Source organism: Rhipicephalus sanguineus, chromosome 9 (assembly GCF_013339695.2).
Source record: "Rhipicephalus sanguineus isolate Rsan-2018 chromosome 9, BIME_Rsan_1.4, whole genome shotgun sequence".
Classification (NCBI taxonomy): domain Eukaryota; kingdom Metazoa; phylum Arthropoda; class Arachnida; order Ixodida; family Ixodidae; genus Rhipicephalus; species Rhipicephalus sanguineus.
The window spans coordinates 74227391-74346638 of record NC_051184.2 but is presented as its reverse complement, the minus strand read 5'-3'; the positions used below and the strand labels follow the sequence as shown (position 1 = coordinate 74346638).

At 46.6% G+C, this 119248-nt stretch overlaps 1 protein-coding gene and 1 long non-coding RNA gene across 2 annotated transcripts; one reads left to right on the top strand and one right to left on the bottom strand.

The window, feature by feature from the left end:
* Positions 1–5670: 5670 nt before the first annotated feature.
* On the top strand, positions 5671–31632 carry LOC119404174 (uncharacterized). The gene is made up of 8 exons (XM_037670756.2): positions 5671–6264; positions 7179–7303; positions 9091–9200; positions 11197–11401; positions 15386–15526; positions 17290–17368; positions 29980–30227; positions 31520–31632. Exons 2-8 carry the CDS (start codon positions 7202–7204, stop codon positions 31568–31570), a joined length of 936 nt encoding a protein of 311 aa, XP_037526684.1. The 5' UTR covers positions 5671–6264; positions 7179–7201; the 3' UTR covers positions 31571–31632.
* Positions 31633–52562: 20930 nt separating this feature from the next.
* On the bottom strand, positions 52563–53881 carry LOC119405328 (uncharacterized). Its single transcript, XR_005186465.2, has 2 exons — positions 53503–53881; positions 52563–52638 (listed from the first exon to the last, which is right to left on the bottom strand). It is a non-coding gene; the product is annotated as an uncharacterized LOC119405328 (long non-coding RNA).
* Between the last annotated feature and the right edge of the window lie 65367 nt (positions 53882–119248).

The following is a 119248-nucleotide window of genomic DNA, read 5'->3' as shown; positions in this document are numbered from 1 at the left end:
AATGGGTGTTTAGGGCACTTGAACCTGCTCATTACTTGTGCGCGATTGTGCAAACTTGCAATTGGGAAGGAATATAATTTTAGAAACGTCGAGTGCAAACTATGACAGCGACATAGATGGAAGAAACGACTGAGCTGCTCAGTCGTTCCCTCCCTCTTTGTCGCTGTCATAGTTCGCACTCGAAGTTTCTAAGATCTATAGGCAACAAATAGCTGGTCCTTCGGTCTTATTCAAAGGATGTAATCTTTTTCTTGAATACTGAGATGAAAATCAGCCTTTTAATCCTACTACGAGACAGCTTTAAGAAACTCTTCCATGCAACGAGACTCAAACCAAGTTATGCGTCACTGTATGCTATTGCTACTCTAATGCTGAACAGCGATTCGCACTTCAATTTGTGAAACTTCCGCAAGGTAGAAAAATACCTCAATATATAACGGTGAGAATATTAGCAGAGTGATAATTGTATTGATGGCAGGGCTGTACTTCCTTCTCAGCAGCAGTGCAATATGCTACCTATATAAAGCGTAGGAATGATACTTTATCCTCCTATTGGCATGCCATGAATTAGGCGGAAGTGGGAATAAAGCTTTCAAATAAATCTGCGATGTGAACTTGATTTTCTCGAGTTATTCCCGCGAGAGCCGGAAGGGATCATTGTGGATCGGCGTTGCAATAAGTCTTCGCAATACGTCGCTTCGAAGGAGTAGTTGCTTGCAGGATGCCGAATATAGAGTCGCGCGCACTTTTAGTGTTACTCTTTCCCATCGTCACCTTAAGACGTTTTTTTCGTGCTTTTAGGACAAGGTTCGTCTTTTTTTTAACAATATCGTCTTTCTTCTTGCATGCGTGAGAAACGAGGCAGTCATGAGCTCTTTTTTCATTTACACTTATACACGTCCATTACAGTAACAAAATAGCGCATTCCGCAGCTCACTCTTTTCAATGCTGCACAAAACTAGCTAGACTCAATACAACCACAGCTGGGGTCTTTCCAGAAGCTTTCGCACGATTACAGAGCCATGTTTCACGCAGTCCAGGCTCCGTAGTTGCCACGAAGAACATTCTGTGTATTACGCCGCAGGAAAATTTCTGCCATTCAGGGGATAGAAGCTCAGGCCATCGTCTTACGATCAAGTCAGTACGTTTCTTTTGTTGTCTTATCTTGAAGCACAAAAGCTAAATAAGTATCTTCGGTCTCGTATCATATTTTGCCGATTGAAATGCAACTGCTTAATGATTGCACCGGATTTGGCTGCTCGGTTTCTGTAACAGTGTTTTAGTACACTAGGCAGCCTAAAAATAGCGTAACCAATCTACTTAAGTTCTTATGTGCCAAAGACTCGATGTGAGTCGTTCCTGCTCACTGCTCGGGACGTCAATCGCCCGCTTTTGGGGCACGCGTTTTCTATAAGGCCCGTACATTTAAACTTGACCATCGATGTTGTCTATATCACCACAATTTTTGTTCACATATGCACTAAATGTATTTGCTCAATGTGAAACAAAATTTGCGAAGCTCGCACTAAGCCGCGCAATGCTTGCAACAGCGAAACTGGACGATTATGTAGAATTACCTGGTTGTTTCTAGGTTCTATGTAGGCCTTAGGTAGGTGATGCAGGCTGTTTCTAGGTTGTTTCTAGGTCGTTTCTACGCTTTACTTGGTGATGCTAGGTTGTTTCTACGTTGGTTCTCAGCACAGAGAGGTTCGAGTTAAACCACGGACAGCACAGACACGACATGGCTGTCCAAACTCCAGACAGAAACTCGTGCTGAAACCACGTGATCACACCTTTCGTAGATCTGCGGGCACATCGTCGTTTGCATTGGCATTCCATGGCTTCGCGGTCTTCTCGCGGGCGACGTTGCCTTCCCCGTAACATGGAATTCTCTCCTTGTACGTAATCCGGGTGTGCTGCCCGCCGACGTCTCCTCGCAGGGATTCGTTGTAGGGCTAACTGTCGCCTTTGGCATATTAAGTGGATCAATGGCGAGTAGTGGGATTTACCAAAACTCTTTGGCGTAAACACTTTTAGGATCTTGGTAAATTTTTGCCTGCTTCATTTTTATTGCGATAGCAATTACATCTAAACTCTCGTCTGATTTTGGCCGTCGCCGTCATGTCTCGGACATGTATATGTATATATATATATATATATATATATATATATATATATATATTTTGTAATGAAAAGACACAGAGAAATAGAGACAACGCCCTTGGTGCAGGCCGGCTGTTCTTATTCTGACTTCTGCCTCGTCTTCCTGTAGCCGAGCGCGCGTTCGCGCCCCAGCGGTGCTGTCTTCCTTACACTCGGCCACGACTGCGACGTAGCATGACGAGCTGCCGAAACGTCTCTGGTGGGCGAAATTGACTGCTCCTTGGCGGTCTTTGTAGATATCGGTTCAGCTGTGAAAAGGGTATGTTGGAGTGCAGATGTTTCCGGCGGCCGGCACTGGCTATTGAGGGAAGGTCGTAGCTGCCGCTGTCGCTTCTCTCGTTGCATTTCTTGACGCACTGTAGGAGGTTCACGATGAACGGTGGATGACTGCACTGATGTGTTGTCACCGCAGAGAGACCGTCTGTTCTGTCGTTGCGCGCGTCGCTGCTGCTTTTCAGCTGACGGACGAAATCTCGTCGACGCTCTCCAAACACACGAGCGAGGTGGAACGTACCGCGCTATCGAGTAACGGGCGTCCACTGTTTTGAGGCTCCACATAGAGGGCAACTGAACATGCCCCCAAATTTTTGGTTTCCTTGTCTGAGGGAGGGGCATGTCAGGTACGAGAACATCCGGCCGCTCCATGTGCTCAAGCAATGGGGAGTTTGGAGGCGGCATCGCCAACTTCTGTGGCTTGTGGGTGGTCTTGTTTGGTGTGGGGAGTACCCACGTAGCCTCTCCCATCAGTGGGAGAGAACCCTGCTCGCGGCCGGTCGTTGCTGCCGCGGGACATTCAGCGAAGCTTTCGTTGGGGTGTATGCTGCGGGTATCTTCAGCGCCGAGGTTATGCTCCTCAAGACCTTCGTCAGCGAGCAAAACGATGGATGGCTTGTGCTCTTCCGGCGCCTTTACTGTAGCTGTGGCAAGCACGAGAGGAGCTGGTATCTTCATGCGCCCCAGCGAAGGCGAATCTGGGGCCGGATCCTCCAACTGCGCTGGAGGAGGGATGGTCTCAGCCTCTCTCAGTGATGTTATGGCGCCGGGTTCCGGCGCAGAGACTGAGAATAACAGCGGAGTGCAGCACGTGCGTGTGACGTCACTGGTAAGGCAGCCTGAGAAGCTTTCTGTCCAGGGGCTGGAGGGCTCCGACGAACCATCGAGCTGGTGCTCTATGTGAGCTCGCCCGAAAGAGGGCACGTTGGTGAAGGGCACAGCTACATCATAGAAGCGCTGTGCCTCGTGATCTCGGGCGGAGGGCAGGTTTGCGCACGCCCGAGCCGCGCCGTCGAAGTGGTGTGCCTCACAGCCCCCATGCACGGTCGAGAGTGGGTCTGGGGAGGTTGGGTCACAGGCATGTGAAAGAGGACGAAAAAGATTTGCGATTTTTGCACACCATGACGACCAGGATGGCTGCCTGACGCCCTCGTAGGCATGCCATGCCTTAGCGGCATCGCGAAGGCTGTCGATGGCAATCATCCATTTTTGATTGTCCGTCCAGGCGTGGCGGGTGCCGAGCGAGTTGATGGTGTCAATCCAAAGGAAAACGTCGTCCTGGAAGCCGCGGAATTCCGGTAGTTTGCAGGCAGCCGGTGATGGTGCTACAGTAGGCGAAACTCCGGGGCATGACGACGCCAACCAGTCGAGTTGGTATGAGAGCTCCGTGAGGGCACACCGCAGCTCTCTGCGGCTCTCGGGTGAGCTTTCTTCATGGTATCGCGAGGCGGCGGCGGCCAACGCGGCATTGAGCGAGTGCAGTGCTGGCAAGGCGGCAGGACACAGCACGGAGATTGACGCTGCCAAGGCGTTCACCATGACTCGGAGTCGCGCGATGGTGGCGGAAAGCTCGGCGGCGCTCTCGGGCGAGCCGCGCGTGGAGCCAGTGGTGACGTCCGAGGAGTTGGACACAATCGGTGTACTCACAGAGGAGGGACCCTTGTCCGAGGGAGCTTGGACAGCACCCCTAAGCGGCTCGGGTGCCGATGGAGTAATGAGTAAGCCGTTGTCGCTGCGGGAAGCGTGGACGGCATTCCCTGGGTCCTGGCCGCTGGAAGCGTCAACCGCGTTCCGAGGTAACCGGTACCCGTGCGATGGCTTGTCGTGAACTGGTACTGCGGCGTCGATGAAGGAGGCTTGAGCCGCCGTGGAGGCCTGGACGCCGTCCACGGACGGAGCCTGAAGCGCCGACAGATTGGCAGGTGGTGACGAGGAGGCATGTATGCCGTCCCTGGGCGAGAGGAGCCCGTGTGCATTGTTGCCGCGAAGTAGCACGTCACCGGACAAGTAGTTCCCCGGAACCACAATGGAGGCCTGGACGCCGTCCGCTGGTGGTGGGATGGATGCCTGCCGCGGTGATCTACTTGCGGGTTCCATCAGCGAGGAAGCGTGACGGCGTTCCTCTGGAAGACGCGTTGCCTCAAGCTAACAGCTGGGGTTCGCCGAAGCCTTTCGACGGCTGCGCCATTGTAATGAAAAGACACAGAGAAATAGAGACAACGCCCTTGCTGCAGGCCGGCTGTTCTTATTCTGACTTCTTCTGCCTCGTCTTCCTGTAGCCGAGCGCGCGTTCGCGCCCCAGCGGTGCTGTCTTCCTTACAATATATATATATATAGATAAACTAATTGATAAGAAAAATTTTGAAGCTCGCGACCGGAGTTTCGAACCTGCAACTCCTCGCTCTGCAGCGCGCTGCTCAAGGTAATTACGCCATGCGTCATTCGTTCTCCAGGACATTAACGGCAGAATGCAAAGGCACGCGGGGTTGGGTGAAACGCACGGGACGCCATACGTGGCGAAATAAATTTATGCAAGATGTGGGTAATGCCACATCGCTGCCCGTGCTCCGTTTGTTTCGTATCGCTGGCGACCCTAGATATTATTTCATTTTGTTGTTGTAGCACCACGCCACTTGGGGACCGTCGGCCAGGGAAAAAGAAGACCGCCCGTGGCTCATGGTCGCTCGAGCTAGTGGGAACGCATTGGTGCTAATTGACTGTATTTCATATTACTGTCCATTCCTTATTTTTATAGCAACATAAACGAATCATTCTTCAACTCTTCTATATACCCTAGACGACCGATGAATTAATTTTCCTTTGTTGAAATTCTAAATTTCCCCCCTTATATATACCGCCGGTTTTATGGCCGATCCCCCGTAGCGGTGAGAGCCAAATTTAAACGATCAAGCAAGCAAGCAAGCTTTGTCTCTTGTAGGAGGGAAGAAACGAGACGGCTGAGTCATAATCACAGTATATATCTTACACCGTGACCAGAATCCTCGGGCTAAAATTATAGCGCGAACAAAGAAGAGACCCACGATAAAAAGAAACGTACGACACAAACGCTAACAACCGGCTTTATTCTTTCATACCTCAAAGCATATATAAACCAAAGGCAACCTTACCGCACATACACACGCAATAGCTCTAAACCAAAACGTGTAACAAGGACGACAGTGTATAAGATAGGCGAAGACATAAAATCATATTCAGATGGGTGCGGGGAAAAACTAAATAAGAAGTAAGAAGGACGAAGTGCGCTTGCGCTATTATTTTAGCCTCACTAATATGTAGCAACCAGATCCGAATGAAGTTTTATGTTAGTGAACAGAATTGACATCAGCAGGGAACGCCAGCCGTGGCTTGACGTGTCACTGCCAAGAGCCGTCTTTATTTTCATGTCTTACTATTGCAAGCTCCCCTGTTTTGTTCACCGCACAAAGGAGTACGCTGCAGGGTCTTGCGACAACGTGAGCGCAAGAGTCTGAGAGTGCTTGTTCTGTGCATGCGCCCTGGCGACTCACCAATTTCTTGGGTCCCCAATTTTAAAACTCTCCAATGATTCGCCGGAGTTGGGATATGCGCCTCCGGCTTGTGCCTTGACATACAATGCGTGGTCAACTATGCTTGCGCGATTATCTCTTGAAGAGGAGTTTTGTGCCTCTTGTGCTTTCAACGCAAAGTTTGCGCTGAAGCTATAGACCACAGGGAGGTCACTTTGCTCGCTGCTGCGGCTGCGTTTGAGAAAGGAGTGAGCTTCTGGCTAGAAGAGCCACAGTAGGGGCTACTTGAAGTAAGAACTATGACAGTTCGCGCTCGTCCTAGGTATGTATACCTGCGCGTTTTTTTTTCGTGCGTCTTTCTTTGTGTTTGAGCAGCGTACTGCAAGTGTTGAGCTGTGGGAGTTGTTCGTTCGCACTCGCCTTGTGCGATTTCTTTTCCTGAGTCATTTGTGCTTGAGAAGTGCGCAGCAAGTTTCTAGCTGATTGCCGTTCTTCCTGTGACATTCCAATTTCTTACTACTGCATTCATTTTTTCGCCCTTGAGGCGAAACTGCGACTTTTTAGTGGACCAGTGGTGACTAGTCGGATTAATCCACTTTCTATGGCAGATACAAGTATATGATGATGATAGATTTTTGGTTTGTTGGAAAAGGGACGATTTTTAAATAGCTTCGCTATTAAAAGCGTTACTGAAATGTGAATAATGATTTCCCATTTGTTGCGGTCATTCGCACTATGCAGCCAGGAAGGACAAGATGAGAGGCGAAGAGCAATTAAGGCACGCAACTTGAACTTGTATTATATGGGCAATCATATGAACTGCCTCTGCTTCAGTTAATGCACGATGGACGCCACTTCTTCCCACACATGTTTTTTTGCAAACATTATTTTCACTAAAATGGGGCCTTCAGCGGTAATTTGCAGATTGATAATTGGTACCACCGTCATTACGCAGCTACTCGGCATGCTGCCTTTGAATCCAGCATAGTAAAATGTTTTTATCTGAATCAAGAATTGTAAAACGTGTACTTTAATAACGTTATATCAAGCCCTCAAAATAATATTTCCGTAATCTATTGCTGTTTCTGTTCCTGTTCCTTGCACACATTTCCTTCTCATTATTATCAACTGCTGCTTTTGACGTATTCATACACGTTGGTCATTTTTAGTGAAAGTTTTATTGCGTCGAGAGTCCTGTTAACGGCTGCAATATCACAGTGATAACATTATCTCTAGGTTCACCTTCATATCATCTTAATATGGCTCTTGACATTGAGAATACGAAGATGCAACTCAGTACGCCACAGTTGATGGAATTGATGAAGACCAGGCATCGAGTCGGCTACCACATCTACTACCAGGTAAGAACCATGTAGAGATAGAACAGGCTTGCAGCGTGGTAAAGCAACTATAACATATATTTCAAAAGAAAAACGCGTAGCTTAAGTTGGCCAAATAGGCCAGCCTACATAATTGTACCATCATCATCACCATCATTGTGACAATTTCCAGCCTAAGGTTGATGGAACTGCAGGACGAACGCCTATCCCAATGACCTACAGTATCTCTCTCGAGCTGGTCCCATTTGCTTCATGCCAAACTCTTGATTACATCACTCAATGTAGCTGGCTGCTGTCATCGGCTCCTTTTTCCCACACTTCCTATCCATTCCGGTTATCTAAGTAACCACCAGCTGTCGGTCCTACGCATTACACTGCTGGCTGACGTTCATTTGTTTCGTTTATTATCAACCGTAGTATCAGCTACATCTTTATGTTGTCTGGCCCATTCTACTGTCGACCGATCTCTAGGTGTTACGCCTATCATTTTCGTTCCTCTACGCGCTGCGTGGTTCTTAACCTTTCTCGAGTTTGTGTTACCTTGCAAGTTTCCGCTCCGTATGTCAGAACTCGCATTATGCAATCACTGTATGCTTCTTGCTTCAGGGATAGCGGCAGAGTGGCTGTTCTTATTTGACGTAAAAACTTCAGTTTGCTCATATAAGGTGATACTCTGAACAATAACTCGGTACTTGGGGGTGTGGCAGAGTGGCTCTCATTATTTGGCGTTTAAACTTCAGTGTGGTCATATAAGGTTATGCTCTTAGTATAACATTATACTTTTGGGTGTGGTAGAGCGGTTATTAGTATTTGGCGTATAAACTTCGCTGTGTCGTCATATAAGGCTATACTCTAATGTGTAACCTTATACTTCAGAGTGTGGCAGAATGGCGGTCATTATTTGACGTATAAACTTCAGAGTGCGGTCATATAGGGTTATACTTTAATATATAACATTGTACTTAGACTGGGGTCATTCAAAATTTATTTTTCAGGTGTTGCAGGGAGACGTTCCGTTGACATAGTAGGTTCCTGCTTCGAAACATTTAGCGTAACCAATAAGCCTGCTAGAACAATGAGTTGTAACGACCCATTTGCGTGATCCATTCTTTCCACAATTTATTTTGTCGCTAACCCCTGTCTGGCATCATTGCGCAACATTTTCATTTGGCATGTGGGCGTTTTGCATCTCGAAGTGTAGCCGTAAAATCTGTGGCACCAAGAGAGAGGTTTGTGGTAAATAAGAAGTTGTGATGCCAACAGCAAGCATGAATATATTCCTGCCCGTTTCAAGCAGCCTGTATCGCAGTTTTGGCTTGCCTATAGGCAAGCGGAAACTACAAAAGAGTCTGCTTTACCTTGAAACACAGAGAGTACCTAACTACTACAAGAGACCGCCGTCGCCGGACCACATGCGCAGGGCATTTGCCATTGCGTGCTCTCGCATGGCAATGTTTCTAATAATCTCCCGAGTACTGGTTAATGGAGAAATGAAACTCAGGCACTTCGCTGAAGACCAATTATAGTGCATCTCTTTACCCGAGCAAATGCGCCTCTCAATTGCCTTGCAGGATTGAAGGGATTATTCTAAGAGCCCGAGTCTCACGACACGCACAATAGTTGCTTTAAATATTTCACAAATGTATCGCAATATTTCAACACTTTACGTAATGGTCGTCATAACAAAAAGTGTTTAAAAATATAGCGTGGAAATATGTTGCGTCTGGATGCAAATTGGCCGCATTTTGATAATATTAAGATACTTGTTCCGCATTCAGCAATTTCATGATCATTTGTCGACATTTCAGGCCGACGGTACGCCGACGACCGACGGATATCTATTCTCATTGCCAAGTCATCCCACTGAAGGCTATGCGGAGGTCGCAGTGGTCGTAGAAGTTACTGCAGGGTACAAAACGTACGTGAAAGAATAGTTTCCGTATTGTAGCACCAAGTGATATAATTCACTTATTATTTCACTTTAACGTGCATTTTCAGTCGACTTTGTCATACATGTTTCCTAATTCTCTGCTTAAAACGATAATAATCAATCAACCATTTCAAAAAAGCACAGAGGCTCATATGACTTCAGCTGTGAACACATCTACACACAGGTTTGACTGCACTAAAAAATCACACATTCGCTCTAGGGCAAAACAATAAATGCAATAGAAACAAATTGAGTAAGTCTAGCGGCTAACTCTTTTGGATCCGATTTCGCGTAACTCTTCGAAACGCTGCTGCAGGAGAGCACGGACGCTTGAAGGAGAGAAGCGGTTTTCGTGCAATATGTTGTCTCAACGCGAAGCAGAAAGCGCATACACATAGAAGGGCACATGACCAGTTTGCTCATGCCTGCAGAGATAGAACGTGCACCAGCTCTCGCGACGCAACTCCCTTCGCCTCCCTCTCTTCACTCGCGTCACTTCATGCACCTTATGAAAGATGGGTGGAGTGTGCCCTCTGTTTGAGGAATGATCGACGGCAGGCCTCGGACGCCGGTGATGGACTTTAGGGTGATGTTTTCGCGTGCGCCATCTGTGCGACGGAGATGGCCTGCTCGTCTAATTTCTGCCTCAGCTGCGTTCACTCCAGCGCTTATGAGCTTTTATTCGCGTGTAACATAAGATGCGCGGGGTGATGTTATAAGTTTCAACCTTATACGAAAAATGACGACAAAAGCGACGGCGCGAACCCGTCGTGAGTGTTCTCATAATTGCTACCGCAACAAAACACAAATAACTCATGCTGAAAAGTAGAGATCGTGCGCTGTATTAGGTAGAAGGTCACATGTATGCCATGAAGAAAACAGAAAAGCGCTAACTTTTTGGTAATCAAGAGTCATAGAAACGCTGCCATAACATTGCTGCGCGTAGGTAATGGTCCACAAAATCTGCAAGTACAACAGACGGATGGATAGCACACCCACGTGGGTTCTTTAGTGCATGGTTCTCGAACAGCTCCCGCAGCAGCGTAGCAGGAATATTGTTTCAGGTGGGTGGAGGGGGATTTTAACTATGATTTATGGATGCTCGCGCGTGCGTTCGCATGTGAGAGTGCATATACGCATGCAAAATTAGAAAAATTAGGAGAGCGGTTAAACCTCGTGAATGCCCCCCCCGTGCACATCTTCATGGCTACGGCAGTGAACTACAGCATATTGAAGTGCCTAGGACGGCATAAAGTTTTACTTTTTTTTTGGAAGTGGAATGCACGCCTTCTTTGCCTCGTTTTCGCGTACCCTGTAGTGATTTGCCACGTGGCGATTCTTGTCTGTAGAAAAGTTGTTCAAAATACGCGATTTTGTTGAAAAATTCTTTTAAAGAGGCATTAATACAGCGACATATCTGTCCTACACAAACCTGCTCTCAGGTGAATTGAAATTTATAAATCACCGTGCAGGCACAGGGAACATAACATGACCTACGGACAACAAGGCAAACAACATGGCCTGGCTAGGCATTGATGGCCACGTTTCGACAGAGGCGATATACAAACAGAAAAAAGTATTTTCATTTGGGTGTGCAACAAAGCAGTCCACCTTTCTGAACTTATTCCGTATTGTTCAAAAAAGGCGTGCCGCATTTTCATATTGCGATTTTGGAAACTAAAGCCTCATAATAATATTACTTGTTTGAGTGGGATATTTTTAGTTAAGTGTGTGGGGCCATGGGTAGTGTACATTTAATACATTTGCGAGGCGGGCTGTGTGCATAAATGCACACAACCGTTGCTGTAGGGAGTAGTATTCTACGCATTTCATCAGTCACACTATTCCATGATTAAATCGTTAGGTTTACCTAGAGTGCCTAATAAGGTAGTAACGTGACCTACAAGTGGTGAAAGCCCCTTGGACGAAGCTTTCAGGAAAACGGAGATCTATCTGAAGCCCGTTGGTTCGCTTGAATTCGCAGGTTCGAGTTCGGATATGATTACGACGAAGGAAAAAATCACATGCACTACATATGCCGTCACAGTGCGGGGACCAGCGAGGCCTTGGCGACAAGGCAGTACAACCAAAAGGACCTGCCTCTTCCAACAGCCGTTGCCAAAGTGAATGTCCTTCCTGGCGTACACGTATTCCGAATGAGGATTGATAATGACACTCAAGACGTACAGGTAAAAATGGCCAGTTTTGCTTATTATTGCGAAAATAACGTAAAACTTGAAAACATTGACAGGGCGAGCGTGAATGTAATAGTAAGGATAAATTCCCGCTTAAACTTTTCGAATGGTGCTTACTATCAAAGGCTGCTGAGAAATCGCTAAACAGCTTAAGCAACGTAACGACAAGAGGACTGACTTGAATGGAAAACTGAGCTAGTTGGTACAGATACATGCTTAGGACTTTGCAGCGCTAACAAAAAGGGCAAATTGTGGAAGTACACATGACAGGCGCTGACTCTCAACTGATTTTTCATTCAGAAAAAACACAAAATAAGTAAACTTGAAACGCTTGCTTTCCTAGTTCTACAAAGTGCTTTGAAGCTTTTTAGCGCATCATTGAAATTTGCGCCGAACAACTTTTTTTTTGTTTTCCTTTTTTTGTGCCAGCCACGTTATTCAGAGCGGTCTCCTCATTGTAACAAAACAATTGGGGGACCCTTAAGCTTCGCCTTTAAGAGTTGAACGCGAAAGAGAAATCCGGCCCCTAGTGCGCACTTCAACCACTAAGTGCATACTTATTAATGTGTATTGTTACACACACACGCACACATAGACACACGCGCGCGCGCGCGATATATCTATAGTAATGGTACCGATTTTTGATCTAAAGCGCTTACTTCCCTGTGCAAATGTCGAGACATTTCTCACAATGCCTCACAGATGGCAGCACATTATCTAGCGTATGCTGTTTCCTTGATCAACGCCTCCTCTAGAAAGCAGGCGTTGGCTTGATATGTTTTCCGTTCGATGGACATAGTTATCCATTTTTGGAGCTCTTTGAAAGGTTGTGTGTGTTTTTAGCGGCGATGGCTGCACTACCCCGGCCTTTTTCGTCGCGAAAAAAACGTAGTTTGATTGCCTCACCTATGCGCCTACAAATTGCCGAATGGGCTCGTTTTCGTCGTTACACCTGCCGAACAAAATGCATTAAGCAAACTCCTTCCACTACATGACATTTATGTAGCGTTTTTTTTTTCGAAGCAGCGGCGAGTAACATAGTGGCTTTGTGGTAGGACATCTGCTTGCGACGCAAACGGCCCGGGTTCGATCCTCAATGGAGCCGAAGATTTTTATTATTTATTTTATTCGCATATGTCTCAATTTTTCGCTCACGGACGATTTTTCGCTCACAAGCGTCGGTAGCGACGCCGACACCAACACCAGAATTTCTGCGACATGAGCTCTCGAACGCTATCGTTAAAACAGTACCCGCCCACTCTATCAGAATCGTTAGCTAGGCGACTGATGGGAGTAGCGCACCTGCCAGTGCTGAAAAGCGGGCTGCCCTGGGAGAGGCTCAAGGATGAATACGCAATAATATTGAGGTTAGCGCCTACTAAGCACCAGCCAAGCATCGCTTGGCTGCCGGCACGTAAACGCCGCTCGATACGCTGTCTAAGCAGAATGTCAGGGAGGACGACGCCGCCGAGGCATACCCGCAATTCTCTCTAAAGGTATCTGCCTCATATTTCGCAAAATCAAAGCACCTTATCAGATGCGATGAAATTTCGCGTAGCAGTATACTCTGAAGGTCAGCGTAATATTTTGATTCATGTTATTAAGGATATTTTGATGAGTTAGACTAGCTGTCCTTCACTTCTGAAAAGCTTATCCTCTCTTCCCAATCGAGGATGGAAGAGGTTGAGCCAGGTGCACTTGAAAACACTGCTAAACAAAGCAATATGTACCCTTATTTAAAACTTTTCCTCTTGCAAAGCACTGACACCGGTGACTTTCGCTCTTTGAACTACCTTGTATTGCTGACGACTTGCTTCAACTTGTAACACAAAAGTATTTTATGCCGGAGTCCACGAGCATTTCCGTGACGTATTTCCGTCACGGAAACGAAGTCGAAAAAATGCACAAGATCAGATGGCAATGAAAAAAAGCTCCGTCAACATGAGTGGAGCCCACCACCTCTAGGCCCGCTACAACAGACGCCGGGCGTCCTATCCACTGCGCCACGGAAACACACTCTTGAATCTTTACAAACGCGTCTTTCATATCCCAGACATTACGCTCACAGTGCTCTTTGTCGGTGGGGTGGTGTCGCCCTCTGGGAGCGGTAAAGTGGAGTAATGCATCATGACCGTGGCTTCCGGGATTAGCTCCTGCAAGGCGTCGTTACTACGCGTCCGCCCTATTTGGCGCGTTTCCGATAAGAGAAGGGCAATTTTCTTCAATACCTTAACACACCTAGCCATGTGTTAAGGCACTGTACCACCGAGCGTCAGCGTGGATGCATCCGGTTTACGGGGTGCTATAGTTGCCAACCGCCTATATACATTGTGCAAGATCTCTTATATCAATGTAGAGTGAACATTCAACTACTTCTGTAAAAACATGTTTTACTTTCGTTTTATACCGATTCCTGTGACCGAGGGGTCAACCATGTTTTTTTGCGTTTTTTTGTCCTATATTTTTGCTAGAAAATTCAACGGTTTCTTTTTTTTATGTTATTGGCCTCACTCTAATCCGGATTCAGGCTCATACCTTTAAAATAGATTAAGGTAGAGATAAGGGATCATCTCAACAATTTTTCATGGTCAGGTGATTATGAAGAACGCCGCGCGTATAAGAAATGAGCCATGATATTTGACGAGAGCCGGCTTAGTCGTACGCGTAAAATCGCCCCCTTTATTGTAAAGTAATTGGTGGAGTTGTAGAGGCATCTTTGAGCGTGCGCAGCGCAACGGCTACCGCAGAGAAGAAAACAATGACAAGCGAACACTGTCTGGCTAGCCACTTAGGCTTTTATGGAAGCCAATAAAATATGTCGCAACATTAACTGACATATAGGAAAATATTCTTATGCGAAAGCAGGGGCAGTTCACAGACTACTGTTTGCAAAATGTACTTACGGTACTGGTCGCAGCGTTTTGTAGTTTAGCTTACAGCCCGAGTAAATAAAGTTCCGGGTCTTCGTTAGTCACCCGTTTAGATAGTTCAAAACACAAGATACTATGTGCTCGTACGCCGGCACACCTGGACATGTCTGAATGCCAATGTCACCGTAAGGGTCAGTTCTGAAGCTTGTGACGGCTACCGTATCACTGTAGTGCGGTGCGTAAAAGTGATGGTGACTATTCCTTATGCCATGGGCGTCATCGCACGAAGCACCCTGTAGGGCCAATCTGCGGAGACAGCGTTTCGGAATGCCCAACATGACGGAATGGGCGCCATACTTGCACCATACAGCTAGGCGAAAATAAGACGTTTTGGTGACATCGATTGAGAAAATGTGGTGGCGCCTTTGGGGTCTAAAGAGCGAGTAGTGGCTACCTCGCTTCCGTCGGGAGCCGAGGGATGGCCTCTAGTGTACGCGTAGAAAAACAGATACTTGTGCGAGCTTGTAAGTACCCATGATGGTACTTCTATATCTTGTGTTTTTTTGCTCTTCTGTGCACCATCACGGATCAGGTGAGTATTTGATGACAGGGGCTGCAGTTACAAGATCCAATGCGAGCGTGTTACTGTGCAGCATTGCATGCAGTATAACATAGACCACTCTATGTGATAATCTGATAATTGTGACCGCTCTATGGGATAATGGTTAAATGAATTGTATTTCTATCCCGCGAGACGTACTGCGTGTGCGTTTGCTTTGTTGCAATTCAGAATCGTCCTGAGCAAATAATGCTTTGTCTATAAGACTATTGTTAAATATAATGTCCATTTGCAGCAAACGGGCGATGTCGCAAAAGAGGAATTAATATATCAAATGCTGTACATAATACTTGACAAACTACTTTGTCAAATATCGGTCACTTAACGTTAGCATTTCAATTAATACGTTAAATATCTTATGCCGGTATATAATTGTGGAGAGACAGGATTAGCAACTGCGACGCTTTTGACAAAATTAGAACTCCACGTAGAGCGACTAAAAGAACTGTTTCGAATTGCTTTAGAATGACACGTCTCGTCTCTGTGCAGCTTTACGTCGACCAGGACGCCCTATTCGGAAAAGCAGTTCCTAATATCGAATTTGCTAACCAAATCAAGGTCAAGACTGAGAAAGGGAGAGTCTTTGAGGCCCACTACGTGGCTAATAATGGCTCCGACATTTTTGATAATGTAAGTACAAATATCATCTCGCGTATTAAATGTAAGCCGCTACATTTCGGTTTGAGTAAAATCACTGTAATACAACAATAAATATTTCCCTGCATTTCAACATAGCCGCCAGTCAAATTTCGCGCAAGAATTTCTTATCAGATGAGCGCCATATAGGAGGAAATAACCCGCTTCGGACAACTTGTCTCTCTACAAGCATATTGACATTGATTCTTCAATTTTGACGGACAACTGAGATTAATATATGCTAAACCTGGTGCCCCTATAGGCGCACAAGTACTGAGTAACCATGTGCAAATATCCCATAGTGATTTTTAGGCTCCTGGGGTAAACAACATTCCGACGGTTTTCACGATCTTGAACGAATATTAGCACTACAAAAACGAGGACTAGAATAGAAAAGACAGACTACAGCGCTCACTACAGCGCTACAGTTTGAACGAGTACGCTTAACGCGCCGCATTGCCCTCATGTCTGAGGATGCTAAGACGACATAAAAACTGATGAAAACACTATGCTAGCATGCGTACGTTTATTATTCTATATCGTTCCAACCCAGAGAGCTCTAAGACGGCGTGAGTTTGTAAAGCTTCGGCGCTGGTCTGAGCACGGCCTTGAGCACTTTGTCTTGGTAGACCCGCGCTGTACTCCCTTCATTATATTCAACTTCTTCCTGTTCAAAAGTACAAATGCACTTCCATCGCTTAGGCTGGTCGACGAGAGCTATGTATCCACATTAAGGTCGCGACAGAATCTGTGACGTCGTCATGACATCATCGTGACGCCACTATGATGCCACATGACGTGGTGTCAAATCACCTGATTGGTGGCGATGGCTGAACGCCACTTCAGGTGGTACCATTTTCCTTATAATGTTTCTAGGTGCTTGAATAGTTTTTCACGGCACTTGACTTCTTGGGGTGATCATTTGTTATTTTTCCTGATCATCCAAGTTTGATACATCGAGGGGCGAGGTTCTTAGATGATATTCGTGAACGTGGGAACAGCAAATGCGCTGGCCATTACGTTGAAGATTCTACGAAATTAGTGTGCATTCTGCGCCTATGATGCCGGCTGAGTGGCCAGGGCTTAAACCCAGAGCAGTAGTACAAATCTAGTCGCTATAAGAGACCTTTCCAATCACATTGTGTAGAAAAAAGTTTATTGATGTGATCCACTTCCACCAGCAACCCTAGTAGAATGCTTCTGGCGAGGTATAGTATACAATCAGCACCAGGGTGGCGAGTAAAGTCGCCAGTAGAGACAGACAGACATAGAACTTTATTGGGTCCTGAGAAACGCTACTCTTAGAGCAACGCCGCGGGCCGCGCGCTCCCACGTGGGGACGGGGAGGCCTAGCCTAAACAATATTTCATATTTTTCTGAGGTTGCGTGACGCCCATTGGAAGGCTAACAAGCCATCTAGGTAGGTCGTGACTGACATGCCAGCGCCAACTAAGGATATTCGGAACGCTACGAAGAAGACAACGAGTGAGAGCATGGTCGTTCATTTGAGGTGACGAATGGAAATACCAAATACCTTCTTTGCAGTCCGTAATAGCGAAAGATGCATGCACCACATCGAATGACGCGATTTGATCATATAGAATAACCTAGTTTGGTGTAAGTGTAATTAACAATATGTCTCTTATTCAGCTTGCTGTCAACAATAGCGATTAGATGTAGCGCATTGTAGTGTCAGATCTCGTCACCATTTTTGTGATGCTGATATTCAAGTGATTTGACGTTCCTAATTCTAAAAGAGCGCAGGCGATGATCCTCGCCAGGCACCGAGGCTTTCTCCAGGCTGCTATGTGGAAGTGAGCGGACAGGTAATCCCTGGTAAGTACATTGTCATTTTTGCACATCTGTCGACAGACCTAATACAAGAGCCACAATTGGTGCGACGTTGGTCTTGTCAATAAATGTGACCAGGATGGGTCTCATGGCGATAACATCATAGGAGTTGTGCAATATTCAGTAGCACTGCTTGGTGAGCGCAGTGGTTTGGAACCATACTAGAGCGTAAAGCTACCGTCATGCCTGCTTGAAAAGGTTTTAGGCAGCGCTAGTCAAACTAAGGGCCACTGAAGACTTAAATGATTACGCACAGCTGTGTGTTTTCTTTCGTGTAGTTTTTAGACCTGTTTTTACCAGTGCTACAGAATGCCCAGAAAAGGTGCGTTCCCAACGAGCCCACATTACTGTCTTTCAGCATAGTCCTAAGCAGAATCTGTTTGACCAATACTTTACGATAAGAGATAGTCTGAGAAGGCCAATACTAATCCTAATATTTTCAGCATAGGTAATTGCCTCTTCTGATGATGAATACAAGAGACCAAACGAGATATTTTATCAGTATTTCATCTAACTAACGGAGCTACAAATTAATCGCAGAAGATGTTACTACATCTCACAAGGCCATACTACAATATCTCGGTGGAATAATTTTCCGTGTTACTTCGCACACATTGTGTCTATTTTATTATCTTATGCTCCAGTCGTATTAATATATATCATGGCTAGCCTGTATTTTCGTGGTCGCATTCATTTATTTTTTTCGTTGTCACTGATTGCTGTTTGAGGGTATAGAACTCGGCTAAGACAACGCTTGCTCTATTTCTCTGAAAAAAAATGGTAGAGAAGTTGGCTGAGTGCACAGGCAAGCGTAATGACACCACGGCATTTGGATGTAGTAAAGACGCTTGTCGCCTTTACTGACCAGCCATGGTATTCTAGTGGTTATGGTGCTCGACGGCTCACCCGAACGTGGTAGGTTAGAATCCCAGCCGTGGCGGCAGCATTTCGATTGTGGCTGTAGGCGGAATGGTTAAGGCCCGTGTGCTTAGATTTAATAACACGCTAAAGAGCACCAGGTGGTCAAGATTTCCAGAGCCCTCTACTGCGATCTCCCCGTTATCATATGGTGGATTTGGAACGTAAAACCCCCACAATTATTAGGATATATCATCTTAAATACCAAGCATTTTTCATCGAATGCAACCCATATTAAACGTTTCTATCTCTGCATACTCTATCCATTCTATCCACCTATCTATCCGCCTAATTCTGGGTCGTGATCGCCCCCATAACTTGGTGTAGACCGAAATTCGCATGGACGTGTAAGAGCATTTGACGAATATGAATGGTCATGATATGAATAACGTGAAACTCCTGACGTGGGTGTCGTCAAACCCTTTCCTCCAGACGCGTGTGGCACATACCTGTGTACCAAGGGCCGCACTTTACGAGTATGAGCAACAAGTGATTGACAGTCTATATATATACCCAGGGATGTCAAGAGGAGACACTGCCAATTTAAATGCGAGAGCGTTAAGCAAAACCAACTTGGTCAGCGTTGACCCGAGGAATGCCACGAGTAAAAATTACGATCCCCGCAGGAATCTATTCCAAGCATTCTGCGTGGAAGTCAGCTTCTCAAGCACAGTGCCACGACAGGTCTAGGCACTGCTTTGGAAAAACGCCATATGCAGGGTGAACATTGACGAAACGTCGATTCTGGTTGTAGCAGTGCCTATCTTATTTTCTATCAAAGCAGTATATGTACTCCTAAGATAGAGGCGCCATGTCAAGTTAGCGTCTGTGGTTCTAGTTTCGGCTCCGCTTTCACAAAAATCTAATTAAGATTACATTTGTATTCCTATAATTCAGCAAGCTATATTCCAGCGTTGCTTGAATATAGCTTGGAGGAACAGGCTAAGGAAAGTAAAGCTAAGGAGGAACAGCCTAAGGAATGCAAAGCACAATATTCACAGATTTTCACATCATAGCAACTTAAAGTGCACTTCGTTTCGGTAATATTTATGTCTGTGTTCTAACGTAAATGCTGACGTGACGTCAGACCATAGGGTACCCTTTAAACACCAGTGTTGTCGACGTGCCTGGAAAGCCCACAATGTGCACACAACTGCTACAATTGCAAACACACGTCGATACACATCGTAATGCTTCGCTCAAAGCGAACAAATGCAGCATAGAAATATTCGCTTTTTGTTTCGCATGAAAGCGATTCCCACGTGGCGTGGGATCTGCCGAATTATTTACTGTAACACTGCTTGATATGGTGTTTGTTTAATTCTGATAATTGCGTGTTTTCGAAGCGCTTGCCCGTATAAGCTGGAAAGCATGGGACCGTGATGACCTTTAACGCTTTGCTTCGTGTGCAACGTCCCAAAATGAGAAGTTAAGCTTCTTTTGAATTGCGAATCATTTCTTAGCGAACTTGTGCGAAATTGAGTGCATCTATCTATCTATCTATCTATCTATCTATCTATCTATCTATCTATCTATCTATCTATCTATCTATCTATCTATCTATCTATCTATCTATCTATCTATCTATCTATCTATCTATCTATCTATCTATCTATCTATATCTATCTATCTATCTATATCTATCTATCTATCTATCTATCTATCTATCTATCTATCTATCTATCTATCTATCTATCTATCTATCTAGCCACCTACGACTTTGCGCTCTCTTCGCCGTTTCGTTATTGGGATGTATATCGATATTCGTATGGCATATGACTGTATGGCGAGCATAAATGACAGTTCATAACGCGGAAATCATGATGTGCATACTACACATGGCACAAATTTATATTCTACGGCGTTGGTGCACTCGAGGCCGTTCGTTTACATTATCTATACCAAACTGGGTATAGCGTGACAAGAGTGCCTGACCGACCATGTGTGACTGACTGGTCGTAACGCGCAAATCATGATCCCGATTTCATAACGGCTTGATTTACCTTACACGGTATTGGGGGGCTCGCGGCCACGTCAATAATTGGATATATACGAAAATTAATATGACCAAACATGACTGTATGAAGCACATTAATTGAGGGTCATATCATGGAAATTATGGCAGGCATTATGCCACGCTCATGGTGCACTCAAGGCTGTTTCGCTCGCTTCATATGTACCGAAATTGGTATGACGTAACGTGACTGTATGACGAACATTAGTGATAGGTCGTAACAAAACAATCATGATATGCATGTGGTTTACAGCATAATTTACGTGTTACGATTATGGTGGACTCGCGACCGTTTCATTCACAGGATATGTACCAAAAGCTTATATGGCATGACATGACCTACCATAAATGACAAAATGCGAGCATAAATGACAGAGAGGTAATAATCTTTAATGAAAATCCCGGAGAGATTAGCCTGGTTTGTCGCCTGGCTTGCTACTCCGGGTGTCGGGTGATGACTCTGGTATATGCAGTGATTCACATATACAGACAAACGGTGCGTACAGTCACATACGCACATATATACACGAAAGAGTCATTCACAAATGTTGGTTTAGTCCAGTGTTCATCAAGAACACCAACAGCGCTTTGGTGTTTCGCATCGCGCAACCGCTGTCTTACCACGAGCCGAGAAGGTGCCACAGTTCCAAGCTCGAGCCGCGTTGCAAATCGAGTACTGCCTTCAGAATATCTTGTTCGGCGTCCTAACGGGGACAGCCGCAGAGTACGTGCTTTAAGTGTTCCCGAGTATTACGTGTGGTGCACGTGGGTGAGTCCGACTGCCTGATCATAGACGAAGTATTTGGTGTAGGCAACGTCGAGTCTCAGCCGGTGAATGCACGTTTCATCTTGTCTGGTTAGTCCCTGTGGATAAATGACAGGTCCTAACATGCACATTATGACATACATGTCATGTACGGCATGCCTTACATGCCACGCTCATGGTGTGTTCGAGGCCGTTTCGCTAGCTCGATATAAAGCGAAATTGGTATGGAGCGATATGATTGTGTGGCGAACATAAATTACAGGTCGCAACGTAAAAATCATTATATGCACGCCATGTACTGAATGACTTACATGTCACTCTCATGGTGCGCTGGCGGCAGTTTCATTCACTCTCCATATATGATAATTGCTGTGGCTGGATGTGACTGCGTATTGAACATGAACGACAGGTTCTAACATGAAAATCATGATATTAATGTCATTTAAGGCATGATTTACATGTCGCTTTCTTGGTGCGTTTCCGCCATTTTGTTAACTCGATATATACCGAAATTGATATTGCATGACATGAGTGTGTGTCGAACATAACTGAGAGGCCATGCACTGCGTATACCAAAATATACGTTTCCTCATCATGGTACATACGAGATTGTACATGCACGTTTCCACGAAGACATGACATAGTGACCTGCATGTCATGGCAATAATGCCTTCATTTGCCTCGAGGACAAGTAACGCGATGTATGATTGCTTCGCATTACGTCGATTCCAACAGTGCATGAAGTCTGCCGTCTCACATTGTGAGCGCACCAATGAACAACAACGAAAAGCAACCCGGACACAGCTAACTTCCAACATATTGAAGCGCGCGAGCGAAGATTCGACGAAGAGGAGAACGAGGCTGGACTTAGAGTTACTGTATATGCTACCCTTAGGTAGCAGAGTTGCGCATCTGTCTTCCAACGCCGCTAGCAACCATGCATTGCGGAGAAGCTGACTCTTGGGCCAATTTTTTTATTTCTCGACGCCGCCGCTTCAGCGAGCTGACTTAACACTAGCCATCGACAGGCAATGTTTATCGTCGGTCTTCGACACGAAAGACAGATTAATCGGCGACACGGTAGGCATGTCGCCTGCAGAAACGGAGTGCGACTTCACCGCATAGCTGTGGTTGCTAGCCGGACCTATGCGCAACTCTGCTACCTAAAGGTAGCATATACAGTGACTCTAGCTGGACTTGCTCGCGAGCGACGCCGTTGACTCTTGGCCGAGCTACACCTCTGTTTTTTCGCATCTTGTAAATAAACGCTTTCCATCGTCACAATTGTGGTGGAGGTGCGGGGTAAGCCAGCTACTACCAAGTGATAGCGGAGAGACACCGTCCCCTAACGACGGAACCGCAACAATACGAGCTTCGCCGCAGCCGTCGACTAGCGGGCTTGGCACCACTACCTCAAGAAATGAGCTCTGACGGAGACAACCAGCAACCATCCGCAAGGACGTCGCCCTACCACTACAGGGAGCCGCGGACCTTCACAGGGAAACCCGGCGATGACGTGGACGAATGGCTAAGCCACTATCAGCGGGTGAGCCGATCGAATGGTTGGAATGCGGCTAGCCAGCTGTCTCACGTGGGGCTCTTCCTAGATTTCACGGCGCTGGTCTGGTTTGAGAACCACGAAGACACTTTGACAACCTGGGACCATTTTGTAGAGGAGATTAAGAAATGCTTTGGAGACCCAGCAACGAAGAAGAAACGCGCCGAGCAGACGTCGCAGAGGGCTCAAGTCACCGGTGAGACATGCAGAACCTACATTGAAGAGATCCTAAGTTGTGCAAGTCGGTGGATGCCCACATGACGGAAGAAGACAAAGTGGGCCATGTACTCAAGGGCATCGCCGATGACGTCTACCACTTCCTCATTGGCAAGGAGAGCCTGGAATCTGTGGCCGACGTGATTAACCACTGCCGAACCTTCGAGGCCCTTAATACTCGTCGCATCACATCGAAGTTCGGACGTCTGGCCAACGTCACGACTGTTGCCACCGTCGATGTCTGCCAAAATTCCCTCCCTGCCGACCTTTCCTCCACCATTCGTCAGATTGTACGGGAGGAACTGCGTCGCCATGTCTCTGCTCCCATGCAAGCTGGAGACCCGCAGTGTAGTGCACCGTCCGCAAGCATCAATGCTGCGAGTTTCGACGAGCGCAGCTACTCCAACCGCAGTCCATGGCTGAGGGCTCCGCCACCAACGCCTACTTACGTCGAGTCGTCTTATGCGCCCCGCAGCAGTTATAGCTACGACAGCCAAACACCTTCGTTTGTGTCCGAGTGGCAACAGTTCCCTGAGTATCCTCATCACGCCGCAGCATTCAGTGTGCCTCGGGAACGCCCCGTGTGCTACCAGTGCGGCGTTCGCGGACATATCGCCCTGTTTTGCTCATCGCGACGTCGCCCACGCACGACGTTTTCTGACCGACCAGCGATGCTTCCACGCCGAAGCCAACAGCCGGATTACACCTACTGGCCTTCGGATTCAACTGCCCAGAAGCACGGGTACCGGCCGAACATCCGCAGCGACTCGCCTGCCTCTGTGAGGAGCTTGACTCCACCTACTAAGCGCCAGCGACGGTCACCATCCCCCCGACCCCGGCCGCGGCTTTCATCTTCGCCACCGGGAAACTAGCCGGCGCGGCCGATGGAGGCGAGGTCGCTGGACGTACCGCTTTGCACACAAGTATGCCTCCTTTAGTTTCAATGCTTCATAACAAGGTTCACGTACTCATTGACAATATTCCCACGATGGCTCTGGTAGACACCGTTGCAACTGTTTCTGTAATGAGTTTAGTTTTCAAGGAAAGACTTGGCCGCAAGGTCATGTTTTATTGGGATAAATCTGCTACCTTTCGAGCAGTGAGCGGCACGGCTTTGTGTCCAGTAGGTGTGTGCACTGTGTCAGTCTGTGTTGCTGGCAAGGCGTTCAAGGCAGAATTCGCAGTGCTCGCTCATTCCACGCATGACGTTATCCTTGGAATTGACTTCTTGCAAGAGTGCCGTGCGACTGTGGACTGCGGGGCAGGCGAGGTTCTGTTGTCTGCCCTCGCCCAGCAGCCTCAGCGTAGCAGAGACGACAACCTCGTTGTAGTTAAAGACGCTATTCTACCGGCATGGTCTACGGCCAGCGTGCTCGTTGCTGCTTCGAATGTCGACTCGAGTTTCAGTTCTCCTGACATTGTGATTGAGCCGTTGCCTTTACCTTGCGTGAAGAAAAACATCTTTCTGCCGCGCTGCGTTGTGTCTCTTAGCGATGGAAAAGCTAAATTATGGATAGTGAAGTGCTCGTCTGAGTCTGTTGTACTACCAGAGGGAATGCACCTTGCCATGTTTGAAAGGCAGTGCAGTATCTGCATAGGAGCTCTCAGCAGTGCGGCAAATTCAGACTATGCTGATGTCCCCGGCACGGAAAGAGAATTTTATAAAATGGTTAGCAAGTCTATTTTCTCGCATAAGCGAAAAGTGGTGGTTACACTGCTGGCCAGGCACGCTAAAGTATTTGATTTTGCGCAGAAGTCGCATAGACCTGAGGCGCCCAGCACACGCACTCGTCACAAGATCGACACCGGATCTGCGCACCCCCTCCAGCCTTACCGAGTTTCTGCGCCAGAGCGCAAGGAAATTTCACAGCAAGTCAGCGAGATGCTAACCTCTGGCGTAATCCAAGAATCGTCAAGTCCCTGGGCCGCGCCTGTTATCTTGGTCAAGAAAAAAGATGGGTCCTGGAGGTTGTGCGTTCACTATCGACATCTCAACTCTAAACCAAGAAGGACGTGTACCCGCTTCCACGCATCGATGATGTCATCGACTGCCTGCATTCAGCGTCCTATTTTTCATCGGTGGACTTGCGATCCGGGTATTGGCAGATTCCCATGGATCCGGATGACAAAGAAAAGACGGCTTTTGTTACACCCGACGCTCTGTTTGAATTTAATGTTATGCCATTCGGCTTGTGTAATGCCCCCGCCACATTTGAAAGATATATGGACACCGTTTTGCGGGGCCTCAAATGGGTAATCTGCCTGTGTTACCTGGATGATGTGGTGATATTTGGCCGAACATTTGAAGAACATAATCATCGCCTTGACCTCGTTCTAACCTGTCTGGAGGAAGCTGCGCTTACACTGAACTAAAAAAAATGTCGCTTTGGAGAACGTGAAACCTTGGTTCTGGGACACCTGGCGGATAAAAATGGCGTGAGACCGGACCCGCAGAAAGTCGCCGCGGTCAGCAACTTCAAGCAGCCGCAGTCCCTCAGGGAGCTGCGAAGCTTCCTGGGCCTGTGTTCTTACTTTCCCCGCTTTGTCCCGAATTTCGCTGATAAAGCACAACCACTGACTTACTTGCTGCAAAAGGACGTCCCTTTCCACTGGACACCGGATTGCGAAGCAGCCTTTAAGCAGCTTCGGTTCATACTGACTTCAGGACCGGTACTACGCCATTTCGATCCTTCTGCTGAAACGGAAATTCACACAGATGCCAGTGGAATCGGCCTTGGTGCTGTGCTCGTACAACGCCATGACAATGCTGAACACGTGGTAGCTTATGCGAGTCGTTCGTTGAGCAAGGCAGAGCGAAATTACACAGTCAAAGAACAGGAGTGCCTCGCCGTCGTTTCCGCCGTGCACAAGTTTCGCCCATACATCTATGGCCGTCGCTTCTAGGTAATCACCGACCATCATTCTCTATGCTGGTTGGTAGGCCTCCGAGACCCATCTGGACGACTGGCGCGATGGGCTTTGCGCTTACAGGAGTTCGACTTCACTGTACGCTACAAGAGCGGTAAAAACGCCGACTGCCTATCGCGCCTTCCTCTACCGACGACTGAGTGCGACGCTGACAACTTCGACCAGTATATCGACGCTATTACCTCTGAATTCCCTGACCTTGCGACTTTTCGGACAGCCCAACACGAGGACCGCTTCCTAGATTCTCTGTTCACCTCCGCGAATGAACACGCAAACCCAAGCTGTTTCGTGGTTCATGAAGGCGTCCTTTACAAGAAGAATTATTCCGGACAAGGCGCCCGTCTGCTTCTAGTTGTTCCATGCACTTTACGGGCTCACGTCTTTCAGTCCTTACACGACGACGCAACCTGCGGCCACATGGGCTTCGCCAGAACGCTTCAACGAATCCAGCAAAGGTTCTATTGGCCCAAGATGCGACACGACACGGAAAAATACGTTGCTGGATGCTAACAATGCCAACGACACAAGCGTACCACGGCTACACCGCCAGCACTTCTCCATCCTGTACCACCTCCTAACTCTCCCTTCGAGACATTTGGTGTCGATCTTCTCGGTCCGTTTCCACGATCGAGCAGTAACAATCGATGGATCGTCGTCTGTGTTGACCACCTGACGCGCTACGCAGAAACTGCTGCAATACCTGCTGCAACGGCCATGCACGTCTCGCAGTTTATGCTTCGCTTTATAATCCTCCGCCATGGTCCTCCACGCGTTGTCATTAGCGACCGCGGACGACATTTCGTTGCCGACGTCGTTGAAGAGATCCTGCGTCTGTCTGCCTGCCATTTTCGACATGCCACACCATATCACCCGCAGACCAATGGCCTCGTAGAGCGCACGAACCGGACTCTCACGAACATGCTGTCTATTTATGTCGATTCCAAGCACAAAAACTGGGACGAAGTGCTACCTTACATCACATACGCGTACAATACCGCGAAGCATGAGACTACAGGTTACTCTCCAGTTTACCTGTTGTACGCTCGTTCCCCACGATGTTGTCTCGACACTATACTACCTTTCACGCTAGACGTGGAAACCTCTGTAGCCGAGACGCTCTGCCGCGCAGAAGAAGCCCGTCGCATCGCACGCCTTCGAACTTTGGCATCCCAACAGCGTTCTAAGAAACGTTACGACGCCTGCCATCGCTCCGTATCTTATACTAAGGGCGATCTTGTGTGGTTATAGACACCAGTCCGCAAACGTGGTTTGTGCCAGAAGTTCTTGGCCCACTATTCAGGTCCATTCGTCATTCTTGACCGCCTCAGCGACCTCACGTACGTAATCTCAAGCGTCACAAGAAATGGTCGCCGCTCTAGCAAAACACAGCTGGCACACGTTGCGCGCCTTAAACCATGCTACCATCAACCATCTGAGTGACTCGCCCAGAGGGCATCGTCTGCGAACCGGGAAGTGAAACCCGCGAGCGAAGATTCGACGAAGAGGAGAACGAGGCTGGACTGGCTCGCGAGCGACGCCGTTGACTCTTGGCCGAGCTACACCTCTGCATTTTCCCATCTTGTAAATAAACGCTTTCCATCGTCACAATATGCTTTATTTTCTACATTGAGATATCTATCTATCTATCTATCTATCTATCTATCTATCTATCTACAACAGAAAACAACGCACGTACGCAGGCGCATTGTACAAGAAGCCTTGAATTTAAAGCCACAAAGGACGGAAGTGAAGATAAGCGGTCACTCCAACCGATGCCGGGTATTTTCCTTCCGAGATCAAGAGGTCATTCCAAACTGTCATTACCGTCGAGTGACACTGTGGGTTCAATACGGTGGCTGAGCGGGCTTGTAGGTACGTACACAGAGTTACTCCAAAACGTCGCACAAACGGGACATGAAAGATACCAGACTACACAGGCGGGACTTCCAACAAATTTTGGTTGGAAGTCAGCGCCTGTTTAGTGTGGTACCTTTCATTTCCCGTTTGGGCGCTGTTTTGGAATAACTAAACACCTGAATACAGGCATTGGAAGCTTATTGGAAAGCGATCTATGGTTGTTCAAGCGTATTCTAAATGAAGTTTCCGTTTGGCCAATGTACTGTTTTTTGCAGACGGTACACTCAATCATGTATATAATGTTAGAAGTATCGCAATTAAATGAACCTCGAATGTTAAGGGAGAAGTCTGAAAACGTGCTATTGGCTTTCTGTGTCGTTAGCATATGTACGCACACCTTGCAACGTGATTTGTTGCAGGGTGCACAGCCAGTTATTTCGGGCTTATTTACTTTCGATGACGATGACCCCTCAAAATTTCCGCTCTATTGAATTTATCTGCTCGACCTATTGAGTCATCGATTAAAGCCGATGGATATTGCCGTTTAGTGAGAGAAGTTTAAGTTGTTCGCAATTAGCTATGAAATCCTCGCGGTTGGAGCACAGTCGTTTAAAGCGATGGCCTGACTATAGGTAATGGCGGTCTTGCAATGTCGTACATGGCTGCTCTTGAAATGCAGAAGCGGGTTTTTATCAGTAGGTTTACGATATAGTTTAGTCATCAGTTTTCCTTCGCATAGCGACACAGTGACGTCCAGAAAGTTTACGAAAGTGGCGAGTAACTATGCGATAGTTTGATTGACGAATGGAAAACAGTACATTGGCCAAACGGAAACTTCATTTAGAATACACTTTAACAACCATAGACCGCATTCTAATAAGCTTCCTAGCCTACCATTATCAGAACACATTCGATATCCTGGACATTCTTTTGAAAATATTCGGGCCACTATACTTGAGTCAGGCTTTCGCTCTCATCATGACCGTGAAGCCCGCGAGTCTTACCTAATCTATAAGTTTAACACCGTCTCATCCGGTATCAACGAAAGCACAGGCACACTTACAAGCGTTCCCACTAAGCACTATTAATCATAACCGGGTCTTCAACGGGATAGGCAGCTCTGTTTCTAATAACGCTCGTGTTTCATCTACGGTTACGTTGGTAATCACCCACTATTTTTCAGCTTTCATACCAGACTACGTGCATACGTACTGAGTTGTGTGCATCATGTACGGTGTCTGTGCTGTTTTTTTTCAGTTTTTTTTGTTTTTTCAGTTTTTTTAGTTTCTTCTCGTATTAACCTTGATGTGTTTGAAGCGTACTTCAGGGGAATTGAAAAAGTAAAAATTGATCTTAGTGCTGCGTAGATTTTCTGTTTGCGATCTGAGACTGTTCGCAGTTTAATGCTAGCTGTGATTACGCTCCCGCGAAAAAAATAGATGAAGCGCAGATCTGATGTCATCCCCCCCCCCGCCTTTTCCTCCATGTGACGCGCAATCCAATAATTCTATCAGATCACTAGTGTGTAAGGCCATATCAACTGCGTGTGCAATCTATCTTACTCTGTGTAACCTGACTTCGCTGCCACGAGGCCCAAATGTGCACGCGTGAATCTATGTCGACTGCGTGTGACCGCTATCTTATGTTGTCATACTTGCTATCGATAAGTTCTTTGCAACTGTCTACATTAAGCGTGTTTATAAGGAAACCCACCGCGATGTACTTGTTACTTTGACAAAGTCTGGTCCACCAGACGAAAAGTTTGTGAAAATAGACAGTGCCGAACCAACTAAAGTCGTAGATTCTTTCTTTATTCCTCATTCTATTGGGGTCCGCGTGATTCTTTTCCCACTACTGTATATATATATATATATATATATATATATATATATATATATATATATATATATATATATATATGTGTGTGTGTGTGTGTGTGTGTGTGTGTGTGTGTGTGTGTGTGTGAGCGTACCACTGTAGAGCATAAAGCGCATGTTCTAAGTCAGCGCTGTGTGCGCGTCTCTTTTCGCCCTTGTTCATTTGTGCGCTCAAAAAGTGACACATCAACTACAAACATGCCCAAGCATGCGCTCTTTCGCGGGATCTGCTGCATTTTTTTTCACCAAACTAGTAGCATTCTTCCTCCATATAATTTATGTGCACTGTAAACTAACACTTCAGTCAAAGAAAGCAGGGTGGCATACTACATAGCTACTTGCGTGAAAGTAGAGTTGAAATTTTTGTTTTCTTAAAGGCCATCACATTTTGAGTTTTTTTTTTTTTTTTGCTAAAGAAGACACAATTCATTTTACACAATATTCTCTTTTCCATTTGTACAGGTTTGCCTCGCACATACTTTCTGATTAGTGAATTAAGCAAGTACGAACAAGGTAAAAATATGGAAAATACGCAAGTGAAGTTCCTCGTACCTTTGCCTGGGAATACTGAATCTTTCGTTTACTACGTAAAGTTCTTCGAAAAACATCTGATCGTGGACGCAGGAGCAGGAATAAAAGTTTACAAGCATAACTTCAAAGCTCCTGCCCGGTACTACCCAATGTCTCTGTGGACTGAAAACGTTACAATTGTGAGTATTTAATATTGTCTGCATAGCGCAATCTTATAGACAGAGACGCAGGAGGCAAGGAAGGCAAGCTTCACTGTCCCTCTCCTTAAGGTAGTGTTAGACCTGCGATGTTGTGTGCACAGAAGCCCTAGCCTTAATTTCGATATTTTGTTAACCAACACGAAGTTAAACACTTTTTGGCCGTCATGAATTTAGGCTATTTCAACGTCAATTCGTAGTAAGTACACGCAGTGCTCAGCTCGTAGGTACCTGCGCACAGTTATTATGCCACCGGACGCAGAGAGCTGCACTGTTGAGCTGTATTGAGCGTATCGTTGCGGTGAGTTTATACTTGCCTTTAAGACAAAAGCCTTAACTTTCTCGTTGCGCATCCCCTGGCGAAGAGCACGGCTGTCGACTCAAGTTCAGTAGGTTGGCAGACAGGGCGAGTTGATTTAAATGCACGGTACTCGATCAACCGCGCATATGACTTGATTTAGAAAAGCAAAGACACATGCAAAGCTACAGCGTTATATGGGTTCTCGTGAAGATGTGACGTCACAGTCGTCATGGAGTCGTCATGACGTTGCTTACAGCATATATATCCAAAGATGCTAATTTTGTACGATTTCAGATACCACTGCTTATTCTTTACTCTATTGCGTTGCTATCGTACCATTCTGTGTACTTTTACCAACCGCCTGACATTTTTTGTAATAAGTTGTACGATAAGAAATCTTGTACATGCTCTTCCTACTATTATGATACCTGACGGGATCGACAAAGTAAATTAAGAAATAAACTAAAATAAATAAGACGGTAAAGTTTTACTGCACTGCGTACGAGAAGCGCCTCTGCTCGTAGGAGACGCAAGTCTTCCCAATATATGTTGTGCCCAGAAGCATTTCCACATCCGTCGAGGTATTATAGTAGCAGTACGTGCATAATTATGAGATTGGGCATTTAAGGATATATGAGTATCTCGTAAAAAGAAAGGCAATTAGGGGCTGCTGAATCTTATGAAAGGCGACCTTCGAGTGTCAGGGTGGAATGAAAAGATTATTCTTGCCCACGTAATTCTTAAAACGTTAATGTACTTTACAACACATTGCTTGTCCAAGCGTTTTACAGTAACAGTGCGTGGCTGTGCCAATGAATTTGGAATACCCAATTTTGCCTCCCCTATTTGCTTCACGTTAAGGCCAAAATAAAAAATGGTCGCAATAGTCTTCTCTCTTCAAGGAAAGCCCCTGTATTTGACTAATACTTTCACGCTTGATATCAATTCAGTATTTTTATTTACTTTTTTGCAGGTTTGCAACAACTATGTTCATTTGTGGAATATGAGCAAGGCATCTCCATAGTGCTGCTTTCCTCACAAATTCTTCAGTCTGCAATATCATACAATAAAACTTTGCCCAATTTGGAGAATGTTTCTCTTTTGTCCAGTTAAAGGAATTATTATGCCTTAGATGTCAGTGCGAGTGGGCTAGTAAGTAGTCTGAAGACATAAGAAGTCTGAAATAAGAAACGCTAATAAAGCTGTTGCCTGCGTCTGCCCGCTTTTTCATAATCATTATCCGTAAATTTTACTTCAAGAAAATGTAACAAATTGATGATTTGAAAGTAGTGCCGCCAATTCATTAATCAACAAACTAAAAGCCTAGAAACATTGCAAAGCACATTTGGTCACCGCAGTTCACCGATATGCTTCCGTGGCTGGCCTTGGAAGCTTATCACATAATGAAAAGAGGTCAACTACATATCAGCGATATTTCTTTGTCCCTGCACTCATCCAAATATGAATTCTTGTCTTGGCGTATCTAATACAGTGATGCCTTTTTTGTTTCACTTGTCTTAACGTTGTTGTTCTGTGCGCATGTGCGGTAAGCCTGCCTTTGTCTTATATTTTCATTAACGTATGAAGCAATAAAGCAGTTGATAGTCAGCGCTTGTGTGTGTCGTTTCTTTTCTTTGCGGAGCGTCTTGTGTGTTTGAGCTGCTACTCTTACCTAAGGAATATGTACGAACTAGGCCCAAATGACGTTTCATTCAAGCACGATTCCTGCACAGACCGTGTCTGTAATAATTTACTCGACATAGTTTTTGGATGGTTCAGTGATGCTTCTAGATGTGTGAGTAGGCTGTCTCGCAGGGCATTTATCGTGGAATGCATCCTTTCACGACCGTCGACGACTATAGCCTTCATAAGATTTTCAAACGAAAATGAACTATCACGACTCTGCTCGTCATCAATAAAAATTTAGTCCCACGCGGAGCCAACCCCTACTATACCCGATGTAGTTGTATTTTTCGACGCTAGATGGCCTCACTTGTCCGTGTTGTTTCAATCAGGTTTATTACTGCTCCTCCTCCACCTGTGCCTCAGCTTTCATTGCATGGCCGCCTCCGATACAGTGCGTGCGGTATGATTTAACACAAGTAGGAAAATGAAGAAATGATATTTCATTGAAATGATGGTACCGCTTTATTTAAAAATTGCTCTACGAAGTGAGCGAAAAAAATGGGTAATTTTAGCCTGTTCTTCTTTTATTTCGGACACGAAAGCGTTAAAACATATTTTACTGAGGAATGGGTAGGCACAGCACAACTTAGACAATGGACGAGAACACGCAACACACAGTGCTCGTGTGTGTTGCATGTTCTTGTCCATTGTCACAGTTGCGCTCTGCCTTCCCGTTGCTATTAACCAACTCGCCCAGATCAAGCTCTTACCGAGGAAAGGGCACAATATATCCAGCTTCCTTCGAAGCTTTTTCTTGTTCAAGTATTCTCAAGATGGTCGCTGAATATTTGTTATTTTGTTTATTAACGTTATTTCTGAACAGAGCGATCATTTTAGCGCTTGTTGGTTACACTGAATTTAGCGCCAACCACACAAACACAATTTCTAACAAAGCTATTGTCAAAAAACCCATGATCCCGTGGTGTTGTCCTGATCCACCTTTTTGTGAAGAAAGTGAACGTGCCAACCTGTACTGCCATAGCATAACTGGCTAAGCATGCACGCGTGAAGTTATGATAACATCATCTTAAGTTAGAACTGCAGGTAATGTCCTCTACGATTTCCTTGACTTCAATATACGTGGCCTTTCATTATAAGGGCAGAAATAAGAGAAATACCGGCCCCTCGGTCCAATTGTCTGGTTTACAGTATATTTGCTGTTATACAGCGTAAAAGTGAACAAGCCTCGTATAACTACACCACTCGTAACTCAACGTATTCTTACCCTCTGAATAGAAAACCTCTAGCAGGTATATGCGGCGCACAAATGGGGCAAACCCCAGTACTCACCACTAGCCAAGGAAAAAGTAAATAAAATAGATATTTTTTAAATCATAAAGCAAATAAATAAATAATTTAATAGAGGTGCACATAAAGAAATACGCATAACCAACTATATATATATATATATATATATATATATATATATATATATATATATGTGTGTGTGTGTGTGTGTGTGTGTGTGTCAACAGAGAAATGTAAATAACTGAATGCCTATGTGCTTGAATACCAAATGAATACGTAAAAGAAAACTGTAAATAACTGAATAAGCCCACGAAAATTGAGGTGGAAATGCTTTCAACGATTATACCCTAAATTCAAACGAAACATTCTGTATTTTTCATCAAAATTCCTTGGCACATCTGTGCCGCATCCTGCACGGATAATTGGTTATCCTCCTTCGCAGTGTAGAATGGCAAGTGAACTTTTTTATATGCATTCATGGTTTGGGATCGGTATATAGGCCGAAAGTTGTGTGTTCACAGAGAACGAAGGTAAAATTCTGACGTAACATATTTCCCTCGTGCGGTAGGTATTCTTTGTACTCTGCTTAGGACGCTCTATCACAATAGCTTCCCCAAAGGTATAGCGAATAGAAAATGTATTGTGACTACCCTCGCACGCGTATTTAGGTAAGAAACTACATAATTAACTCGTTGCACTAGAGCTTACGAAACGTTAGTTTTTGTCCATGAATCTAATGCTACTACAGAAATTTTCTGAGCATTGTCGGGAACGGTGCCGAAATGTCGTCATTTCTTTGGTACTGAAAGTTTTAAATGCCTGAAACTGGTAGCTAGTTCCCAGGTGCGCGGAACATTTTTGTGGGGCGCCACCGCCTGTTGTATTATGAGACTGCGCCCTATTGTGTACTGCTTATACAGATTGCACTGTTCATACCGTCTACACCTGCTTCGCTTTCTATTGTGAAGACAGCAGGCAGTCATCAAACAGACAAACATAAAAAAGGTTTTCAATTGCTCTACCTTTCATATTATTTGAAGTAATCTCAAGTATTTTAGGCATAAATTAAGAGAAAGTGTGTATCATTTTCTTTAACATTTGGCCGCACAGTACGCCTGTAGAAAAGATTATTGTAGAACACTGTTTAAGGTAATTAAAGTGATGGTTTTCCTGCAAGTTCAATTGCAGCCTCTTACGAGCGTACGATCGATACCCTCGCTTCATTTATTCGTATCGAGGGTCTCGTTCCGGCACACCTGATGCCTTAGGTAGGATAGGAGGGTTTATTGGTCAGCTCCTAGCTCGTAATAAGCTGATGTGCTACGTGACACCAGCTGGCGACAAAAATAGTGTTCCAAACTCGCCCTCATAACTACAACCAGCGCTGCCTAACACTGCCATGATTATACAAACACGAAATCCAATAAATGGGATGGGAAAGCCACTGCTGCTGCATACAATTTGGTAAAGCATTCGGTGCGTCATTCGAATGTTGTAGGTCCGGCCCCTCCATGCATCAAGTGGATTTTTTCGTGTACTTTTAATTCCTTTCCATTTACATCATAATTACTATACTGCGGTTATAACATACAAATAATGTCCCTTTTACCTCTTCTAGCTTCATTATTTGCTGGTTTCTCTAGGTATAAGCTTTAGTGAATTTCATCGAGTTCCCAGTATGTCAGCGCAGTACATTTAGAGCATAGCTCCGCGTTCCGATTGACCTTTTGGCACAAGTCTTCTTTAATACATTATGTATTTTTAAACGCTGTTATTGATGCGATTAAAGCGCGTAATATAACTGCGGGCAGCAGAGGCAGAAGCGGTAGGTGCGAGACTACTCCGCGTGCTCAGGTGGCTCTCCTATTTTAAATGCAAAGCATTTCTTCTATCTATCTATCTATCTATCTATCTATCTATCTATCTATCTATCTATCTATCTATCTATCTATCTATCTATCTATCTATCTATCTATCTATCTATCTATCTATCTATCTATCTATCTATCTATCTATCTAGCCGCCTACGTCCCGGTGCTCTCATGATCGCCTTCTTAACTCGGCGTAGATAAAATTGGCCGCCTATCTGCGTATCTGCAAATGTCGTGTAAAGACGATAGAAGAGGCGCTGCGTGAGATATGGACGCCATCTGGCAATACGTCGGGAAACATGAGTGCTGTGTTGCGGGCTGGTAGTCCCGGCGCAGCGGCAGGTGAAGACCGGCCGTGACCAACGCGACCGGTGTCCCCGGGACGCCGGCCAGCCCGAACACGCTGTTTGGCGCGATGCACCGAAGAAGAAACGTCCGCAGTCAAAGAGTACTCTCCACAAACTCTCTTACTTACACGTCGCCTGGGTAAAACAGGAATGCCAGAGCGGCGCCCCCTGTCATTCGTACAATGCAATACTGAACCGAAACCGAAACACAACATGAGCTTGTGCAGAGGGCACGGAGGAAGACAAGTTTCAGCGCAGTCGCATTTTCAGTGCACCTTAAGAAACTAGGGTTGTAACATTGTAGGGCGAGTAGGGCCAGAAGGACTGTCACGACGAAAACCTGCCTCCTCAGTCGTATTCGCCTGGAACGTTGGTGTGGCTTCGCGTTCCCTCCTCCGCTTCTGGCCTTTCCACAAAGCTACTGCCTAAGTACGAAGGCCCCTACCGCGTCCTACGTCAAGCATCCCCAGTTAACTATATGATTGAGCCTGTTCAATCATCTACGGACCGCCGTCGTCGCGGCCGCGAGACTGTTCACGTCGATCGACTGAAGCCGCATTATGACCCACCAGTTGTACCTGTTCCTTAGGTCGCCAGGATGGCTCCTCTTCCGCGGGGGAGTGATTTGTAACATGGTAGGGCGCAGACAAGAACGCCTGCGAAAGAACAAGACGAAGACGGTTGTTGTTGGCGCTCGCTCTTGCTCGGCTTGGACCGCTGATCGCTTCAGCTGTGACAATCTTTTAATAAACGCGTTACTGTCTCAACGTTAAACGCATACCATCAAGGTCTATAAAATTGCGTATCTATGTATTTTCTATTAAAGGAACACACCACCTAATACTTACCTAATGATGTTACTCCTCAGATATGCGTAATATTTACTTTTTGATCGACAACGTTCACAATTATGAACAGCCGTACCAGTTTAAGATGGGTGGGCGGTAAGCAAGTGGTTCAACTTTGGCCGGTTGGCAGAATCGGGTGACGTGCCGACAAACAGAAAGACAGACAGACAGAAAGACAGACCAAAATTTCTGCGTTTAAGTTCCCCAAGAAAGACTATCCTCTTTAAAAGAAATTACACCATTTCCCGCTAAAGGGGACCATGAGGCGATGCGAAGCCTGAGCATTTGCACGATCGCGTTCCGTTGGCGTTCTTTGGGCACGCTACCGACCTCGCGTCGTGGAACGCGAAGAGGAACGCTACGCGCGTCTTGTCTTCCCTCTAGCCTGGCCGTTAATTCTGGGCAGCGTAGAAGAGGAGAGAGAGGGGGAGGGGACGCGCATGCGCTGGTGCTTATCGCGGCGTTGCGCAGGAGAGAATTTCGGCATGTCTAGCCAACGCCGGAGAGTTCGGCGGAGGGGCGGAGCCAACACCCATCCAAATTTAGCGGCGGCGCTGTCCGCCATTTTGTGCCGCGGCACTGTAAGCTCGCGTTGGCGTGCGCCCGCAACGCTCCGTCTCTGGCGAACCCTTTCTTCAGCGAGTTAAGGAGCTGATATACTCCAGCGTAACGTCGACGCGCGCGCACGCTCGGCACAGTGACGCTACGCTAACAAACGTGCAGCACTCTATAGGCCAACGCGCGATGCGACTGACGCGCCCAGCGTCCGTCAACACGCCCCGGCTGCAGCCGGCGCGAGATGCGACATGCTGCATTCCACGCCGGCGACGTTATCCAGACTGAACTGCGTCTGTGTCTCTACGTGAAGAAGGGACGCCGAGTGCGCTCAATTGCGCATGCGTCAAGGCGACGTAGTGCGTCGCGCAAGTGGGAATATAGAGTGCTCTGTTTTCGCGTCAATGTAACGTGACGAACCTAGCGTCGCCAACTCACGCCGCGGCGGGCTGACGCGAACGCACGTCGGAGTATAACTACTGCGCTGCAAGCCCCCATTGCGACGTCCGTGCAGGTCCACGATGTTCCACGCAGCCGACACGTGCACGAACAGCAGCAAAGACACACCAGGTCGGTCACAGAGGAAGGATAAACGCCGATAGCGACGTCACGGGTACAGCATCACGAGAAACCTCGGCACGAAATGGCGTCGGCGGCGCGGAAGCGCGCTGTTGCCAGACTGTAGTGCAGCAGTTTCCAGACTGGCGGCGAGATCAAAAGAGCGCCGAACTCTCCCAAAGGGAATATACGGCTCTGGCCAACGCCACCTAGACAAACTTCGTCAAGGCCGGGAAGCTAAACTCCATTTGTCGCGTGTCGTCAGAGGTAGTGGGCTGACTTTTAGGGGCGAAGCTCCTTAAGGCGGCACCCGTTCGTCCCTCGTAGTCGTAGTCGTAGTCCGTAACCAGTCTTACGCTTTGACCTCCAAGGTGGTGCCGGTGGGAGATTTTTCCTGTGCGTTGTTGAACAACAAAAAATTCGCAGCGGTAGCTAAAAGCGGACTTCTTCTGTCTCTCATTCCCATTAGCAGCCATTCTTTGCCTCCAAGGTAGTGCCTGGTGAGATTTCTCCTGTGCGTGATTAAACAATAAAAATTTTGTTCAAAACGCCGTTTATTGATGAAATAAACCAACGAAAGACGCCAGATGTTTTGTAAAAGCAAAACGGAAGAACGCCAGATGTTTCTAAAGCAAAAGGAAAAGACGCCAGCTGCTTAACGAAAGACGCCAGATGTTTTCTAAAGCAATGGTTTTCTAAACAATGAAAATTCGCAGCGTACATGTAAAATTAAAGTGAGCTGCAAGTCGTCATAACTCATCGAACATTTAGTATAAACGCGCCCTATCTCACGTCGGTGATGATGTACTGGGCAGAATTCACGGAAGATTCACGGTTTACCGATGAACTTCCGCAGCTTCGCCCACTCATCATCATTCACACCGTGGATATGCTGTGATTTTTTTCAGTGGGCCGCTCTTGTTCGGCGGACGCTAGCACCCATGCATCACTACAGGGCTGCGACGCTGGTTGCGTTGTGCGCTGTGCTTGGTGGCGGATCATCGCACACGCCCGCGTTCGGCGGCGCGTTCGCATCGGCGTTTTGGTCACTTCAGCATTCGAAGCTGGACGTGTATCGAATCTATCACGCGCTGGCTGCCATCCGATGCCGAGTTAAGTTGAAAGCAGTGCGAGAAACGCTAATGCTGCGTTGCTTTGAGTGCCGTCGGTTCCTTCGAAGCTGTGATGTGTGCTGCTTGTGTTTGTACGCGTGTTGGTCGTTGAGTGACTATAGTCGGTGACAAGCTAAGAATAAAAAGTAAACTCTACCGCTGGCCATTTGTGTTATGCGCGTCCAACTACGGCCGCTCTTTACCATGACGTAACGGTTAAGACGAGCCAATGAAAAATGCAACATGGCGCCGTTCGCGACGAGAGGCGAGGTACCGCTGTACCGATACCGAGATCCGTCAATTCGAATTTCCTGAGGTGTTCGTTTCTTCCAGAAGAAGCTCTTCCCTACTGTTATTCGTACGTACTCAGCATCATCCTCGCCGGTCGTCATCCGATGCAGTAGAAGCTTGTGACTGCCGCGTTTGGAGATCACCGAAGCGGCAGCAGTTCGGAGTGTTTTACAACGCTTTAGCGCGTTCCGTCGTTTCGGCAGCTTCAAGTTGCAACACTGCGTGCGTTCCCTCCATCTCTCGAATACACCAAGCATATCGCCAGAGGGTCACCACATCGACGATTGTCGTCGCGTTCATTCGTGTGCAGTGAGGTGAAAGTGCAACAGAATGCGTTGGCGGGCTAGTTGGTGAGATTCCATGGTCCATGGTCAGTTGAGAGTAGCGCTGTGTTCCGTCTTCTTTCTTGTGGTGTCGTTTTTTTGCGCTAAAAAAGCAATAAGGTGAAAGTGAAGTCGGAATGTGCGCGTCTGTGTACGATTTACCGCCTGCAAAAGCCATGGCGTTAGCGTTGCCACAAGTGCGTGTGTGTGTGTATTACTTGGAGCTCGCAACGTTGGAATCTTGGTGATCTATTAGGGGCGAAGCTCCTTAAGGCGGCACCCGTTCGTCCCTCGTAGTCGTAGTCGTAGTAGTCGTAGTGCGTAACCAGTCTTACGCTTTGACCTCCAAGGTGGTGCCGGTGGAAGATTTTTCCTGTGCGTTGTTGAACAATAAAAAACTCGCAGCGTGCGGGTTAACTAAAAGCCGAATTCTTCTGTCTCTCATTCCCCGTTAGCACCCATTGGTATGTTCCAGTAGGAAACGTTAGTAGAAGTAAAAGTGTAAGTGTTAGCTAAAAGCCGACTTCTTCTGTCTCTCATTCCCATTAGCAGCCATTGTTTACTTCCAAGGTAGTGCCCGGTGAGATTTCTCCCGTGCGTGATTAAACAATAAAAATTTTGTTCAAAACGCCGTTGATTGATGAAATAAACCAACGAAAGACGCCAGATGTTTTGTAAAAGCAAAACGAAAGAACGCCAGATGTTTCTAAAGCAAAACGAAAAGACGCCAGCTGCTTAACGAAAGACGGCAGATGTTTTCTAAAGCAATGGTTTTCTGAATAATGAAAATTCACAGCGTACATGTAAAATTAAAGTGAGCTGCAAGTCGTCATAACTCATCGAACCTTTAGTATAAACGCGCCCGATCTCACGTCAGTGGTGATTTACTCGGCAGAATTCACGGAAGATTCACGGTTTACCGATGAACCTCCGCAGCTTCGCCCACTCATCATCATTCACTCCGTGGATATGCTGTGATTTTGTGATATGCGCCGTGCTGTGCTCCTATATAAACGACGTATGTACGGACGAAGCGTGAGAGAAAGAAAGCCACCAACGTAGCCCGTAAGCGCAACACATTCCGAAAGTAAACAAACCCGGTGTGGAGAATATGCAGTGGTGTGTGCATTATAAGAAGATAATTGTGGTCATCTGGTGCGTGTGTGATTTTGTGACGTGTGCCTATTGGCGCAGTTGCGTCGTCTTAACGGAATTCATTCCCACCGGCTCAGAATGATGTGCTAGGTTGAAGTGCCCGTCGCGTAAGTCTCACGCTCGATGCACGAACGCCTTGCAATGTTAAACGCCGTGCGAGGTAATCGTTGTCTACAAACCGTAAAATAATGCCCTCGCTGTGACACATCGATTCCATGGATCGTGATCTTAACTGAAGTAATGCCGCCAAAAATATCATTGAATGAAAAAAAAGCTTTTGTTTTTAATGTCGTTGCATCATACTTCACGATATCATATTTGGAATTCTTGTTTTTGCCTAACGTGCGTTTTTTTGCATCTCGCGTGTATTGTGTGCAGGTATCACGCAGTGATAATTTGTTCATATTAAACTCGTGAAGCTCATAGTGCATAGACCCTTTTGTTTAAGCGCTTATCCCTTCTTCTGAAGCCTCACTCCCTCACTATGCTTCACGAACAAATGAAGAGGGGGGAGCCGGAGAGGTGGGGCTTGGCAATGTACGAAACGGATGTACTTACTGATTGTGTCCACCGATATTATCTATGTAGACATCTATATGTTTTTTGTTTTTTTTTCTTCGAAGATGCGCGTGTTTTCTCTATGTCCGAGTGTGTATCTGTAGTCTTTTGGCTACTGATTTCTTTCATTTCTACATTTTTTATTGCTTATTTTTTTTTCCTTTTTCTACCTGCACGGAGGGCGATGCTATAAAAGCGTATCGAAGCCTCGTAAATTTTGCCTTGATATCCAAACGTTGACAAATAAACTGTCTTTTGAGAAGCGTATATCCTTTTCCTGTTTGTTGTATGGCAACCGACGGCAGCCTCAGTGTGTGTATATATATATATATATATATATATATATATATATATATATATATATATATATGTATGTATATATATATATATATGGTATGGGGGGGGGCCCTTCCCGTAAAAGTGTGCCCCCCTGCTGTAATGCCGACTGGGGCGACGCAGGCATGTAATAAATAAATAATAAATTAATTAAAAACTTGAACGTTCAAAGTCTTAAGGGGTAATGGCAGTGCCAGTGCAACTTGTCGAGGCAAGAAACAATCCCACGTAAAGCTTTTAGTCAACTCCAATTTAGCCGCCTGCATCTCCTTGGCGTAAAAGTAATGGTAACGCATGCAATGACCCCCACAATTAAACGCGATGTGTGCTACACGCTTTTATTTCGTTAAAACAAGACGTCAAATGAGGCCATGGCGTTTAGCTCAAAAGCGATGACAAGCACGGCGACTAGAGACGCAAATGCGGTAATAACGGCAACACGAGAGTCGAAATTCGCGAAGGCAATCTCAGACCACTTCGCCATACTTCCCTTTGAGTCACAGTTGCCATAGTTACAGCAGACAGTGAAGAAAACTGGCGGCGAAAGTTTCGCGAAAAAATTAGAAGCGACCTTGTTAAATGCGTATAATGTCCGTGTTTCGTTCTTTGAAACCATAAAATAACGATTCCTTTATTCTAAGTTTTATGTTAAATCTGCCATTTTTTGTTTTAATACCAAAATAGGTGCTGCTCAGAAACATCACCTTTGAGATGTACATTACTTCTTCGTATAGACTCCGAGATGACCGTGGCGGGGGGTGCGATTTAAATAACAGCTATATTGTTATGCTGACGCTGAACTCCGTGCCTTCACAGTTTATTTTATCTAGCTTTGCTTTCTTTATTTCAGTATCAGTGCAGTATTAGAAAATAAGGTTTATATGCGTGAAAATTATTGCCATTGTTTAGGAACTACTTCGTTTGCAGCGCGGAGGCATGCAAAATATGAGCAATGCGGCCTCGTGGGCGGAGCTTATATTTATTCTTAGGCTGTCACCGACTATAGGCTGTGATGCCAGGGAAGTGTTGTGTTCCACATTGTTGTGGCAACTACGACCAAGGTACACGTATTTGGATTTCCAACCGATGAAGGCGCGCGGAAGGCATGCATACGTGTTAAACCAAAGGATAATTTCAGCCCGACAAAGCATTCAAAGGTAAATACACACCTTCTCTTTTGATTTTCGTGTATTCCATTTCATGTAGCATGATGGTATTACGTTTCGTTTTTGCCACGTGCGTGCGTTTCGCAGTATGTTAGGGTGAACTGCAGAAACGTGAATTGTAAAGTTGTCACTCTCTTGTCACTTGCAGGTGTGCGAAAACACTTCAGTCTGGACGATATTCTACGAGAAGTTTGCAATAAACAAGGCACAAAAGCGGAACGAGATGTGTATGCTTATTTATGTACTTTGAAGTATGCGTTGTTTTTATTTATTAGAACATTTGGCACGCAAATAACGGGGGTTCCAATCGAATATAAAAGTCGCCACATGTCACACACTGTGGGAGTTGATGTAATGCGTAGCAGTCAGCAAGGATCTGCATATATCGCATTATTTGTCTGTGAGGCAAATAAAGGCCTTCATGTCATAACAGCGGGTTCCCTAATGAATGTTTGTCGTGCATTCATGCATGTACATTTCGTTAAATACCGTGCTATAGAACTTACATTCTCGTGTATACAATACATGGCAACTCATTTATATTCGTCACGCACTTATTTCACGTCCTACTGCTTTTGGTACAAATCCGGTTAGCGAAACAGCCGGAAGTTTACTTTGACAATGTCATATAATTCACGCCTTACTTGACAAACATGTCATGATTTTCATGCTAAGACCTGTCATTTATGCTCCTCATACAGTCACCTCACGGCATACAAGTTTTGATACACATCTTGCTAGCCAAACGGTTGCGAGCCCACCATGAGCGTGGCATGCAAGTCATGCCGCACGTGGCATGAATGTCATGATTTTTACGTTACAACCTGTCATTTATGTTCGTCATACAACCATGTAACGCTATGCCAATTTTGGTATACATACATTTAATGAAATAGCAGCGAGCGCTCCAAGAGTGTGTCATGTAAATCAAGCCTTACATGACATGCGTGTCATAATATACATGTTACAGCCTATGAGTCATGTTTGCCATACGCTCCTGTTCCGCCATACCGATTTCGGTGTATATTAAATGAACTAAACGGCCGCTAAAGCACGAATACCATAGCTCACGCAGGTCGAGCGTCAGCGCACTAGTGACACGTCACTCGAACAGCTTCCAGGCCTTCACGAAGTTTGTCTAGGTGGCGTTGGTCTAGCCTGCGTTTCAGAGGACGAGTAGAAAGAGGGAGGGGAGAGGGGAAGTGGAGAGGGGGAGGGGAGAGGGTGAGTGGTGAGTGTATGCGCATGCGCAGTAAGGGTGGTCACGGCGCACACCACCACCACCGCATTGAACTCCGCCATAAGATACTTCGCATCTAAAATTCGCATGGGAGGGTAAGAAGACTTGACGAATATGGTCTGGTCATGTCAGGATTGACCTGAAAATTCTGTCGCGTACTTCATCGAACCCTTTCCTCCGGACACGTATGGCACATACCCGTTTACCACGGGCCGCGGTGTACGGGTATGGGCCACAGGTGATTGACAGTTTACATCTACCAAGGAACGGCGAGAACAAACATTGGTAATTTAAATGCGAGAGCGTTATGAGAAGCCGACATCGGCAGCGTTGACGCGACGAATGGACAGAATAACAATAAGGACTCTAGCAGGAATTGAACCCAAGCATTCTGCGCGGCAGACAGGTATTCTGCCACAGAGCCGCGCGAGGTCCATAAACTGGTTTCGAAAAACAGCCTATGCAGGTGTAATGTCAGTGAAATGTCAATTGTGGCTGTGGTGCTGGCTATTGATTTTACAATATTGATTTTACAATTTTACAACACTACATCTGTTCTCCTACTCAACATGTTCAGCGCAAAAAAGAACACGAAAGCACAAGCAAGGGCACGACGCAAGCGCTGCCGCCCAACTAGCCCAGTTTGCCACCTTTCTTATGTACTCCTAAGATACAGATATCATATCAGATTAACGTCTGTGGTTCCAGTGTTGGCTCCGCTTTATTAGTAGTCTAATAAACATTGAATTGAATTGAATTGAATTGAAGTTTATTTGTCCTGAATTCTTACAGGATCGGGAGCAGAGGCTAAAGGCTATATAGCCTTTAGCCTCTGCATATGCACATTGCATATGTATTCCTTTGATTCAGCAAGCTATAGTGAAGCATCGCTCGACCCAGGAGGAGTACAATAACGAAAGTTACGTGTGATATTCACATGATTACAACATAAAGTGCACTTAGTTTCGATAACAGTGACGTATGTACTCTAACGTGAGGGCTAACGTTACGTCGCACCATAAGTTACCGTTTAAACGCCATTGTTGTCGACGTGCCTGGTAAGCCCACGATGTGCACAGAGCTACTACACTTACAAAAAAAGAAACGTCGATCCACTTCGGAACGCTTGGCTCAAAGCCTTGAAATGCAGCATAGAAGTACTCGCTGACTGCTTCGCGTGAAACCGATTCCTACAACGTGTGGGTTCTGCCATTTTTTTTTGATAATCAGACAGGATTAATACCTGCATGACTTTTTGTGAGATATATTGCATTTTATGATTCTGCAGATTATTACCTGGCCAACTGAGAAGAGTATTTCGTTGCGCCAAGGTAACGTTTATGCTATGTGTGCTAGTTGAGTACATATCACAAATTTTATGAATATATATGCTAAGAACGACGTTTCCTGCAAGGCCTACTGAAGGCATTTATTCGTGTTGGTTTTTTTTTATAATCATTCTGAGATATAGAGGTCATATTATAACAGCACACTCATAGACTAGTTGCCTCGAAATTAAGCAAAAGAGCCTGTTTAAACAGAGGCCAGAGGTTAGTGGAAAAACAAATTATCGTTAAATATAGCTTTCACACATAGACAACCTTGATTAACCTCTTCGTATTGTCCAGACTAAGCATAATATATTTCAAGATTAGAAACCTAGTCGAGGGTTTTGTTTAAGCAGCGTAAGGTGCATACACTGCCATACTTATGGCCTTAATATAGCGAGTATTGTCTTCAACTAGGTAACAGCTATTGTGTTCAGCCTGTGAAAACTTACACGCCCATATCTATGCACCTATGTTCAACGTACGAATAAGACGTTTGAAACGGCACAATACTTCGAGAGGTTGCCCACTGTATTTAAGTGGGTTTGCGAAGCTTGCTATTTTTCTTTTGCCTTTTTTTGGTACTTTTAAGATCACATGACTATTGTCTGCGAATTAAAGAGAGAACGTTTGTGAAGGTTCACAATATCTGAACCACCTAGACCACATAAAGCTTATTAACTCTAAGAGCAGATCGGAAGCCCTTACATTATGGCACTTGTATGTGCAAATTCACCTTTTTTTACACACGCATTGCGTGACAAACGTGTATGTCGAAACAGCTGCCATATGGGAATGAGCCTTATTTCAGGCGTTTAGAACAAGTGGATAGCAAGATTTAGACTCTCGAAAAAATCGTGCCTTAGGGCGCCTTCTGCATCGCCAAACTCTGGGTGTACGCTGTTTGGAAGCGGATGGTGGTTTTAGCGCATGTGTCGTTCTATTAAAATCTGTTGCACCGCATAGTGTTACCTAACTCGTGACCTTAAAGGAGACAGTCATTCGTGGTGCTTCGAAATTTAGAAATTATTCATTTAATTTTTCATCGCAGGATTATATCGTGTTCGATGTAGTGAATGGCGGGAGTAAAATATTTGTTGGCTTTTAAGAAAGCAGATCTCACACCTTCAGGTTTTTTTTACGCCTCTCAATCTTTCTTTATTTGAGAGTTGGTTCCCTCACGACACTCGAACTTTATGTCTTTATGTTTCAAGGTGGCAATGCACCTCGCATAAAACATACAATTGTCTTTCAAGTTCTACTCAGTGGTATCGGCTGTTCGCGTATGAAAGCCTCCGAAATAGCAAATATGCCATATCATCTCACTGCTCAATTGCAAAGCAATTGCAAAGCAACGAGATCCCCCATGTCTAATAGATAGAAAGATGGTAAGCAGGAAATATACGTACGAACAAATTGTAACAGTGTGCAAAATTGGGCTAGTTGGTTTAACTTCATTGTTTAAACAGCGCAAAAATACGAGGACAAGAGAAGGAGGACTACAAAGGACAGGCGCTGACTAACAACTGGTGGGTTTATTGAGGAGAAAGGAATAAATACACGTGATCCGACTGCGCGCGCATCATCGCATTACAGATAATTGTCACCTCTTTCAAGCAGGCTAAATTCGCAATCATGAAGACAGATAGATGGGGTGGAAATGCAAACATCATGGTTGTAATTAATGTGAAAAGCTTCTATGATTTCACGAGACCTTTCGTCAACGTGCCTGAAGATGACATGCGTGCGAATAAACAACGGTTTACAGCCACAAGAACAAAATGTGCAGGCAAATGTGAAGTAGGCGTGCCTTTTAAAGTGGTATTGTGCTGGCGTAGTCTCTCGTTGAGGCAGGCACCCGTGTGCCAGTATATTTCTAACCGTGTATATATATGAGGGTGGTCCGATAAATACTTAGCCTCACCACGAGAGCGCGAGTCTATCGCATGAGACATATACTGACGTTAAGTACGCTCTCTTAGAGGGACACATGTGAAGGTCCAGTCGAATCGGGCTCGCGGTTTTGTTTTGGCCGCTTGAGGAAACAGGTGATATGCGTGTGTATGTTAAAAATGAAAAGAAAGCAATATCGGTCGGTGATTCGATTCTTGTTTTTGGAAGCGAAATCGCGCAGCGAAATCAAAGAGCGACTAGATGCCGTCTACGGTGAGTCTTCTCCTTGGATGGCAACCATAAAAAATTGGTTCGCCGAGTTTAATCGTGGTCATACGTCGGTTTTTGATGAGCCTCGCCCAGGGGCCCCAAAAACGGTTACCACGGCCGATAATGTGGCAAAAATTCACGACCTCCTATTGGCAGACCGCCGACTGAAGGTGCGCGAGATAGCTGAGTCGGTAGGCATCTCAAAAGACCGCGTGGGTAATATCCTGCATGAACGTTTGGGCATGAGAAAGCTGTCGGCGCGATGGGTGCCGCGTTTGCGCACTCCGGACAACAAGCGCGGTCGTGAGGCCACTTCAGAGCAGTGTTTGAAGCTGTTTAAGCGTAATCCGAAGGAGTTCCTGCGTCGTTTTGTGACCGTCGACGAAACATGGATCCATTGGTACACACTAGAGACAAAAGAACAGTCGAAATAGCAGACTGCACTCGGAGAACCTGCTCCGAAGAAGGCCACCAGGTGATGGCCACCATTTTCTGGGATTCTCAAGGTGTGGTCTTCGTCGACTACCTTGAGAAGGGCAAAACGGCGACAGGATCCTACTACGCTGAATTACTGGGCCGATTTGACGCCGAATTGCGAAAACAAACGGCCACATTTGTTGAAGAAAAAGGTGCTCTTCCACCATGACAACGCGCCAGCTAACACCTGCGCCGTTGCCACGGCCAAGTTGGTCGAACTGGGCTACGAAGCCGTGCCCCATCCAGCGTATTCTCCAGATTTGGCCCCGAGTGATTTCTTCTTGTTTCCCAACTTGAAAAAGTCGCTCGCCGGACAAAGGTTTGAGCCGAATGAAGAAGTTATCGCCGCCACAGAAGCCTACCTTGCCGCTCAGGAGAAAACGTATTTTTCTGGCGGGATCAAGAAGTTGGAGTATCGTATGGTCAAGTGTATAGAGTTGAAAGGGGACTATGTTGAGAAATAAATCGACACTATTCCGAAATTTTCGTTTTTCTTTTGGAGGCTAAGTACTTATCGGACCGCCCTCGGACCATACCTGTCTGCTTTCTTTAGCCCATCCTTCTTTGTGTTTGTGGAATGTGCCGCGAGTGTCTTCTATGCACAATCAACCAGCCTCTGCTTTGAATTTTCTAGACAATAGCGCACTCGTTGCGCAAACACGGCCGCTGCAGCGGGCGAATTGACCTTCGTGCGGTCCATAGATCTAATGCAAACATTCAGGTGCAAACACAAAAAGCACAAACTTGCCTCGTCAAGAGCTAAGCACAGCCGCACGAGAGACCACGCCCTCTAGGCCAAACTACAGGGTGCAAGCGCCCATCCAAGCTCCTGCGAAAGACGAGCGGGTCGATGACCTTTGAAGCGCACCTTTTGTGCCATCTCTTGGGTGGTGGTGAACAAGAAAGGAACAAAGGAAGAAACAAGCGGAAAGAAAGGGAGGTTAGCCAGTTCTTCGACCGGCTCGCTACCCTTTACTGGGGGAAGGGGTAAGGGGGATAAAAGTTGATAGAAGAGAGATGTTACAAAAAAAGAAGAGCAAGAAAAGGAAAAAAAAGAGAGGGAGAAAAAAGGGGAAACGAGAATATGACACTGCTTTGAGCCTGTCTCTAAGACCAGTTGTCCGCAAGAATCGCAATATTGCTTTTAAAGCCTTGTGTGGTGACCACGGACTCGGCTAAGGTCTCAAAACCCTTTGTTCCGACAAAGGGCGATTGTCAAGTTTATCTAGCGCATTCAAAAGTTATTTTCTTTGCGCACTGAAACGGGGACACTCACACAGAAGATGGGAGATCCTTTCTTCGCAACTGCAGTAATTGCATGTAGAGTTGTTGCCCATTCCAATCAGACGAGTAGGCACTCGTGAAGGCACGCCAAGCCACAGGCGGCACAGAAGCGTCTCCTTAGCTGGCGATATTCCAGACGGAAGACGGAGCTGTAGGTTGGGATCCAAGCTCTGTAAACGAGCGCTGGTGAATTCCGCCGAGATTCACTGGGCAAGTGTGAGTTCACGTGCCAGCGAACAAAGTCTTGAAGCTGTGTCGGTTCTAGAGAACGGTACATATGCGGCCTCATCTGCACGGTCGTTACCGTATATACCACAATGACCCGGTATCCACTGATACACTATATTGTGTTGTTTCTCGAGTGCATGGTGGTGAAGGAGCCTTATAGCAGCGACTAACTGCTCATTAGGTCCATAACGAAATAGCAACATAAGGCATGGAAAAACTGCCTTGTAATCAGATAAAATGGACCAAGCTTGCGAAGCTTCTTCAATTACAAATTCTAGTGCTGCAGGGATGGCGGCGAGTTCTGCGGCCGTTGATCATGCCTAATGCAGTGTTTTAAATTTGGTGACTGACTTCGCGGAAATAAACACAGCCCCTGCTGAGCATGCAGAAGGGACATAACCGTCCGTGTAAATGTGAAGTCGTCCGCTGTGTTTCTCATGCAGGTAAAGTAGTGTGGCCTGTTGCAGGACTAAATACGCCTACTGCTTCTTCTTTCAGATTCTGGGAATGAAAAGAACGGCTTCGAGTGGGTGTAGGTACCACAAGGGCAACGGCTGCATGCGTGAAGTTCGAGGGAATCACTGCTCCATGTGATGCTACAGTACCGCTGAACGCAGAGTGCGGCCTAGATGTAGGAAGTGAGGCGAGGTGGTGCGACGAACAAGCTTCTCTCACGCTGAAGCACCGAACAAGCTTCTTTCACGCTGACGCCCCTTAGAGCACTGCGTACTGCCAGAGATAAATTAGCTATATGAATAACTCATCCTTGTTATGCTGCAGGAGGGATGTTATGCGGAGGGATGAGCGGCTCTTGTCATAGCAGCTTCAGCCACGTTCGTCTTAACACTTGCGTCCTTTGACAGCGCGTGGTACATACGATGCGCGAGGCGATGTTATCTAATTGGACGTTATACGGTAAATAACGGCGATGATGATGACAGAGACCCGCGGAAAGTGTCTATATAATCGCTGCCGCGAAAAAATAAAACAGGCCTTCACGTGCATCGATCTAGAACCAGCAGAACAAAGTTTATTACAGGTGAAAGGCGAAAGTGCGCTTGGAACATTATGCGTGGGGCCCCAAGTCCAGGGCACCAGTGAGTATGAATGGTCACCGGACATGACCCAAAGTACCAACTGCACCTCCGGCTCCGATCTGGCGAGCTGTGCCTTCCACAGCACCATACTAACTGTAATTTTCTTCCCGGAAAATATTCCTAGGTCCTTGCACTTCTTCATTTCACCCTCATGATGTATGAAATGAAGTCGGTATCTCTTTCATTACAGCCCCAAGATGCATATGTGAAGTCGGTATATCGCCGCACCACGGACAGGAGTCAGGAAGCATCGCCGCATCAATTTTGTTTAACTTATATAAATGTGTATAGACATTAGCTTGCATTTTACGCAGATCGGTTACCTGAAATTAACTTCCCTTAGCTGAGTTTCCGGTGAGGAACGTCGTACTGTAGCGGGGAGAGACGCTGGTGAGGAATGATTTCTTTGGCTGGCGTTGGCTCGAGTGATATTTTAAGTTGCGGCGGCCACACCTATTGGTTACAAAGCTCGCGAGCTAGCATGTCCGCCTTTTTATTGACCTTGAGAGCAGCGTCTCCTCCGCTAAAGATGAGCCTGTTTTCGGGTTATGCTAGTGCCTAGTAGTTTTACAGTTCATGTAACACTTGTCTCTTGAACAAGGCAAGCATGTAGCACTTGAAGTTTATCTGCTTACCGAGATTGTCTGAGGGTTGCAGGTTCGGTCGCAGCCGGCGGCAAGCTGTCTTTTGGCCCACTTTGCTTTCTTCACATCTATATCCCAATTACTACAATACACTTAAAACAGTACAGTAAGGTCCCCGTGCCTTCATTGGCTTAATTATCTGCTGGTTTCCATTAGGGTTGCGTCAAACCGACAAAGCGAGCCTTCGAAATTTCCTTCTTTCATTCATACCGAGGACACATGCTGCGACAGAGTGACTATGCAGGTAATTATGCACGTAATTACATAATGGTAATTAGGCACATAATGGTAATTATGCACGTGATCAGGTTATCTTAACGACAAAAATATTACAGTTACGTCCACAGCGCTGAGGCAGAATCTTTTCTGTACAACTGGACATACCCATATATCGCCTACTTTTTCGCGGCATGAACCGTTTCACAGGTAGTTCCCAGTAAGAGCATCACAGCTCTCGAGAGTCGTTTAATCGCAATTTACAATCGACAGTGAAGGATCATTTAATCATATCAAGGATATCAAGAAACGCCTTTATAATGAGCTAAATGCCCAGAATATCGTCCCGTGGTCGTGACGATGGAGAAGGCAGCAGTCGGCATGTTTAAGACGAAACTCTTTATTCGGGCGAGCTTATGCCCAGGAAATGAAAAGTTAAAGTACTAGCAATACACGCTGTACACAGATAGCGGAAAGTACTGTCGTCGGCTGTCGGCCGTCGGTAATCTGACAGCAGTAAAGCGCGTCGACATTTCATACCTGTCGTCTCAAAAATTCCAGCGTTATCGCTGGTAGCCTGTTTGGTTCCGGAATAAGATCTACTGTTCGCGTTGCTCGCTTAGGCTTATGAGAAGAATATTGAGTTGAGTTGAGTTTGAGTTTATTCAACCACGTGTCAAGTACATGAATATAAAATATTGTGGAAGCTTTCCAGACATTCAGGCGAGGTTTACACGAGGCAATGGTTACGCCTGTAATGGAGCCGTTACATAAAATACAAAAAATAGAAGCGCGTGTGAAAATATGGTCACTATTCAATCGACCTTCTAATAAATCTATTTCCGTGGCCAGGCATCGTGTGAGCTTCGCAAAGTGGATGGCAGTACTTAATGAACATGCAAAATCATATTGGAAGCGCACGTGAGTGTCTTGTGTCAAGTTGTGTGGGCCTATGTGGAGCTTCTGTTTTTACACTGGAAATACGAAAACGTTTCGCATTCGCTGAGCGCTAGTAGGCAGCATTCGTGAGATGACGAGTCTGCACTGCGTCTACGACAACGTACTTGAGTAGATAGGTTGGGAAATATCATTGCAAGCAAAACATATCTTAGCATTCAGAAAGCCGTACGAATTACTGAGATCTCTGCTGACTCCTCATGTAAGAGAGTCATTTTCTCCATGTAAGCGAGAGAATGGTGAAATTATGTTTTTGAGATAATCGATCATATTCCTTTTTATTGCACGTGCGTGTGGTTTTGTAGGAGCGCAATAATAGACGCATGACTCAAACAAGAAAATACTTTATTGACTATTTTATTCATTTGCAAATAGGCGATTTGTATCTCGGTCGACACCCATACCTGTAAATATTAAAGTAACACAATTATGCATAGTACAAAAGATTGCAAGAGCTTCTACAAACGCTATGTAAACTATACAATGCAAACTTTCCACATTTCTCATTACTTGCGAATGGCATCGTGCATTCCGTGAAATGAAACATTGCATATAATTGTTTATTGAACATTTTGTGCTATTTGTCATGTCACTAACGAAAGATAAAATAATAATATGGTGGCCTAAATTTTCGACTAAGCAATAAAGAAAAGCAAGATTCATTTCATGTATGCTCTGGAAGTTCTTCGCTTACGTAACCGTGATATCGTCTTAGCCTTCCTTGAAATAGAACACAAATGATCAGTTTATCTCATGAGCAAGTCTGGTGTCTTTTTGACAGGAAAAAAGCGTTTTACACTCTACATCAGTGACAGTACTTGACAAAATGTTACAACTGACGACGAAAACGGCACACAGAATAGAATGACACAGGACGGCACGTTTCGCACTGCGGACGAAGGACCAGTCCTTCTATTCTGTGTGCCGTTTTGTTCGCGCCTTTTCATATCATGAAAAAATATATCCACCCGCCCATCATTTTGTTTTGCAATACTTGACAATTCTGCGCTCACTTAACTGCTACCTCAAGCGGTACACTTATCTTCTAGCACACGTCACAATCTGGTTTGTTCAATGAATAAATAATATACTAAATTAGGTAACTAATTATTAGCTTTTAAAGCACTGACTACCTGAGTTGTCTGTGTTTTGTTTTCTTGATGAAGAAAAGCGAAAGTTATTCAACCCCTCTATATACAAATCTAGATCGGGCAATGAATGTCTATTTCGGTATGTTCGTCGTCTAAATTAAATAAGAAATAGCTTACCATGTGATCCGGCTCAATGAATCAGTAATTTCCCCTCATACCTTGCCGATGTTTTATCTTCCAAAATGTCTCCAGCAACTTGGAGGTGTGGACCGCCTTGTAGTGCTTCGAGTTGTTGAACGAGTTGTGCTCCGAGTTGTAAACACTGGTCTAACAGATTCATACGGATGTCTTCCCGGACTTGGTCCAGCAACAGGAAATCCCAGAGCAGGTGAAAACCCTCCATATTCCAGCAGAAATAGAGGAAACAGAATTCCCACCAATATGACAGCAGTGTGAAAAGCGCAATGTGGTAACATATTGAAGATGGCTCCACTTTTTGAGAAGGTGTTCTCTTAGGCAAACGTTTATACGGTTTGTTTAAAGGGATTCGTGGAAAAAAACTAGTTTTCTTCCTTCCCAAAATAGTACTGCTTGTAAGTGCTCTTTTGTTAATTTCTTGGAACATTACTGTTTACTGCCATGAGAAATCCGCGTCTTAAACCAGACGCGTGGAACACAATGTAAAAATGTATAATGATACATACAGGAGTGACCTGGAAACAATACTATGAATAGGAGAACGTGCATTCATTTTCTAGTTTCAACTATTGTTCTAGGGCAATTTTTCGAATATAATAATTAAACAAGCACACACGTCCTGGCCAGGACAATTCCAATGCCAAAACCATGACGTAGCTAATCTATTTTCAATGAAATCGAAAGCTCTAGGAAATGTTATGATTCCTATTATAGTTTTCACGAGAAATCTGTGCAAGCATCTATAAACTTTATAAGCACATATACAAAAGAAAAAACACTCGTCATATCTGGCCCTACAGCAAGGCACTCTATTGTTTCTTGCATGAAAAACACAGTGGACGCCTTCACATTTATACTGACGGTTCAGTTTCTTCTACAAGCTCAGCAGGGGCAGTGGTCATACCCGAGAAATCCGTCACCATAAAGTTCAAGACGTCGCACTTGACATCATCGACGGCTGCAGAACTCGCCGCCATCCGTGCTGCTCTAGAGTTCGTAGTGGAAGAAACGCCACAGGCGTGGTCAATCTTCTCTGACTCCAAAGCAGCGCTCCAGTGCATTATGTCACCATATCGTCATGGACCAAATGAACAGTTAGTCGCTGACATAAGACTGCTTCATCACCACGCCATTGAGAAGCACCACAGCCTAATCTATCAGTGGATACCGGGCCATTGCGGTATCTACGGAAATGACCGTGCTGATGAGGCTGCCCGATCTGCCCATGAGGCCCTCCATTGTGCAGCTATACCGCTGTCAAGAACTGACGCCGCAACAAGGCTTCGTTCCCATGCACGTGAACTGACACTGGCACAGTGGAACTCGACGGAATTTACCAACGCCCGTCTTCACAACTTGGACCCGAATCTACAGCTCCGTCTTCCGTCGGGAATAACTAGAGCTGAGGAGACGCTCCTGTGCCGCCTGTGGCTTGGGGTGGCCTTCACGAAGGCCTACTCATTTCGAATTGGAATGGCCAGCAGCCCGACATTGATAACTGTAGCTGCGAGGAGACAATCGCCCATCTTCTCTGTGAGTGTCCTCGCTTCAGTGCACAAAGAGAAGAACTGTCCAAAGCGTTAAATAGACTTGACAATTGTCCACTGTCGGAGGAAAAGATCTTAGGACACTGGCCGAAACCATCCTCGGCACGGAAAGCTTTGAAAGCGTTATTGCGCTTTTTGCGCAAAACCAATCTCATAGAGAGACTTTAAGCAGTGTCGTTTATCGTACTATTGTTCTTTTTTTTCTTCTTTTTGTAACATCTCTTTTCTATCATCTTTCACTCCCCCTTCCCTTTTCCCCAGCACAGGGTAGCCAGCCGGTCTGAGATCTGGCTAACCTCCCTGTCTTTCCGTTTTTTTTCTCCTCCTCCTCCTCCTCCTCCGCTAATTTTCAAGGTCAAGCCGAATTACTTCGCGGGGTTTGTAGTTTCTACGCTTATATTTGCCTACACGTGCAGAATACTTGAACATTGTTTTTATGAAATTAGACTTCCGAATACTCTCTGTGAAAAGTGTTCCGAATATTGTGTCCACACGTACGGTGGGCTACGCCACACTAGGTGTATAGGCTAGGCTAGACTAGGCTACGCACACTAGGTGATTTGGCAGCGGTGACAGCATCGACTGTACATCCGCTAAACAGTTCCTGCTTCATATTGCAGATCTGCCGACGACCAGGGTGCGAAAAACCGTATCACCATCGCTGTGCGAACTGGACAACGATAAAGGTGACGAGCCACAGAGCAGGACCGCTGCGCAAGCCTGATCACTCCCGTTCAGACGGCGCTGGATATCGGCACCTCGTGACCAACGTAACAGCCTATAAAGACAGCCATGCTCCGGGGACACGACATTTGGCAGCGGTGACAGCATCGACTGTACATCCGCTAAACAGTTCCTGCTTCATATTGCAGGTTAGCCCACTTTTCTTTTACCTTCATAAATATCTTAGAAGTCTTTGCTGTCACTGCTGCCACAGTGTACCATAGTGTGTTCTGCAGCGTATGCCCCTTTGTGTTGTGAAATTTGCAAGAGTGCCTAGATAACCGTTGAAATGAGTTCTGGCAAACCTGACGCTCTGTCAGATATTTCTAAAGCCTTGGTCGAAAAGGCCCCAGCTAGCATAAAAGAGGTGTCAAAGGTGCTTGTCGAGATGACCTCTAAATTTGTTGAAGCTATGGGTGACCTGAAAAAGGAGATGAACAAGATTGATGCGACGAATAACTCAATGAAAGCTGAGCTCACTTCCATCAGGCAATCAGTCGGGTACATGAACGAAAGCTTTGAAGAATACCGAAATGAAATAAAAAGCCTTCGACTTGAGCTCAGCGAAGTGAAAAACCAGGGACTTGAATGCAAGAAAGAGAACATAAGACTAAACAAAGAGCTGCAGGAAACGAAAAAGCAGCTTACTGAACTAAATCAGTACAGTAGGCGCAACAACCTTGAATTAAGAGGTATACCGAACACAGAAAACGAGGACGTTCTCGAAACAGTCGCGAAAGTCGCATCTTCCTTGTGCGTCGAACTTTCTGACGGTGACATTGACGTGGCTCACCGCGTCCCGTCAAAGGGCAATACGCCCCCAAACGTAGTAGTGAAGTTCACATCCAGAGCAGTTCGAGACAAATTACTGAAGGAAGCTAGGAAAAAACGACTGAACACTGCCATGCTAGGTTTTCAGAATAGCGACCCAGTCTACATAAACGAACACTTGTGCCCCGAAAGAAAAATCCTCCTTGGAAAAGCCATCCAACAAAAGCGGGAAAAAGGATGGAAATTTGCATGGGTCTCTGACGGAAAAATACTTCTACGGAAATCCGAGAATTCGAGGGTAGTGCATCTAACAAGTGAAGAAGATTTATCGCTAATAGTATGAGTGTTCTTTTTTTTTTCTTTTCCCATAACTTATACCATATTCCTTAACAATGGCTTATACAATAAAAGAAGTTGACAATCTTTGTAGAGGAAAATCTACATCAGTTTTTCATTGCAACATCCGAAGTATTAATAAAAATGGGGACTTGCTTTCTGCTTTCCCGTCGCAGCATGCGCATTCGTTCAATGTGATTGCAACAACTGAGACGTGGTTGCGGAAAGGTGAAACATTCAATTTTCCAGGTTACAGAACAGAATCAAATGCGCGCGACTCACGTTCACGTGGGGGTGGCGTTGCATTGTTTGTAAAAGATAACATATCCTATCGCAAAATTGAAACGGCCACATATAGTTGCAATGACATTGAATTCCTTTTCATTCGCCTTGAATATGACGTCATTATTGGTGCACTTTATCGCCCCCCGAGCAGTAGTATCACAGGCTTTCTTGATAAACTGGAATCAATTTTCCGCGTTTTGTCGGGACACCAAATAAACCAGTGATTATAGTAGGCGACATGAACATAAACACATATATTATGAAAGACAGTGACTATAGCTATTTGTTGCAGTCCTACAACTATCGTAACTTAATTACGTCACCAACGCGTATAACTGAGGTATCGACGTCCTTAATTGACCATGCACTGACAAATCTTGACACGGGGGTCACCGGAGGCGTCTACCTGAAGCCAATCTCTGATCACCTACCTATATTTGCCGCTTTAGACTCCCCGACGAGTACCACGAAAACGAAAAATAAAATCGTAACAAAAATAGACTACAAGGTATTACGAGAAGAAATTTGTGGTATTAAATTCAATGAAATATACAACGAGGATATCGACATCGAAATTGATAACCTAATCAAATATCTAAAAGTCGCTGTAGAAAGGAGTAATCGCAAGGTCAAGAAAGGCCGTCATGATAAACCTATGTGCCCCTGGATGACAGAACAAACACTTCAAATACTCAAGGCTAAAGAATACTGGCATGACAAATGGCGCCATAACAAAGACAATCCCTACTACTTACAGCAATTTAAAGTACAGCGGAATAAATCTGTCGCTATGATTCGAGAACGCAAAAGGCAGTATTATACTCAACTAATTAGACAGACCGCTGGCAACACGAAAAAACTGTGGGAGATAATGAACGAAATCATAGGTAAACAACGTAAGCTAACTGTGCTTCCCGAAACCATTGATGAAGATGTAGAAAATTTCAACGCATATTTCGCAGGTATTGGTCCATCCCTGGCTGAAAAATTTAATGACTCGGACAACCCTTCTATATCGCAGAGTCCTGTGCTTAACACCTTCGTTATGTATAACATTGAGCCTGAAGACGTGATAACAACAGTTAATAAAATGTCTACCTTCAAAGCTTCTGGATTAGATGCATTCCTATTCGTATGATTAAAGATAATATAGATATATTAGGACCAGTATTGTGCCACTTGTTCAATCACTCCCTCAGCTGCTCCAGATACCCATCTCAGCTGAAGATTGCTAAGGTTGTCCCTATTTACAAAGACGGAGACCGCAGTGACCCTGCTAATTACAGGCCAATATCCTTGCTCAGTACCATTAATACTATATTTGAAAAAATTCTGACCAGTCGGTTCCACAAATTCATTGAAAATATCAGGTTATGTGCCCGCAGCAACATGGTTTTCGTCCGAATCATTCAACCTCGTCCGCAGTGTTAACGTTAACTCAAAAAATTAATGTAGCTTTGCAAAATAATATACTTGTGTGTGTCATATTTCTAGACCTGAAAAAAGCCTTCGATACAGTTGATCACAACATACTTTTACATAAACTGAAACATTATGGTTGTCGCGGCAGCCCATTGGATCTGCTTACTAGCTACCTTCATGAGCGAGTGCAGGTGGCAAGAATGAACAATATTACGTCATTACCAAAGAATATGCGCACTGGAGTTCCTCAAGGATCCGTCCTTGGGCCACTTTTATTTTCATTATATATCAATGACCTCCCACAATCTTTAGACACTAGTGAAGTTCTTATGTACGCCGATGACACTTGTATTGTTATAACAGCTCACAACATTTGTGATCTGGAAACTAAAGCAAATAAAGAATTAAAAAAGCAAGTGAATGGTTTGTGATGAACAAACTTACTATAAACGTAAAAGAAACTAAATATGTGGTGTTTCGAACGCGCAACAATATCATGCCTCCTAAATCACTAGAATTACGAATAAACGAATTTCCACTTGACGAAGCCAGCTCATTTAAATATCTTGGCGTAGTATTTGATAACAATCTGCACTGGAAAGAGCAAATAAATGCAGTTTGCACAAAGCTTTCATCGGGATGCTACGCACTCTCACAAGCGCGCCATCATCTCGATACTAACACTCTACGTATTTTATATTTCTCACTCATCCACAGCCATATCTCCTACTGTAACGAATCATGGGGCGCGACATACAAAACTTAATTTGAACCTGTACGCAAACTTCAGAAACGAGCCCTGAGAATTATTACCTATTCAGGCTACGACGAACCTAGTCTGCCTTTGTTTATAAAAATGAATATTTTGCCCTATGATAAGATACACGAATTAAAAATTGCCACGTGTGTTTTCAATATTGTCAAAAACAACCTGCCTTTTCATGTTTCTTTATTTTGCACATCTTCTCGTGTGACCAGAAATCAAGTATATGGAAACTTTAATCTCCCCCCAACAAAGAATGCTTACGGGCAACGTTTGCTACAGTTTTCAGGACCGAAAATTTGGAATAAACTACCCGCAGAAATAAAACAAGCGAATAATTTTCCATCAGCGCTAAAAAAATACTTACTAGGTCTGAATAATGTTTACCAGCGTGAAGAATCATGATGTCATTTTGGTGTGTGTGTGTGTGTCAGTAATTTGCTGAAACCTGTTAAAAAAACATTCTCAATCAGTTATTTGTTCTTTTGGGATTGGCCATGTAGGTTTAACCTTTCATAAGAATGCAAGAATTTGCCTTGCTTACACGTGTTGCGTAAGCTTATCTACACCTGTTAAATACAATGTGCACTTACCCATACTTTCGTTTTCCCTTTGTTCGCTCGTGCAATTTAGGATGTACGATTACTATCTATATGTATGTATCATATCTTTCTTTTGTATATGGAACTTTTATTTATTCATCTTTTTGGACCCGCAACTAGCCTTTGGCTAAGGGTCCAACCAGTTTTGATATTTCTGTATGTTTCACGTCTGCAAATAAAGATTTGAATTTGAATTTGAATTTGAAGCATGTCAAAAGCCACGTAAATAATAAAGCAGTCAATGATTTTAAGGCGAAAGCTGTTATTATATCAGAACAACAGCCGCTTTTGGCGCCGTAGTTGTCCGCCACCGCCGTCGGTGTCCGCAATTGCTAACGCTCGAAATAAGCAAAAATTAGAGTAAAAAAATGTACAGGATTTGGTGGGATTTGATCCAGGCCCTCTGCGGGGCAGTATTCTACCACAGAGCCACGCAGGTGCTTGAAGTTCCTTTGCAAAAAGACCTTAAACAGGCGTCATGTGGGGCAAGAAATCACGCTAATCACGTGATACAACAGTAAAATAACAACCAGGCGTTACACAATGCGAATTGCGTAACTAGTGCGTCGTTTAATGCCCCCGACCCATTACAAAGTGTTCACCCATAATACACCATTGTCATGAGCCACAGCATCAACGAAGTCCACATAATGCCTCACAGATGCATAGCGGGTACCATGCTTCTCTGCAAAAATGACGAATAATGGCATAATGAGCGCCTCCATTTACCTCGCAAAATTATTTCTTCTCACAAGATTTATTCTCACAAGATTATTGCTTCTCGTTTACTTTTTTGTGTTTTCCGGAATAAAAATTCAGTTGAGAGTCAGTGCCTGTCCTGTGTACTGTCCCTTGTCCTTTTTTGTGAGCGCTACACAGTTCTACACAGTCCTAATGTCCGACGGTGCAAAATCTTTCCTCTCGCTTCAACAAGGATGAAACTCTGCCTTCACTTTCATTTGCAAGAATGCATCGCATGCTGAGGAAGATAGGTTATCTTTTTAAGAAACGGTCCCGCAACGTCCTCCTTCTTGAGGCAACTCACATTGTTCAGTGCCGACGCAAGTACTTACGGCAACTAGCACAATTGCGGCGGCAACAACGGCCCATTTTCTACACTGATGAAACATGGGTTAACGTAGGACACACGACAAATAAGGCGTGGGTCGACGACAGTGTGAAAACTGCGGAAAAAGCAAAAAAGGCCGGACTTTCAATTGACCTGCACAACCCGAGTGGCAAGGAAGCCCGATTGATCGTGATGCACTGAGGAAACGAGAATGACTTTGTGCAAGGTGCCGGAGAAATATTTCAACCGAAAAAGGACACAGGCGACTATCACGAAGAGGTGGACGGCCCCCACTATGAAAAATGGTTCGAAAAAACTCTACTACTACTCCTTCTTCTGAACAGCGTGATTGTCCTCGACAACACTCCGTATGACTCGGTGAAGCAAGAAAACGTCCAGCGCACGAGTAAGCGCAAAAGGGAAATGCAGTCACGGCTTTCTGAAAAGTGAGTTCCATGGAGTGACGATATGGTAAAGGCAGAGCTGATGAAGCCTATTCAGACTGTGAAAGTAGATAGCAACTCATATCGCATTGACTGTATTGCTGCTGCCACCGGACACCTCGTTTTCAAGTACCACCGTATCACTGCCAGCTCAATGCCATAGAGCTGGTGTGGAGCGACATGAAGAGCTTTGTGGCTTCTACGAACCGGGCATTTAAAATGGAAGAGCTGAAGAAACATGTTGCAGAGGTCATAGCACAAGTAAGTCCGCAGAAGTGGAAGAACTATGTTAAACATGTGGTTGAGGAAGAAGAGAAGATGAAGCAAATGGGCCGCATCATTGACAATGTAGTAAAGAAGTCGCAGTCAATTTAGGAGAGGACACAACTTCTTACGGGGAGGACAGAATGGACGATGAACACTTTGAATGGCAGTGACTTCTAAAGGTTGAAAAAAACTTTGCCATAACAATTTCTTACCAGTTACGCAACAAACATGGCAGCACGATTTTACGTTGAGCAGCCTGTTTTGTTTATTCGCTTATTGCCCAACTGAGGGCACGCACAGTACGTTACACACTGAGGCACCCACAAACTGTAGCAGGAACTGAATATTGAGCTGTCGCGTCGTCAGTACCAAGCTACTTTCGGCAGTACCATAACTGAGCCTTAGTGACTTTAGTTGGGAGATATTATGATACAGGCTACGCGAAGGCTGTAATATACGTAACGTTAAAATAGCAACACTACGTGTAGAGCGGGATGACTTATTTGCCCTATTTATTTATTTACATTTTCAGGCGTGAAAACAGCCTATGTAAACTGCGGAGAGCAAGTACCAAAAAAGCAGGTGATCTGACGCCAAAGAGACGCCCAGCAGACGACGAGCGGACGACGCTACGCGGATGAATATATCTTGAGGGGCTTTCGCGTTTCCCATTGGCTAAGAAGCCATACAGCTTCCACAGTGCTGCAAGGTACTTCTGAGATGAAGTATAGTTGAACCACCCGTACGTTTCCTTGTGAGATGTGGCCAGAACGTGGTTCCAAAATCGGGAATCCGCATAAAGGCCTAGGACACAGCAGCTTCGTCGAAGCGCTCACAATGATCGTCCGACAGTAGCGGGCCCAAGGTCTACTGGAATCCCGAATGCAGCTGCCTAACGAGCCAGTTATATCAACGGAAGAAAGGACCCGGCTTTTTCGGCACGTCTACCTAGCGTCATTCGAGGACAAAAAAATCTGTTTCCTCATGCGTGATATGGCACAGGGGCTCTTTACAGAGCTTATACGGAACAATACCAAGACCGCAGCTGAGTTCGCTACCGAATTAACTGCAGTTGAAAAGGCTTTGAAATGGGCACCGTGCAATTAAACCGACGCATGAAGCCGGACTACGTCGAAAGCCAAAGCCCCTGCTCCATTGAATTGCATGAAACCATAAGTGATGTGGTACATGAAGAACTGTGTCGCATATTCCCGTCCACTAAACATCAAGTGGCTTCCATCACACACATTGTTCGCGAGGATATCCAGCAATTGCTGGGGATCTCTGAATCGACACAACGTCAGCCGGCAAGCAATGGGGTACGCCACTGGCGCTCGCCGTGCTGTTGTCACTCCGAATCCGCGGCAGGGCAAGGGCCTACAGCTACGAGGGCACGGGTAGCTGGAGGTCACCTGCTAATGCCGGCGAGCATCAACTCAGAAAGAGTCCCGTTTAATAACCCTACTTATTCATCGGCCTTCCTCATCCTACAGCACTGGTTCAGGGATGTTATGCTTGGTATGGACTTCTTGAACCAATACGGCGCAGTCATCGGCTTAAGAGCTATGTCAGTGGCATTATCGACGGACAAAGCGATGCCGCTGCACACGAGCCTAGGTCACCGTGCCTTGAATGTGCTGGAGGATGAAGTCGCCATTCCTCTCCTCTTAAATACAAAAATTGGGAGAACCTTAAGCTACGCCTTTAAGAGTTGAATGCAATAGCAAAATCCGGCTCCTAGTGCGCACTTCAACCACTAAGTGCATACTTAATAATGAATGTTGTTGCACACAAACACACGCGCGCGCGCTTCCCTGTGCTAGAGCGGCGCAGGCTCTGCTGTAGTCAAGAAACGTTTTTCACAATGTCTCACAAATGACCGCACATTATCTCATGTTTACTGTTTGCTTGATATGTTTTCCGTTAGAATGACATAGTTATTCATTTTTGGAGCTGTTTGCAAGTTTATGTGCGTTTGCTTTTAGCGGCGATGGGGGCACTATACCGGCTTTTTTCAAAGCATGGCGTCGCGCAAAAAAACGTAGTTTGATGGTCTCGCCAATGCGCCTACAAATCGCCGAATGGGCTCATTTTCTTCGTGACACCTGTCGAACAAAATGCGTTATGAGACTCCTTCCACTACACGGCATTTATAGAGTGTTTTTTTTTCGCAGCAGTTGCAAGTAACATTGTGGCTTTGTGGTAGGAAACCTGCTTGCCACGCAAACCGCCCGGGTTTGAACCTCAAAGGGACTACAGATTTTAGGGGCGAAGCTCCTTAAAGCGGCACCCGTTCGTCCCTCATAGTCGTAGTGCGTAACCAGTCGTAACGCTAGTACCAGATTTTGAGCTCCAAAGTGGTGCCGGTGGGAGATTTTTCCTGTGCGTTGTTGAACAATAAAAAATTCGCAGCGTGCGCGTTAACTAAAAGCCGAATTCTTCTGTCTCTCATTCCCCATTAGCAGCCATTGGCATGTTCCAGTAGGAAATGTTAGTAGAAGTAGAAGTGTAAGTGTTGGCTAAAAGCCGACTTCTTCTGTCTCTCATTCCCATTAGCAGCCATTGTTTACCTCCAAGGTAGTGCCTGGTGAGATTTCTCCTGTGCGTGATTAAACAATAAAAATTTTGTTCAAAACGCCGTTGATTGATGAAATAAACCAACGAAAGACGCCAGAAGTTTTTTAAAAGCAAAACGAAAGAACGCCAGATGTTTCTAAAGCAAAACGAAAAGACACCAGCTGCTTAACGAAAGACGCCAGATGTTTTCTAAAGCAATGGTTTTCTAAACAATGAAAATTCACAGCGTACATGTAAAATTAAAGTGAGCTACAAGTCGTCATAACTCTCATCGAACCTTTAGTATAAACGCGCCCGATCTCACGTCGGTGATGATGTACTGGGCAGAATTCACGGAAGATTCACGGTTTACCGATGAACCTCCGCAGCTCCGCCCACTCATCATCATTCACTCCGTGGATATGCTGTGATTTTTTATTGTTCATTTTTATTTGCATCTTTCTCGATTTTTCGGTCACGGACGATTTTTTGCTCACAAGCTACGCCATCACCGACGCCGATGGTGGAATTTCTGCGAAACGAGCTCTCTGACGCTATCGCGTTAAAATGTACGGGGTTCCTTACAGATTTGCCTAAGACGACTTGATCGCCATCTGTCGTCTGCTCCTTCATCTCAGTCGACGGTAATGATGCTCCCTGCCGACGACAGCTTTCTGGACCTAATATAGCTTTGTAATGCATCCACGATTCGAGGTGTCGCAGCTGTGTGCACCCCACGTGGTTTGCAGCATTGCCTCCGAGATCCGCCCACGTTTCACCATGAAATGATGTAGTGGGATGACGTCTTCTTGTGATGGCAATTCACGTGACATCAGATTGATGTTATCTTGAAGTTACAAGTTTGGCCATCTGCGCCATCGTTTACGTCACGCCATGACCAAATCAGGTCGTAATCTATGATGACGTGCCTTTTGGTATCGTTCATGTATGATGGAAACGATGACATGCATGGCATGTACAATATAATTATATGGCACGGTATTGGTGCTCTCGAGCGCATTTCATTAGCATCAGATATACAAATATTAGTAGCGCGCGGCATGAGTGTATGACGAACATAAATATAAGGTCAAAAACAAATAACAGGACTATAAAACTTAGGAATGTGCATACTTTGGCTAGTTGGTAATTGATTATCACTTCTTTAGTGAAAACAGCCGAGGCAAGGGATATAAAAATTGCGACACACACAAGCGGTGCACATATAGTGCGTGTCGCTTAGTGTGTTGAAGATTTTTTCGCGCCTTCTCCCAGAAACTATGATAAAGAAGTCATAAAGCAATATACACGGTGTTTTTTAGACAATTGAATTTTTAATTAAAAAAATCAGCCGAAGCTTGCACTAAGGCGCGCAAGGCTTGAAACCGCGAAACTGAACAACACTGAATACTAGGCTGTTTCTAGGTTCTTTCTAGGCCTTAGCTAGGTGATGCGGGTTCTTACTCGATTGCTTCGAGGTCGTAGCTAGCTTTAGGTAGGCGATGATAGGTGGTTTCTACGTTGTTATTCAGCGAAGAGATGTTCGTGTCAAACCAGAGTCACAGACACGACATGGATGTGGGAACTCCAGAGACAGAACCTCGCACTGAGACCAAGCGTTCGTACCTCTCGTAGGTCTATGGGCACGTCGACGTTGGCGTAGGCCTTCCATCGCCATGCGATCTTATGACAGACTGCTTTGGCTTCCCCGTTCCCTAGTATTCTCTACTTGTAAGTTGTACGCACTCGGGGTCTTCGGCTCGCCGCCGTCGCTTCACGGCCATTTGCTGGGCTAACTGTTCCCTTCTTCCTTTTTATTGAACGTTGTGTGCAGTGGGATTTGCCCAATTTCTGTGAGACATAGCCGTTTGTGATGACGATACTTTTTGGTAAGGGGTTAGCAAGGGACGATTTGCTAAGCAGATTTGCTGTTAAAACCCTAGACAGAAGAACTCCTATCGTTTTCGCACACGAACGCTACGTCGAGGCAGAAATACTTTGCCGCAGCTAAAACGAAGAAAAGTGGTTAATTTACAAATGCTCAGTAAAAATTTAAATGCTGACTTCAGGGCAGGATACACAAAACGGTAGTAGTCCGTAACATTTATAGCACAAACACCTTTCGCAAATCACCAAAGTTGCAGGTAGATTGAAAAATTCCTTCTCGATGTCACTGTCGATATGGAAATTAACAGCGCTAGACGCGCACTTTGCATATCGCCGCAATGATTGAGCTCGCAACCAAAATTATGTCGAGATTTTTCTGCAGCTGACAGTGTTTCGAGGGCAGCACAAGAAACGCTGTTTTTTAGGCTTGAGTCAGATTTAGAAGCGCGGTTCAATTTAAAGTACATGTGAAGACGTTTATTGGTTGTGCAAGGGCGCAATGGTTGTCAGCGGCAAGGAGGCGAGAAGAAGCGTCCAGAGGCACAGCAGCGATCCGAAACACGAGCCGAGCGAGCCGAGCGTTGGCGATGCTGCTGGATGGAGGCGCATCTTATTCACAGTCGCCCCCGCTGAAAAAAAAGGAGTCATCCAGGCGAATTAAGAAGTTTCATGCAGAGGCTCATGCTACGGCTTCATGCCGGAAACATGGACGATGTCACGACCACGCCGGCGTATGTCATCCACTGGAGAAACTGGCACACTGGGTGATATGCTCTCGTTTCATATCGCATCTGAGCATAGCAACTGGGAGCGTGTTCTCCCCTATGTATCATTCGCATACAACTCCGCGATAAAATCAACTACTGGATTTTCGCCTTTCTTTCTCCTTTGCGGCCGCGACCATTGACATAATATCGACACTCTACTTCCCTAGCGTCCTGATGCTTCCAAGTGTCCACCTGTCTCCGAAGCTGCTGAAGAGCCGAAGAGTGCTGCCAGCTCGCCCGCACGTTTACCTCGCAAGAGCAGAAAACCTCTCCAGATAATTTTCTTATCGAGCCATTTTTGTATCGAGCCAGTTATCGAGCTGGCGGCACTCTTCGGCTTGTCGAGCAGCTTCGGAGACAGGTGGACACATGGAAGCATCAGGATGATAGGGATGTGGAGTGTCGATATTATGTGAAGCCTTGCGGCCGTAAAGGAGAAATAAAGGCAAAAATCCAGTAGTTGTTTGTATCGCGGAGTTGTATGCGAATGTTACATAGGGGAGAACACGGTCCCAGTTGCTATGCTCATATGCGATGTCCATCGAGAACATATCACCCAGCGTGCGGTTAAACCGTTCCGTGAGCCCGTTAGTCTGCGGGTGGTGTGCTGTGGTTCTACGATGAATGACGTGGCATACCGAGAGCAGAGCTTCGGCGACCTCGGAGAAGGAAAGCGCGGCCTTTGTCACTAAGGAGCTCTCGAGGGGCGCCATGTCGAATGATAAAGTGACGTAAAATGAAAGAGACGACATCCCGAGCAGTATAGCGCTCGGCAAAGCGGCAGTTTTGGCGTAGCGTGTCAGGTGGTCGACAGCCACTATTCGCATTGCTCATAGACTGTCACGCCGCCAAGCGGAATTCAGGAGCGTCGTCTCGAGGAGGGTTAGTAGAAGACAAAATGGCAGCCCTACGCTGTCGCTCCCTTGTTCGGCTGTGCAAGCCTCAGTGTTAACGCGTTGAAAAGAAAGGAACACTACGACTTTGCATGTTTGCATCAGTGAGAGAACCGGGCCCTCCGTGACACGAGAAATCTGATTCGTTCTTGCGAGACGCGAAGTTTTCGTTTTCGCAAAGCATCGTTGATGCACGGTAGCGGAGCTGAAATATAACCTTTAACAACGCAGCAAATAATTAGTTGGCGAGTACTTAGCCTTCTCTATGGTTTAGAAAAGCATTTTGGTCTCATATCCATATCAGTGCCGCTCATGGCTTCATCCGGTGAAAGTGACTCGGGCCGTACGTCCTCACGTCCTATATGTGCCCATGCTAAGAAATGGGTTGAGCCTCCTCGGGGCGCCATCTTCAAACAAACAGCGCGCCACCTATAGTTCGTGGGCATTGCGAATATTCCACCGATTGCCTTTTGGGGTCCTTGGAAGGGGACCGTAGAGGTCAACGCCGACGCGATCAATAGGGAATGGAAGTGGCTGAAATGCGCAAGTCGCAAGTAAAGGTGTTGATTTGCGTTGAGGAACAGCACTGCACGAATTTCCGCACAAAATTGTACACGCCGAGCCAGTAATAGCGATGGCGAAGGCTTTCGTATGTCTCCATGCAGCAGCGATCCGAAACACGAGCCGAGCGAGCCGAGCGTTGGCGATGCTGCTGAATGGAGGCGCATCTTCGTCTTCACATATAGTGCACAAAGAGAAATAATTGCTCGTCAACATGTCTCACCATGGCAACTTATCGTTGATTCATCTACCCGGCTGTGCCTGATGATTAGTATGAGCGAGTTAAATGGTATGTTCATTGATAATGATCGACACACGCTTCCGGCATCACCCCGGTATTCTTGTTTGCTACAGTAAGGAAGGGATACAGATTTCGAGACAAAAGCTACGACAACGTTTGTTCGACATTCTTCGAGAGTTCAGATCTAGAACAGAGGAATGTGTGACGCGAGAGAAGCAGAAAGAGTGTGTACCTTCATGGTTGTCGTCATTTTCAAGTTCGAGCCCGTCCGCGTTTGATTGTTGTGGCATAATAAACAAACTTTGAAAATTACAGCTTTTTATTACTGCACGAATAAAAATTGCTGCTTTTTATTACTGCACGAATGAAAATTACAGCTTTTTATTACTGCACAAATTTATTACTGAACGAATAAATAAAATGTTCCTAACTCGCCGATCACAATTTGTTGTCATCAAAGACATCTCATCTGCTCCTGTGCCTGTAACATCAGGGATCACACATGGCTCAGTGACGATGAAGAGGGCTCCAGCAGAATTCGAAAATTCGTAACTCTTTGTTTGGCCGAACTTGCCGCCGGCAAACGGAAAGTCAAACTGCAAGCGATGCAAGCTGTATACTAATAGCGGCGAACAGAGCGTCGGCCGTCGATTATCTGACAAGCGTAAAGCGCGTAGGCTTTAATACGGGAGCTATTGAATATTCCAGTGTTATTGCTGGTGGCCGCGCAAGCTCTAGAATACACCATACTATTCGCGTTCTGCAAACAATCCTAAAGGAATGAACTTAAACAATCGCGTAGCTTCTGAAACACTGCGGCGCGATCTGCTCCGAGCGTTGCAAACATTCTTTCCGGGTGAGATCCGAATACGTAAAAATAACGCGCGTGGCAATATTCCAAAAAGTTAATTTGAAAAGGTCAATTTACACTTCTATTTAACCTAACTAAGAAAACAAGACTCCACAACGCTTCACAGAAATGTGTTAACCCATTAAATGAAAAATGTGATAATATGGACGCAGAAGTCTCTGTTCATAGTATGCTCGTGCTTCTGTACATAACAATGTCATCGATTTTATCACTTTATCCCGCACTGCAGCTTCCTTTCCCGTGGTGACGGATGGAAAGTCTTCCACACGTCCGCACCGCCAAAGGTCTGCTATGGCGAGCTCCTCGGCTAATCAGCGCACCCGGGTCAAAACCGGCCAGGCCAACGGTGATGGTCACTACTGCGAGTATTACTAATTGCTGCGTCTCGCCCGTAGTCAGCGCAAAGCAGAGAGGCGTCGCGGAAAAAACGAGTAATATTTGAGTTGTCGGCCTTCCAAACTCACGCAATGAAGAGGGAAAAAATTGGGGGACCCTTAAGCTTCTCCTTTAAGAGTCGAACGCAATAGCGAAATCCGGCCCCTAGTGTGCACTTCAACCACTAAGTGCATACTTATTAATGTGTATTGTTGCACACACGCGCGCGCGCGCGCGAATCGTACAGGTTTTTTATCTAAAGCAAGAGTCGCATAGCCTCTAAGATATACGCCGCGCGCTCGCCATCTCGGAGGCCATGAAGAGTCTCACAATGCCTCACAGATGGCAGAATATTATCTAGCGTTTGCTGTTTGCTTGTTGATATGTTTTCCGCTAGATGGCCATAGTTGTCCATTTTTAGAGCTGTTTGAAAGTTCGTGTGTGTTTTTAGTGGCGATGGCTGCACTATCCCAGCCTTTTTCGACATAGTTTGATGGCCTCCCAAATGCGCCTACAAATCGCCGAATGGGCTCGTTTTCGTCGTGACACCTGTCGAACAAAATGCGTTAAGGAGACTCCTTCCACTACATGGCATTTATGTAGTGTTTTTTTCCGAAGCAGCTGCAAGTAACACCGTGGCTTTGTGGTAGGACGCCTGCTTGCCACGCGAACGGCCCGGGTTCGATCCTCTATGGTACCGAAGTTTTTATTCTTTATTTTATTTGCTTCTTTCTCGATTTTTCGCCCACGGTCGATTTTTCGCTCACAACCAACGGTGCCGACACCGACGTCGGAATTTCTGCGACACGAGCTCTCTAACGCTATCGCGTTAACATGGAATCCGGGTACGTGCTGCAGAATGTCCTTCCTGCGCCGAGGGAAGTGCAATAAACAGGTAGACTGCAAGCTGTTACTTATATCTCGCACTAATGGACCACGCGAACCGCTGTCGCTGAGCACTCGGCGACATCATACAGCTGGATGCGTGTAGTTCCAATAGCTTTCCCTCTCCCAGAAACCAGGCGCAGCCTGTTTTACACCTGTTCCCGCCCCAGGGGTTCCGGTTCCATGTCTCCAGTGTTATGGACGGCCGCCTGGGAATGGTCCACAAGGTCCGGCCGAACTACATAGAGAGATTACCAGGCTGGCGTCACTTCGCACGCTCTTCTATGGCAAGTTCAGCGTGGAGCTGCCGTTGAGTTGGGCGCCGTGTATTTCGGGCACCCCAGACAGTGTGCAGAAAAGGTGACGCTCTTCGTCCCACTACACAACGGAAAGCGCTGATGGGTGTCTTTTCGGCCGGGTGAATCTCAGGAAGCGATATGGTACATCTTCGGTGGAAAGGGAGCGGAACACCTCTGGCTGGTCTTTGGCCGGTAGACGGGAAGTGCACCTAATAGAGGTTTCCCCGGAGAGATCCGTCCAGGTGGCGATCATTTCCAGCGGCCACACTGTGCCACAGGTCGGGCAGGCTCGAGGCCGGCTGTTGGTTCTTCCTGGGATACTCCAGGTAGAACCAACGTCGGGCTCATACTGCTTTCACAGCTGATGTGTGAGGCCCAATCGCGGCCAGATGTTGCCGGCGGTGGCCCACTTTTGGCCTGCAACATTGGCCCAGTGTTGCCACCTTTCCTAGAGCATTAGGTTTTCAGTGGGTATATTGGGCAAGGTTTTCCGTCGTCTAGCCGATATTGGCGGAGTCAGTGGCTTTCACCGGCAAATATTGAGCCAGTCTTGCCACCTTTGAGCCTGCATCAGCTGAGCCAACGGCTTTTACAGGCAAATATTGGACCAGTGTGCCGTCTTTCACCGGACATCCGCTGAGCCAATTGCTTTCACCGTCTGATATCGGGCTAGTTTGCCGCCTTCCATTCAATATAAGCTAAGCCAATTCGTTTCGCAGGCTAATATGCGGCCACATTTGGCGCCCAGCTTATGGCTGCTGAGCCGTTCGCTTTCACCGGCTCATATTTGCACTTTTACCGTCCTTCAGGCAATGTAGGCTATGCCGCAGTATTTACCGGCGATATTTAGCCCTTTTTCGGCCCATTTGCGTTTGGCTTGATAGTTCATATCTTATCGAGAAATTCATTACCAAAATTTTATTTATTTTATTTATGAATCAGACTGCGAGCGCCCTACGCACGCGTTTCGATGTCGGGACACCACGTGCGCGCGCTTCTGACTGTGTTCCAATTCTGGACAGCATCGTAGACAGTCTACGCTGACAGCTTAGAAGACAGCATCGAGGTCAGTTGTCCGACAAATGGAACGCGTCTAGAAGACGTCTACGCGACGTGATGCCACCTCGCGTCGAGAAGAGAAAGCTAAAAAAACGTAAATATCCTTTCTTTAGCCTCTTTCGTGTTCAAACCTATGAAAAAATTAACGTAGCTTACATTGAGCGCCTGGAAAAGCGCCTACTAGTGTACAGACGACCACACCGGCGAGATCCAAGCTACGCGAGCATTGCGCTGAGCCGCCATCTTGTTTGGACAGCAAAGTAGCCTGCATCGTTTTTGTCTTTCTCGAAGCTGTCTATTTTGCCGGCTACGTGAGAATTGGAATGGGACTTCTGAATGCCCGCTTCTTTGTTCGTGTGCTTTCTTTTTCATAAACACAGTATACAAAAAAATTATCGATACGACCGATACATGTATATGTGAAAAGCCCCCACACTTGTGTTGCAAGAGAGTAGGAGGCTCAGGCTCCCCTCAGCGAGCGGGCCACAATCACAAAATTTAGCTACCGCCAGGCCGGGAGAGTGAAGAAGGTGTGAGTGGGGGGAGTAGTGTGTACATAGTGTAAGCAAGCATTGTCATTTGAAAGGAGGCCTTGCTCTTATATCATGTATGGGTCATTGCTGAGCCTTATTTAATGTCAGTTTTCAAGAAACACCGATAGTGATCTCAAGAATGACTGAGATCTAGACGCGTATTATGAAAAATTTGGCAGATCCCACGTATTGTGGGAATCGCTTTCGTGCGAAGCAGTAAGCAAGCGCTTCTATGCAGTATTTTATGGCTTGAGCCAAGCGTTAAGAGGTAGATCTACTTGTTTTTGTAAGCGCACATCGTGGGCTTACCAGGCATGTCGACAACACTGCCATTTAAAGGGTAAGTTATGGTGCGACGTAACGTCAGAGTTAGAGTGCATACATCAGTCTTATCGAAATAAAGTGCATTTTATGATGCAGTGCATTGGCAATGTATTCTGAACTTGAAAAAGGGGTACCAGCGAAAACACTGAAAACACGTACACAAGAAGAAGGCGTTACACACGGACGAACGCTGGACTTTCAACTGTGCTTTATTGGAAATCGCATTGCCGCACAAGGCTTCTCACACATGCGCGTTACCATCACTTCTCACGACACGTGACACTTCAACTTATTATTTACGCTAAGTAGGCACGCTCTTTCGACGTCAGAGACAAGGACGTATCGCTGACACAATTATCTTTATGATTCACAATGTGAAATGCTTCTAAAATCTCCCGCGAATATCTTGTCTTTCCCCTGCCCAAAATGGTCGTGCGATCGAACATCGGCTTACTGGATTTGCATTTCATGCAACTGCGGCAATGAACAGCCAGATTGCTTCCCAAGTCCCCGCTCAAAGATGTATTATGTTCTTGCAGCCGCTTATTTATACACCTTCCCGTTTGCCCAATATACATTCCACTAGCATGTGGCAAAGTTTATATTGGGCAAACGGGAAGGTGTATAAATAAGCGGCTGCAAGAACATAATACATCCTTGAGCGGGGACTTGGGAAGCAATCTGGCTGTTCATTGCCGCAGTTGCATGAAATGCAAATCCAGTAAGCCGATGTTCGATCGCACGACCATTTTGGGCAGGGGAAAGACAAGATATTCGCGGGAGATTTTAGAAGCATTTCACATTGTGAATCATAAAGATAATTGTGTCAGCGATACGTCCTTGTCTCTGACGTCGAAAGAGCGTGCCTACTTAGCGTAAATAATAAGTTGAAGTGTCACGTGTCGTGAGAAGTGATGGTAATGCGCATGTGTGAGAAGCCTTGTGCGGCAATGCGATTTCCAATAAAGCACAGTTGAAAGTCCAGCGTTCGTCCGTGTGTAACGCCTTCTTCTTGTGTACGTGTTTTCAGTGTTTTCGCTGGTACCCCTTTTTCAAGTTCATAATGCACCAACTGGCCCAACAGCTAGCGCTAATGCAATGTATTCGTTAATGTATTCCCCTGGGGTCAAGCCATGCTTCAATATAACTTGCTGAATAATAGGAATACAAATGTAATGTTTATTAGACCACTATAAAAGCGCAGACAACACTGGAACCACAGCCGTAAATCTTATATGACGGTTAGTGCTATCTAATTATCGAATCTTTCAAGGGGCGCCATCAGTGCTGGATCGTCATGTTGACAGCATAATAATATGAATAATATCTGGGGTTTTACCAGCCAAAAACCACGATATGATTATGAGGCAAGCCTTAGTGAGAGGCTCCGGAAGTTTTGACCATCTGGCGGTTTTTAACGTGCACTGACATCGCACAGAAGACGGGCCTCTACCATTTCGCCTTCATCGAAATGCGACCGCCGCGGTCGGGATGGCACTCGTGACCTTCAGGTGAGCAGTCGAGCACCGTAACGGCTCCACCACTGTGGAGGACTCAGCTGCATAGCAACCAAGCAGAATTATCCGCATACGGGCAATATTAAATGAAAAATTTATTCCATTACTATTCTGTGTGCTTCCTTCCTGTCATTTCAACCATATAAATGATACATGACGGAGTTATGCAAAGCTTGTTGATTATCACGCCTCCTTTTCTGGTTATAGTTTTGGTCTTCCTCGGCAATTGTGCCTGTAAAAATAAAATAAAATGTAAACATATATGAATACTTCGAGAAAAGTATAGGCTAACTTTCACTCTTTTGTTACCGCGCCTATAGAACGTGCGTCACAGGTGACCGGAATGCGCCTAGTGATTATACGGGTGCTCGAAGCGACTAATTTCACCATCTAGAACATTCTGTAAGCACTAATGTTTCGTTTCCAGTTTAGTTAGCTTTTTTTCCCATCACCAGCGATTTTTCAGAGCGATTCAAAGACAGCGTTTTGCTTGGTTCGTTCACGAAATAGGCAAACGACACGGTAACGACACCTTTTCGGAAATGTTGTTCCTTGGTCGATGTTGTTTCCTCCGCAAGCAATCTTCCTGCTGTTTCTAGCAGAAATGACTCTGGCGATAATTTAAAATTATGGAAATATAGTTCGGATGATAAAAAACCGCAGAACGAGCCCGGATCGCAGTCAGGTGTTTATCAGTATGTTTCAGGTGTGTATCAGTAACACCATCTGAATTATACTGTGAAGTTGTAACTTGTTTCAGCCGAGTGTGCGTGTGTTTGCGATGTTTGTACTGCCTTAACTGAGAATATATTTCGTTTGTGTTATCGACTCTCGGTTCTCACTCGGTCTTTGCACCACAACCGGCGTTCGCTGGCGCACTAAAAGGATCAATTTAAATTTTCCGCACTTTCGTAGTGGATTTTCGGAGGGCCGTGACGCCAGCTCTTAGAATCTGCCCGGCGATTGCCTCCCTATTAACGGGGCTAGGGGCAATAATTCGTTTTTGATGCAAAGTGTGTCTAAAGTAGGCAGAAAGAGCCTTGAGACGTTGATAGTCCTTGAGAACGATTTTTGAGTGTCGCACCGCGTTCTCGCTAACATGTGTGCAGAGAGTGTTTGGTATTCATGGTTAGGCAAATAGTTTGTGCACGCGGCTAGGTTTTTTTTGACGGGCATCAAGGATCTTCAGAAGTTGGTGAGAAGATGGGTCTTTCTGGGGCCGAACTACAAAAGTGGGTGAGCCAAAAAGAAAAAGAAGAAAGAGAAAGGGGTAACGAAGAAAAAGCAACAGAGCTTGAAAAAGAGAGGTTGGCAGCTGAAAGAGCCAATGAAGAAAGCGAGGCTAAAGAGCGACAGATGAAGGAAGAAAAAGAAGCTAAAGAGCGACAGTTGAAAGAAGAAAGAGAGCAACAATTGAAACTAGAGCTAGAGAGAGAGAGGCTAGCGGCTGAGAGGGTCAAGGAATAGAGAGTAGCAGAGCTGGAGAGAAAAAGGTTGGAAGCTGAGAGGGAGAAAGAAGAAAGAAAGGCGCAAGAGAGACGGATGCAAGCTAATATGGCTGAGAGAGAAATGCAACGGCCGCACGAGATCGAACTAGAACGCCTCCGTTTGCAGCAGCGCATAGAAACTCCCATCAGGCTAGAGTCGAGAGCAGTGAAAGGGAAGATCGTAGCTTCCGCAAACCCAAGCAAACTGCTTGCAGCGTTTGATGAGAGGAAGGATGACCTTGATGCGTACCTGCACAGGTTTGAGATGATTGCTAGAAGCCAATATTGGCTAGAGCAACCATCGGCTACCGCTTTGAGTACTTCTTTGGGTAGCGAAGCGCTCAGTGTGTACGGTAGGCTGGCGCCTACCGATGCAGCTAATTACACGAAAGTGAAAGCTGCTTTGCAAAGCGACTTAGATTCACCGGGGAAGGCTACCGAGATCGATTCCGCACTCGAAAGCCAGCTGATGGCGAGACGGCTACGCAATATGCCGCGTGACTCGGCCATTATTTTGACAGGTGGATCGAACATTCAGAGACGGCACAGGAGTACAGTGAGCTTCGAGAGCTTCTTGTCAGAGAGCAATTTCTCATCAGTTGCCACGCGAGCCTGTCGCTGTATCTGAAAGAGAGGAGAGCCAAAACGCTTGAGGACATGGTTGAATTAGTTAATCCATTCTTGGAACGCGAGGTGGCGCGAATTTGGCCAAAGTGAAAAAGGAGGGTCCCGATGATTGGAAGAAATCGGCACCTGGAGAAACTAAGCATGCACAGGAGAATGTTCCGCGATGCTTTTTGTGTGACCCAGTAGGTCATCGCGCTAATAGTTGTCGGACCAACTTTTCATTTCCCAGTGTGATGAAATGCTTTAAATGTCGACGAACTGGGCACAAAGCTGACGCATGTCGGAACGAAGCGAGTGAAGTACACTAGGCAGCTTGTGCGTATGCCCTGCCAAAAGAGCACGATGAAGAGATCAATGGGGAATTGATTCAGCTGAAGAGCGGAAAGAAGATGCATTTTGTTGGTGCCGTGATGACCACACGGCCAACAGGCACAACGAAAGGAATGCCGACACTTAAGGGGAAAGTTGGTGGAAAGGAAGTGACGGTAGTAAGAGATAGTGGATGCACCACTGTTATCGTGCGAAAAGAATTGGTCCGAGACAGTCAGTTCACAGGCAATACCAACCCGTTTCGACTGATCGATAATTCGATTCGAATGCTTCCTGAAGCCAAGATTGAAGTTGAGACCCCCTACTTCAGCGGTAGAGTTACTGCCCTCTGCATGAATACCCCCCTGTGCAACCTCATCATTGGAAAAATCCCCGGAGCGCGAGGGCGGCTCGATCCAGAACGTTTGTGAGAAGACCTGAAGATGGAGCCCTCGTCAGTTCGGGAACCGCGAAAGGAAGAAACAGAGGAAGATAAGCCCGTGAAAGATCTCGCCCGAGCTCAGGTTGAGGCCGAGGCGTTGGAGAAAGTCAATCGGGAGGCGCCGAAGGTGACTGCACCAGATGTGAAAACGCACTGAGCAGGTGATATTGCAACCGAGTAGCCGCCATCATCTGTGGCTAAAAAGATGACAGGGTTGGTCATCCAGGCAAACCACGAAGACGTGCAGAAGTTGACGAAGCACCGAGAACGTTCTAAAGAACGCGACGACGCCTTGCCAGTGTCGAATGTGTCGACGGCGGCAGACACACCTCCTCCTGCACCGTCGCTTGAAACGCCTCGCGGGAAAAAAAAAGAAGAAAAACAAAAAGAAAGCGAGCGAGCACCGAAGGAGGGGGCGTAAGCGCGACACAAGGTGCGCAGGATAGGGTATTGAATTTAAATGAGTTTTGAGAGTTTTGAGTTTGAATATGTTTATTATTATACCCTGTGTCATGTGTGTATGGCTGGTGAGCCAAGTGTCGTTTGCGTAACATGTGTGCAATGCTATGGATATAATTGTATAAGCGCTATAAATACCGAGCTTTGTGCGTTCGCATTGTTTTGTATGATATGTGTGATGGTGTGCTATACTTATGTACTTGTGTTTATTTTTCAAGTGAAGTGACATTGCTCATGTGGAGAGACATTGAAATGTCCTGTGAATTGTATTGATAGTTCGATTGTCAATAGGACGCGCATTCTGTGTGGACTGAGTTGTGCACTCGGTATATGGAACATTTCTGGTTGTGTGTCCGCGTGCTCATTTGTTTAGTTTGAATATGATGGGATAATCTTCTTGAAGTGGGGGGCGGTGTCACGAACGAGCACGTCAATAAAGCGTGCGCGCGGCCGCTTTTAAACTGCAGCCGGATAGCACGGCGCCAGCCGCTCGCCCAAGAAGTGCGAACGACGAAAGAAACAAGTATTAAAAGACGCCGGCCTGGCCCTCCTCCTCACCCACTCGAGATACAACCAACCGCCTCGGATCAAACGACCGGCAAAGCCTAGAACCATCTCGAAGGGAAGCATAATGCGACGACGAGTGACGCCGACGTGGCCGGAATGGACGGGAACGTCTCGCACTTTCCCTGGGCTTGGCTGTGCTGCACGCCGAAAAACCACCCGGACGCTTTTGGTACCCGTAGGAGAAGGGATATAAGCGTGCATCGACGACCAGTCAGGAAGTCTGTCGGTCCGGAGATGGTGTAGTTATGCTGATTGTGGCTCCGTCAGCCAAAGACGTGTTTATGGTGTTGTGCGGTCAGTGGGTCGTCGATCTGGAGGAATCGGATGACGACGCCGTGTGAGCAGTGACAAGTTACGTGAGTGTTTCCTGGTAAAGAAACGTTCGGGATCGACGGGAGGAACACAACGACGATCAGCGCTGAAGTTAGCGTGCGTTTTCTGGAAGAGAAGCCTTCAAGTACCGTCCAAGAATTGTGTGCTGGATACACTGTTCAAATTCTGGACTTCAACTGTACTTGAATAGCTGTAATGCATGAGATTACACTTGTAGCGCGTGATCTGTTCGTTTAGTTCACGTTGTGTTAACACCATCTGAATTATACTGTGAAGTTGTACCACCCGAGTGTGCATGTGTTTGTGATGTTTGTACTGCCCTAACTGAGAATATATTTCGTTTTTGTTATCGACTCTCGGCTCTGACTTGGTCTTTGGACCACAACCGGCGTTCGCTCGTGCACTGAAAGCACCAACTCTAAATGGTCCGCGCTTCCGTGGTGGATATTCAGAGGGCCGAGACACCAGCCCTTGGAATCTGCCCGGCGATAGCCTCCCTATTAACGGGACTAGGGACAACGCGCAACTTAGAATGTCCCATGAATGTTGTGTTGACCTGGCTACAGAGGCTCACTCCATTGCGGTCCTCTGTGAGATTTTGTAGGGAGTTGCCTGGCCATTTGTACATCTTTATGACCACTTTTGTTTTAAATATGAACGTATTAGTACTCCTTTTGAATGTGTGGCTTCGATGTGTTGGTGTCATCAAGTACGGCTGTAATATAATTAACACGTTGCAGCTGCTCCACAATGGTTGCGTTATTAGCAAGCATATGCGGGTACTACTTAGCGAGAATCACAGAAATTGTATACATCCTTGAAAGCAGCACAGATATGCAACAGCGCTATTCGCACATAAAACAATGCAAAATGTTGCTTACAAGGAGTTTGTTTTGCTGACTAATGGCTATAGTGTAGAAAAAGAACGCCTAGCCTGCATAGAACACTTGCACAGTCACAGCGAAAGCTGGAGGAGCGGCCTTTTTGACGCCTGCTGTAAACTCTCATCGAGCGAGTACAAGTAGGTACACTTGCAAGGTACCCTCGACACCGTAAAACATGCAATTTTGCGAAGTCCGGAAGTGCCACTATGCCATTACTGATCATTCTGCGGAGAAGCTACCCATCTGCACTCGCTACCCATCTCTAATGCATTATGCGCACTTTGTTAATGCGCGGTGATGGTAAGGAACGATCATGGCTGAGCCTTTTTTAATGGGTGGGAAGATTTAAACCACCCACTTGTTGCGCAATTCGCATTGTGTGACGCCTGTTGGTTCTTTTACTCGTCTCGCATGCTATATTGCATCTTGCAGCTTGATTGCTAACCTAGCATGACGTCTGCCTACGGACGTTTTGCGAAGGATTTTCAAGCGCCGGCGGAGCTCTGTGTTAGCTCTGTATTCAACTGCCACGCGATGGCCCGGGCTCGAATGCGCTCGATCCTGGATATTTTTTTCTCATTTCACGCGATATCGGTTATGAACACCGGCGGCGGCGGACAACTACGGCACAAGTGTCGATTGCAGTTGTGATCTAATCACAGCTCTTGTAATAATTGAAATGTACTATCGCGCTCTTTATGAGCTACATCATGCGAGCGCGTGGCCGAGCGCTTTGCAAGGTTGTACAGTGGTGCCCATCATGGCATATTTTCTACTTATCCGGAAAAAGCTTGGCTCCGCGTGCGAGCGCGCATCGCACCCATTTGCTTGCTTTCACCCTTGTAGTTTTCATTTTCGAAGGTGATCACATCGCAGAGAAACAACAAGGGCGAGGGTGAAAGCGAGTGGAGGCGATGCGCGCTCACAGGGACAGCCAAACTCTCTCCCGATAACTCGAAAATGTGCTATGATGAGCGCAACAGTACAACCTTTCAGAGCGCTCGGCTACGCGCTCGCGGGATGTAGCTCAAACTGAGCGCGATAGAACGCGCAGCTTTGCTCGTCGATGGCACGTAGCCTGAGCAGTGTTAGAGTAAGGAATAAAGGAAATAAGATCCCTGGAGTGCATTGAAACTAATTTGAGCAAGTTATGACTGAGTATTGCAAAAAAAAACAGGCAATATCACGGCTAGTTGGGCTAGTTCGTATTGGTTCATATTTAGACTGGATGGGGCGCGCGCACGTTGTTCGCGTGGTTTCCTTCCTCTGTCCCTGTCTGTGTGCGCGCCCCATCCAGTCTAAATATGAACAGACGATACTTTGCAAATATAGTGAATAAGATAGTCAGCCGCTTCAGTGAAAGGATCGTATTTGGACAGGCCCATCTTACAGGAAATCCGGCAAGAAAGTATTACGCGGTCATTTTATGCAAGCACCCTTGCTATTTGAAATGAGTTTTATGCACCACACTTTTTCCGAATAATGGAATAGAGAAAAATATGAAGTTTCTACTACGTGTGATAGCTAAAAATTGGTGTAACAAACGTATGTATGTCTGTATTGCTTGAGGTAGCCTAAGGGAGGATTAAGTTCCCGTTATGGAACTGCAGCTATTTCTATTGAACCTTGCAATGAAATTGTTTGTCAAGTTTATATTCGGGGACATATGAAGGTGAAAGCAAGCGCAACGCGTAGCGAAAATAATAACTACGTGGGATTTTCGCACTCTCACTGTTGTCGTAAAAATGATGACTCTCCAATTCCCTTTGATCGCGTAGTGAATATGCGTGCTACAGAAACGTGACCCTCCAATCTCAATATATTTAGTGAAATTGCTGCAAATTTCCCTGTCCAAACTTATAAAGTGGCTATAAATATCAGGATGACCTACGTAATATTGAAGGCGCACGCACACACAAGGAAATGCGTCACCCGAAGAACCCGCTCATTTTATTCTTCTGGTACTTCTGGGGATTGGTGAGCCTCTTTTGGATGTCACTGTACGCATTATTGGGCCGCTGAGGTGGTTGTGTCGGTCTAGGAGTCGTTTGTGTGCGTTGCTGCGAACTGCCGTGTTTTTTGGAGCCCCACATGGGATTTGGCAACGGTACAGGGATTCCTAATGCAGGCGACAGACAACCATCATGAATGGTGTAAAGCACAAGTGTCAATGTGCAAACTGCAACACTAACTTTCGGTGTTCGAGTTCTAGTCATAATTTAAATATGTGCACCTGCTGCTAATCACTGCTCTGTTGGAGGACGAACTCTTATATTTCTCTGGAAACAATGGTCAGATGAAAAACAAGGTATTTAGTATAATAAGGTGCCACAAAACCTTTCTTTCACATAACATATATACGTTTTTGTGAAACTTATAGCTCCAACCTTTACAATGCCCCCTTTGTTTAACTGTCCACGTGGTCCTTGCAATGCTAAATAAATTTTGTGACACCCATGACAATGAAGAAAAAATCTGTAGCATTTCCATATTTGGATCTGGGACTGCCTGGACATCTAGTTTTGCTTGTTTTAGTTTACTCTTGTGCACATGATAGTTTTACCTTATGCATTCATTCAATGGAAGAGCTGTGTCATCTCAATAAAGTAACGAACATTAAAGCTGAAATCTCATTTCTTCTGCAGACGTCATAAAGAGTTAGAGAACATGCTTCCAATCACAAAATTCTGAAGTGGTTTTCTCAGCTAAGGTGCTCAAGTCTCGACTGTATGTACCGGCGTTTTCGAGGAGATATTGTTCCAAACTAAACAGAGCGGCGAACTGTTTCATTTGGTTGCTTTAGCATGAAACCGTTGTTTCAGTCGGCCCACTGTAACCAATAAGCTCCGGATTCAGTTATCGTTTGTATCCATGTGTGCGTGCAGTGGTCGTCCTCCTTCTCTCTCTGTCTTTCACTTTCTATTCCCCATCCCCTTGCCCCTAGTGCAGGGTAACAAATTGGACACCTGTATGGTTGACCATTTCCCTTAACAAATATGGGCTGGGATCGTCCACCATGAAACAAGCATTTGGGGGCGCCTCAGTTAAGCTACCCTCGTTCATTTTCCTGCATTCTACTTGGCTTCAACAGATAGCGCAGTAAGAAAAATTCGCGAGTTCTAAGCATGCATTTTCGTAGAAAAAGAACTTTATTTATGTAATCGTATTTAGAAAACGGCGTGCTCCTTTGTGTGCGAGAGGTGCGCGCCTGCTCGAACAGCTCCGTTCAGAAAAAAATTCACCGACAATTACCATACTGCCTAATGCAAATTTTGAGCGCAGCTTCGGGTTCGGTCAACGCCTACTGTGTTTGAAGTTTTGGCTTTGAGCAGTCGCAGCAACGTAACATTCGTTACATATTACCCCAGAAACTGCCAGCACGCGAGTGCAACGCATTCGCTCTCTTTCATCGCAGCACATTCTCATCGAAAGATCCAAAAGCAGCCTTTCTAGAGCCAGTTCTAAACTCTCTTGGGACAACTAATACAAGTACATATCCAAGGTATCCACTACGCCATAAACCATAATTTTTTGAAGTAGGACAGCACCCACTACGCCATCATTCGTCTTTCTGCGGATAAGCGAGGTATCTATTCATTCTAAAAAGACAGGGCGTGCAAACACGGACACAAGAAAGAAGTCAGGACACTACAAACGCCGTTTGTGGTGTCCTGACTTCTGTCTTGTGTCCGTGTTTGCACGCCCTGTCTTTTTACAGTGAATACTTACCAACTAGCTCAGCTCTCTGTTATTCTAAGCGAGGTATCTGCTACACAAATGTGAGGTATTGTACGCACTTTGTTGATACTGCATGGGACTGATGACCATGAAGAATTATAGCTGTGCACTTTAAAGTGGGTGGGAAGCATTAAACTACAAACTCGTGGTGAAATAAGCATTGCGTGATGACTGGTGTATTTTACTCTTCTGCCACGCTATATTACATAGGATAAAGCGATTGCTTGCCCAACATTACGCCTGTAAGGATGATTTTTCCAAAAGGGTTTCAAACACCGGCGTGGCTCTGTGGCAGAATACTGAACTGCCACGCAGAGGGCCCGGGTTCGAACCCTGTTTAATCTTGGGTACTTTTTCTCATTTTATTTTTTCATGTCTATCGGTTACGGCACTGACGGCAACGGCGACGCCGCTCAACGCAGGAACGGGCGCCTAAGAGCTGCGCTCTAAGAGAGTCCTTGTTAACCAAAGTTTCGTGAAACAAACAATGAGTTCTCCTGCGATTGTGGCAGCGCCTGTTTATAGCAACATTGTTTCTCTAATTAATTTCATTTGCATGACGGCCGCGCCTCGACGTATCGCCAGTGGAGGCCTTAGTTGTAAGCAAACCCCACCGGTGCGTAACATGTTTGTTTTCATGGACTCGCTTCCCAGCGCTTTATTTTTTCTAATTTCAGAATCATTTTCTGCACCGGGAACTCGAGAGATTAAGGCACTTTTCGTGGTTCAGTGCAGTAAAGCCAATCTTCTGCACATTTTCAACATAAATTATTTCGGGCTTATTTTGCGAATAATGCTCGTTTCAATAATTCTTTGGTTCTTTTAAGACATGAAAAAAAGGAGATAAAAATTGGCGTTTTCGTATCGTTTTCGGACACGAAACTCGGCAGGGAAAATGGTAAAAGGTTTTTTCATGTTCTAGAGCTAGCCGACCATAGTTGGCAGCCGTTTCTGGGTGAACGATATGGTCCCTAGCCGTCAGTAATAATGTGCGCACGTGTGACGTTTGTCGACTATCATTGCCTTCAATATATTTCGCGAACGCATCTACAGACGTCTTCTAATATCCACGGAATATTTAGCGCTTATAACGCCGCTTCTGAACTCCAAGTGTGCGTAAGAAAGTATTTAACAATAGCTGGTACTTCGAAGAATAATACACTTAATGCACATATACTTTTTACCAATGGGATGTCCAGTACACAAATGGCATTTCCAGTGCTACGGTCTTGCTTTTATTTGACGTTCATATTCGTCAATGCACGACGCGGTATTAATGAAATTGTCACTCGCTCCATGCCACGCTTCGGTTTATTTACCTTGACACCTGCAGGCAGGTGGTCTGCTGTCACCGGACAATTTTGCGTACCGTAGAACTTTTCAATGCGGAGCATTTCTAAACGAACCACAGGAACTTCGAGCGTTTCTATCTATCTATCTATCTATCTATCTATCTATCTATCTATCTATCTATCTATCTATCTATCTATCTATCTATCTATCTATCTATCTATCTATCTATCTATCTATCTATCTATCTATCTATCTATCTATCTATCTATCTATCTATCTATCTATCTATGTAGCCACCTACGTCTGGATGCTCTCGTAATCGCCTATTTAACTTCGCGTAGACCAAAATTGGAATGAAAACGTAAGAGTGTTTTACGAATATGACTGTCTGATCATGACATGAATAACGCGAAAGTTGTGGCATCCGTCGTCAAACCATTTTCTCCCGACACGTCTGCAACGGGCCGCGGAAGGCGGGTATGCGCCGCAGGTGATTGACAATTTATATCTCTCCGTAAAAGGCGAGACCAGACTTTGGTAATTTAAGTGCGAGAACATTAAGGAAACCGACATCGGCAGTGTTGACCCGACGAATGTAAAGAATAAAAATCAGGATCTAAGCAGGAATCGAACCCAAGCAGTGTGCATTTTAGTCAGGTGTAGAGAGAGAGAGAGAGAGATAATAAAACGAGAGAAAGGCAGGGAGGTTAACCAGAATTGTAGCATCCGGTTTGCTACCCTACACTAAGGGGAGGGGGAAAGGGAAAGAAAGATGGAAAGGACAGCGGAGAGAAGAGCAGGCGCGCGATAAAAAAAAGATATAAACAAAAGGAAGCTGTAGATCGGCAGTACTAAAGCCTATTCAATAGGCCACTGGCACGCAAAAAGCATAGACTGGACCCGTGTCGTCGACTTCGGCCTCCGTCCGGACTCTCTCGACTCGAGGCAACGGTGCTTTGTCGACTGTGGCTTGGTGTTGCTTTCACCAAATCTTTTGCCTTCCGAATCGGCATGGCAGAGAGTGCTACTTGCAGCCAGTGTGACAGCGAAGAAACGATAGAACACGTTCTTTGTCGCTGCCCTCGCTACAGCTCGCACAGACTGTCGCTAGCTGCTGTGTTGGCCCGCCTTGACGACAGACCCCTGTCGGAACAGTCAGTGCTGGAATGCCGACCTGAACTGTCTGCACAGCGAAAATCGTTTAAGGCCTTATTAGTCAGGTGTACTACCCCAGAGCGACACCAGGCCTTGAAACTGCTTTGTAAAAATGCTGTATGCAGGTGTAATGTCGTTGCAACGTCAACTGTGTTTGCAGTGCTGCCTATATAATTTGATAACGGAGCAATAAACATCACATACGTATTCCTATAACACAGGCGCCATGTCGGGCTAACACTCACAAAAACACGTCGACCCACCTCGTAAGGCTTGGCTGAAAGCCAAAATTGCTGCATAGACAATTACTCACCACTGCTTCCCATGAAAGTGATTCCCACAAGGCGTGGGATCTGCCGAATATTTATACTAACACTTTGGCATGTTTGCAAATATTATACTATGTATGCGGAACGGCAGCACTACATGTACACATAAAACATGCTATTTCCACCCACGTCAGCGCAATTTATCCATGATACTATTATGTGCTGCTTAGTTTGCGGAGAAAGATGATAACGAAAGGCTGTTCTCTGGTGCACCATCTTTTAAGTGTGAAGTTGTTTAAGGTGGCCGTAATTTGTGCCGCCTGCGGGTATGTGCCGTGTAGCCTACTTGAAAACTATCATCATCATGAACGGGTATGTGCCAAAGAAATTGGGTACATCCCACTACTCACCACTGTTCTACTAAAAATGATGAAGAAAACTATCGTCATCAAACTGGTGTTTGCCACTGTGGGACCTGTCAGAAAGATGTCATTATCATGATGGGGTATGCGCCACAGAAAATGGTAGGTGGTACTACCGGAATAACCACCTAGGCGTAGCGCCGGCAGAACCTAGGTAATACCGAGTTCAACAAAGCCAGACCAAGTTTAACCCTGATATAGCCGAGTTCAACCTAGCTAATAACATACCTTATTCCGCTAATCCGGTTACGAGAACGAGCTCTGCGTGTGACTACTTCCTCTTCGGGCCATTACCCCTCTAATACTCTATTTCAGAGACTGCGTATACTGCCGTTTACGGAGGGACGCAACTACAAGGCTTCCTGTTTAGTAAATAAAATAATAAACGCAAGCACGCCTCTGCCCCGTACCATTTTGACGCTTCCGTCGTTAAACACACGGCACGCAAGTATCGGTAATATTAATCTTCCTTTATGTACGAATGTGTACGGTGAAAGACTAATCCAATTTTCTGGTGCTAAACTGTGGAACAATTTCCCTCTTGAAATAAAACTCGCAAGAAGTTTTCACATTACCTGCAAAGGATAGTTCGTTTCCAACCAGGCTTTTTCTTGAGTTTCTATTTATTGTTTAAATTTTCCCGCGTATATTTTGTGCGTTCGTAGTCATTACGTGTTCGTTGTTTTTTAGTATGGATCTTTGAATATGTATAATACTTATAGCTTATGTATGATACTTTCACTATTGTTTCTTGTTTCTGTACAAGACTGCTAATTTCTATAACCTGTTTTGTATTGCATCCAACACTAGCCGCTTAGGCAATGGGTCCAGATACGTGTGCACGCATTTTACATATTATAGTGCAATAAAATTCCCATTCTCATTTCATTTCAATTCATTCCGTTTTCCCGAACTACAGCTAGAATAAGCAAACCGTAGATCTATGAGAGGTGCGAGCGCTTGGTTACAGCGCGAGATTCTGTTCCTGGAGTTGGCACACCCGTGTCATGTCTGTGACTGTCTGTGGTCTAAGTCAAAGCTCTACGCGCTGACATTCAACGACGAAACAGCCTAGAATCACCTAGTTAATGCCTAGCAATGACCTATAAGCAATCTAGAATAGCCTGCATCACCTAGCCTTTGGAAGAGGTACACCTTTGGAAGAGGTGCTGAGTGCATTCGAAACACACACCGGAACTTCCCAGCCAACCCCACGGAACTTCCAGATGTCCCTAGCTCATTTTCAGACGTAACCTGCCGGCAGCCGCTCATTCTCCTACCCCGTATATGTACCAGAAAGAGAATGCACATTCTGGAGAGGGGAACGAGGAAACTAGGAGCGTGAGAAAGGGAAACAATCTTAGTAAAAGAGGGCATAAATAAAGCAAGTGAATATTGAAATCCAGATTGTAGGAAGATTATATTCCTACTTTTCAAGGCTTGCAGTATTCGTTGAATATCCACTTTGAAGAACACATTTTTGGCGCCATCCTAAAGCAGGATTGTAGAAATTGTTGAAATGGGATACCGGTCGGACCTAAGCGGAGATATACGACCGATAAAGTCGGACCAACCGATTTTAAAAACCTGTTGGAATGCGTTCTTTTAGTCTTTGTCAATCCGCTCTGTAACTGTTTTATATCACCTTTGTGCTAGCTGGGAAATGTTGTCGCCCACTAAATAGGTGTGTGACAAGTGCCTGATGAACGTGTAGAAAAGCCTCATACGCACACGCCTATATTACGGGGCCATAATCTCGCAGTCTGTGACATCACGCACCTCAAAAATGCTGAACGCTTTCCACCATCTAGGCATTCCTAGAGGGCGCTTTTCAAACAAGCCCCGTAGATACCCTCTACGTTTATTCTAATGAGTGGTCGCTCCACCTGAAGAGATTCTACATATCTTTCGTGTATTTTCTCAAAGTGAATGCAAACTACGAATACCCCACAAACTCCACTATGAATCATTTGTCCAGTTCTGCCCTCTTTCCCAACCATCCTGTAGTGAGATATGCCTATTCACGTCGCGTTAGGGGTCTAGCTGACGAATTGGGTCTGCCACATGAACACCTTTAAGTGATCCCCGCTCTACATTTGCCATCGTTGCACTTGCGTCATATATGCTGTGATGTATCTTTTGTGCTAGTTAAGAAGCACGTGCCTCTTGCACATTTCCGTACGCACTTGCTCGAAGTACGGCAGAAGTACTGTTTGCACATGATTAAAATTGTCACTATGGTGTGTCCTGCGCAGCGGTCTGTCGATCCTTTACGGATGTCGGAGATCTGCACCCGAATACAGGCATCTTCAAAGCAGAGTCTTATGCGATTCTTGTGGCTGTGAAACACATTAAAGAACTAAAACCACAAAGCGCAGTTACATACAAAGATTCCGTATGAATTGTAAAAGCCTTGAAAACTTTGAAAAAACAGAAATCCTGTCCTCGTCGCACTCTATTCACTCTTGTGGACTATTTACGCTCTAAAACAGCTTGTTTTAGTGTGGTGGGCGCCAGTGAATTGCAAGATTTAAGGAAGCGTGTTGGTGGAAAAGCTAGCTGCATCCGTCCATGACAATTCTGCTGATACATCTATACCTGCCCCCGCACTAGGGCTCAAACTATTCCTGACACGAAAGCTCAGGGCTCTCTGGCAACGCTTGCTAGATAGAGATACACAATGAAAACTGCGCCTCATCCAGCCACATCTTGCTATTTGGCTGATGGCATCAAAGGCAGGCCATGGATAAGTGATAGTTTGCAGACATTGGGTAGAACACACACAGAGCGCACACTGATATATTTTGTCCGGTGGTGATCGCCACATGTCCGTACTGATACATGTGGCGATCCTCTCACTGTGCTTCATATCCTGCTGCAATGTACATAACTGGGCGCTGACAGAAGAAATCATTTTCTGTTATCAAGCAGGCATCAAGTTCCACTCCGTCCAGCTATGTTTATCAGCTGGGAACCCCATTTTAAATATGTGTCACTGCTCGATTTTGTAAAAGATGTGCATACATTTAACGTTTTAATCTCAGGCAATCCGTTGCACGGCCTCTCAAAGGAGGTTTCCGCGCTACGGTAGCCAGGGCTTAAAGTCAGGGGGGGGCAGGGGGACCCGGCCCCCCTACATTTTTAAGGAGGGGCCCGGCCCCCCTTCGGCAGTCCGACGGTGGCACTGTGGCACCCATTTGACAAGTGGTGGAGTTGAATTTTTGGGCAATAGTGCTTTCTGCGGAGAAATTAGACTCAGCAATTTTCCGAATAATGATTTAATCGCGAATGTTTGGCTGACGGGTTGTCAGCAAAACAGAAGAAAACAGGTATCGTCGTACTGCTTAAAGCAATTGACTGAGACACTGAACACCATGGGCAACGGCTCTAGAAACCACGGGTCACCACCCTGCTCGACAGAGCGCCTTGGCACGGTATACTGTTTCACGAGGCATCTGAATGTGACGCTACCTGCTCGTGAATCAGTAATGGCTCACCTTGGTCTGTTTTTTTGCCACTGAATTTTCATTCTTTTAGTTGTGCATCACAAGTCTACCGTAACTGCAAAGACGCATGTGTTCTGCCTACTTTATTAGGCAAGTGGTGGTGAAAATAAAATATAGCATTGTCATGCCTGAGGTCCTGAATCCAGTGAGTCAACTAATGTTTACTTATACTTTCAGCTCACATGTCTTTGATTCTTTACATGCCGAATTATTTTTGAAAAATTGTTCCCAAAATAAATTCATTTAGGGCTTGATTGGAATGAGACGTTGAATAAATGCTCGAAATAGATTCGGAATAATATATGTATTTGTATAGCATTCATAAGCATTTGTTCAGTTGTAGAGACAGATGGCTTCACTGCACTGTGATCATCGCAAACACCGCTCTTAACGCTTAACTTATATATATATATATACACAGTGGAATCTCGTTGATACGATTCTGCATGATATGTTTTTCAGCATAATACGTTTTTGTTTTATTCGCGGCCAACATCCCTTCAAAGTAATGAATTTTCTTGCATTTAATACTATCACATTTTTGACCAAAATTCGATACTACTACCACTAAGTGGATCTGGGCCGATATATCTAGAAATCCTGCGTTTATTCTTCGGCATGGCAGCTCGCACCGCATTCCAACAACCAACGTTGCAGAGCCGCTGAGGCCACAGCAGCATCGGTTTTGCGGCGAAAAGATATCGTTGCTTTTATTCGATATATATATATATATATATATATATATATATATATATATATATATATATATATATATATATATATATATATATATATATATATATATATATATATATATTGTGGCGAAGCAATTGGTACTGCTTAACGGTTGCGCTCTCCAGCGGCTCCTAGTGGGTCGTCCTCTTCTAAACGCCGCTCGCGCTCTCGGAGCCCGTGCTTTTGTCTTGACTGTCGCCATAGTGCATTGTCGCCGAGTGCCGTCCAATAAACAGCTTAACAAATTGGTGGAGAGTGCTGTGCTCCCATTCAATGCCCCTGGAGCTTCGTTCCCGTACTCTGCCATCTAGCATGCCTCAAGACGCCGCTCAGCAAACGCCGCCTCCCACACCGACCACATGTCCCGGTGTCCCACGCATCCGCGATCCACCTATCTTCACTGGCGCCGATGGCACCGACGTGGAGGACTGGCTCGCAATTTACGAGCGCGTGAGCGTACCCAACAAACGGGACGAAGCAGGCAAGTTGAGCAACTTGGTCTTCTACCTCGCGGGAGTTGCAAGCTTGTGGTACAACAACCACGCGTCCGATTTTGCTAATTGGTCGGATTTCAAGACCGCCGTCATCAACGTTTTTGGCCGCCCTGCAGTTCGTAAGCTGCAAGCAGAACAGCGCTTACGCGAACGAGCTCAGCAGGCCGGTGAATCTTTCACCAGTTATATCGAAGACGTCCTGGACTTGTGTAAGAAAGCCAACGGCACCATGTCCGAGTCTGACAAGATCCGGAACATTATGAAGGGCATTGACGACGATGCCTTCACCATGTTGTTCGCTAAAAGCCCTTCCACCGTGGCCGAGGTCATAACACTGTGTCAGAGCTACGACGAGCTCCGCCGGCAACGTTCGATGACCCGTCGCTCTCCATCACGCGACGAAGAGCTTGCTGCCTTGGCGGCCATACCTGACCAGGCCACGCTGCTGGCAGAAATGAAGGCATTCGTTCGCGAGGAAATCGCACGCCAGTTCTCTCTCCTGGCCTTCGCCCACCCGCCGCACGTTCAACAGTCGTCGACGACCCTTCTTCCTCCCATCCGCCGAGCGATTGAGCAGGAAATCGCGGAGGTGATGCCTGAGTACCACCAGCAACCTCCGGCTCCTGCGCCACAGAGTTACGCTCAGGTTGTCCCCAGGACGCACCAGGCAATCCCTGCGGCTGCACCGTTGAGTTACGCAGAAGCCGCCGCTAGACCTCCGTCCTTCGAAGCGGGCGTGCCGGCTACGTATGCTGCCGTCATTCCTAGGCCCCGACTGCAACCTACCTTGCAGTCATTTCAGCAGGCGCCCCGTCAATCGCATCCTGCGACGTGGGCTTGACCTGCCCCGGCGAACAGATGGCGCACACCCGACAATCGGCCCATCTGCTTTGCATGCGGTTATGCCGGTCACGTGGCCCGTTACTGCCATCGCGTGCAGCCGCCTCGAGTCGCGTCAACCACCACCAGCCAGTCCAGCCGTGCATTCTACGACCCGCCTATGTCGCCGACGTCACGCCCAGCTCCATCCACTCGCCGCTCTCCGTCTCCACGCCGTCGCTCACTGTCACCAATGCGGCTACGTTCTGTCGCACGAGAGCAGGAAAACTAGTCGTCGCAGTCCTCGAGGCAAGGGCTGCGACGCTATCGAACTGTAAAAGCCCTCAGCGAAGTCCGTCGAATGTCATAGACGTGTTTGTGGACGGTGTTCGCGCATCTGCCCTTGTCGACACCGGAGCCGCCGTATCCGTTATGGACGCAAAACTTAGCCGCTTACTTCGAAAAGTGACGACGCCACTTTCTGGGATGTCCCTCCGTACCGCCAGCTCCCAGAGTATTAGGCCTACAGCAGTATGCACTTCTCGCGTCGTCATTCAGGACGTTCTGTACGACGTCGAGTTCATCATAATTGCTGCATGCTCCCACGACGTCATCCTGGGATGGGATTTTCTCTCCCGCCACGACGCCATAATTCACTGCGCACCAGCCGCCCTCGAACTCTCACCGTCCTCACAGTTGACGCCGGCAGACAGTCCATCGGCATTCACCAAGACCCTCGTCAAAGACGATACCAAAGTTCCTCCAAACTCGTCGACGGCTGTGCCAGTTTATTGCGCCGGTCTCTGTGACACAATTGCACTCCTTTCGCCATCTGACCGCGTTTGCACTAGGAAAGGGTTGCTGGTACCTTTCGCGACCGTGCAAGTCACTCAGGGTAGCACCGCTATTTTTGTTACCAACCCATACCCGCACATTGTTACGTTGGTGCGAGGGGAATGTCTCGGCAGAGTGGAGCCCCTCGAAGACGCACAAGTTCTGGACCAACCCGATGACTCGCACTGCACCAGTTCCCGTACCATCAATGCCGTTTCCACGTCTGATTCCTCACCCGCAGATGTATTTGGTCCCTCCATCGCTGACAACCTTACGTCCGTTCAGCGTTCTCAGCTTCTGTGCCTGTTGGAAGAATTTCATTCTTCTTTCGATGTCGGGCAAACTTCTCTCGGCCGCACGTCCGCTGTTACGCATCGCATCGACACTGGCGCCCAACCACCACTGCGGCAACGTCCATATCGCGTGTCTCCCACAGAACGTCGGGTAATTAATCAGCAAGCGGACGATATGCTTCGACGCGACGTTATTCGACCCTCGGACAGCCCGTGGGCGTCTCCTGTTGTTCTCGTTGCCAAGAAGGACGATTCTGTGCGCTTCTGTGTGGACTACCGAAGGCTCAACAAGATCACTCGGAAGGATGTTTATCCACTGCCGCGAATCCACGACGCGATTGACAGCCTCCAAGCAGCAGAATACTTTTCATCTCTCGATTTGCGCTCGGGGTACTGGCAAGTACCCATGGCTGATGACGCTCGACCGAAGACAGCCTTTGTCACGCCCGACGGCTTGTACGAGTTCAACATCATGCCGTTTCGTCTGTGCAATGCGCCCGCGACCTTCGAGCGCATGATGGACACCGTTCTGCGCAACTTGAAATGGCACACGTGCTTGTGTTACCTGGACGACGTCGTCGTTTTCGCTCCGGACTGCTCCACGCATCTTCAACGTCTGCGGAATGTTTTGACGCGTTTGACCAAAGCCGGCCTTCAAATGAACCTGAAGAAGTGCCGATTTGCAGCACGGCAGCTGACAATCCTAGGCTACGTCGTGTCCAAGGACGGAATCTTTCCCGATCCGGCCAAGCTTCGGGCCGTGGCCGAATTTCCCAAACCTACGTCCGTCAAAGAACTGCGCAGTTTCGTAGGACTGTGCTCCTATTTTCGACGTTTCATACGCAATTTTGCCGCCAACATATCGCCGCTGACAAAGCTCCTTGGAAGTAACGGGCCCCTACATTCGTGGTCGTCCGAATGCGACGACGCGTTCGCAAAGCTCCGTCGTTTGTTGACGTCTCCTCCCATACTACGCCACTACGACCCTACGGCCCCAACGGAGGTACACACGGACGCCAGCGGCGTAGGCCTCGGTGCTCTTCTTGCGCAACGCAAACCAGGGTTCCCCGAATATGTCGTCGTCTACGCAAGTCGTACGCTTACTAGAGCCGAGACCAATTACACTGTCACGGAAAAAGAGTGCCTGGCGATCATCTAGGCCCTTACAAAATTCCGACCTTATTTGTATGGTCGCCCATTCGCTGTCGTCACCGATCACCACGCACTATGCTGGCTGTCGTCATTGAAGGATCCCTCGGGCCGTCTCGCCCGTTGGGCACTTCGCCTGCAAGACTATGACATCCGCGTGCTGTACCGCAACGGACGTCAGCATGCTGACGCCGACGCCCTCTCGCGCTCCCCCTTGCCTGACGACAATGCCTCCTGCTCAGTGTCTCACACTGCTGTTTCTTCTATCGATGTTCACACCATCGCTACCGAGCAGCGCAAGGATAAATGGATCGCTTCGCTAATAGACTTGCTCACTGATCCGTCGACAACACCAACCACTCGAGCGTTGCGTCGTCAAGCCCACCATTTCGCCATTCGTGACGACCTACTGCACCGACGCAATTACAACGCCGACGGCCGCCAGTGGCTACTTGTGATACCCCGAAGTCTGCGTGCTGAAATATGCGAGTCCTTCCATTCTGATCCGCAATGCGCGCACTCTGGGCTATCCAAAACTTACCACCGCATTCGACAACGATACTTCTGGCGAGGGATGTACCGCTACGTGCAGAAGTTCGTCCGCTCCTGCCTCGATTGCCAACGCCGAAAACCTTCAACGCACGTGTCACCAGTCGGTCTACAACCATTACCTTGCCCTAACCGTCCATTTGGGCGCGTGGGCATCGATTTGTATGGACCACTTCCTCTGACGTCGGCTGGTAACCGTTGGGCTATCGTCGCCGTTGACCATCTAACGCGATACGCCGGAACCGCTGCCCTCCCAGCGGCTACAGCGCGTGATGTTGCCTCCTTCCTGCTACATCGATTCATGCTGCGTCACGGTCCGCCCCATGAGCTTCTCAGCGATCGAGGCCGTCTCTTCTTGTCGGAAGTCGTCGAAGCCATTCTCAATGAGTGCCATGCTGTTCATCGCAAAACTACTGCTTACCACCCGCAGACGAATGACCTAACCGAACGCTTCAACCGCACGCTCGGCGACATGCTCTCAATGTACGTCGCCGCCGATCACACAAATTGGGATGCCATTCTGCCCTTCGTCACCTACGCCTATAATACCGCCCCTCAGAGCACTACTGGATTTTCACCCTTCTTCCTGTTGTACGGAAGGCACCCGTTGCACACCATCGACACGATACTACCCTACAAGCCGGATTTATCTGATTGTGCGCCTATTTCTGACACAGCCAGGCTTGCTGAAGAGTGTCGCGAGCTTGCAAAGGCCTTTACAATGCACGAACAAGAGCGGCAGAAGAGTCTTCGTGGTGGCACCGCCACTTCTGAGTCCATGTTCCTCCCCGGAGCGCTCGTATGGCTCTCGGTCCCTACCACTGCAACCGGCCTCTCTTCAAAACTACTGCCGAAATACGAAGGCCCCTACCGGGTCGTCGAGCGCACATCCCCGGTCAACTACCTGATCGAACCCATCGAACCAGCTTCGGACATGCGCCGCCGAGGGCGCGACATAGTCAACGTGGAGCGCATCAAGGCCTACTATGACCCACTCATAGTAACGAGCTGTTAGGTCGCCGGACGGCTCCCTTTTCGTACCCGGGGTAATTGTGGCGAAGCAATTGGTACTGCTTAACGGTTGCGCTCTCCAGCGGCTCCTAGTGGGTCGTCCTCTTCTAAACGCCGCTCGTGCTCTCGGAGCCCGTGCTTTTGTCTTGACTGTCGCCATAGTGCATTGTCGCCGAGTGCCGTCCAATAAACAGCTTAACAACATATATATATATATATATATATACATATATATATATATATATATATATATATATATATATATATATATATATATATATATATATATATATATATATATCCACTTTGTGAGGGACCCCCTACAATGAAGGGAGACTTTAAGCCCTGACGGTAGGTATATTAAAAAAAGCACCTGCATTCCGGCCTTTGTGCTCAAATGCATTGGAGCGGCATTAGTGCGAATTACTATTTCTCATTTGTTAAATTGATTACCACCCATCGTCCATTTATTACCCATACATCTATACGCATCCCACTGCAACTACTTTGAGTATATATATATATATATATATATATATATATATATATATATATATATATATACCGGGTGTCCCAGCTATCTTTAGCCAAGGGTTAAAAATTACAATATTAGAGGCAGGCGAGTGAAATCAGTTGCAAATTGCTGACAGCCACCTTGCGCGCTACAGACAATTTTTTGTTTTGTAATTAACTAATTTGTTAATTAGGACGATTTAACTAACTTGCTAAATATTGACTTTAGGCAAGAAATGCTGCTTGCAAAGTTCGAGAGCGTCCTCAGAAACCCCAACTGCATTATTTGTGATAAAGAAAGTCTCACGTATACCATTTTTTCCAAGCTTCAAAGAAAGCCCGCGAAATACAAAAAGAACCACGTGACTAGCGCGCTCGCGCGCCGCGAGAATGCTGCCCTCAGCCGAGGTTTGAACGAACGAACATCACCTGCGGCCGGGACTCGCCGGCTCCGTTGCAGCGGTAGGCCTATAAGTGGGCGGTGGTTTCTTGGCCCGTTGCCAGCCAGCTGCGCGCGTGACGGTGCAAGTTGTAGCGAGCGCGAGCCAAGAAACCACCTTTAACTTATCGGCCTATCGCTGCAACGGAGACGCCGAGTCGCGGCCGCAGCTGATTTCGTTCGCTCAAACCACGGCTGAGGGCAGCATTCTCGCGGCGCGCGAGCGCGCTAGTCACGTGGTTCTTTTTGTATTTCGCGGGCTTTCTTTGAAGCTTGGAAAAAACTGGTATACGTGAGACTTTCTTTATCGCAAATGATGCGATTGGGGTTTCTGAGGACGCTCTCGAACTTTGCAAGCAGCATTTCTTGCCTAAAGTCAATATTTAGCGATTTAGTTAAATCGACCTAATTAACAAATTAGTTAATTACAAAACAAAAAATTGTCTGTAGTGCGCAAGATGGCTGTCAGCAATTTGCAAGTCATTTCACTCGCCTGCCTCTAATATTGTATTTTTTAACCCTTGGCTAAAGATAGCTGGGACACCCTGTATATATATATATATATATATATATATATATATATATATATATATATATATATATATATATTTAGACGTCCCACGCTTCAATACCGTGCGTGTTTTCAGACCACTTTGCCGCCACGAACATCCAATCGTGTCAAGCATCAAGCATTCATCATCATCATCATCAGCCTGTCTACGCCCACTGCAGGGCAAAGGCCTCTCCCATGTTCCGCCAATCAACCCGGTCCTGTGCTTTCTGCTGCCACGTTATACCTGCAAACTTCTTAATCTCATCTACCCACCTAATTTTCTGTCTCCCCCTCACGCGTTTGCCATCTCTTGGAATCCAGTCAGTTACCTTTAATGACCACCGGTTATCCTGCCGACGTGCTACGTGCCTGGCCCATATCCATTTCATCTTCTTGATTTCAACTAAGATGTCCTTAACCCTCGTTTGTTCCCTGACCCACTCTGCTCTTCCTGTCTCTTAAGGTTACACCTATCATTTTCCTTTCCATCGCTCGCTGCGTCGTCCTCAATTTAAGTTGAACCCTCTTTGTAAGTCTCCAGGTTTCTGCTCCGTAGGTAAGTACCGGTAAGATGCAGCTGTTATATACCTTCCTCTTGAGGGATAGTGGTAGATTCCCATTCATGATTTGATAATGCTTGCCGAATGAGCCCCAACCCATCCTTACTCTTCTGTCAAGCATTGCTCACCGCTAACACCACATAAAATGCAATGGCGCTCTTAAAGCAAACCTAGTCCTTGTGCCACAAAAACCTACCAATTAAATCGGGAGGCCGCACAGCGCTTTTTACATGCCTGCGCGCTGCTGAGGAAGTAGTTACCCTAGAATTGCAGTAAATTTTGTGTATGAGGAATGCAGTTCGGTATACTGCGTTTCGATTGAAATGACTGCCAGAAAGCCAGGCAACATAATTTGTAAAAAGTGGGGAGTTCACCGTCCGCGTAACAACTCGCTGCGAGAATCTCGGCGCCTGCATGCCCATCTCAAAGGCAGTGCTGTCGAGCTGAACCATTATGGTATGGAAGCACAATCTACCGAGTATAACGGTGTTTTCAGTCAGTTAACCGTTTCTCTTTGTTTATTTAGGACGGAATAAAGACATAAGTGAGTGTAGGTTATCAAAGGCGAAGCATTTCTTAGCGAACCTCACGCACTCTGGCCGTTTCTATCTATCTATCTATCTATCTATCTATCTATCTATCTATCTATCTATCTATCTATCTATCTATCTATCTATCTATCTATCTATCTATCTATCTATCTATCTATCTATCCATCCATCCATCCATCCATCCATCCATCCATCCATCCATCCATCTATCTATCTATCTATCTATCTATCTATCTATCTATCTATCTATCTATCTATCTATCTATCTATCTATCTATCTATCTATCTATCTATCTATCTATCTATCTAGCCGCCTACGTGTGGGCACTCTGCTGGTCGTCTCTATAACTTCTAATTACCAAAATTGACATAGCAGGGGATTAGTGTATGACGAACACGATTCACTGCCCATGGCATGAATAATGCAAGCCGCCTGTGGCGTGCGTCATGAAACGTAATCCCTCACTCAAGTGTGGCACATACCACAGTTCGTGTTATGCAGGTATGTGCCACAGGTGGTTCACAGTCTCAATCAACCCAATAACCGCAAACATACACATTGAAACGCTAGGCTAGTGAGGGAGCTCAAGGCAGAACTCCCCTGGAAGAAGTACGACTGCCCTCCAGTTGTCCACGCGGTCCGCCAAAATGACGCAGTGTTCTTTTCCTTTCTTATGAGGCTGAGCTGACGTTACGGGGTCGGGGATGACGTTAGATTGAATGAGAGCCGCTTTGTGACACGCGAAGAAGCCGCCGCTAAGTGTCCTGGTGGCATACGACTATACCACAATAATGTGGACGTCATTCCGCAAGCGTCAACATAACTGATATAAGAATGAGCAGGTACACAAGAATCCCTGTCCAAGATTGCCAAAATGAACGCAAAATACATAAGTGGCCTGCGGGCCTCAGTTTGCCTGAGCATCGGCAAGTCATACATGATCACGGCCAACATCGACGTAAGCGGCGGCCTGGTTAATGGAAACATGGACACCTTGTGGTACATCGAGCGTGACGAACACGGCAACCACGTTCGACTGTGGCATGAATTTCCAACGTCCACGGTAGGCATTGCCGTCTCAGCCAGGTCGAAGCACATCACTACCGCACACCCCTCAAGAGAATTGAAATGGACGCGCGTCGTAATGCGAAGCAACACAAACGCAATATACGCTAGAAGAATATGTCGTGTTAGGGGACACAGTTTCTCCTTGCGCAAGCAAATGCCAAAACTAAATATTAGGCACGTATTCTGAAACGCTCCTTACCTCAGATCATTACCTTACCTTACGTGAGGAGCCCTTCATGCCTCCTTATCTTAAGGAGCTCCTTTAGGGAGCCAGCGTAATATAAAAGCTTCCTTCAACCTTCCTTTCCCAAGGGCCACCTCAGTAAGGTAAGGGGCGTGTTTCACAAGTCTGGGATCGAAAGTACGCGTGAAATACGGACTAAACGTCCGTTTTCAAGCAAGAATAAGGAATATTTTTAGGCATAACGATGAATAATAACGTGTACACTGCTTTTGTGGCAAATACTGACTAAAGGTCTGTTTTCAAGCAAGAATTAAGGAACATTTTTTTGTGCATAATGATGAATGTGTACACTGCTTTTTCGCGATATGGGTGCACAGCCTTTTCCAATTACTTAACTTTCGCCTGTTGCAGAAGACAAAAATAGGATGGTCGAACAACCTTGGAGCTCATTGCGTTCATTGATGCATTTCAACGGCCTGTTATGTGGGAGCGAGTAATAAAGATCGTTTAAAGAGTTGAAGACGTGGGTGAAATTGATTTTCATAACCGAGCAGAGTTAAGCTTGTGAAATCTCCTCACTTTGGTGCAAATTTGACTCGAATGTACTTATGTCCAAGTAAATTAATATGTTGACATTCGAAACAAGGGCGCGTCTATCGGGTCGTGCATCGCGCCTTCGTGGATTGACCTGTTTTGTGTTTTTTTTTCTAAACAAGGAAATCTTACAGCAGCGGTTCCCAGGAACCCAAGTCTTGATAGTATTGAGATATATGTGCATGGTTTCTTAGTAGTCTTACAGTGTGGTGTCTCGGAGTTGCATTCTGAGTTGTCACAAATGGTCGGAATATTTGAAGAATGTCGCCCATCGTCATAACACGTGGTATTCCCTTCTAGGGTTCTGTCGGGTTCCTTGACCTTAAGCTCGATTTCACCCGCGATCATGTTTGCTGGACATATGAGCTAGGCTCGTACAACCTCAACTCCGCACAGTAAGCTTGTCAAAAGGTTTATTGTTCGGGCTTGCTGCTACAACGCATAAAATAGTCATGCTGCGACAGAGTAGGCGCCAGCTTTCAGGCACAGGTCACTCGCCTGTATCACGACGGATTACTAATTTCAGTGGCTGAGATAATTCGCAGAAAAGGAAAGGAGGGTTTTCTGGGCATACATTGTAGCACATGCGGCTGCACTCCTGTGTTCGCTGAGACCAATTTGATTTCTCTTACCCGGACGACCGCACCTGTCCCATTGTGGAAGCAGCCCGCATGGCGTGTGAAGAATGCCATTGTTAGCCTAATCCAAACAAGAACTGCCATTCCTGGAAGACGGCAGCACAAACGGTGTGCGATGAGGGGGGCCTACCGTTTCGCGTTCCTTGAGTCTGTTCGTTTTCTCTCTATTCCTGTAAAATGTATTGTCCTCTTCACGCTGCGCAATCTTAACAAAAAATGTTGACAATCGTTCGGCCGCACGCTGAAAAACACGCCTAGCAAGCAATTTTCCAACAACGACGAGGATACAATTAGAGCGAGCTTGTGCTGAAGTGCAAGGCATCGATCGGAAACAAGAAATCGACACACTGTCGCTGACGAAGTACTGCAGAGAAGCGCCCTTTCAGTGCAAGTAGCAAGGTAAGGAGGCCTGAAGGTAGCGCTAGAGGTACCTTAGCTTGAGGGAGAACCAAGGAGGGCCTCAGTGAGGGAACCTTAGTAAGGAGCGTTCCAGAATGCGTGATAAGGCGTCCTCAAGCAGTTAAGGCCCCCTCACTGAGATAAGGAGCGTTTCAGAATACGGGCCTTAGTCAAAAAGGCCACTTTCCAGGGTCTACGTAGCATTTGCCAGGGCTACCAGCCTCGACGGCATTGTACCCCACAAATGCAAAAGGTGACTTCATGTTCCGAAATGTCGCCGGCTCTATGCACAGACAGTCTGTCGACGACATGACCCGGCTACCAAACAGGCCTTGGGACGTTGTCTTGGACCGCGCTACCACCTTCATTGGATGCCACAAGCGCAACAAACACCTCACGCTCGCCGCTCTCAATCTACAGTCTTTGCACGCGCACGTGCACGACCTCGAAAAAGACGCCCCGTTCACAGAAAATGGCGCGTTAGAACATTCTCAAACCTGGATTGATGAGCCCACTGTGTCGTCCACAGCAGGTTGCTTCATTGCAGGTGTGGAGGTGTGAGCACATAACAGAACAGGGCGATGCGCAACTTCAACAGAGGCCGTAACCCACTTCGGCGACCGCCAGACCCAGAACACACGCAGACAAGCAGTGGAATAGGCAAGGTCTGCTTTGCGCACATCATTTAGAATAAGAATACATTTCGCTCGCCGCCATCTACGCGACAACTCTCAAGAACCCCTTCCACAAATGCACAAGATTCGTGAAGCGTGCGTGCGTCCTCCATCATAAGATAGAAGCCTACCACTACATATCAGCTTACCGCATCTGGTGTTGTCAATACTCATGTTGCTGTTGGCATCGCTACGCAGCTGTAAACAACGTTATTTAACACATGTGCTACTCTTCAACATATATGTGTGCGTATACCATTTGCACATATATTTAGCGTCATTTCGTAATGTTTCACTCAATGTAAAAAAATTACGGTACAGTCACCTCCAAGTCGCATGCTTCGCATAACATCGATTCCCACAGTACGTGGGATCTGCCGAATTTTTAACACAAAAGTGTTTTATGCCGGGGTCCACCAAGACTTTCATGACGTATTTCTGTCACGGAAGTACGTTAGCGAAATGACTGCCACCAGACGGTGAAGAAAAACTATAAGAAAATGTTTCTTTGGTGGGAGTCGAACCCACGACCTCTCGGTCTGCGACGACGGCTGGCGGGCGTTTAGCCCACTGAGCTACCGCCGAACACATTACGGAGGATGCATGAACGCGCCTTTTATCTTTCAGACTATCCTCTCTCAGTGCTCTTCGATGGATGGATGGATGCTATGAGCGTCCCCTTAACAACGGGGTGGTGACATCTGTGCCACCACGCTCGAAAAAAACGCGCCGTTGCTACGACTGTCCCATTCAACGCGTTTCCAATACAAGTTTAATTTCGTCAACGCTTTAAGACACAGTGAGGTGGCGTCCTTAGCAAAGCCTCGCTCATAGCATCAATCCAATCGAAAAAGAGCTTGCCTGGCTGTCGCACCGCGTTCCCCGCTAGCCCTGTGAGATGTAACGGCCAGGCTAGAGGAAACACACGACGCGCGTAGCGTTTCTCTTCGCATTTCACGATGCTTTGAAGAAGTGCACATCGAGCATCAGTGTTCCTCATGTGCTTGTTAATGCCATCTTTGCGCGGGATTCACCATATGCGGTGTCCACGTATATGTTAAGATCTTCAGCTACCGCAAGGGCTAAATTGTGATCATGGGCGTTAGTCGTCGTAACGGAGATGTGCCACTAGGCGTCAAAATGAGTGCGATGCCTCCACAACAAGCGGTGCTATATTTACCAAAGAACAGTAGACATTCTACAAGCTCTCATATACCAATGAACTATAAAGAATGAACTGCTTCTGTGACGACTAGTTTCACTTACGTGCTATGCCGATTCCTATGACGGTGGGGTCAATGAACCATCTTTTCTACTCTTTGTTCCTTTCAAAACTTTCGTCTCCTATACCATTACAGTTTGATGTGAACCGCAGCAACTACACTTGAAAGCGACGTGTGGCGAAGTGAACTGAAATTAGCCTTTGTAAATTTGAGTTGTTTTCTCGCCGCTCGCACATCTGCATCTCGAGTCGCCATGCTTCTCATCGCGTTGTAGATGAATGCGAAAGCGATATTTCAAGGCTGTGTTACAAACTGACAGCACGAATCTCAAACAGTGGCAGTCGCATGTGGGATTCGTTCAGTAGTTTCAGCAACTGTGATTACGCTCGGGCGTGTACAGCTTCTTTCGGTGCATGAAAATTCCTCTAGTAGCGGATACTGCTGCATAGCTTTAGACGTTCGACGGTTTACCTGCACTGACACAGTGCGGTGCCACATGTACTTCACAGCAATAGCTTACAACACGAGCAAAGGAGAAATTTGTTTCTTACTTGAATCGGCATCGTCGTGCGCAAAGTACGAATGAGCATCGGTACATTTAGTGTTTGGACACTGACTATGGTCCACAAGTCACAAACCTCCGAGAAGCGTCAAGCTCTCGTCAGCGTCCTTAGCAAGCAGGCTTCATTGCTTGACTTCAGACAGGACGCTACCAAAGTTCGCATTTCAAATACGCGGGCTCGTCACAGGATTGACATTGGATCAGCGCATCCCATAAGCCAGAAGCGTTAGCACGTGCCCACATAGGAGCGCAAGGTGATCGTTGAAAACGTGAGCGATACGCTGGCCTAGCGCGTAATCCAAGATTCGTCTAGCCGTTGGGCTGCGCTAGTCATCCTTGTGAAGAAGAAAGTCGGGTCGTGAAGGTTTTGCGTCGACTACTGTCGCCTCAATTCTGTGGCGAAGAACGATGTGTATCCACTCCCCCGTATCGATGACGTTGTTGACTGCCTCTGCTCCGCGTCCTATTTCTCATCTTTGGACCACCGATCGGGCTCCTGGCAGATACCGATGCAGTCCTTCGACAAACATAAAACCTTCGCAAGAGTGGCTGCCAGCATACAGTCAAGAACTGTCTTTCGAGGCTCACGCAACCAACAACTGCTTGTGACACAGACACTTTTGATGAATTTCTAGCCGCCATCGACGACGCACTTTTCCCCGACCTCGCCACCTTCTGAGAGGAAGAGTGCATTACCGTTGCTTGGATACCTTCTCTCATTCAGCTGTTCAATCACCAGGCAATCATGGCTTTGTTAGGCACGATGACCTCGTCTAAGATGAATCACCCAGCTGGCGGTGCCCGCCTACTGCTAGTGGTCCCCACGAATTTGCGAACACATGTGCTCCGTGATATGCACGATGACGCGGCCGCTGGACACATGGGCTTTGCTAACGCATACCACCGCATTCAGTGTCGACTACACTGGCTTAGTATGCAACGGAACATAGAAAAATATGTGAGCAATTCTGACAAGTGCCAACAATTCCGGCGCCTTAATAGTGCTCCGGTCGGGCTCCTTCATTTTACAGCGAAAGCTGTTATGAGATCATTTCAGCGGCCGTTTTTGGCGCCGTAGTTGTCCGCCGCCGCCGCCGGTGTCCGTAACAACTATCGCTCGAATTAAGAAAAAAAAACGAAATAAGGAAAAAAAATCCAGGATGGAACGAGGTTTGAACCTGGGCACTCTACGTGGGAGCCCAGTATTCAACCTCTGAGCCATGCCAGTGCTTGACACTGCTTTGCAAAAAGACCCTATACAGGCTTTATGTCGGAAGGGAACCACATTAACATGTGCAATATAGCGCGGTAGAAGAGTAAAATAAGCACCAAGCGTCGCACAACGCGAATTCTGCAACCAGGCGTCACACAATGCGAATTGCGCAACGAGTAAGTTGTTGAATGCTTCGAAACTATTACAAAGGGCTCCGCCATAACTCTTCATCGTCATCAGGCACAGCATCAACAAAGTGCGCATGATGCCTTACATGCGTTTAGCAGGTACCACGGCTCTCCGTAGAATGACGAAAAATGGCATAGTGCCTGCTTCCCTACTTCACAAAAACTACAATAATTTATGGCGTAGTGGATTCCTCGCAAGGACACCGGTATTGGTTGCCAAGGAAGCCCATAAGCGCATGATCCATTTCCTCGGGGTCTCAATAAAATTCTTCGCGCCCCCCCCCCCACCCCCCTCTCTCCCACGTCAACGTATATTATACAGCATGGCGGGAGAGGGAAATAGCGGCCGGGCGTCACCCAATGCAAATTACATCACTGGTGGGCCGTTTAAAGCTTCCAACCCATTACAAAGGGCTGAGCCATAATTCTTCATCGTCATCAGTCGTCGCTTCAACGAAGTGCACATAATTCTTTACAGACGTGTAGCTGGTGCCTGTCTTCCCCGCAGAATGAAAAATATTGGCTTAGTAGATGCTTGCCAGCTTCACAAAAATTGTGATTTATGGCGTAGTGGGTACCTTGCTAGTGTACTTGTATTAGTAGCCCCAAAAGAGCTTACAACGGGCTCTAGAAACGCCGCTCTTCCAGCTTTCGCTGTGACTGTGCTGCGGTTTCAGCGCAGGCCTGGCATATTTTTGACAACACCTTCATCTCCTTTCGAAATGATGGGAGTGCATCTGGTCGGCCCATTCCTGCGCTGATCAAACCATAACCGATGGGTCATAGTTTGCGTTGACCATCTCACTCGTTATGCGCAGACCACATCAATGCCAAAAGCCACGGCTCTCGATGTTTCAAGCTTCCTCCTGTCTTCTATTATGCAGCGTCCTAGACCACCTCACAATATTGTAAGCGAGCGTGGTCGCCAGCTCGGCGCTGACGTAGTCGGAGAGCTCTTGCATATCTGTGATTGTCAATTTCGGCGTGTGACCTCCTATCACCGGCAGACAAATGGTCTCGTCGAGCGCAGTACACTGACCAATATGCTTTCCATGTACGTGAATTCAATGCACAACAATCGGGATGACATCCTGCCTTTTATCACATATGCGTACAACACGGCAAAGCATGAAATTACTGGCTACAGCCCTCTTTATCTTTATATTAAACCATCCTGCAGTTTCCTTGACACCATCCTGCCTTTCAATGTTCATGCCGACTCTTTAATTGCCCAGACTCTGCCGCGCAGAGGAAGCACGTCGCATAGCTCACCTCCGTACGTTGACGTCCAAGGAACGTTCAAAGATCAGGTACGTCTCACGGCACAAGAATGTGCCTTACGACAAAGGCGACATAGTGGACTGTGAACACCACTTCGCAAACGTGGCCTGAGCCAAACGTTTCTGGCGCGTTTCCCTGGCCATTTCGTCATCGTCGATCGTCTATGTGACCTGGCGTATTCAATAGCTCGTCTCCTATCACACGGCTACAATCCTAGGCGAACGCTACTTATCCACGTCGCGCGCCTAAAGCGCTCTTATACCCGTGACTCCGAGTTCACGTAGCCATTACTCGCCCGGAGGGCTTAGTGTGTGAAGGCAGGAGTGCTACGCTTTAGTTTAAAGGAGGATGAAAGAAGAGGAGTATGAAGAGCGCTGGTCTTTGTAGCGGATCGGTGTCAGCGCGGCAGCCATGCAACCCTTTTCCTTCAGCCCATCCTTACATAAACCCCTCTCATCCTAACAATATCAAAGGGCATAGCGCACATGATATTTAACAGCGCACTTCGTTGCACACACCACGTTCACACCAAGGCGATACACGAGGCCGAAGTGGCATTTAAGAAAAGGACAATGTTGGATTATTCTTACTCACTTTGACAACATGGACTGGCCTGCCCACGGCACTGGTACTGTATTGTGAAGCAAAGATAAGGAGGAGTCACGAAAATATTGATACGGGGTTGTTTTGGTATATACAATGTATATTTACAAAGAAGAATTGGTAGACGAGTCAAGCTGGCTGACCAGCACACTCGCGCGCCAGTCGGGCTGTCCAGCACTTCGTCTTCCTTCACTTCATCTCCGTAACAGGACCCCCGGGCGTTGTAGCGCCGTCTCGGCGCAAGTCCGGCGATGAAGTGCGAGAGAAGTAGGGCTTCATCCGCGAAACATGCACAATGTCAACAGGTGGCGGACTTGACGAATTGATGTGCAACGGCGCAAGCTCGTAATTCACGTCGCTAACTTGACGCAGAACTTGGTAAGGTCCTGAGTTGCGGGACAGGAGTTTCTCGGAGAGCCCTACACGGTGACATTGTGACCAAAGGAGCACCCAATCACCTGGGGCAAACTTCATATGACGATGACGTTGGTCATAGCGGGCTTTTTGAATATCCTGCGACATGGCGAGACGAGATCGGGCGACTTGACGAGCCATGTGAGCCCGGTCAATGGCGTCGTGAGCGCACATTGTAGTACATGGCGCGGAAGGCAAGACGGTGTCAAACGGCAATATGGGGTGGCGACCATACAAAAGATAAAAAGGGGAAAATCCCGTGGTGTCATGTCGAGAGGAATTATACGCAAAAGTCACATAGGCCAACGTGGCGTCCCAGTCGCGATGATCTTGTGAGACGTACATCGAAAGCATCTCCGTGAGTGTGCGGTTAAGACGTTCAGTAAGACCATTAGTTTGCAGGTGGTAGGCAGTAGACAGCTTGTGCTCTGTGGCGCAAGATCAAAGGAGGTCGTCGACAACTCTGGACAAGAAAGAGCGGCCGCGGTCCGTCAGGAGCTGGCGGGGCGCACCATGGAGGAGGATGACGTCGTGAAGAAGAAAATCCGCGACGTCAGTGGCGCAACTAGTTGGCATGGCCTTCGTGGTGGCGTAACGTGTCGCATAATCTGTAGCGACGGCGATCCACTTATTTCCCAGAGTCGTCGTCGGAAAAGGGCCAAGCAGGTCAAGGCCGACGCGATAGAATGGTTCAGAGGGAACTTCAATTGGTTGGAGAAATCCAGCAGGCGGCAGAGGAGGCCTTTTCCGGCGTTGGCATAGGTCGCAAGTAGCAACATAACGACGCACAGAGCGGTATAGTCCAGGCCAGAAGAACCGACGTCGCACGCGGTCGTATGTGCGCGTAACTCCGAGATGTCCCGCCGTCGGTGCGTCGTGAAGTTGTTCAAGGATGACAGGCCGTAGATGGCGAGGAACGACAAGCAGGAGCTCAGGGCCTTCAAGTGCTGACGTTGCGGCGGTAGAGGATGCCGTCATACAGCACGAACATACGGAATGTGGCGTTGGTGCTGCCAGACTGGACGGCGTCGATGATAGCGCGCAATGACTCATCCCGACGTTGTTCGGTGCGCATATCGCTCACGTCAGTAAAAGCCATTACGCAGCTGTCCGGATCATGTGCAGCGGGGTCAGGAGGATCCACCGGATGACGTGAAAGACAGTCTGCATCCTTGTGCAAACGTCCAGACTTGTACGTGACTGTAAACGAAAATTCCTGGAGCCGCAAAGCCCAGCGACCAAGACGTCCGGTCGGGTCCTTCAGAGAAGTGAGCCAGCAGAGAGCGTGGTGGTCCGTAACGACGGTAAACATGCGGCCGAATAAGTATGGGCGGAACTTGGCGACAGCCCAGACTAAAGCCAAGCACTCTCTTTCGGTGATGGAATAATTTCTCTCGGGGGCAGAGAGCAGGCGACTGGCGTACGCTATCACGCACTGTCTACCGTGCTGCCGTTGAGCGAGAACTGCGCCGATACCGTGCCCGCTTGCGTCGGTTCGGACTTCTGTTGGAGCAGATGGATCAAAGTGGGCAAGTATGGGAGGAGTAGTCAAGAAGCCGATGAGAGCGGTGAACGCTTGAGCCTGCTCAGGGCCCCATGAGAATGTGGTATCCTTCTTCAGCAGATCTGTTAGCGGCCTAGCAACATCGGCGAAGTTGTTCACGAAACGGCGAAAGTAAGAGCAGAGGCCGATGAAGCTCCGCACGTCAGAAGTAGAGCGAGGCACAGGAAAGCTGCGAACGGCGCGAATCTTTTCAGGATCTGGTTGCACGCCGTCAGCGTTCACAAGATGGCCCAGTACGGTAATCTGACGGCGGCCAAACTGGCATTTCTTGGAATTCAGTTGAAGCCCGGCCGTTCTGAAGACTGCGAGAATTGCGGCGAGACGCGTGAGCTGGCTGTCGAGGGTGGAAGAAAAGACAATCACATCGTCAAGGTAACAAAGAGAAGTAGACCACTTGTAACCGCGCAGTAGAGAGTCCATCATCCGTTCGAATGTCGCAGGGGCATTGCATAGGCCAAAGGGCATGACCTTGAACTGGTATAGGCCATCAGGTGTTATGAAGGCAGTCTTCTCGCGGTCCATTGCATCGACAGAAATCTGCCAGTAGCCGGACCGAAGATCAATAGACGAGAAGTATGTAGCTCCGTGCAGACAGTCCAACGCGTCATCGATGCGTGGTAGCGGGTATACGTCTTTTCGTGTGATCTTGTTCAAGTGGCGATAGTCAACGCAGAAGCGCCAGCTACCATCTTTTTTCTTTACAAGGACGACAGGGGAGGCCCAAGGACTGTCGGAAGGTTCGATGACACCTTTGCTGAGCATTTTTTCGACTTCCGTTTGGATCACTCTGCGCTCAGTGTGGGAGACACGATAGGGGCGCCGACGAATAGGACTCGCATCACCGGTGTTTATACGGTGCTGAACGACGGACGTTTGGCCTAGAGGTCTGTCGTCAAGATCAAAAATGTCACTGTACGACGCGAGAAGGCGACGGATGTCATTGGCCTGTGCAGGGTTGAGGTCTGGTGCAATCATCTTCGAGAAATCATCCGGGAAGGAAGATGAGCTGTTAGTCTCAGTAGGCGTAAGTAATTCAGTCTCGGTGCTGAGAGTCGCAATTTCAATTTCGTCAGCATCAGAAATGTTGGCCAAGAACACGCCACAGGGAAGTACTTGAGGGCACAAGCTGAAGTTTAGAAGTGGTAGCAAAGTACGGTTGGCGGTGACAGTCGCGAGTGTATGTGGAACGGCGACGTTCCGGCTCAAAAGAACGTCAACGAGGGGATAGAGGACGTATTCACCGTCGGGAACCTGCGGCTCTGCGGTCAAAACGACGTAGGTGACTGCCTGAGGTGATAGACGCACATCTTGAAGAGAGCACAGTTGCGGTGGTGTAGTGTTAGGAGCAGCGACGATCTGAGGCAGTTCTAGCTGAAGGACGCCGGTAGCGCAATCGATGAGAGCAGAATGATCCGATAAAAAGTCCAGTCCAAGGATAACGTCATAAGGGCAGCGGTCAATCACGGCGAAGATGAATGAAGTAGGTTGGTCGACTATACTTAAGCGGGCAGTGCACAGACCAAGAACCAACGGCGTGCCGCCATCGGCCACACGGAGCACCTGCGTAGCTGCTGGTGTGAGTACTTTCTTTAAACGTTTGCGTAGGCTTGAACTCATTACCGATATGTTCGCTCCAGTGTCGACAAGTGCTTGGACAGGTACGCCGTCTACTTTAACGTCAATGACACTTCGTCTAGTGGGTACAGAGAGAGGATTTGCTGCCGTAGTCGTCAATGCAGCACCACCTCCGGGGGCTGCACTTCTTAGTTTTCCGACATGGTGCGGCCGAAAGCCACGGGGGACGATAGACGTCGTGGCTGTGGCGAACGGGACGATGGGCGACGTGTGTGCGGCGAACGAGATTGGTGTCCACGTGGCGAAGGCGAGCGGCTGTACCAAGTGTTCCTAGCGGCATTGTCAGCGGCGTTGGACTCGGGAGCGGGAGAAAAATGGTGAGCATTACCGTCAAAACGGGTAATATTGGTCGTTGCACGAGGTACCGAGGACCATGTGTTGCGGCAGTAACGAGCAATATGTCCAACGCGGTGGCAGGTGAAACATATTGGGCGGTCATCTGCAGTTCGCCACTCAGCCGGGTTGCGAGAACGTGCAGAGAATCGTCGGTTTGAGAAGGACATAGCAGAAGGGCGCTCGCTGACTCTGGGCGTGGCAACAGAACACACGGAATGCACTCCGATATTTTCCAGCTCCTGACGAACGATGGCTTGAACGAGAGGAACGGTAACAGGGGCATCGGTGCTGCGTGAATAGAATGCTGAGGGCGCCATCGCTTCCAGTTCACGACGAACAATTCGTGTAAGGTCTTCCGGCGGCGAAGAATGTTGCGGTGTCGACTGGTCTTCACACGTCGACGTGGCAGCGGTGTTTGGAAGTCTGGCGAACGGTTGGAGAATGCGGCGGCTTTTTGCTTGTTCGAACTGACGACACTCCTTGATGATCGAATCCACGGTAGAACAGCCCTTGCACATCAGGAGGTTGAATGCGTCGTCGGCGATCCCCTTCAGCACATGCCCGACCTTCTCACCTTCCGTCATGTCATTGTCGGCCTTTCGGCAGAGAGCCAGCACGTCCTGAATATAGGAGAGGTATGATTCCGTGGAAGATTGGGCACGGCAGGCCAATTCCTTTTTGGCGGCGATCTTACGGCCGGCGGGTTTGCCAAAGACCTCTCGCAACTTTTCTTTGCATCGGTCCCAGCTAGTAAGTTCTTCTTCGTTGTTTTCGAACCACACCTTTGCGGTGCCTCTCAAGTAAAACAACACATTGGCCAGCTGAAGTGTGGGGTCCCATCTGTTCGGTACACTCACGCGTTCAAACATGGCCAACCAGTCTTCAACGTCGACGCCATCGGTCCCACAGAACGTACCGGGATCCTTAGGTGGTACGAAAACAAGTGGTGGGGACGGCGACGTTGATGGAGACAGCGACGTTGATGCGGAAGCCTCAGCGTTAGCCATGGTTGGGAGGGCGATGCGACGTCCGCTGCGGAGCTCCGTTGCCTGCTGCAGTACCCCGCACTTCCACCAATATGATACGGGGTTGTTTTGGTATATACAATGTATATTTACAAAGAAGAATTGGTAGACGAGTCAAGCTGGCTGACCAGCACACTCGCGCGCCAGTCGGGCTGTCCAGCACTTCGTCTTCCTTCACTTCATCTCCGTAACAATATCATGGAAACAAATTTGCGACGAACTTCAGGGGCGTACTGTAGAAACTTCTCAACAGGGCTGGGCGCACGCTGGACAAGACTCTCTACCACATTTATAGAAAACAATGGTGGTATGACGCCCCAGGCAGCACACAACATAGGGCCGATATTGGTTTGCGAGGCCCAATCGCGAGGCCCAATATGCGAGGCCCAATCTGTTGCCGGCAGTGAGCCATTAATGGCTGGACCGTTGACTTTGGCCGGCAATGCTGGGCCGGTTCTGCTGCCCTTTGTCGAATATTGGGTTTTCACCGGCAATAATGGGCCTGGTTTCCCGCCGTCCCGCCGATATCGGCTGACCCAATGGCTTTCATCGGCAAATATAGGCCCAGATTTGCCGTTTTCTGCCTATGTCGGCTTAGATGTTTGCTTTCACCTGCTAATATTTGGCCACTTTTGCCGTTATTCAGCCGACGTTCGCTGAGCCGTTCGCTTTCAGCGGCTAATATTGGGCCCATTTTGCCATCCAGGGTTGCCAATGGTGGCTACGTTTCGCCAAATTGGCGAATTTGAGGGGCCCGTGGCGACCTAAAATTATGAATGGCGACATGGCGAATTTTTGGCGATTTTCGGCTTAGGTCTCCACTGAGTTATGCATCCTAAGCTCAGTGTCTTCCCAACGAATGAGCGGCAACATTATGTGTATTTTTGTTGGTTTTAGACCCAAGAGTAGAATGTGCACATTACGCGTCATTCCGTATGTCCGTCCTGTAACTCGTGCATATCTCCTATATTCATCTAGAGGCAGGAGATACGGCAACGTCCCCCAGAGACATTCTAGCAAAATGTAAACTGCGAGGGGGCAGTGTTTGACTATAAGTTAATAGCTTTCGGCGCTTTAAGCTTCTCAAAAGTTTCGCTTCTGAAGGGGCTCAAGGTTCCAACCATTTGTTCCGTCAAAGCTCCAAATGTTCTGAATAGCTCGGCGACTTATTCACTGTTGCAGTACCCCCAATTCAGCTGGTAAAGACTGTTTTGGAATAGCGAAGAGAGGCGGGTACGCGGCTGTTTGTGCAATAAAAAATTATTTATTCAGGCATTTTCCACTGCTCTCGGTGAGCGTGTGCAATGAAAACAATTGCTATATAACATTTTACATTGCCTACCTGTTCATTAATAACGCATCGGATTGACGCATGTAGATATAAGGGACTATAAGAAAGGGCCGGTGACGTCCTTTATCATATTAGTTCACACTGAAAAGATGTAAGACTCAGTAGTGATCGGTTCCTGTAAGAATTCTGTCGTCTTACCTTCAATAAACCTTTTAATCCTTTTAATTCATAATGTTCGCGTAAAGCTGGCTACAAACAACGCTTTCACAGTTTACGCCCAATGTTTACCACACTTCTACCTTTGAAACGAGCGGACAGGGATGGAAGGATATCGTGAGTGTTTCATTCATTCACCCTTGCTCCACCACGCACATCTTGCGGCTAGTCGGAGAAGCAGCAGCATGCACTCCCATGGTAATGCGGGCCATACGACTGTCATTGAGAAACGCCAATATAATTTAAGGGTCTTGGATGGTACTGTATTCTACGGGGCTATACGTGAGAGGAAATTTTTATTACTAGGTATGACGCACATATCTAGAATGGCGACTTGTTTGGCGAAATTTGTTAAAAAATGGCGACTTTTGGCGACTTTTTGCTCTTAGTTTGGCGACATTTACTCGAAAGTCAGTGGCAACCCTGTTGCCATCCCTCAGACAGTGTAGAGCTCAGTGACAGTCTTTTGCCGGGAATAGTCGACCCTTTTTTGCCGCCCGTTTGCGCTCAAATTGTTAAGATCCCATCGAGATAGGCATTACCGAAATTACATTCATATATTCTACGTATCAATAAAACGTCGAGCGTGCTACGTACACGTTTCATTGCCGGGACATCACGCGTCCGCGCTTCTGAGTAGTTTTGTTCAGGTGCTTTTTTCCCTAAACACAGGATACAATTGTAGTGCAGTAGAGCATCAGGAGCATGAATATTTTTCGCCTAAGCCGCAGAAAGTCGCTACATGGATCGGCGCACTGGCACGAACAAGAAAGTGCATGTATCGTGCTAATGTCGCACGCACGATTCAGGGTGCGAAGTATCGCCGACTGGATGGCTGGCATTCTCTTGTTAGTTTTGCTATGACAATGACTTACCGTTATTACTAGCACAGTCACTTTTCTACCCAAAAAAGTGGCCTTCAGAAGAATGACTGACTCACATCAGACGGCCACTTCGTTCACCAGTTGTTCAACGCTATCAAAATGTTAAAACTTTATAACACATACCACTAACTTCATGGGCCAGATTGAAAGTACTTCTCTTGCGTAAATGTTTTTGCCACTGGTCGGCAGACTTCGCTAATGCATCCAGCATCAGAATTCGCCCAAACGTTCCCGTACGGATGCTTTTAGCGGAAGTTTTATGTGAATGCTAATTCTGTGCATAAATCAAACCTGATATCATGTTTATAGCGCTATATCGCTTACATCCTTTCAGCTGCTTACTGTGTGGCACGAGGGCTCATAAACTACACGGATAGTTTCCTATCTGTTTGTGAACACGCACTTACTCACGCGCGTGTTGCGGTCAAGCGTAGCAAGCGCATTTGCTTCAGTGATGTCGCATAATTTTGCAAGTTCCTTCGTTACTTGGAAAAAATAGGTATGGTTCAAAAATGACCGGGCGAAATGAAGACCTGCTTTTTTGTTAGAATGCTTCCAAACCAACTAGTCCACCGGCAATCATTAACGAACTGGCAAACACGTGTTTGCCACGTGTTTGTCAGTTCATGTTGTCACTTCGGCACCGTATTTTTTGTGCCATAGCCATCTTTCTCAAGTAAAAACCTCGTTGAAGGATTGCTTCCCGCGTGCTTTTAGAAACAGTCGCATAAGAATTATAATTATTGCACGTGAAATACGATAACAATTGCAGCTCCAACGAGGTGAACGCAAACTTTTATTCATGCAGTGCCAATAACGTCGTTAATTTTTGCGGTGCATGTAGCACCAATGAATACACATTTTGTGCATGCCGCGCATATATATCAGTTTTGCATTCGTGATGTGTTGCGGTAAGTACTTCATATTGTAACGTTTACAAGTCTTGAGGAAATCGTTACATCGCCGTGCAGTTGGCAAAAAGTTAATGAGCTCTGGCTTTGCGACCCCTCCCAACGGAGGCCAGAAAAACAGCTGTCGTTCAATATCGCCACACCGGAAACACATCTCGGGCAATTCTTGCACTTCCACTTACTTCAGCTATACGTTAGGTAACAGTTATAAAGGTTGCGAGGCCAAAATGCAGAAACTTCAACCATCCCAACTCATCTGCGCCGAGATCGGTCCTACCCAGTGCGGTTCCCAGCGAGCGTTAGGCCTAGCGTACCGGCCGAGTCCGTCTACATGCCACCGGCGCTTCTTGGTTTAAGCACACGCAATTCTAACGTGTAAGAATTACTGTAAAGTATAGTCTGGACATCCCTTAACTTAAAATAACCATTTTTTCTTGTGTACGGTGTGCGCAGAAGGAGCGATGACCATCGATGGTTCGTTCTTTTACTTCCTGTTTGCGCTAAAAAATATGGCGTGTCTACCTTGTTTATATGTATAGTAGATGGGATTTTGTGGCACCGCTCGCAATGTTTTTCGCGTCGCGTGCAGCAGTTTATTCATGCTTTTGGCCCAGAAGTTATCACTGAAAAAATTGTAATCTTCGCCTAAAGGATAGCTGTAATTTAATTGCCAGTCATGTGTTGCGAATGCCTAACGTTTGCGAACCAAATCAACCTTATTCTTTGGTGAATTTGATAAACATCAGCTGGGGGGGCGGTATTCTCTGCTAGTAATTAGCTCACGCCTACACATCCTCCTCTAGTCTGGTTGCCATTTTTATTCTTGCTTTTTCGCCGGGCTGCCTAACACTATCTTTGTTTTCTTCTGGTCCGTCTTTAATCCTACTTTAACGCTCCTTTCCTTTACATCTCCAGAAATTTTTTTGTCGATCCGTCACCTTCATCGCTGAAAAGCGCGATATCGTCCGCAAAACGCACGTAGCTAGGATATTCTCCGTTAATCCTTATTCCTATTTTTTCCCGTTCTAATTCTTTAAGTATTTATAGTGAATGTCCCGTGAACAACATTGAAGAGATTGTAACTCTTCGCCTTACCCCATTCTCGATCAGGATTTTCCTGATTTTCGTGAGGAATACGGTCGCTGTGGTATTATTTTAGATGTTGGCTATGGTATCTACATATGTCTAGGTATTCCTTTATGGCGTAATTATTCCAGAACTGCTAGAGTGTGTTCATATCTGTGAATAAATTTGTGTTTGTCACCTTCCAAATGTGTTCCTTCTTCATTACCCAGACGCATGCGTAGTTGGTGTAGCAGGCATTTCATCCTTTTAGTTGTGTTGGATACAATATTGACTTTCCTTCTCGTCCTTGCACGGTTCCGCAGAATTCTGGGTCTCAATGGCACACTAAGACCCCAGTGGAGCAGTCGTTGTAATTAAGTAGTATTTTTGAATACGGCGCCAATGGTAGTCGATGAATGCCGTTGGGCCGCGAATAGACTATTTTAGCACTGCTGACTTACAGTAAAGTAACTACAGCAATACTGAAGTACCGTGGTCAGCACGCAGCCGTCTTACTTTATAACACGTGTATGAGCCTTTCTGATCAAGTTACTGTACGCATGGAGCAACTGCCACCGGTGTCCCCATATAAACTAGCTACGTGCTGACCACGACGGTACAGTACTACCGTACTTAACGCACGGTAAATCACCACTGCTTAAACACCATAATAATGGGAGCAAACGGTCACGCCAGCGGCTACCCGACGTCGGCGGGGCCGACACCACGCCAGCATCGGCTAGCTCACATAGGTCCAATGACGGCTTGCCGTCATCGGCTGAATAACGGCAGGCCCATCTCGGACCGACGCCGGCTGGCCCACATCGGCCCAAGGTCGGCAAGCCCGCATCGGCCCAACGCCGGCTAGCCGACATCGGGCCGATGAGGGTAAAAGTAGCGCGAGCGTGATTTGCCGACGTGGGACCAATATTGCTGCCTTCGTTGGCTGACGTTGGGCCGAGATCGGGCCCATGCCGGCGTGCTGCCTGAGGGTGTGTGGACATGTGTGGGGGAAAGTGAAAATCGTGCGCAAGACGAACACGCAGCAGGAACCCGGCCATGTTTTCGGCAGAGATAACCGCAGCGACCAATAACTGGCCCTGTGCTTCCATTTTGAACTCGCTCGCCTCATATAAGGCCACGTGTTGACTGCTGTTACCAGAAGCGTATCTACCGGGGGGGGGGGCAAGGTGGGCTCTAGCCCCCCAGTGAGAAATGTTAGGGGGGCAGAGCCCCCCCACTTTCGACAGTGGTCATTGTCGGCGGCATACTGGGAAACTAACAAGTCAGGCAAAGTTTTACTTGAACACAGCAATAACGTGTTTATGTAATAAAAGTTGCCCTACGATTCAGCTGTGACGACTGTCCTCCGTCATGCACTGTAGGCTCTCTGCGGTGCGGGCTGCCTATCCCACGCTTTCGCGTATTTGCGCTTGAGAATTGCAGAGGAGGCCATCGCTCAGCTGGGGCTCTATAACATTACAGCAATCTGTCTTGATTTTATTTTGTTCTGCCTGGCCTGAAATTTACGTAATCGGCGACGCAAACACGGGCAGGAACCTGTAAACGTTTTATAGCCCGATCAAATGCTCTCTTTCTTCAGGAAATTTAGTTTCTTTGTTCGAAAACGATTAGCATCGCCACTGCTCCATATCCAAGCTGCTGTGAGTTCATGAGTATGCAGAAGTGTCCAGTGCTTTAGTTGTGCCTAGCCAGGAGAGCTAAAAAAGATTCCCACTTTGGTCTCCGATTAACCTGCTTCACCTTGCTTATCATATGGTAGCCTGCAGCGGTCGCGGCGGCTTGCAACAAGGCAGTGGAGTCGGCCATTTCGCTACTTTTATATGCCCCAAAATTGGTATTTCATGACGAGACTGTAGGACGAACATAAATGACAGTTGGTAACATTAAAATCATGACAGGCATGTACTGAACGGCATGGTTTACATGCCGCGGTGTTGGTGCTTTTACGGCCGTTTCGTACACTGGATATATACCAAAATTGGTATGGCATGACATGACTGCGTGTCGAACATAAATGAGAGATCACGCATTCTATACACTAGAACATATGTTTCAATATTAAAAGATTGCACATGCGTGCATGCATGACAAACATGGATATAGTGAACTAGATGTCATGCCATGAATGACCTCATTTTCCCCGAAGAGAAAGAGGGCGTTATATCGAAATCTCTGCTTGCTGCTTCGCATTACATCGATTCCCACAGTGAATGACGTTTGCCGCATTTTCAAAACTGTGATGCACCCACTACGTGTTCGTAAGGGAATACACGTAGTAATGTGCGTGGCATTTGTTACGGGTGGCTGGCTTTGAGCCACCAACTCTTTCTGCAATTCACATGGTGTGAAGCCCAATAACAATGAATGCTTAATACGTACGGCAATCAGCAAATTTGTTAGTATGTTTCACGAAACAAATCACGTTTTACTGCGTTAATACATCTCGTACTATGACGCCTGTACACAGTACGTGTAGGTTTGTGAAGCATAAAAGTTAGTTTAACCGCAGTTCCAAGCATTGGCGTGGGCCTGTGGCAAAACACCTGCGTGCCACGCCGAAGGCCTGTGTTCTATTCCACCTGGGTACATCATTTTTTATTATTTGCATCCATGGCAATTTTTCGGTCACGGACAATCATAATTTTTCGCTCACAATCAACGGCTCCGATACTGACACCAGAATTTCTGCGACGCTGGCTCTTTGCTGCTAACGGGTTAAATTGTACTACGTTTAGGATGACTGCC

What these genes read in the sequence shown, in the direction of transcription:
- LOC119404174 (XM_037670756.2), top strand. Translation starts at nt 7,202, where the DNA reads ATGGCTCTTGACATTGAGAATACGAAGATGCAACTCAGTACGCCACAG. An exon ending in GCTACCACATCTACTACCAG is followed by an intron (nt 7,304 to 9,090) that starts GTAAGAACCATG and finishes TCGACATTTCAG; the next exon opens with GCCGACGGTACGCCGACGAC. An exon ending in GTTACTGCAGGGTACAAAAC is followed by an intron (nt 9,201 to 11,196) that starts GTACGTGAAAGA and finishes TTGAATTCGCAG; the next exon opens with GTTCGAGTTCGGATATGATT.